General features: G+C 44.5%; 5 protein-coding genes and 1 non-coding gene across 12 annotated transcripts; 5 read left to right on the plus strand and 1 right to left on the minus strand.

The window, feature by feature from the left end:
• Positions 1 to 6615: 6615 nt before the first annotated feature.
• Rspo1 (R-spondin 1) lies at positions 6616 to 33979 on the plus strand. Of its 3 annotated transcripts, none has more exons than XM_074080546.1 (7): positions 6616 to 6895; positions 19869 to 20254; positions 29475 to 29534; positions 29848 to 30039; positions 32006 to 32155; positions 32415 to 32603; positions 33307 to 33979. In XM_074080546.1, the coding sequence occupies exons 2-7, from the start codon at positions 20158 to 20160 to the stop codon at positions 33462 to 33464; spliced, it is 846 nt and encodes a 281-aa protein (XP_073936647.1). In that variant the 5' UTR covers positions 6616 to 6895; positions 19869 to 20157; the 3' UTR covers positions 33465 to 33979. The 3 variants fall into 3 exon arrangements, with proteins under 3 accessions (XP_073936647.1, XP_073936646.1, XP_073936648.1); XM_074080545.1 differs by lacking the exon at positions 6616 to 6895 and adding an exon at positions 15075 to 15362; XM_074080547.1 differs by lacking the exons at positions 6616 to 6895; positions 29475 to 29534 and adding an exon at positions 15075 to 15362.
• Positions 33980 to 48885: 14906 nt separating this feature from the next.
• Positions 48886 to 70438, plus strand: Gnl2 (G protein nucleolar 2). Of its 2 annotated transcripts, none has more exons than XM_020178675.2 (16): positions 48886 to 49082; positions 50633 to 50717; positions 51633 to 51727; positions 53494 to 53633; positions 56366 to 56550; positions 58258 to 58324; positions 58882 to 59040; positions 59587 to 59700; positions 63332 to 63460; positions 64377 to 64481; positions 65230 to 65388; positions 65605 to 65718; positions 67458 to 67906; positions 68306 to 68436; positions 68978 to 69063; positions 70245 to 70438. In XM_020178675.2, exons 1-16 carry the CDS (start codon positions 49019 to 49021, stop codon positions 70395 to 70397), a joined length of 2235 nt encoding a protein of 744 aa, XP_020034264.2. In that variant the 5' UTR covers positions 48886 to 49018; the 3' UTR covers positions 70398 to 70438. The 2 variants fall into 2 exon arrangements, with proteins under 2 accessions (XP_020034264.2, XP_020034265.2); XM_020178676.2 differs by having other exon boundaries at positions 68306 to 68409.
• LOC141425336 (small nucleolar RNA SNORA29) lies at positions 52528 to 52666 on the plus strand. Its single transcript, XR_012450396.1, has one exon. It is a non-coding gene; the product is annotated as a small nucleolar RNA SNORA29 (small nucleolar RNA).
• A 1-nt stretch (position 70439) lies between the features above and the next one.
• Positions 70440 to 78902, minus strand: Dnali1 (dynein axonemal light intermediate chain 1). Its single transcript, XM_020178679.2, has 6 exons — positions 78723 to 78902; positions 78041 to 78186; positions 75995 to 76164; positions 74950 to 75128; positions 74443 to 74607; positions 70440 to 72105 (listed from the first exon to the last, which is right to left on the minus strand). The coding sequence occupies exons 1-6, from the start codon at positions 78801 to 78803 to the stop codon at positions 72070 to 72072; spliced, it is 777 nt and encodes a 258-aa protein (XP_020034268.2). The 5' UTR covers positions 78804 to 78902; the 3' UTR covers positions 70440 to 72069.
• Positions 78903 to 82040: 3138 nt separating this feature from the next.
• Positions 82041 to 102724, plus strand: Snip1 (Smad nuclear interacting protein 1). Its single transcript, XM_020178677.2, has 4 exons — positions 82041 to 82353; positions 83723 to 83825; positions 97723 to 98321; positions 99210 to 102724. The coding sequence occupies exons 1-4, from the start codon at positions 82124 to 82126 to the stop codon at positions 99475 to 99477; spliced, it is 1200 nt and encodes a 399-aa protein (XP_020034266.1). The 5' UTR covers positions 82041 to 82123; the 3' UTR covers positions 99478 to 102724.
• Positions 102725 to 116214: 13490 nt separating this feature from the next.
• Meaf6 (MYST/Esa1 associated factor 6) lies at positions 116215 to 141044 on the plus strand. Of its 4 annotated transcripts, none has more exons than XR_012449961.1 (8): positions 116215 to 116373; positions 117349 to 117464; positions 119682 to 119769; positions 119901 to 119946; positions 129438 to 129630; positions 135082 to 135139; positions 135763 to 135796; positions 136367 to 141044. XR_012449961.1 is itself a non-coding variant. In XM_020178668.2 (8 exons), the coding sequence occupies exons 1-8, from the start codon at positions 116284 to 116286 to the stop codon at positions 136373 to 136375; spliced, it is 606 nt and encodes a 201-aa protein (XP_020034257.1). In that variant the 5' UTR covers positions 116215 to 116283; the 3' UTR covers positions 136376 to 141044. The 4 variants fall into 4 exon arrangements, 3 of the variants coding, with proteins under 3 accessions (XP_020034257.1, XP_020034259.1, XP_020034260.1); XM_020178668.2 differs by lacking the exon at positions 135082 to 135139 and adding an exon at positions 134947 to 134976; XM_020178670.2 differs by lacking the exon at positions 135082 to 135139.
• The last annotated feature ends 105 nt before the right edge of the window (positions 141045 to 141149 follow it).

Raw genomic sequence — 141149 nt, forward strand, 5'->3', positions numbered from 1 at the left:
ACTGCTAAACACAGCTTCAAAGCCCCCTTGACTGCCTGCCCTTCTGGCTCCAACCCTTGTCGCTGCCTACCTCAGTGCACGCCCCATCGTTTCCTCCTCCCTGGTGTCTCTGATGACGACTTATCCTCAGTCTCAGATTTCCCACACATGTGGCTCTGACGGCCTTGTGCTGTCTGGTCCCAGCTGGCAGTCACTTCTTTGGGAATCCTGATGATTTGTGCATTTCTGCTCAGGCTCCCACCACCTCCAGTTCATCCCCATTCTGCTGCACTCTTTGTTCCTCTGGGCCGCCGCCAGCGCAGGGTCCAAGTCTGCCTTGTTGGTCACTGTTCCTAGTTTTTGCTTTGCTTTAGTTTTCAGTTTGATATGTAATTGTATCAGTATCCATGATGGTTTGAGTCCACAATGCTCACAGATACCAAAATTCATGGCTGCTCCAGTCCCTTGTAGAAAATGGGGTAGTACGTGCACACGTAATCAACACATGTCCTTCCGTGTACTTTAAACCATCTTCAGATTGCTTACAATACCTAATACAAGTAAATAGCATGCAAATAGTTGTTATACTGTATTTTTTAGGGAATAATGACCAGAAAAAAAGTCTGTATACATTCAGTATAGATGCAACTGTTTAAAAAAATATTTTTGAGCCACGGTTGGTTACATCAATGGGTGCAGAACTCACAGACACAGAGGGCCAACTGTATAACAATTACCTTATAAATATTCATTGATAAATGAAATGAGTAAGTGAATGGTTGGGGGCTTTGGCCCAGTCTCTTCATAGACACCATCCTGTGCTTAAACAGACTGGACCATCAGGAGGTAGGGACTTCAGCAGGGAGCTGGACACTGGGGTTCTTATCCCTAGGTCTCTTCCCTTGCTGGGCTGGTTCTCTCTTCAACAGCAAGGTAGACAAGAGTTGATGCCAGGTGTTTCTGGAGGTCCTTGCAGCTCTGCCACCTATGTGCTCAGAGTCTCAGGCATGCTGATCATGGGGCCCACAGAGAGCAATTGGCCCTTGATAGCAGAGATGGGCAGAGGGTATAGTGGAGAAGCTGAGTGTGCAATTGTGCAGAATGAAGTCTGACTCTGGCTTGGTGTTCAAGGCCTTCCACAATGTAACCAGCACCAACTATGCTGTCCTCATGTCATTCCATCCCCCTATCCTGTGACACACACACACACACACACACACACACAGAGAGAGAGAGAGAGAGAGAGAGAGAGAGAGAGAGAGAGAGAGAGAGAGAGACTACTAAAAACAATAGTCCAGCCACGGCTGTGAGACCAACCTTGTGAAATAAAGGAAGTTGGGACCTGTACCAGCTACTGACATGAGCTTTCCTTGACAACACCAGATGGATGAAGCACAAGATAAAGAGTCAGAGGATTTGGGTTCAAGTCCAGACTTGGCTACTCACAATCAATGTACTCATGAGCAATTCTCTTAGTCTGTGCCTCAGTTTCCCCATCAGTAAAGTGGAAATGGCAATGCCTTCCCTGTGGAAATGTCACTAGAAATAAGGAGAAAGTCTGTGAAGCACTCTATTTGTTAGGTGACAATGGAGAACAATTCATTGGAAACTCACCTTGTGCTCAGCCCCCGATGAGGACCTGAGAAAGTCAGGAAAAGTCTACTTTCATTGCTGCCTGCTTTGAGATTTGTGGTCTAATGAGGAAAATGGTACAAATACAGAATCCATAGGAGAGAACCAACAACTGTTTAATGGCAGACATTTGTGATCGTTTGTGCATTTTTTTTGTTTCTTTTTGTTTGTTTGTTTGTTTTCAGTACTGGGGATTGAACTCAGGGTCTTGAGTTTGCTAGGCAAGTGCTCCACCACTTGAGCCACACCTCTAACCCTTTTGTGCTTTTAGTTTGTTTTAGAGATAGAGTCTCAAACTTTTGCCCTGGCTGGCCTCATACTTTGATCCTCCTACCTCTGCCTCCTCAGTAGCTGGGATTACAGATGTGTACCACCATACCTGGCCCTATTTTGTTTGTTTGTTTGGTTGGTTGGTTTTGTTTTGAAACAGATTCTTACTATGTAGCCCAGGCTGGCCTTGAACTCAAAATCCTCCTGCTATCAACTCTCGAATGCTGGAATTACAGGTATGTACCACCACATCTGGCTCAGAAGCAGACAGACATTTGTAAAACATATTCCATCTTATCAATAAGCAAAGAAATGGGCTGAAGGCATGGCTCAAGCATGAGACCCTGAGTTCAAAGCCCAATACTGCCCCTCCCAAAATAATCAAAGAAATGCAAATTAAAGCAATGATAACCTTTCTGCCAATCAAGTTAGCAAAGTATTTTTTTTCTCTAATGAGAACACTCAGTGTAGATAATGTAGTGAAAAATATGACCTCGTGTACCTTCTTCCTTCAAGTTGGCACTTATCAGCACATGCATGTGGGCACTGTTCCAGGGCTGGAAACATGCTGGCAATATTAATGGGGAGTCTTAAAAATGCTCACAGCAGCAATGCAGGAGGACGTCAAGCTCACAGGACTAACTGTCAGGACTAAGCTGAGTGGTGGTTCCCACAGATGTGGATCCACAACTAGAGTCTGGAGTTGGTGGCTGTGCCACCTCAAGGGAGCTGCTAAACTGGTCAGCCCTTGGTCTTCTTGCCCACACAGTGGGGATGTTACCACTCAGGCCATCGTACTGTCATGAGCAGAATGAAACAACAGATGTAAAAGGCCAGGGCTGAAGCGAAGAACCATCAGTGGCAGAGCCTATGGAACAGTGATTATTTATCACTGGGAGGAAAACCTACCATGACTCTAGCAATGGGACAGCCCATAAATCTAGGTGGCTGCATTCACATTTACCACCTCACCCAGAGAAACCATTCAGAATGGTGCTTCTCAGGGGCGTCAATGACAGAGCTGAATTCTGACAGAACAGCATTTGATACAGACTGTACTGCAAAGCAGTCCACCTGCAAGGGATAAGTTCTACTACAGTGGGGGATGAAGGGTGACTCTAATCCTTCTCCACGTGTCCTATACCCATAAATTGCTCTTGTCATTGGAAACTAGTTACATATGATTACATATTGTATGTAGTTATATATAATTAATGTTATCTGATATAATTAACCATTAATTATAATAATGTATTGCCAGAGGGGACTTGTAAGGAGTAAAAAGGGTATTGCGATCATTATGCATTGTATATATCATAATGTATCAATGTGATAATGTATCAAATTATCACACTGTCCCACATAAGTTTGTACAATTAAAATAATAATTTAAATTAAAATAATTATAATTTTAAAATGCTATTGTGCCAGGATGGTGGTGTACACCTGTAATCCCAACACTCTGAAGACAAATCAGGAGTGTCAAGAGTTTGAGGTGCCAGTCTGGGCTACATAGTGAGACCCTGTCTCAAAAAAAAAATAAATAAATAAAATAAACAATAAAGACAGGCCCTGGAAGCTTATGCCTGTATTCCTCGATACTCAGGAGACAGAGATCAGGAGGACTGTGGTTTGAAACCAGTCTGAAGCAAATAGAAACTATCTCAAAAAAAACATCACAAAAAAGGACTGGTGGAGTGGCTCAAGTGGTAGAGCGCTAGCAAGCCTAGCAAGCATGAGGCCCTGAATTCAAATCCTATTTACACCCCCCCCAAAAAAAGAAAAGAATATTGCAATGAGTGACACAGTTCTGTCAAGAAAGCTCAAGGTGCTTAAAACCACGGACTGTGTCTTACTTACCTTTGATTTCCTGGCATACACACATTGAGAAAATATGTTTATGGATGCTTTATGTGCATTGTATCAGTTCCCAAAACAATCCTATAAGGCAGGATCTATAATCATCATTTTACACATAAAGAAGTGAACTTACCAAGTTCAAGGTTGCAAAATTCAAAGGCAGTTTTGGGACTTGACCCCAGGTTGTCTGTCTCCAAGTGCTGGCCCTGGCACCTTGTTCTGCCACATGACAGGTGAGCATGCTCACTGCCTCTTCGGTGATGGATGCAGAAGTGGGAAAAGGACTGTGGTCATGGAGGGAGAAGGCAGGGAGGCAGGGGCCTCTTCCAAGGCCCAGAGTTGGGTGGTAGGAGATCCAGGGCTTTGGAGTGGGCCTGCCAGGAAGAGTCAGAGAGAGTAATCCAACTCTTTCTTGGTGAAATTGGAAGAGATGGCAGGGCACACACATTGGAAGGTACTGACTTGTGTGAAGGTAGGAGAGCCAAGCTGGAGACATAGCACATATATACACAGCATACATGTATATACATGTATACACAGTACACGTACAGGAGCCAGAGACCCTGGGACGAGTAGAATGTCAAGGTGGTTGGGAAAGAAGACCCCAGTTTACTGAGGGTGTATGATGTACCAGAGAGCGGGATAGGTGCTGTGCAGCACTGCAGGCATGTTTTGGGGTGCCTGCACACTCACACACCTTCCTTTGGAGTTGTCCCCATCCACAATCCTTCCTGAGGGCATGTGATCAGATGGCCACACATGCCCCATGACCTCATCATCTTGTCCATAGGTAATGACACCAGTGGTCCACAAGGGATTCGATCCAGAACTATTGGGCTCTCCATCCCTGAAATGGGGCTTTAGGAACCCAAGTGATAGTGGCTACTGGGCAGTCTTACCACAAGGTCACAGAGTATTGAGACCATATTGAGCCACGAGTGGTCATGGGCAAGTAGAAGCAGTTAGTCTTCAGAGAGAAAGCCCAGCTACACAGAGAAGTGACGGCAGGGGACCATGGGGCCTTATAGGCCACCTTCAGAATGGCGACTTGGCACCTTTATGATGTCCAGGAAGAAACCCCTCTCTCCTGCCTTTACCCTCTCCTTGGATGCTTACAAGATTGTCCAGTGCACTCTTACAATAAACCTTTACCTTGAGCACCTGGAGAGAGTTCTTTCCTTCCTTCCTTCCTCTCCTTTCATCTCCCCCCGCCACACACTTCTCCCCCTTCCCCTCCCTCTCCTTCTCCTCCTTCTCTTTCTTCTTCTTCCTCTCTCTCTTTGAGACAGGGTCTGGTTATGTAGTCCAGGCTGGCCTTAAACTCTCAATCTTCCTGCCTCAGCTTCCCTAGTGCTGGTATTATAGGCACGTCTGATCATACCCAGCTTTGAGAGAGTTTCTGCTCCTTGCAACCAAGACTTGAACTAAGACATGAGCAACACACCTTGTCTAGAGTTCCTGGTATAATGCTTGACTCATTGACAACTGAAACTTGAAGCTATTATTACCTCATTTGCTTTGCAAAGTAACCTGATGAGACAAAACAGATAAGGAAACTGAGGCTCAGTGATGCATTCAACAAATCTTGATTGAGTCCCAGTGCCAGGGACTAGGGAGAGACAAGGTCCCAGCTCTGAAGCTGCCTGCATTCTTACAAGGGGAACAGACAACAAATAAAAACTAATTAACAAGAAAACACCAGGCAGAGATGGACAGCTAAGAAGAAAATCACACAAAATGATCTTCTAGAGCTGGTGGGACCAAGAGAAAGCTCCTCTGAGGAGGTGACAACCGACCTGAGACCTAAATGACAAGGAGCAGGCCGTGTGCAAATGTAGGAAAAGGGCACTCAAAGCAGCAGAAAGACTTTCAAGCAGGACTGAATCTGGTATGGTCAGGGGACAGCAGCCCAGGCAGGGTGGGCAGGCGAGGGCAGGCTATCCAGGGGCTCATGAGTCATGGGAGATGCTTGGCTTGAATTTCAAGTACAGTGGAACCACGGGAAAGATTTAAGAGTGGTAGACAGCCCTCCAAATACCTGTGAATGCTCCCTCACACCTGCAAGAGGGATTTTGCAGGTGTTTATTAAGTTAAGGATTGTGAGATGATTTTAGATCATCCAGGTGGGCCCAATGTCATCACAAGGGTTCTTATAAAAGGGAGCCAGAAAGGTCAGCATCAGAAGAGAAGTGACAACAGAAGTAGAGGCCAAAGTGATGCAAGGAAGGGGCCATGGGGCAGGAAATGCGGGTGGCCTCCAAAGAGAGGAACAAGCAAAGAAATGGATCTGCCCCAGCTGGGCATGGAGGTACATGCCTATAATCCCAGCACTCAGGAGACTGAGGCAGGAGACTCACAAGTTCAAGACAAGCCTTGGCTACACAGCAAGACCCTGTACTGAAAGGTGGAGTGAGCCAGGCGCTAGTGGCTCACACGTATAATCCTAGCTACGCAGTAGGGAGAGATCAGGAGGATCCCAGTTTGAAGCCAGCCTGGGCAAATTGTTCAAGGGACCCTATCTTGAAAATACCCAACATTTAAAAAAAAAAAAAAAAGGGCTGGCAGGTGGATCAAGTGGTAGAGTGCCTGCCTAGCAAGTTTGAGGCTCTGAGTTCAAGCCCCAGTACCAACCACCCCACCCCGCCCCCACACCCAACAAAAAGAAAAAAGGCAGGGTAGGAATCTCCCTAAAGCATTTGGAAGGAAATGATGTCCTAAGACCCTGTTTCAGACATCTGGCCTCTAGAGCTGTAAGATAATAAATTTGCATTGCTTTAAACCACTATGTTTGTGGCTTGTTTCAGTGGCAATAGGAAACTAATGCAGGTGCTGGGATGTTACTCGTTTTTCTGAAAAGTCGCTCTGGCTGCTGTACATGGAGGGGCAGAAGGGGAGCTGGAGGCCAGCCAAGAGTGTGGTGGCTGGTGATGGTGGCTCCTGTGTACCTAGGTGATGGTAGAAGGGAGGGAGCCTGAAGTGTGTATCCATCCTGGAGGGAGAAATGAAGATTTGCCAAAGGATCTGTAGAGTGGAATAAAGCAAAGACAAAGCCATGGTGACCCTTGGAGTTTTAACTTAGCAGATGGGTGGCAGGAGAAGCCATTGACTCGGAGGACTGCAGAAGACGAAGGTTGAGAGATATCAAGGGGCACAGGTAAGATCACCCTGCCAGCAAGTGGCAGACTTGGGATTAGAATTTAGTTGTCCTGGCCCTCAGGCCCATGCACTAGACAGACAGGTAGATGTCAAAGACTTGGTGCCTCAAAACAGTACCGAGCCATCATTTTATGCTTCTAAAGGCAGACATCTAAAGTGAGTAGTTTCTTCCAGAGGGTCTGGGGAAGGTCTGTTTCCTGCCTTTCTTACCTTCTACAGTCTGCCCACATTCCTTGCCTCTTGTTTATCTCTTTTTCCTTCTCTGTCTCTTTGAATTATCCCAGCAGGCCAGGCCAGTAGGTTGGAGGACCAGGGATGTGGTGGTGTTATAGTTTGTCTGAGATAGTCTGCTGTCAGACTTCCTTATAGTTCTCAGAGCAGCCCTTTTTTTGTTTTGTTTTGTTTTCCCTCTCTTCTTAAGACCTTCAACTCATTTGGTCGGGTCCACCCCCATCACTTAAAATCTGCTGATTTAAATGTTAATCTTGCCAAGTGCCAGTGGCTCAGACCTGTAATCCTAGCTACCTGGAAGGCAGAGATTGGGAGGATCATGGTTCAAGGTCAGCCTGGGCAAATAGTTTGAGAGAGCTCTTCCCCCCCACATCTCCAAAATAACCAGAGCAAAATGGGCTGGAGGTATGGCTCAAGTGGTAGAGTGTCTTCTTTGTAAGCACAAAACCCTGACCTGAGTTCAACCCCAGTCCCACCAAATAAATAAATGTCAATCTCATCTAAAAACTAGTTCAGACAGCAACTAAGAGATAGCATAGATAAATGGGACCTCATAAAGCTAAAAAGCTTCTGTTCATCAAAAGAAATGGTCTCTAAACTGAAGAGAACACCCACAGAGTGGGAGAAAATATTTGCGAGCTATACATCAGACAAAGGACTGATAACCAGAATATATAGGGAACTTAAAAAACTAAATTCTCCCAAAACTAATGAACCAATAAAGAAATGGGCACGTGAACTAAACAGAACTTTCTCAAAAGAAGAAATTCAGATGGCCAAAAAACACATGAAAAAATGCTCACCATCTCTAGCAATAAAGGAAATGCAAATTAAAACCACACTAAGATTCCACCTCACCCCTGTTAGAATAGCCATCATCAGCAACACCACCAACAACAGGTGTTGGCGAGGATGCGGGGAAAAAGGAACCCTCTTACACTGTTGGTGGGAATGTAGACTAGTACAACCACTATGGAAAAAAATTTGGAGGCTACTTAAAAAGCTAGACATTGATCTACCATTTGATCCAGTAATACCACTCTTGGGGATATACCCAAAAGACTGCTACTCCAGAGGCACCTGCACACCCATGTTTATTGTGGCACTATTCACAATAGCCAAGTTATGGAAACAGCCAAGATGCCCCACCACTGACGAATGGATTAAGAAAATGTGGTATCTATACACAATGGAATTTTATGCAGCCATGAAGAAGAACGAAATGTTATCATTCTCAGGTAAATGGATGGAATTGGAGAACATCATTCTGAGTGAGGTTAGCCTGGCCCAAAAGACCAAAAATCGTATGTTCTCCCTCATATGTGGACATTAGATCAAGGGCAAACACAACAAGGGGATTGGACTTTGAGCACATGATAAAAACGAGAGCACACAAGGGAGTGGTGAGGATAGGTAAGACACCTAAAAAATTAGCTAGCATTTGTTGCCCTCCACTCGGAGAAACTAAGGCAGATACCTTAAAGCAACTGAAGCCAATAGGAGAAAGGGAACAGGTACTAGAGAAAAGGTTAGTTCAAGAAGAATTAACCTAGAAGGTAACACACATGCACAGGAAATCAATGTGAGTCAACTCCCTGTATAGCTATCCTTATCTCAACCAGCAAAACCCCTTGTTCCTTCCTATTATTGCTTATACTCTCTCTACAACAAAATTAGAAATAAGGGCAAAATAGTTTCTGCTGGGTATTGGGGGGGAGAGGGAGGGGGCGGAGTGGGTGGTAAGGGAGGGGGTGGGGGCAGGGGGGAGAAATGAACCAAGCCTTGTATGCACATATGAATAATAAAAGAAAAGAAAAGAAAAAAAAAAAACTAGTTCAGAGAAACATCTAGGCATGTTTGCACTATGGCCTAGCCAAGTTGACTCTTCTTACTAATGGGCATTGTGCTTTTCAGTCTATTTTAGTTCAAGAGAAGAGCAGAGGACTAGGAATCACCCTGAGTTTGTTCACAGTTAGGGCTAGGAGAAGTGGGCAGAAGGACAAGGAACAGGAACTAGGTCAGGAGAGAGGAGCAGAGCAAGGAGGAGGAGGTGTGGAGCGCTTTGGCCGGATAGAGGAGCCAGGGTGCGCAGTGATTAGGAGGTTGCTGGGGACCTTCTCGATGGGTTGCGCAGGGAGACTGAAGGCAAAGAGGAGGGTTCTTCACACGACCGCCATCTATCAGAGGAGCACGGATGTCAACGAAGACAAAACTTGGGATGCAATAAAGCAGGAAGGAAGTGTGGTGTTGAATGATGGGTGGTGGAGCTTAGATGGCAGGTCAGGAAGTGTCCTCACCAAATCATGTTCAAGCTGAGGCTGGAGAGAAGAAAAGCAGTAGTTCTGGTGAAGAGTGCTGGGAAGGGCAAGCTGGCAGAGGACCTGTGCAAAAGCCCTGGGGCCAGAGAGAGCTGGGAATTATCAAAGAATTGGAAGCAGCCCAGTAGGCTGAAGCAGGGGATAGGAGGGGGGATGATCTATGAAGCGGGAGGGAAGCGGCGCGGTGTTTGGATTGGATTCAAAGTGCGATGGAAAATCACTGCAGGATTTGGACAGGGTTTGAGTGATGGGATCTGCTTTGTGATTTTAAGTGTTGGTAGGGGGAGTGGAAGCAGGGGAGGAGCGGGGAGGTGCCAACAACCATCCAGGTAAGCAGCGAGGATGGCTGGTGGTAGTGAGAGGACGTCTTGGGAAAGGTGCTGGAGGTAGAGTCAACAGAATTTGCCAATGGAGGGGTTATGGGAAGTGAGAGAGGAGAAGTAGAAAACCACCCCCACTTTCCTGCTTTATTAGGTTCACTGCTATTACCAAGGGGAAACTAGGGAGAAAGAGGTGCTGTGTAGAAATCAAGAGTTTAATTTTTCTTTGCAAGCACGAAGCCCTGAGTTTAAATCCCAGTCCCAACCCCCCCAAAAAAAAGTAAAAAGGAGTCATTTTTTGAGGGAACCCAAAGAAAGAAAATAATAATAATAATAAGGAGTTTAATTTTAAGGCTGGAGATGTGGATCAGTGGTAGAGCACTTGCCTATCATGTGCCAGGCCCCCAGTTCCATCCTCAGCACCACAAAAGAAAGGAATAAAATTTTAAAAGAGCAAGGAAAAAATGGTTAGCTCCAGGGCAGAAAATGAGAAGACTCACAGTGGCTATCTGAGCTGTCTGGATGAGGAGAACAGAGGTGAGAGAGGAGGATGGGGGCAGGCAGGGAAGTTCTGAGTGAAGCCTACAGGCCATCCGCCCTTCCACTGAGACTTGCTGAGGACTTGCCATGGCTCCACCATCCGAGGTAGCTGGGGGTTTCTCCAGCAGGCCTTGGCACTTGGCAGGAGGTGGTAGGGGGTCTGTGGGCAAGTGAGGTATTGAGGAAGAACAATGTGGAAATCATTGTTCAGTAGATGCAATGCCAAGAAACTGATTAAGAGGTAGTGAGCCAGGTATAGTGACTCTCTGCTGTAATCCTAGCCCTCCAAAGGCTGAGGCAGAAGTTTGAGTTTGAGGTCAGCCTGGGCTACATAGCAAGACCCTGTATCTATAAAAACAGAAAAGAAAAAGAAGTAAGGGGAGAGTCAGAAGATCTTATCACCTGCAATTTCAGGGCTGGAGCAGTTTGGGTGAGGCCAAGAGGAGGTGGCCATGGGAGTGCGGACAAGGATACCCACATTGTCTACAAGGTCCCAGAAGTGTCGGAGTGGGGAGCAAGGTCCCTGAGAGATGCTCAAGCCTGATCTCAAGAGGGCACGTTCCAAAGCGCCCAGGAGGCACTGCAGGGCAGGGGAGGCAGCAGGGGAGATGTACCCAGAGGAGGGAGGGGAATGATTTGAACCTTAAGAGCAGAGCAAGTAAGCAAGCACTTGCAGGAGGTATAGGAATGTTACCAAGTGGGGTGGGGGGAAGAGCTGATGCCCACCCACAGGTGGGGAATGAGTGGTTTTTCCAGACAGACAATGTATTGCTGTGGGTCGGAGGAACCCAAGTGGCAAGGTGGTGAATCTGGGAAGGTTGTGTTTGCTGGGCCTCTGGGGGAGATCAAAAGGAACACTGAGATCTCAGCCCCTCCTGTAATTTCCCTTAAAGTTCAGCCTTTGCAAGAGCTGCAAGGCACCCCTTCCAAAGCATGACTCTATTCCTGCCTCTCTCTAGCCCACAAACCCTCAGGGTTGCCACGGCCCTCAAGGCTAAGTGCCTTCTCTTTAATAGGACCTTCAGAAAGGACCTCACCTGTTGCCCTTCTCCCACTTCTCTCCACAAAGCAGAACTACTGATTACTCTAAAGGCACCACTATGGATCAGACCTCAGGGCCTTTGCATTTGCCATTCCCTCTGCCTGGAAGGCCTTTTTAAATCTCAGACATGTAGGAAATGCCAGTTAATCTCTCCAGCAGCATCTCCTCCTTGGAGAAGCCTTGCCTGACTTCTTGGAGTCAAGCTCCCCTGTCCTGTGTGTACCGTCACTATCTCATCTACCTTGTAGACTCTGATGAGTCTGCCTCTCCCCTAGATCAGGGGCACCTTAGAAAGGCAAACAGGGTGATGGTCATTTCTCTCTCTCTCTCTCTCTCTCTCTCTGGTAGTCCTGGGGTTTGAACTCAGGGCCTCAGGCTTGTGCTAGGCAGGTGCACTTGAGTTACTCTGTCAGCTGAAGTTCATTTCTCTATCTTCTGTTCCCAGTCTGCCACCTCGGATGTGGGAGCACTGTGTTAATAGCTGATGAATGACATGACAAGATTATAGCTAATACTAAAAACCAGTGTGTACTCAGGACCTTCTGTCTGGGCTAAGCTTCCCAAATGTATTATTATAGTCTCCCCATAGGACCTGTGATCAGGTAGATATTGTTACCACTGAATTCCTATTTTACAGATGAGGACACTGAGGCTTGGGCAGGTAAAGTGACTTGCCCATGACATTAAGCTAGTCATGGCAGAGACAGACTTCAAAGTCAGGGCTGATTCGAGGTCCTTGTGTTTAGCCTCCATGTGAGGATCACCTCCATGAAAGAGAATGACAAGACCCCTAAGGAATAAAAGAGTCAGAGGGATGAGGGTGTTCAGGGAAGAAGATGTCAATTGACAATAACAAAGTCTGTTCTCCCTGGAGTAACAGTAATGGTCACAGACATTACCTGCTACAGCCCTTCTTCAGTGCGAACAGAGTTCTGCTTTTGTCTGGGAACACCCTCCCCCAGGTAATTCAGGTAAATCTTGAGCAGTTTAAACTAATTTTAGTAGTATTAGCCCCCTTGTCTGTAATTGGTTCACTGGCAGGCAATCCCATTAACTCCTTTTTTTTTTTTGGACTAGGCTTTGAACTCAGGGCTTTGCACTTGCAAAGCAGGTGCTCTACTGCTTGAGCCACAGCTCCAATCCATTTTGCTCTGGTTATTTTGGAGATGGGGATCTCATTAACTATTTCCCTGAGCTGGCCTCAAACCATGATCCTCCTGACTAAGCCTCCCAAGTAGTTAGGATTCCAGGCGTGAGCCACCTATGCACAGCCAGGCCATGGTTCTTGATGGAGTTGTTGAGTGTCCTTCTTGACACATGATACAGTAAGTCGCTCTTTTTTTCTGGGCTATTTTGAGTTGGTTTTTACTGCTTGCAGCTGAATGCATCATGCTTAAAGAGTTAAGCAGTCTCTGCCAGGAGAAGGATGACACACGGAATGAGGAGCTTGCTGATGTCTAGGGGCGGCTACTGTGACCCAGGCCCACTGGCTTTTGATCTTCTAATGAGAATGCCAACCTAGGCTTGGGTGAGTGATGATGGTGACCTGGGGTAGCGCCCGGGCAAGCCTGAAGGACTACAAAGGTCACAGTCTTGCCAGTCAGTTCAAGGTCACCAAACATCAATGAAGTCTGTCTACAATGCCAGGAGCATGAACCAGGTACCATCCCTGCCCTTCAGGAGCTCAAGAACGTGAAACCGATTTTCAGGGTGGCCAGATAAAGCCTCATGTGGGTGTTTTAAGGGACAAGGGAAGGGTCAGGGAAGAAATTTCTAGGCAGAATCAACAGCATGTGCAACCAAACTTCATTGGGGGAAACTATTAAGTCATTTGGCATAATCCACATTGGTCTGGCCACTTTGCAGGCTGTGTGTCTGAGCAGTTTACTCAATGTCTCGGAGGCTTAGCATACACATGGCTAAGAAGTGGGGGAGAAGCAGGGAGGGAGGAAAAAAGAAATTAAAATTAGGTAACGGAGTACATATGCAAAGCACAGCCTTGATGCATATCAGATGCACAAGGAATGCTCTTTATCATTCACCTATTCTGTCACACGGTTCTAATTCCCCATTTTCTGACTAGGTGGCTTTTTTCCTTTTCTCTCTCACTCCTGAGCCTAGTAGCTAGGCCCCTGGACTCCCACAGACTTTTTCCTTAGGCAGGAAACCAGAGCCCACTGCCTGGCCTAAGCCTGCTTCTAGGGCTGGGTGGTTTGGGTTATCTTTTCTATTCTCTTCTCTCTCTCCTCTTTGTGTTCTCTCTCTCTCTCTCTCTCTCTCTCTCTCTCTCTCTTTCTCTCTCCCCCCCCCCCCCACCAAATGCAACAAAATAAAACCAAACAAAAGCTTAACGCCTGGCGTGGCTTGTCAGGGAGTTATGCAAGTGTGTAAAAAAATAAAATAAAATAAACACTGAGTTTTCAGCATTTGGGGCTGTTTGATTACGCACAGAGCGCAGCCAAGGGTGGTTAGACACAGAAAAGGCTCAGGGCAGAGGGGAGGGGGAGGGGCTTGAGACTGGGTAGGAGGGACCCCTGGACCAACTCAGAAATGGCCATTTGCCTCCTGCAAACTTGGCAACACTCTGGCTGTGAAAGCCCAGACACTGGGCATTTAGGATCCAACAGCTTTCCCTGGCTATCCACTGTCCCTGTTCCGTGGCCATCAGGACACCCCCAGGGCCATTCCTTCCATTCCCCTGTCATTGTAAATGACCCTGTGCCCCTGGCTCGATAGTCATCTCCCCCCCAAGGAGATTCCACAGCCTTTCTTGATTACTCAGCCCCTACGCAGTCCATCTTTCCTGCTCTAGCTTAACTCGGCTAACTGCAGTTTTAGCTCATTTTCCTTCACCCATTCTGAAGTGAGGCTGGAGAGCAGCTGTTTGCCACCCCTTGAAGCCAGTCTCCCTCCCTCCCTCTTTAGGCTTGACTCGACATCATCTGTGTCACTGCAGGTGTCTGCAGCCCTTCCATGCTCATCCCACAAACATGTATACAGTTCCTTGCCATTCAGCAAGCATTTGCATCCTTCAAGCAAGCATTTGCATCCTTCATTTCACAGAACCCTCAAAACAGATGAAGACCCCAAGACTCAGAGAGGTTAAGTAACTTAAGCATAGCCACACAGCTGGCAAGTGATGGAGCAGGGATTTGGATACAGCATTTGGATATGTACTTCAGTAAAGTCCCTCACTGTGGAACCACCTGAGTGTGGAGCTGTCCTCACCTGGATGTTCAGGATAGTATCCTTGGGATTTCTTCTGAACTGGGAAGATGCTGTGAAGATTTGACCCTGAATGAAAGAAGGGTGTGTCCAGGACCACAAAACTTGTGGAGTCAGTCTATTTCTTGTCATTTTCCAGGTTCCCGATGGGGGAAACCAAGGTTTGGCGATGGTCCTCGGCCCTATTCTCATCCCACGATGCGCTAAACTGCTGCGGGTGCTTTGGCGACTTAGAATCCCCTAAGTGCGGGTGTGGAGTGGGGAGAGGCGACAAGAGCCAAGGGTCTGCGCCAGGGTGCTGAGGAGTTGTCCCTCTGCCAACCCCGCGCTCACTCAGGGCGCAGCGCGCGCGGGAGGGGGCTGCGGGCTCCCGGGCCCAGCGCTCCAGTCCGTTTTTTCTTGTGGATCCCAGGAAGGGGGGCCGGCTCGGGGGTGGGACCGCGGAGTGGGGGATTCCCTCCCTCGTGCGAGCGAGCGGAGGACTGGCCCTTCTCGGGCTTGGGAGCTCCGACCTAGCAGAGGCGCGACGGGGAGCGCAAACGCCGGGGGCGGCCAGCGGAGCACGGCGTCAGACCCGGGGTGCGGAGAGCCAGGGCCGCCGAGCCGCCCCCAGCACCGATGCGCCGGGTGGGGCGCTGGCCCCGGAGGGCGTGAGCCACCCGCAGATTGAGCAACTTGGGGACGGGCGGGCGAGCCGGGAGCCCGGGACAGTCCTGCGGTGGGCGGGCGGGAGAGCGGGCCGCGCCCTCGCCCTCCCCGGCCTGCCCCGCCGCGGCTGGCAGCGCGGAGGTGAGTTCCCCACAGTCGCCCTCCCGGCGCCCCCTTCCCCGGGACCGGGGACGCCGCGGGCCCTCCCGTCGGGGTTGAGCCGAGCTGGGTTGGGGGGAGCCAGAGAAAGAGAGGAAGGGGAGTCCGCTGCTCTCCGGTCATCGAGCGGAAGGCGACACTTCCTGGACCCCCTCTTACAAGTCTTGCCGCCCAGTCTCTACTGCCTCGGGGGCCACTCAATCCCCCAAACTCCTTAGTCTCCCGGGTCCACCAGTCCCATTTTACGCCCTCTCCAACCCAGAGGCTATGATCCCTGGACTGATCACCTCGGAATCCCCCAAGTCCCATGATCTCGGGTGACCCTCAGCCCGGGTCCGACGTGGCAGGCAGCGTGCGCTGCGGCCCTGGGTACACAGCGAGGTGGCGTGTGGCCCGAGGGGTCGGACGCCGGGAATGGATGGTACAGCTTGGTCCGGGAGAGGTGGGGCTGAGTGTACCCGGGGCTCTGGAGCGCAAGGATGCATTCTGGGGGCGGGCGCTTGGGGGCAGGGGTTTCTTGTGAAAGTGACCACTGTAACTGAGAGAGGTCTCTTGACTGGGGGGGGGGTAGCCAGCGGGACTCCAGGTTCGTCTCTCCCTGGGCACCTGTCGGGGCCCCCAGGGAGAGTGGGGAGGGAAGATGAATGTGAGCCCTTGGGGTGGTGATGGAGGGGTGTGAAGGAGACTTTCTCAGCTGCCCTTGTTTTTTTTGTGTGTGGGGGGTGGAGGATGGGGAGGCAGCACCTGGCTTGACTCTGGGGGACAAGCTAATCCCGACAGGAGGTCCCGTAGACACTTACTTGGTCCCGCCCCCGCCCAACAATTCTTCTGTCCCCACCCGCCCGCTCCCTTGGCCAAAACTGTCCAGCCCTTAGCCTGAGAAGGGCTAATGAGAAATTATCTGGATGGTTTACATTTTGGGGTCAGTATTCGGGCCCCTGACGGAGCACCAATTCATCCTGAGAGTGTTGCAGGAGAGAAGGTGAAATTATTCCCGCCCTCAGCTCCTCCTCCAGCGGCGCCCCCTCCCCAACCTGGGTTCTCCCGTTCCTACCCCTGGTAGCCTCTTTCTGTGGTCTGCCGCCAGCCTTCAGCAGGTTCTCCACCTGCGCAGGCCCATTCCTCCAAGCTGGGGGGGGCCTACACTCCTCAGCTCCCTGCACTTTGTACACCCTCTCCACACCCAGTCCTGGGTAACAGACTAGGTCTAAAACCACCCAGACCTGTAACCTCTCAGGGCCAGTTTCCTCCCTCCCCAAAATGGGCTAATTCTACCTTCCTCCAACACATGGAAGGTAGGAGGAGGCACCCAGTAGACAAGAATCCTTCACCCCCACCGATGTCTGGGGCCTTGAACCCTGCCAGCAGTTTCCATCTGAGTAAAGTAAGGAGCCCACCACAGTGAACTGTCTGTGCCATGCAGCCAAGGCCCAAAGGAAATCAGACAGGTAGAAATAAGGTCAGGCTACTTAAAAGAAAGCTGTCTGCTCCTAGTTCCTGTCCCTGGCCCAGTTCATGTCCTCCATGTTCCAGTGTGACTGTGGAACCAGACTCTAGCTGAGGGATGAGGAGCGTTTGAGGCAGGGACCTGTGGCTCTCAGGAGCTTTGTATTCAGGGTTCCTATAGACCTGTAATGTTTCAAATCAAATTTCACATAAGATCCTTAGTTTTCAACCTCTCGTTAAAAATATCAGAAGATCTGACAATATTAAGCCTTGATTTATGCCCATCAAAATCAACTGGAACTGAATAGCAGGTGCTCCTCTAAATGGGCATTTGCCTTCTGGTATGCCTATAACACAGCCAGGCTTGCTTCACACACACACACACACACACACACACACACACACACACACACACACACCTGTGGATGAAGTCTTAGCTCCTTTACAAGGTTGATTCCAAATACGCAGAGGTGCACATATGTGGCTTATGTGGCTGGAGCCAGCAGAGATGTCCCCAGCAGATGCACTGTGTGTGTGTGTTTGTTTCAAGAAGTGCTTGAAACTCTCCTCATCCCGGAGCTGAGGGAAGCCAGCGTTGCCTGCTCCAACAAAATTCCCATCTGATCCTCCTTGTTTCCTAGCTGACTAGTGGTTCAGGTGTGGTGGGCTAGAAGCTTGTTGCAGGCAGGGCCTGTGTTGAGTATGGCCAGGGCCGGGCTGAAGGATGGAACCCGGGAGGACTGAGGGGTCCGGGAGGCAGGGAGAGTGTGGGAGCTGAGTATTGATCCTTGATGAGCCAGGCATCTTGCGGGCAGGCACAAAAAGCTCAGATATGCCTAAGAGACCTTTTCCTCCCTGGAGACCCCAGGGAAACGGACCGCACAGTGAGCAAAGTCTGGCAGACCCAGGTTTAGCACCAAGTTCATCTGATGCAGTGTTTACAAATATGAGGACTGACGGAGTAGGTCTGCTGGGGTCCTCACACCACCATCCAATAAATGCTACAGTTAGAGGTAAACCCTAAAGTGGAGTAGTCACTTTGGGACCCAGGCAGTTGACCATAAAGATAAATGCAAGGTTGGCAGAGTGACTCAGGTGGTAGAGGGCCTGCCTAGCAAGCATGAAACCCTGAGTTCAAATCCCAGTGCTACCAAAAAATAAAAGATAAACCCAAGTATGGAAATTACATGCCAGTTTTTAGTATTAAGGCTGTATCCAGAAGACACCAAATATGGTTAGGTTTTTTTTAAACCAAATATGTTTATATTGCTTAAAATGACCATAGGCGTATAGGTCAGAATGAGAACTACAACTGATATTGAGACCTCTCTATACGCAGGCACCATTTGAAGTAGTTTCCTGTATTAACTCACGTAAGCAATAAAGAAGCAACCCTCTTGCAGATCAGGAAATGGGCTCAGACCAGCTAAGCAACTAAGGATAGGTAACACAGCTACTAAGTAACAGAGCCAGAGCTCAAAGGCAGGCAGTCTGACTCTGAAGTTTATTCCCTAATCATCAGGCTCTCTTACCCAGCCTCTGAGGCTGCGTGCATGGGGCTGAAGACCCCAGTTGGTAAACTTGGCTGGACACCCACAGACTGTGGGTGATGGGAGTACGTAGGGGGGCTAGAGAGGGTGGGAAGACTTTGGCAGGTCACGCAGGGAGTGCTGGAGTGAGGGGCCTGTAGGGGTTGGCAGCTGACAGGGCACTGGAGGCGGCTGGGGGCATCTCTGCTGGCTCTGGCCACAGCACCAGGTGGGATCCATCAGCCTCATGTAAACACTTCTCACAGGCAGCTTAACCACTTGAGTGTGTCTGGCCTTCAAAGCCAGTGGGAGAGGCTTCGGAGGGAGGCACCGAACTCCCTCCAGGATAATGATTTATCTCCTGTGCAGGTGGGCTCCACTGGGGCCTCACTGAGAGGAAGGGGGTGCACTGGGCAATGAGGAGCTGTGAGGGGAAAGGATTCAGATGAGGGGAAGGCTGGGGTAGAGGGAATCTACACTAGCATCTCAGAGTTCTCATTAGTAAGCCCAGTTACCCCCATTTCATAGATAAAGAGACTGAGGTTCAGAAAAGCTAAATGACTTGTCCAAAGGCAAAGTGGACAGGAAGGTGGTGCCTCCCTGGCATCTGCCGAGCTTCCTGTGCCACAGGCCACATGCTGGGTGTTTTTCACATCTCTGTGAGCATGGGTGGGTGTAGGGGGGCAGTGCGTGGACAGGCTTCTGTTGTAAGAGTGTGCGTAGGAAGCAGAGCTCTCCTCCTCGCTCCCAGATTGGGTTCTGAGGCTCAGAAGTCCAACTTCCCAGACACATCTCATCTGGGAGGGACCAGCTCCCTGCCCCCATCACCCCAGCCGCCTGGTCCAGAGCCCTGGCTCTCACGAGGCTGGGGGATTATCACCATTCTGTGTGTCTCTGGCCTGGGCAGGCATTGCTGCCTCTTTTATCCCCTCACAAAGGCCAGGCCCGCCGGGCCTGCTGTGTCAGAGTTTCTGTGGCCGGGGGAAGCCTTACTTCCTTTTCTCCCGCCAACCCAGGAGAGCCCTGCAGAGTCTGCCAGCTTGCTGGGGGGGACCACTGCTGTAGCTTCAGGACAGGTGAAAGGCACATGGGTGACTCAGCATTGGGAAGAACAGGCTGAGGGGTCACTCATGGAAAAACAAAGGAACTCCTCTTCAAATGGCAGACTATTACTGCAGCATGAGGTCTGTAGGGTAGACTTAAAGAAGGACTTCCAGTTAGGAGCTGGTCAATATTAGTCAAGAGTGGGGCTGGCTGTGATCCACAAGTTCAGTTTGAGTGTTCACCATATTCCAGCTACTGAGGTAGCTGGCTCCAGTTGTGGGGTGGGGAATTCTGTGAGACAGAAAAAACAGATTTCTTTCTCAGGGGTGCCAGGTGGGGTCCTTGTGGTGCCCAAACATTCTGGGGATCTCACAGTCTCCTGGGGAAGGAAACACATCTGGAGGTAGGATGAGAAGAATGGGGGTCCCAGAATACCCCAGAATTAAGCCTTCTCTCTCCTTCTCCACAGGCTGGCTTTCAGGGTGTTCCCTGTTGAAGTGACAAAGAGATCTCCTATGTGACACTCTGAGGTAGCTTCAAGGACCACTCTCTTTGAGGACCTCCGTGTGCTGATGAAGAACAGGGCTCTCCATGCCCTTTCTGTCCCCAACTGAGATTATGGTGGATTTGGGCTCCAGCCCAGACCTGGGCCTCCAGCTGCTGCCCCAGCCCCAGTCCCGGCCCCAGCTCCAGAGGTGTTAGCCCGAGCCCTGCCAAGACCACCCCTCCTGCCAGGGGCCTGGGGCTGGCGAGTGACTATGCGGCTTGGGCTGTGTGTAGTGGCCCTGGTTCTGAGCTGGGTGCACCTCGCTGTCGGCAGTAGTCGGGGGATCAAGGGCAAGAGGCAGAGGCGGAGTGAGTATTGGAGCGGGGCTGGACCACCAATGGCCTTGGCGTGGGAGTGGGCCACCGGGGAGTAGGGGCCTCAGGTACCTTCATCCTGTGGTGGCTGATTCCTGCTTTGTAGATTCCAAAATAGATTGTTCTCACTGTGGATTATCCACTTGGTGGATTGGCTTGTTGAGATTACTTACTCTGGAGGCTTCTCATTTTGTCTGTTTTCCCCTTCATAGACTCTGCTTCTGGATTAAGCCCTGGTTTGTGAGGATCTAGTTTGTGGATTATGCCCTTTGACTTAACCCCAGCTTTGTGTGGTATCCATGGTGATACTTGGGACGGGGTGGGCAGGGGTTACCCAGCATGCTTCTTTGCTCCTCACCTCACAGGCCGAGAAGTTCAGGGCATGCCTTGTGTGTGTGTGTGTGTGTGTGTGTGTGTGAGATGGCTGAAGTGCAGTCCCTTTGGGCAGAGGCTCTGCACATCTGGGTAGTGCCACCAAGCTTCCCTGCAGGATTGTGGACAGGAACAGTGGAGGCAGGAGGGTCAGGAGTCTCTCCCATTCTGTGGCGTTTAACGAGGCCCAGTGGGATTCAGGGAGCTGCAACAGGTGTGACAGGAGGCAAGCAGGATGGAGTCTGGCCCACCCACCTTTGGCCTTCCATGTAAGGTGTCATCAGAAGAAAGGCTTACTGAGCTTAAAAAGAAAAGCAAATCCCATCATCTTGGGATGCTAAGGGGAAATGGGTCTAAAAACACACAGTGAGTGTTGGAACCCAGCTCTTAAACACAGAGCTTGATAATGGTCAAGATCAACTGCCTGACCCCACCCCCTAGGCATTCCTTAGCCTGTCCATGGTGTCTCCTGTCCCTGTGTGTGAACGGCTCCTGCTAGGGCGTGAGGTGGGGTGGGGCCTCTGGACTCCCAAGGCCTCTGCTCTCTTTCGACATCACCCCCACAGGCAGGAAGTCTTCCTGAAGTCTCACCCAACAGCCTCTTGCTTCAGTTTTCCCTGACTGACACACATCAGGGAAGGCTGAAAGGCAATGGAGTTTTGTTGGGTCTCCACGGGAGCGGCCAAGGCCAGAACTCAGCCAGGGAGAGAAGCTCAGAAAATTGGTGAAGCTGAAAATCCCTGACTTAACAAACAATTAGAGACGGTTAGGTTCAATCAGCAGTGAGGCCTTCATTTTCCTCGCTTCTCTTCTGTTGTGGCCAGTATTTTGGACTCCATGGGCCAGATGCTATTTAGTGGTTTATAATCAGTCTCCTCTGTTTCCGAAATGGGAGGGAGTCAGAGAGAGAGAGAAGTCAGCAATACCCACAAGTGTTTCTGCCTGTGCTCATATGTGCAGAGCAACACACCTACCTAAACCAGAGGCCATCAATTAAATTGAACTAAAATATGCAGTACTGGACTGGGTATCAGTAAGGGGCTGCTGCCAGCCATAGTCATCAAATGCAGCATTTTGATGTACCCACTTTTGATACAACCACATCCGGTGGCAGCTCAGAAACCAGTCTTTATTACCAAGTGATGTGGGTAGCAGATATCCTCAATGGTGAGAGTCAAGGTGGGGGGACTCAGGGGTACAATGACAGTCCTGGATGAACAAGAGACTCAGGGAGAAGTGAGGGTATATACTGTTAGGCAATATTTGTTAGCTAATGATCATAAAAATTACAGTCAGAAAGCTGAAATGTGGGCTGGGGGCATCGCTCAAGTGGTAGACCATTTGCCAAGTGCAAGGCCTAAGTTCAAACCCCAACATCACCAAAAAAAAAAAAACCATAAATTAATATGATACAGCTGAAATGCAATTGTGTAGGAATAAAGGCTTACATAAGCATATATATGCATATAGATTTACATATATTTACACACACACACACACACAGATATATAGTTTGTTTGCAGTACTAAGGATCAAACCCAAGGTCTCACATGTCTAGGCAAGTGCTCTGTCACCGAGTCACATCACAATCCTAGAAACATATTTAACTGTGTAAGGCATTACGTTCTTTGCAGACTTCAGGATGCAAGTCATGGCTAAACAACCACACTGTGAACTGTTTTGCCCTTGGGTTTTCAGGGAATGGGGAAGGGAAGAAGGAGGACCAAGTCACTCATGTGTGGCTGCTCTGGCCCCTCAACAGTGTGGAAGGGCTCTGGGCAGTTTGGGATTACAGAAGTGGGCTTGCTATTGAGCTGTTGAGTCTGTCTGATTTCCCTTGACCACATATCAGAAGGGCTGCCAGAAGCCACCTGATAGTATTCTGATCCTGGCTGGACATGGTTGCTCATGCCTGTAATCCTAGCTACTTGGAAGGTGGAGACAGGAGGTTCATGGTTTGAGGCTAAATAGGGCAAAAAGTTAGGAAGACCCTATCTCAAAGAACAAACTGGGGGAGTAGGGAGTAGCTCTAGTTGTAAAGCAATTACCTAGCAAGTGCAAGGCCCTGATTTCAAACCCTAGTTTCGGACCTAGAAATGTCAGCTCTTAAAGTCTGCGTGATGGTCTCCCTGCATGAAAGGGAGAAGAATTGAACAAAGAACATCTCTTTGGCCATGAACTATGAAGACCCCTGCCAAGGCCTCTTCCTCCTCCTTTTCCACTCACTAGGGACCCTTCTAAGTCCCTCTTCACTCATAAAACTCCTTCTCCCCTCTGGCCTTCTCCCCTCCTGAGCCCCTGTCCCTCACTGAGCCCTCCCCTCCCTCCCTCCCCCACCCTCAAAGAGAATCCTTCTTTCCTGAGCACTTCTAAGTGCTGCTGTCCTTTCTGGCTTCAGGGCCCCTGCTGTAAGTCCAGCCCCCATCCCACCTCCCCCCATGAAGCCCTGCATTCTTTCCCTGAGCCCTAACTTCCCCGAAGGCCAAGATCGCCCCTCCTGCCCTTCTGGTTGCCCATGACTACTGCCTGCATCTGCTCACACACTGCCCATTGAGAGTCCTCCTTCCCTCTGAATCCCTGCTCATTCCTTGTGTCATTCAGGAAATGTCCACTGAGAGCCAGCAGAACCCCATCACTGGCAGGGATGCATCTTGAGGAACCCACAGCGATGGGAGCTCCAGTGTCATGACTGCTTCAACAGTAGGAAAGGGTGACTAGGAGAGCCCAGAGAAGCTGGAGGAGACCTAGATTCTGATCAGGAGATGGGTGCAGCTAGTGGACTCAGGAGCTGATTTATACAGAGAGCTCTGGAACTCAGGGCTTACCTGGAGCAGCTGTGCTCCTGTCTGCTTCACGCTCTGTAGATCTTTCCCACTGCTGCCCAAATAGGAGGCCAGAGGCCAGAGCCCATCAGGAGGGAGCCACACAAGCTGCTGGGGCAGAGCCAAGGGCCTGGGGAGGTGATGCTGCAGACCTGGAAAGAGGTCCTGATGCTCTTTGTCCTTGCCAGGTTGAGGAGTCTGGACTTGTCCTGACATGGGTTGTAGGTGATGGGGAGCCACTGAAAGGTTTCCATTTGTGACCTGCAGGCACACAGTGCAGTTACAGAGGGCGGGGTGGGGCGTGGTGTGTGACAGGCTTCCTAAAAGGCAGTCTTGGGACTGAGAGGGTCTAACCCAGCTCACCGTTGAGTTAAAGATTCTTGGATCTGCCAGGGGCTCATCGAGCATGCAGCAGATGGTCCTGGATACCAGGAGGCCCCAGGAACAGACCCAGCTCCTGTGGACATTGCTGCCTGCCTTTCGTTGGTCTCCTTCCTGAGGCCCACTCCCTGTCTTCCTAGTCCCCAACATAGCTATGTCTCTCCTACTGAACCTAGTTCCTCCACTGCTAGACCTCACCCAACCCATGCAGGGTTCCACTCCTATTTCCAGTCCTGCTCCCCGCACTTTAGTGAACGCTCCTTGAGAGCTATGCCTCTATCATATCCTCACTCCTTCCCTGCAGGGGCTGCCTCCCAATCAGAAATAAAACTGGCTCCACCCTCCAGAGCTCTTCCTAGTAGGAGAAGATGGATGAGCAGATAATAACAATATGAGGTGATACTTGTCATGATGGATTCAAGTACAGGGTATGTGAGAACACAGAGCAATACACTATCCAGGCTTGCAGGGAAGCACGATCAGGGAAGATTGTGTGCAGAAGGTGACTTTAGTTGTAAGGCTCAGTAGGAGACTGAGCATTCTAGGCAGAGTGGCCAACTTAAGCAAAGGCACAGAGGTATGAAACAGTGTGATGTGTCCAGAGAACAAAAATAGTCAGATATTGCTTAAGGGTAGGGTTTAAGGAGGAGGTGGATGGAATTGGCTCATTAAAGCTTTTCAGGCCTGGCAAGAAGCTGTGTCTTACTTCTGTAGGTGATAGGGAGCCACTGATGGTCTTAGGCAGGGACATGACATCAGATTTTTGGTTGTAGAGAGATGAGGCAGTTGGGAGGTGGAAGATGTGAAGACCTCGGGAGCCAGAAGCCGTTTTTCAGGGAGAGGCTGGCTGAACCGCACTAGGCCAGACCCATCACTACAGCAGCAGCTTGACAGGGATTTGTACCAAATTGATGGAGGCCATAGGCAGAAGGCCACCACAGAGGCACAGCCTGCTCAGAAAGGGGGAGGGGGGACTGTGAAGCAGAGAGCTTGGGAGCAGAGGGAGTCAGGTGGGTGGGTGGGAAAGTCAAGGTGTACAAGGATGTGGATGTGAAGTCAGGAAAGAAACTCCATGCCCTCTCTGCCTTTTCTCTCACTGAGCCCATGCAGCCTCTTCAACCAGGCCTGCAGGGCTGTGTCCCCAGCTCATGGTCCCCATCATGAAAGCAACAACAGGGAACTTTCCATGCTCCTCCCTCTCACCAACGGAACAGACCCCTGCTTTCCACTTGGTGGCCACTCCAGGTCATCCAGCGCCTCAGAGCCTTTGCATAGGCTGATCCTCCTGTGTGGTGTGCCCTCTTCCCTCAGCTGACTGGCTTGGAGAGTGAGTGCCCAGGCCGCTCCTCTGCAGCTACTTCCCACATTATATAACCAGCGCTGCTTCCCTAGTGCTGGCTGGGTCTTTCTTGCTGTACCTCCATGTCCAGCCCCTCACAGTTCTGGACAACTGTTAGCTATGCAGTGAATGGGGAAAGAATGGGCTTTGATTTCCCCTTTGAGTCCTTATGCCTCCTCCAGACACCATCTTTCTTAGATCCTGCATTCAAGGCCATAGTCCCATTGTCAAGTCCTATCCCCACCTGGGTTTGAACTCAGGGCCTCAAGCTTACTAAACAGGTGCTCTACCACTTAAGCCACTTCGCCAGCCCTTTTGTGTGTTCGGTATTTTTGAGATAGGGTCTTGCTTTTGTTGCCTGGGCTGGACTCGAACCATGATACCCCACCTCTGCTTCCTGAGTAGCTAGGATTACAGAATGAGCCACCAGCACCTGTCTCTGTTCTCTGATTTTCTGACCCTTTCCTGGCTTTGCTCCCACCTCCTTCTCTTCCACTCACTCCTCAGTTCACTGTGGGTTGGCTCCCGCCCCCTCCACTGAAACTGCCCTTCTCAAGGTTACTCGATCAGTGACCATCAGCAGTCAAGTCTTGAAGATTCACTTCAGGGCTTACTGACCTTGGCCTTCTCCCAGCCCTGGTTCCTGAACAGCTCTCCCTCTCAACCTGGTTTCTTCCCCCACTCTCTGTGTCCACTCTCCCCTCTCCATGTCTCCTCCTCAGCTTCTTTCCCAATCCCCTGTTCTTCTGTTTCTCTGCCAAGTGCAGGTACCTCCTGGGCTCACCCTGACCTTCTCCTCACCCCCACAGTTTTGTCCTGGGCTGCTCATCCTCTCCCGGGATCTAACCAGAAACAGCAGCAGCCTGTCCAAATGGACCCCCACACTCTCCTTTCCCCCATAGCCAACTTCTCTCTCTCTCTTTTTTTTAAATCAGGGCCTTGCACTTGTTAGGGCAGGTGCTCTACCATTTGAGCCATATTTCAACTGTCACAACCAACTTACTTTTGTTTTGTTTTTTTGATGGTACCGGGTTCCAACTCAGGACCTCCTGCTTGTTAGGCAGCTACCTTACCACTTGAGCCACATTTCCAGCCCAACTTCTTGAAAGAGATGGCTCTCCTTCTGCCTACTACTTCCTTTCTTCGTTTTACTCCTCGGTAACTGCACACTACTCCCCACCTAAAACTGCCCCCCACATTGGGGTTTCCAACAACAGTCTGCTGCTGACTCCTTATGTGATGCCTCAGAGACATGTTAAGAGCATTTAACATGTTGACACCATCTTCTTTTTGTCCAGTGAGCTCTTCTCTTGACTTCACGATGCAGCATGCTTTTTGGTGTCCCCATCTGTCCGTTGGCTCCTCATCCACATCCTAATTGGCTCTTTTTCTGTCCTTCTAGTAACTGTCAGGTTCTCTTCCCACCCTAGATGCACTCTCCTTGACATCTCCAAGACTCATGTGCCTTTCATAGCTGTTTTCATATCTCAACCTCCAGCCAGAATGTTTCTCTTGAGTTCTAGACCCACATGTTCAACTGCCTGATTGGCTCTGTCCCCTGGGTGTCCCACAGGAAGCACATCTAAGCCTGACTGCTTATAGCCTCCCCAACCAAATCCACTTTTGCTCCTGGGATCCGTGCCTCAGCAGAGGGCAGACAGCTGCTGTGTGATGAAGTCCAGCATCTCGCGGTTACCTGGACTGTACTAGTGCTTTGCCCTGTGCCTCACCTGCAAATCCAACCATCTTCCACATGTCTGCTCTTTTCCCTTCTTCTGGTTCAGCTCCAGTTCTTCTCCCTGGAAGTGTTTTGTTTGGTTGGTTTTTGTTTTTTTGAGACAGAGTTTTCCTGTGTAAACCTGGCTGCATAGGAATTTACAATCCTAAACTGGATGAGGTGATGCACATCTGTAATTGCAGCACTTGGGAGGTTGAGGCAGGAGGATCTCAAATTTGCGGCCAGCCTGGGCTACATAGCTGGACCCGCCTCAAAACAAACAACTCCAGGTCCCCACCATACCTACTTCCCTGAGTTCTAACTTGGACATCTTTCTGAGCTCGAGTCCTGACTGGGTCTCCTGTCTTAGCCTCCCCAGTGACTCTTCATTGCTTTTAGAATAATATCTGAACACTTCTCTGCAGATTCACAACCCTTCCTTGTTTGGCCCTACTACCCTCTCCATTCCTGCCTAACTATTCACCCCACACTCCTGCCATGTTGGATTAATTTCAGAGCTAGAGTGTGGCACATTTTCTGTGCCAGTGCCAATGATAGCAGTGTAGAAAAATGCACACAGGGAACTGCTGGGTGACTGGGCAGAGGGATTCTGAGGTGGCCGTTGCAAATGTGTCTCTCATAATGGTGATACAGAAGGGACAAGTGAATATGGTAACATAGCTACGAGGGACACCTGGGTCACCTCAACCATTGAAACTAAGGCAAAAACCCAGAGGGAGCACTCATTTCTGGTGATCCATGGAGGGATTTAGTGTCTTTGAAGTGGAAGTATACCTAAAATCTACAATGACTTGTTGAATTGTAACACAGCTGAAGAAAGAGCCAAAGTAGAAAAATAATCCCAAATATGCCCTCAAAACTTTAATGTGGCACTGGAATATTTTTGCTCATGCAATAACTAGCCCAACAAGAATCATATTCATTTTTAATTTTTATTAAATTGTAATACTAATTCTATACAAATAAATTTCATATTTAAAAATCCAATCTAGCCCTACTTTCCATTTCCAAGTATTGTCCTCCTATATCTATCTCCTTTTTTTTTCTTTTTTGGTAGGACTGGGACTTGAACTCAGGGCTTCGTGCTTACAAAGCAGGTGCTCTACTGCTCAAGCCATGCCTCCAGCCCATTTTGCTCTGGTTGTTTTAGAGATGGGGGTTCTCATGAACTATTTGCTTGGGCTGGCCTTGAACCTCGATCCTCCTGATCTCAGCCTCTCAAAGAGCTAGGATTACCGGGTTTACACCTGTCTTTTGTATACTGCATTCCCTCTACCTGGAACACACAGTGACTAAGATTATCAGAGTTGAGTAATTTAACCCTGCCATTTCCTCATCTGTGAAAATGAGGAGTCCCACCAGTAACAATAATACCTACCCTATGGGTTGTTGGAAGGACAAAGTGAGTTACTTTTCAAGCACTGAGGGACTGTGCTCACTGCAGAATCTGTGCTGGGCACTTGGTAATAAGCTGTCATGATCATGATTGTGGCTGTGTTGTAACAATCCATCATTGTGTTTTTATCCTCCTCCTCCTTCTGCCTTCCTTCCTAACTCATCCTCATTTCCTGAAATCAGGAGTCAGCTGTGGGGCACCTCCTCCCAGCAACCCTCAGGATGCATATTCTGGGTGGAAAGAGCTTTGTCCAATCTTATAGACTGGGAATTTGGCTCCAGTCCCAGTGGGGTCTGCCACCTGAGCCTGAGTCCACTCTGCTGAGCATCTCCTCATGTCTCTATCTGACTTTCCCAGTTCTGTCTCCAGCCTGCATCAAAGCTTCTGAAGGCCCAAGTCCTCCCAAGTGGCTCATAACCTCTCTCTTGGTTTCTCAGCTTGACTCTGCATGTGGGATTCTTCTAGTGTCTGTTCCACAGTCCCCCCACACCCTAGGTCAGACATGGGGGAGTCACCTCAGGCTTCTCCCCATTCCTCTCTCTCAGATCTGCCTTTCTCTCCATCTCCACTAGACAGAATTTTGTTCGACTTTCTCACCTGCGAGCCAGGATGCTTGGCCCTTCCCCTCTCACCTTGAGTCCACTGCTGCCTGGATTTGCAGCTATCAGCACTTACCTGTTTGTGGTATCTGCCCCACTGAAAGCCAGCTCCTCTGCAGAGGGGCAGAACTTATTTGCCTCCCTGACCCTAGGGTTCACACTGCACATGGAACATGGGAGGGGCTTGGGAAGTATTGGTTGAACAAGTGACGGGCAACAATCAAAGCTCTGAGACTCGGTGCTGTGATAGGAGATCACAGTGCCTCTGACGACACCCATAAGCCAGGGTGTTTCGATTTGGGCACCATTGACATTTTGGACCAAATAGTTCTTTGTTGTGGAGGGCTGTTCTCTTGGAGGATGTCTAGGAGACTCCTGATCGCTACCCACTAAGTGCCCAAAAGTTCCCTAGACATTGCCAACGGTCTCCCAGGGAGTAAAATCATCCCAGGTTGAGGCCACCATTCTAGACATAGATTATTTTAGTTGTCTTCCTGTCTCTGGGTAGGGTGTCCTCTTCTTAGATAACTTAATCCATTCTTCCTCTTGTCCTTAAAACTTTATCAGAGATGAAAACCCTCCTTCCATACCTGAGGCTGAAATTTTCTTCCTCTGGGGAAAGTCAGGGTAAGTTCCAACAAGATGTAACTTTAGTCATTTTTCTGGGGATGGGGAGCAGGCCTACAGAGTGAGCTGGTGTTGCTTGGCATTAGGGAGGGATTCAGGAGTCCTGGCTCTGGAAATCCACACCAGGACTTTGGAGACAGGATCTGGGACCATGCATAAAGCAGCCTTGCTGAGAGCTGCCAGCCTGGCCTCTGCTCTGTAAAAGCACATTCCCTCCATAGAAATCCCCACCTGCTCACCTCCTATCCTATGGGAGCCTGGGAAGATGGGGTTTCCCCTACAGCAGCCTTCTCTTCCTTGCTTCAAACTGCAGTCAGTGCTGAGGGGAGCCAGGCCTGTGCCAAAGGCTGTGAGCTCTGCTCGGAGGTCAACGGCTGCCTTAAGTGCTCGCCCAAGCTGTTCATCTTGCTGGAGAGGAACGACATCCGCCAGGTGGGCGTCTGCTTGCCGTCCTGCCCACCTGGATACTTCGACGCCCGCAACCCCGACATGAACAAGTGCATCAGTGAGTGTGGCCAGGGCTGGAGAGGGACGCCAGAGGCTGTGAATCCTGGGGGAGGGTACTTTGGACTGTTGGTGGCCAGTGAGAGGTGTAGAGGTGGACACCAGAAAAGGCATTGAAGCTGTTGGTTCAGACATCTCCCCAGATGTCCTACCCACATTTCCAACTCTATGTTCAAGCCAGAATCCATCTCCTCCTGACACACCTGCATCTTCCTGTATTCTCACAGGTGTCCCAACTTGTCACTCAAGCCACAGCTCTGACAGCTGCTTGTGCTGCCCCTCCCCCATCCAATAACCAAATCCTGGCTGCTCTACCTCCTTCCATCATCACTACCATCATCTTACCTGAGCATCTCTCCCCTGGACCATTGCAATAGCCTGTCCATCTGTGCTCCAGCCCTCACCATGGTTCCCTCTGTCTGCACTGCAGCCACAGAGATGTGCTTGAGTCCCCCATTCTACTCCTTCCACTTCTACCAGAAGGAAGCCCCCATCAGCTCCATGTTGGCTGCAGGGAAGTCCAAGACTGGCCAGTCATCTGCTTCTCCCCACCCCCTCCCCCAGGCCTTCCGACTCTGCTTTTCCACCCCAGCTATAGGTACATGCTGTTCTGTCTCTATCCCATCTCTGTAACTGAAGCTGTGACACAGTGGGGGACACACAATGAACACCCCTCCATTTAGTGCCTTGGAGAGTAGAACACACTACCAGATACCAGGCCATTGAGCCTCATAGCAACCTTTGGATGGACACAGGCTAAAGGGGTGGTACCCTTCTCATTGCTGGTAATTTAGAGGGGAATGATTGGCCTTCGCTGAGCCAACTGGGTTCTGATCTCAATTTGGCTAGCTACTAGCTCATCTCATGACCTTAAGCCTATCTCAGCCTCTCATCTTTAAAATGGGAGTGCTAGACATTTTTCTCTAGGGTCATTATAAGACATACCTATAAAGCTGTCAGTGTCTGGCACTCAATAAATGGTAGCTGCTATTGTTATTTTGGTTCTTATTTTATTGGCAAGCAAACCCAGGAATCAGAGCATCAGGGAGGGAAGAAGGCAAGGTGAGTGGCAAGGCTGAGGTTGAGCCACAGGAACCAGGAGGTACAGAGGATGGTGGGTGGGGAGCTTAGCAGGATGGAGATGGGACCTCGGAGCTGCCATCTTGCCCCTCAGGATGCTGGGGACTAGGTGGGTAGTTTCCTGGCTGTGGTACCTGGGAGAGTTGCAGCCTGGTCTTCAGGTGCCAGGGACTAAGAGGAAGCCAGCCCCTCCTACAGTCTTGGGGAGGGGGAGATGGGGGAAAGCCTGCCTGTTCCCAGCCAAGCCCTGTACAGCCCAGCTCCCCCAGAGGAGGGAACTGGCAGGGAGGAGGTAGGGAGGGACCCAAGAGACCAACCAACAGGGTTCTTGGAACTCAGCCTTGCACAGGGAGAGGAATTTGCCCTGGGCTTGCTCCTGCTCCTCCAAGCAGATTCTTTCTGCCCTGGGCAGGAGAACTGGGGTTGAGGTGGATGCCCAGCAATGGGGGAGGGAGCACCCACACAGCTGCTCCCTGGCGGTTGTTCTGCCTCTCAGTTCCACTCTGGTTAGGGGATCCTTGGTATACCACAAGATGCTGAAATACTTCTCTCCCACCCCCAAGCCCAGAGGGTCCCCTCCTCCTCTGAAACCAACTCTCCTGGGCCTTTGGGTTCCAGGGCCTGGGACCGGGTTCAGGTTTGGTTTAGCTGATGGGGCCAAGAGTCTCAGACAACCCCCAAAATCAGCCACTGCAGCCTCTGTCCCCTATCCTGTCCTGCCCCTTTCCCTGCTCTCCCTCCCCTCCAAAGACCCCAGTAATCACAGCTCTAGGCCAAGGTTCCAGTCTCCATATGGGTGGATATGGGTTGGTGGGCATTGGGGGATGGGGATGAGAGGTTGTGCCCGCTCTGGGCTGAGCCAGACCCCAGTCTGGTCCTGTCCTCAGGATGCAAGATTGAGCACTGCGAGGCCTGCTTCAGCCACAACTTCTGCACCAAGTGTCAGGAAGGCTTGTACTTGCACAAGGGCCGCTGCTATCCAGCCTGTCCTGAGGGCTCCACTGCGGCCAACGGCACCATGGAGTGCAGCAGTCCTGGTAAGCTCCTGGGTGCTGCAGGCAGAGGGCCCCAGGCTTTAGGCAGAGGGGCAGGTGGGGCACTGTACAGAGAAAGCTTCCCCACCACACACATCTCCTGGGATTCCTCTGAGGCCTTTACTGCTCTCTGGACTAAAGATGCACTGGCTTGAGGCCCAGGTAGAGGGCATTTAGTTGGGTGAGGCTCCCCTGGGGGATCTAGGCAAGGAGAAGAGACCCCCTCCTTCTCTTCTTCTCTATCTTCACCTCTTCCTGTCAGCTCAATGTGAAATGAGTGAGTGGTCCCCGTGGGGTCCCTGCTCCAAGAAGAAGAAGCTCTGTGGTTTCCGGAAGGGCTCTGAGGAGCGGACGCGCAGGGTGCTCCATGCTCCCGGGGGGGACCACACTGCCTGCTCTGACACCAAGGAGACTCGGAGGTGCACAGTGCGGAGGACACCGTGTCCTGAGGGTGAGCTGCAGCCTCTGCTTCCCTGGGGTCCAGTCACCTCTGTCCTGCCCATTGCACAGGGCAAAACCAAATGAAAGTCTGCCACTCAGCCCTATGGTATCCAAACTGGCAGCCATGTCCTGGTGAGAGCAGTGCCTCCAGGACACTGTGTGGCAGATGCTAGAAGCTTCTGTGGTCACCTTCTCTGCAATTTTCCCATTTGTTCTGGATGTTCACATTAGAAGGGCCCTTCCTCAGTGACCAGATTTGGGGTGGGATGTGGAGGGGGGCAGTTAAGCAAAACCCCAGAGACATATAATTCAAACAATGTCACACAGCCTGCAGTTGACAATGAGGTGTCTGCTGCTCCTTGCCTGGCCCTGTACGTGGCTGGTGAGGGGTAGGGGTGGGGGCTATCTGGCATATCCTATGAGCTGCACTGGGAAATGCTCTAAGGCCCTTTGGGAGCCAAGGTCTGAGGAAGATGTGAGGAGGAGGAAGTGTGTGGTGTGCATTGAGAGGTCTGGGGAGAAAAGACTCCTGGGGCCCTCTCTCAGTACTCATGTTGTAGGGTCCTCTGAAGTGGCTGCTGATCAGAGGAGCTCTTGTCTGAGTCTCCAAACCTCCCACTGCCTTCCCACCCAGCCTCCTTGCCACTCCCTCCTGGGGCCCACGGTCTCTGCTCATGGTTTGTTGATTCTTCCTACTATCGGGGTTGTTGCAGGGCAGAAGAGGAGGAAGGGAGGCCAGGGCCGGCGAGAGAATGCCAACAGGAACCTGGCCAGGAAGGAGAGCAAGGAAGCAGGCTCCGGCTCCCAGAGACGCAAGGGACAGCCACAGCCGGGGACAGCAGGGCCACTCACATCTGCAGAGCCAACCTAGGCACAGCGTCTAGCCTCCAGGTCCACGTGGAAGAACCCAGCGCTGCTCTGTGTGATGAAAGTTTTTTGGAGCTGGAGCACTGGGGATGTGTACACACACTCCATCCATCCATGCGCGTGCGTGCGCGCACACACACACACACACACACACACACACACACACACACACAAACTGAGGCCACCAGAAGACACTTTCAGCCATTGGCCCAGCAGTATACACTTGGTTTCTGATGCGTCAGAGAGAACATTTCCCAGCATTCAAACCCAAACTTTGTCAAATGGAACCTTCTGGAAGAGCTGCTGGGATTGCATCTGCCAGGTGTGGTAGAGTGGTAGATGGGAGCCAAAGCTTGAGGACTGCAGAGAAATGGCTTCCTAACCCTGTGCAGCATTCTTGGCTATGTGACTTGATGGTTGGAGAGAGTCGTTACGCATCTGTGATACGTGTCAGGGCTGACCTGACTCAGAAAACTGCTTAAAGGTTTATTTCAAATTAAAAAGAAAAAAAAAATGACAGCAGTAGTCACAGCTATGACATTCCTTTTCCGGGTATGAGAATTGGTGGGTACACATGGGAGGAAGAAGGGACAGGGCCAAATGTCAAGAGAGCCTGTTATCCTAGCTACTCAGGAGGTGAAGATGAGAAAGACCATGGTTTGAGGCCAGCCAAGGCAAAAAGTTAACAAGACCTCATTTCAATCAATAAGCCAGGCACTGGTGGCACAAGCATGGAGGCCTATCTACACAGGAGTCCTTAGTGGGAGGATTATAGTCTGAGGCAAAAAAAAAAAAAAAAAAAATGGGGACCCTACCTGAAAAATAAGAACAGCAAAAAAGGCCTGGGGGCGTGCCTCAGCACCTGCCTAGCAACCACAAGGCCCTGAGTTCAAAAACCTAGTACCAAACTGGCAGAGTGGCTCAAGTGGTAGAACACCTGCTTAGTAGGTATGGGGCCCTGAGTTCAAACCCCAGTACCACCACCACCAAAAAAAAAAAAAAAAAAAGAAGAAAAAAAAACAGTACTGCAGAGGGGCAGAGGAGGAAGAAGGAGAGGGAGACAGACAGAGAGAGAGAAAGAGACCTTAATAGCCTTAGGGACAGTAGGTCCAGAGCAAAAAGAAACCTTCAGGAATACTCTGAGGGTGGTAACTAGGTCCTGTACATTCTTGTTACCCAGAATGTGGTCTTTGGACACAGCGACATTGTCACCAGACAGCTTGTTAGGAATGAGAATCTCAGGTCCCATCTCAGACCTAATGAACCAGAGTCTGCATTTTAACAAGGTTCCAGGTGAACCTTGCATGCACATCCAAGTTCAAGAAGCACTGCTCTAATAACCTCAATGGAGAAACCCAGGGGCCCAGGCCAGCTCTACAGGAGAACTTTCCATCTGGGAGGGGAAGAGTCTATACACTGAAGGGCTATGGTGACACTTCTAGGGAAAGGGAGTGCACAGGTTCTCTGATAAGGACAGTTCTGCACAAAGGGCAGTGAGTGCAACTCCTTGTGGCATTCTGGTGTCCACTGGCAGTGGTCCATGTGCCAGGCTGGATTAGGTGATTGGTTTCCAGCAGGGAGCCAGACGTGGTCTTGCTTTCATGGAACTTAGAAGTTGATGGTAGAGACAGGCATTCACCAAGTGGTCATACAAACAAGTGTGTAATTGCAAATGAGTCAAAGGCAAATTCTGGCACATACATGTAGCTATGAAAGTAAATACAAAGAAATAAAAGACAGCTGGCAGAATTGCTCAAGTGGTAGAGCGCCTACCTAGCAAGCATGAGGCCCTGAGTTCAAACCCCAGTGCTGTCAAAGAAATAAAAGGCAAAGACTATCTCAGGGAGGTGATGATATTTGAGGAGGAGGTGATCTTTGAGCCAAACTTAAATGAGTAGAAGGATTTAAGATAAAAGAATGGAGGAATTCCAGACCAGTGTGGCCAACAGAAATACGTGAGCCATAGATGTAACTTAAATTTTTCTAGTAGCCACAATTTAACCAAATATTTGTTATTTAACCAAATACATGCAGTATATTATCTTTTCATGTGTCACCAACATGAAAATTATTAAGGAAATCTTTTATATTTTTAAAAACTAAATCTTCAACATTCTGTATGTATTTTTACACTTACAGCATTAATTTGGATGTTAAATTTTCACCAGAAATATTTTATCTATTTAGACCTCATAAAAATTAAGATTGAAGTAGATTTGTATAGTCCAGTTGTTTAAAGAATATTTCTGTTTTCCAGTAGCTAAATCAAGTATTTTAAATTTAATTTAAAATTAAATAACATTAAAAATTTAGTTCTTGAGTTGCACGCTGGCTGTATTTCAAGTGTTCAATGTCACCTGTGGGTAGTAGACCTGGCTTTGAACAATACAGTCCTATATATGACAGTGCAACATATGCTAATGTCCTGTGGCAGAAAGGAGCTTGGTGTTCGAGGAACTGAAAGAAAGTCAGCATAGCTGGAAGGCATGGAGGGCAAATGAGGTAAGATGACTCCAGAAAGATCCTCCAGGGTTGGGCTTTATTCTCCAAACCCAGAGAGATGCTGAAGGTTGATAAGCAGCATGCCAACATGACAAGATTGTCTGCAGATTGGAAAGGGACTGTTCAGGAGGCTGTTACTGTCATCAGGGGAGAGAGGTTAGAGGCTCAGACAAGGGTGATGGTGGTGGAAGTGGACAAAGTCAAAGGTAGTTGGAGAATAATGTTGACAAAATTGAGTGATGCACTGATATGGAAGGGGTGAAAGGTAAAGAATCAAGGACAAAATCCTTATTTCTGGTTCAAACACCCAGACAGATGATGGTGCCACAGGCTGAGAGAGAAAGCCCAAGAGGCAGGCTGTGTGGGAGGAGAAGAAGGGACATAAATTTGGCTTTGACCATGTTGAGTTTGAAGTCTCTCTGAGACATGGTGGTGGACACAGTGAGAAGACCGTGCCTGACCTAAACACAGGTCTAGGGCACTGGCGGCAGGTGGGAGGGGAGGGCTGGAGCACACAGTGATGTAGAATTCACTGAGGATGTGGTTTGGAAGAAGGGAGCAGTGGATGATGAGAGGGTTCAGGGCCCAGCTCTGTGGCCCTCCAAATATAAAGATTGGATCATCATGGAGAATCAGTTGGTGAAAGAGTCACAGAGGGGCAGGCAGGAAGAAAATCAGGGGAACAGCAAGTCCCACAACCAGCCAGAACGAGGAAGAGACAGAGAGGACTGAAAGCCCCTAGGAGATCATGGCCTGGGAAATGGCCATGAACTCACAGCATGCCAGAGCTCTTTGGGGCTGGGGATGGAAGTGGACAATTCCTTCAGAAACTTTAGCCAAATAAAGTGGGAGAGAAATGCCACAGGGGCTAGAAAAAGACATGAGTTGAGCGAGTCTTTTTTTTTTTAAAGGTAGGAAAGTCTCAAACATGTTTCGAAGCTTCTGTGAAGGGTCCAGGGAAGAGAAAGGTCGAAGATGCAGGAGAAAGGGGTAACTTAGTAGTGGAGATTTTGCAGAGAGGCAAGGATCTGCAGAGACCAGGAGATGGTGGGTGATGCAGGTATAGGGAGGCTGGTACGTGGGGATGGTAGGTGCTACTCCACAGGTCTCATTCCCCTTCGAGGCTGGTCAGGATCAGAGTTCGTGCTAAAGCCAGGTGGTCACAGGCTGCTCACATCCAGCCATAGCCTCTCTCCTCATTCTACCTTGCCTCCTGTCCCTGACTTTCACTGTGTCCTTGCCAGTCTCTCCATCAGTCCCGCATCCCTGTTTCTGCTCTCTTTCTTTGCTCTTCTCTGTTTCTCTTCTGGGTCCCTCTTGTGATCGTTCCATCTTTCTCTGTTCCCATCATAGTCTCTGTGTCTGTCATTTCCCTTTGCCTTTTTCTCTTTGTTCTGGTTCAATCCTCAGTCCATGTATGCATTGGCTGTCTCTGGTTATCTAATTTATTCGAATCTCCCAGATCCCTAAGTGACTCCAAGTGTGGCCATGGACCAGCAACCTTGCACCTCACCTGGGAGTTTACTAAAAACATACAATCTCAGGCCCCACCCAGATGTGAAGAATCTGAACCTACCTGGTAACAAAACCCCTCTGGTAACTCATGCATGTGTTCAACCTTGGGAAGCACGGCCACAAGCTTTCTTGAATCTTAGCAACTGCCAAAAAAAGCTGGAGTCACCTGATGGCCTATATCACTTTGGGGATGCTTTGAGGCATTCAGCTTCTGTACATCACCTCCTTGAACCCCCGAAGTTCTCCTGAATCATCAGGAAACTCAGGGAAGGAGCATGTGGTGCCAGGATGTCCTGAGTCAGCTGATGAACAATCCACACCTCAGTTTCCACATCTGCAGAATTACCGGCCAGAGGACATTCTGACCCTGGGACCCTGGGAGCTTCCAGATGTGATCCCACACTCCCATGCATCCCTGAATACAATTAGCCCCTGGACCTACTCTTGCCTGTCTCACTCTGTCCTTGTTTTCCAACTGGAGGGTGGCGCGGGTCTCAAAATGTGGGGCAGATACCTAGAAGCATCCCGGCCCTAGAAGCATCCCACCTGAGGCAGAGACCACAGTGCTAAAAGCAGTCAGAGTTGGTTCAGAAATTGCACTTAATGCTTTTTTGGGATGAGTGAGTGCTGGAGAAACCGAGTCTATCTATGTGCAGAGGTAGGGTTGTCTGCCCTGTTCCCGGGTTCATGCAACAACAACATGTGATTGTGTTTGGTTGCTATTTGCCCACATAATTATTTGGAAAATGTTAGCTTTTCCCTCTACAGGGTCACAGATTTGCCCAGACTAACACATTTCTGGCCACCTTACCCAGTCTGGTATGTTTCAGACTGAGTCTCCAGAGCATAGGTTTGTTTTCCATTTCATTCTTTGGGGTGATGAGGTTGTGTTTTCTGGAATAGTTTTGTTAAGTGGGGATTTCCCCCTCTCTGGTTTGTTTGGCTTGGTTTAAGACTGAGAGGGAATTTAGGGAAAGGGTCAACTTCTTGGGCTCTCTTACAAGTTCCTGACACAGGGCCAGTACCCAAGGTGCTGGCTTTTTGCCTCTGACCCCTTCAGCTATGAGCCTGACCAGATTTAAATGGGCAACAGGTGGAAAGCTTAGTGACTGGTCCATAAGAAATGAGAAAAACAACCAGAAAGAACAGGTTCCATTTTGAGGGCCTCAATGGATTCATTGAAAAGGATGGGGGTACTATCTATACTGCTAGTTAGAGTGAGCGAGAACAAAAGCCTAGTTATAGGGGAGTAGGGGAAATCTGAAGATTAGATGCCTCAGGGGGATGTTGGGACAAGCCTACCAGGGCTGGGTGCACCTGCTTTGGTGTGGCATACCTGTTGGCTTTCCCCGGGTAAAGAGCCAATTTGGGCAGAAGGAAGAACACACAGGCCTTGGCATGAGGCTTGGCTGAGGCACCTTCAGCCTTGAGTTCGCAACCTGACTACATAGACCTTTGGATGAACCAGCATTGATAAGCACGAGTATTCTGGTCCCCTACTCTACTAGGGTAAGAGACTCCAGCCAGTGACTGGGGAAGGTAGCTTGGGTTATGCCCTAGAGCCTTCCAGAACTTAAGTAGGAAATTGCGAAACAGGGCTACATTTTGAAAGAGAAAGTATGTGAAAAATGGTGCCTCCCTCGCCTGTTCGCTCTCCCGGGGCTTGGTGCAGGGAGGTGGGTGAGATGGATTCCTGGCTAGACTCTCTGGTGAGGGAAAGAATCCAGCCCCCAACAGCCCCTCAAGCCAGCTCCCAACAGCAGCCAACCTTTGATTATTGACTATTGACCATCTGGTGAGCATCAGCCTGGTCCATGGAGAAGGCCAGCTCCTTCCTCTGACTGAGTTTTTGTCTTCTGAAAGGTTGGCTTCTGAGGGCTCCCACTGCAACCCAATATGGACCATGAGCTGCTGATTGAATACTTGGAATGTCTTCAAGTTGAGCCAGGCCTGTCCATAAAATGGGAGGCATTTTGGCAGTTCCAAGGCCCCTGGCGCTCGGTCTTGGCCCTGGCCTGACTGTCTTCTTCTAGGAGCTTGGTGGGCCTCCTGCCAGCATGATTCCCTGGGAAACATCGAAGTGAGTTAAAGTCAACAATGAGTTCATCTCCAAAAGGAATAAGCTGGCAGCCTCAGGGCAGGGGGACAGGAGCAGGGATTTGGGGAAGAGAAAGGGGCTAGGTGATACTGAAGCTGCCAGAAGAGATCCAAGTTTGCAAGCTGACAACTGAAGGAACAGCAGAAGTGTTTTTCCAAGCCAGTCCTAAAAACTTTACTTGGCAAAGTAGTGATGACGGGGGTATCACAAACTTGGGGACCATGAGAAGTGTTCTTTCAAGGATTGGGAGCTGGAGCAAGACAAATGGAAAGAGTTTGAAACCATTGGGTGGGTGGGTCAATCAGTCATGGCTTAGCTGACCCCAGGACGTCCTTGTGGGTGCACCAGGATGGTCATTTGAGCAGTGAGACACCACTGTCTCATCTGGAGGATTGGAAAGAGGAGAATTTTGGTGTCAAGGTCAAGGGATGAGCATGCTCAAGATTGCTGCAGAGCCTGACGTGTTAATCTGAACATCCCTACTTATTAAATTCATTTCTGAGGACTCTTCATGCAGACGGGAATTCCTGACTGTGCCTTCTCTGCCCTCCTGAAAGGCACTGGACTTCCCTTGACTTGCTTGGGTCTGATGCACTGTGGCACTCAGGAGTCAATGGCATAGTAAGCCAAAGTGATGGGTATCCTGGATCTGGCTGAAGCTGGGGCCACCTCTCTTCAGGCTTGGGAGTGGGAATCCTAGCCTGCCCTGACACTCTGAGTGAGCTCGGAGTGGAGGAGGGCAGCTGTACCTTCCTACTTTGGACAGAAAAGCCTGATAAAGCTGCTTGTGCCAGGTTGAGATACACATAACCCATCTGGCAGACCCCTGATATGCCCCAGGGACTTGGAGACTCTGGTAACAACTCCCTGTATATACACTTGGCCTCTCTCCCAAGGACAGGATCATTGCTGATAGACTGCTTGATTTCTCTCATGACCTCACATTCATTCTCTGAAGATATTTTATTGTACGAGGTATTTGCCTACCATGCATATTTACAATTCTTTTCCTGCCACCAAACCAACAAAATGTCCATAGACATTGCATCTCAATTCCTCACAAACACATTCTCACTGCATTCCCATGGTTTACCCTTCTCCTATTTCCCTCTTTTCTTTTTCTCTTTTTTTTCATCCTTGGATCCTTCTGATCCCTCTCCATGCTGGCTAAGTTGGATTTCTCTGCTCTCCTGGAGATCCATCCTTTTTCTGCTTTCCTTTTGATTTGTAGCTGCAAGTTCTTTGGAGCCATAACTTGCCCAGTCCTTATTTCTCCTGTATGTTTGACAAATGGTATCTGCCTTTTGCTATCACAGGCTAGAGATACTGAATGAATGAAAAAAAGTGAATGAATGAAAAAGTTCCACTTGGTTTTTTTTCCTTTTCTTATTTGTCCTTGGAGATGATAGTTATTAATGGTGCTTAATCCTTTTTTCCTTCTTGGAGGGAAAAAATGAGACTAGCATCAAAGATCATTAGAACACTAGATCAAAAGCAACCTAACCTTGATCTTTCTATCCTCAGCCACTACTGGTTATGAGAACCCAGCTTTCCAGCATCTCCTGCTATCCCTATCCCCTGCTCCATCTACTCTTCTCCTCAGAATTACTCACTAGTGCCCAGGACAAAGGGACTGTCATGTTTCAGTGCTGTTGTGTATGTTGTTCCTTCACCTGTTTTTCTCCACACTCTCATCTATAGATCTTCTGCATGTATTTAACACCTTGAGCAAATGATTGCGAAGCAGCCATCCCAGCGGCCCCCTCTGCATTTCTGTGGACCATCTATCCACCTTTATCACGTCTATGTCTGTGCCCTCTCCCAGCTGAATGTTTGATCCAGTATTCATTCCTGCATTCCCTGTCCTTTCCCAAGTTTCCCGAGACTGTGGACACAGCTAGAAACACAATCCTAAGGCAAACTTTTTTTCCTGGTATTGGGGTTTGAACTCAGGGTCTACACCTCAAGCCACTCCACCAGCCCTTTTTGTGATGGGTTTTCTCAGGTAGGGGCTCTTGAACTATTTGCCTAGGTTGGCTTCAAACCAAGATCTCCTCCTCCTGAGTAGCTAGGATTACAGGTGTGAGCCACCGGCACCCAGCCATATGCAAACATTTATAGAGGATCTCACCACTCTAAGCATTTTACGTACAGTACTTCACTTAACCCTCAGCCCTGTGGGATGAATACCATTGTTAGGCCTACTTTATAGATGAGGAAACTGAGACACAAAATGCTGAAAGGAGGTGGCCAAGGGCTCACACCTAATGAATAGCGAGGTTAGGACTGGAATGTGAGTAGCTTGGCTACCACCTCGCTAGTGATAAAACTTACATCTGGCATGTCCTTTCCCCACCCGTGTGTCCTGATATCCAACCTGCTCAACACCCCACTCATTTGCCAGAAGAGAGGTTACAGGGGTTGGAGTCCATGTGCTCACAATAACCTCATTGAGTCCACAGGGGATTCCACCAGGCTCTGCCTCTCCACTCCAGCCTCTCGTTAGCATCCATGACAGCTCAAGACGGCCTTACCAGTGTGATGGCTGCCAGTGTGTGCCCCAGTGGCTGTCTCAGAATGCCCCTGAACCTGCTTACTCCAGAGTCAGCCCCTGACAGATATCCCAGGACCACACTGGGCAAACTGGACAGTCTCTCCCCTCTACTTTGTGTCATGCTTGACTCAAGGTCACCAAAACGGGTCTCACAAAGACTGGTAAAAGGCTTTTTTGAGTTCTGCTGGAAGCCCCCTTCTCCTTTGGGATCAGAGAAAGTCCTGGGACTTAGCCAGGGGACTGGCAGATCAATTCTGCTCTCCACCCAGACCAGATTTGTCTTTCAGCACAGGATCTCTTTCCTCTCTAAATAAAATTTAAACCTCTGCAGAGAGCCCCCTGCTGGCTGTTAAAGCATCAACTACATTGGGATGTTGGTGGGGGGGATAGATGTGAGGGGATGGGGTGTTGGGGGGTTGATTCCCCAGAACAGGAAAAAAATGGAGTATTGATATTGATATTGACATAAGCAACACAGACTCTCAGAGAGCAATGGCAACTAGATAGTCATCTAATAGTCAGTTGCAACTATTCAACATGCAGAACACCACCACCCTTGGTTGGGGTTGTGAGCATGCTTTATCTGTAAAGGGCCAGGGAGTAAACATTGTAGACTTCACTACCTAAAATTATCTGTTGCAGCAATCCGTCTCTCCCTTGTGCAAAAGCAGTTAAAGGCCATATGTAAGCAAATGCCGTGGCTGTGTTTCGATAAAACTTTATTTATGAACCCTGAAATTTGAATTTCATATCACTTTCATGTGTCATAGTTGTTATTTTTATTTCAACTTTTTTTTTTGGCAGTACTGGGGCTTGAACCCAGGGCCTCATGCTTGCGAGGCAGGGACTCTACCACTTGAGCTACTTTACCAACCCCTTTTTTGTGTTGGGTATTTTTGAGACAGGGTCTCGGGAAGTAATTGCCCAGGCTGACTTCAAACTAGGACCCCCAGTGGGTCAGGGAGAGCTCTGCCAATCGGACAGTCCGTCTTGCCCAAAGGGCAGCTTCTACCCAGCAAGACACTGAGATTTTTTTCCTTGACCTTCTCCGTTCTCCATCTCCTCCCCTGTCTGGTCTAGTCTACACTGGGAACCGAATCTTATTTCCAGAATAGAGATTTAGGCCAAGGTGTAGAAGAAAGGTAGAGTGAATACCTTTTCAAACAACAGAGGAGGAAGTGGCCAAAACATCAGTGCAACTTTTATTTTTTAAAAGGGGTTATTTATTTATTTATTATTTATTTGCAGTGTTGGGGATTAAATACAGTGGTGGAGCTAGGCAAGTGTTCCACCACTGAGCTACATCTCCAGTCCCTTGATGTAACTTTTAAGAGCCATAATTAGAAAAAGATAAATCTACCACTCCTCGTCTTTGGAAAAAGCAGTCCCTCTATCACAATGTACAACCCGGAAGGAGGAATCTTTTAGTTTAGTTACTTTTTATTTATTTCTTGGCCGTACTAGGATTCGAAGTCAGGGCTTTATACTTGCTAGGCAGGTACTCCATGACGCAGATTTTTTTTTTTTTTGGGTGTTGAACTCAGGGCCTCACATAAGCTAGGCAAGCACTCTCCCACTTGAGTTATGCCCCCCAGCACACTTTTTAAATTCTTTAATGTGACATTATTCTTCTGGAAACAATCCAAGGGACTTGGTTAACATTTTTAAAAGAGGGAAAAACATTTTTTTCCTAAGAAAAAAAGAGAAGGTGGGCAGAAGATTTACACAGAGATTTAGTCTAAAGGCTTGAAAATCAAAAGGATCATTGGACAGATAACTATCAAGTATAATAAGAAACACACTGATCCTGGAGAGGTGACTTAACATGGGCCCTCTAGCCTTCTTGGAGCTTAAACAATTATTTAAAATTTGGAATTACACTTTAAATTTCCACATCAGTGTGCACCAGCAGCCTTGAGTTATCCAACATAAACTGAAAAGTAGAGACCACTAACGGCATCTCATAAAAGTGCTTCTGAGATTTTTTCTTAAGTAGAATATTCTGAGGACCACAGGATCCAGAGATAGGAATTTCCCAAAGCTTAATCTAGGGATTTTTTTTTTTTTTGGTGGTAAAGTGGTTTGAACTCAGGGCCTGATGCTTGCTAGGCAGGCACTCTACCACTTGAGCCACTCACCAGCCCTTTTTTGTGTTAGGTATTTTCGAAACAGGGTCTCACAAATTATTTTCCCAGGCTGGCTTTGAACTCCTGATCTCTGCCCCCTGAATATCTAGGATTACAGGCATGAGCCACCGGGACCCAGCAAATCTAGGAATCTTTTGAGGAGCTCTGTACCCAGCAATGAAATGAATGCCAAGACCAATACTTACAAGTGGTGACCAGATACATCATCCATGAAGAGAAGTCTCTTGGGCTTCCCATAGGTAAGTCTCTCAGTCACTTGCTACCAACTTGCGCAAATCCTCATCCACAAACTTTCCAGGCATCCTAGACTAAAAACTAAAGGCAATGTGGCCAGTGAAGCCTTAATTTAACACTTTATTTTTCTTATATTTGCTGGTAAACTGTTCAGGGTGTATTACCAAAGACTTTTTTGTTTTCTACAAATGAAACAAAACAACAAAACGCTGAAACCATATTTTGAGTCCAATTCTGTTCTTCCAGGGTCCAGAGCCTTTTGCTTGGGAACAGGACTGTTTTACATTCAGCAGCAGCCACTCCAGGGTCTAACTCTTGGCCCTGACAGGCAGGGGTCAGTGCATCATGGATCAGAGGACAGACCCACGGGGAGTAAGCAGAGGAGTCTGCTACAGTTTAACTGGGAAGCACAAACCAACAAGCTGGCACTAATTAAGAGTTAATGGCTTTACAATGGAGCATTGCCAAAGGATAACGACCCTCTGGCTACAGCATAAATATCAAGACAGTTGGGACAGAGCCAAGACATATATTTTCAGAGAACCCTAGACCCAAGTGCAGCCTTCTTCACTTGGCTCTGCTAAAAAAAAATTGAGAGGATGTATGATAGGCAGGGAAGATGCTAGATCTTCCAGGGCTGCCTTCTGGTCAAGGGTTTCAAGACCCTCAGGGCGATTTGGGGGAAATACTTTTCTTTTCAGGTCTAAAATTTTTGTGCATACACAAAAGTCACTAGAGGCTGAGGATGTGGTTCAGTGGAGAATGAGTGCTTGCCTGATTTCAATTGCCAGCAACACACACGTGCACACACACACACACACACACACACAACCCACTAAAATGTCCCCTTCGGACCCATGCTGTCCCTTTGGTCTGAAATGAGGGTGCAAGCAGCTTGCCCAAGTGACTCTGATGCTGGTGGTCCTCAGACCACACTCTGAAAAATCCTGCTTTAGAAGCAGCTGTTAAATCCTAATTCTATCACTACAGCTAGGGAAACTCTTGCAGGTTATTTGCTTTTTCCATTTCTTAGTTCCTTCATCTTTAAAGTAGAAATAGAAGTGATATCTAAGTTGTATTAAATGAACTATACACATAAATTGCTTTGAAGAATAAAAAAAAAACAGGTGCTGTTTGTCCATCCCACCCCAATGAGAAAGTTTTTACAGGATGAAGTTAAGTCAGGGTTCTCTGCTTCCCATGAAAACACCAGGCCAGAACACAGCACGGGACTGTTTAAGAAAAGTTTGTGTGGGGCTCTTCCCACTCACACAGACCTGTAGGGACTAGGATAAAGATGGCAGGGGATGCAGTCGGTTCACCCCGGGTCTTGACCAAAAGAGAAAGCATCCCATCTGCATTGTGTGATCAGCAAGTGATGCTTTTGTGTACCATAACTTAAGTAATTGTACTACAGGCTTTCAGTGTACTTAAGTTATTCCATCTGTTTTAAAGCTGAGGAATTGTGGGCCTGGAGGTGTCTTGCCTCCTCTGGTTGCCATGACATCAGAAAAAGAGGGAAAAATAGTGGCTGTATTATAACTGTGGGAAGCGGAGCAGGCAAACCGAACCAGTAACTTGAGCTTGACCTACCTTGCTCAGGCTTATTATCTGCCAATGTAACTGACAGGATGGGAAAATACTGTTGTAAAAGGGTTGATGGGTCAGATTATAAAAACAGATGGGAAATTCGTACCATGGATGCAAGCAGAGTAGAACAGGAGAGAAACAACCCGCCATATCATCTGGGAAAATGAAACTGCTTGGCAAGACTTCACAACAGCCTAATTCAAAATTTCATAATGAAATTATGTCTCTGATCAAAGCCTGCATGAGCTCATGGGCTGATTTTTGCCATTCGTGTTTATTCTGGTTTGTACCAAGTAGAGGCATCAGAAACACATTAACCTAATCTTCTCTCAGGGAGGAATCTATTGTACCCTTATTTGGGGATCAAAGGGACCGTGTGGGACAGGAGGGAGCATCTTTAGACCCTCACTGAATGTGAAGTTTTCTCCCACTAGTTCTCAGAGATCTCTTACACATGTCAGGGTTAGGGCCCTCCTAGCAAGGATGTGTTTAAGCTCTTGACACTTGTTCTTGGGGCCATAAAAGCAGAGCTGAAGAGAGAGAACTGATGTCCAGCTCTCCTCTAGGACATGGCCTGATTTGCTCTAGAAAGAATATTTTTGGGTTTGTTTGTTTCAGACTCAGACAAATGTTCAATCATCCCTCCCTCAATTAGAGTGCCTCATTTTATAACAAGTTGTGTTCACCAAATGAACGACACTACATAGTGTATTCTTCCTCCCACCTAACCACCTTACTTTGGGGCCTATTCTCAGGGCACAATGATGGATGCTTAGAGACAACATGAGGTGCCAAAACAGAGGGATGGGTCTTTGTTGAAACATTGGCATCTAGAGGTCTTCCTTCCTTCCTTCCTTCTCTCTTTCTTCCTCTCTCTCTCTCTCTCCCTCTTTCTTTCATATTGAGGTTTGAAATCATGGCCTTGCATTTGTTAGGCAGGTACTCTACCACTTGTGCCACTCTGCCAGCCCTTTTTTTATTGTTATTTTTGAGACAGGTTCTCCTGTTATGCTCGGTAGGCCTGCATCTCAGTCCTCCTATTTGTGTTTCCCCACAGTACCTAGAATGACAGGTGAGATGTCCCCAGCTTTTTATTGCTTAAGAACACTTTACTGGGCCTGTCCGTCCTTGAACCAAGATCTTCCTTATCTCCACCTCCCAAGTAGCTAGGCGTACAGGCTTGAGCCACCTAGCCTGGTTATCCTATTCTTTCTTATTCATTCTACGATTATTTATAAAATCTTTGTTTCATACTTGTTCTAAACTTTGAGGTATAACAGTGAACAAATTTACAAGATCTCTGCTCTTGTCAAGCTTACGTTCTAATTTTGGGGAGGCAGTCAATACACTTGTAAACTAGACGCCGGTGGCTCATACCTATAATCCTAGCTACTCAGGAGGCAGAGATCAAGAGGATTGTGGTTCAAAGCCAGCCTGGGCAAATAGTTCACGGGACCCTATCTCGAAAAAACCCTTCACAAAATAAAGATTGGTGGAGTGGCTCAAGGTATAGGCCCTGAGTTCAAGCCCCAGCACCACAGAAAAAGAACCCACTTGTAAATAAGATCATTTCAGCTAGTGGTAAGTGCCACGAAAGGAGTAAAGCAGAATATAACTGAATAACTAAGGAAGGTGGTAGATTTAGACAGATTAAATAGGAAAGACTTCTCCTAATAAGAAGGGCTGCCCCATAAAATACAAGACATGTAGTTTAATTTGAAAATTACAGGTAAACAATGAATAAATTTTTAGTGTAAGTATGTCCCAGGCAATGTTTGGAATATACTTATACTAGGAAATTTACTCATTCTTTATCTGAAATTCAAATTTGACTTGGTGCATTTTTATTTGCTAATTCTTTTTTTTTTTTTTGGTGGTACTGGGGATGAACTCAGGGCCTGGCACTTGCTAGGTAAGTGTTCCACGGCTTGGGCCACTCTGCCAGCCCTATTTGCTAATTCTTATGCACTACCAGTAAGCAACATTTGAGCAGAGAAGAGAATGACCAGAAGGAACCAGCTTCGTAAAGATTCAGGGAAAGACAGAGGGACCATCCAGTGTCAACGTCAGAGGATGGTATGAATGAGGTCAGGTCAGATGAATAGGCAGGTGCCAGATCACAAGAATTCTGTTGGGGTGTTACAGAGTGTCAGTGGCTCACACCTGAAATTCTAGCTACTTGAGAGGCTGAGATCGGGAGAACAAAGTTTCGAAGCCAGGTCAGGCAACAAGTTCGAGAGACCTCCCCCACCCAATCTCCAAAAATAACCAGAATAAAATGGACTGGAGGTGTGGCCCGAGGGGTAAAGCGCCTGAGTTCAAACTTCGGTCCCACCAAAAAAAAAAAAAAAAAAACTTACTGTTTTAGAGCTGGAGTCTGAATCCAGGGCTTCGCGCATGCTAAGCAAGTGCTGCATCGCTCAGCTACACCCCAGCGTAAGGTTTTAAGGAAGACGTTAACACGTTAACGTTAAGACTGACATTTGCCTGCTGTACGGTGGGCCATTTTCAGAAAGGTTTACAGGACAAGTTCTGAAGAAAAGCTTGTGCCATTGACCTGAAAGAGGCTGCTTTACTTAAGGTAGACCCAAATAGGAGCTCTGCGCTGCGCGTCCTGGGTAACTAGGAGGTTGCTATGGAGTGTCTGCTTGGCGGTTGCTAGGGCAGGAGGGGGCGGGAGCTCCACGCTGGGAGACATCTAAGCGGCGGGGGCGGAGCCAGAGGCCGGTGTGTGGCGGCGCGCGCTGCGCGTTCACAGGAAGTGAAGTCGGGGAGGAGGGGGAGTGGCGCGAGCGGAAATGACGTAGCCACGAGCGCGTGGTGTTGCGTGTTTCACGCGGGTGTCTTCAGCTGGGCCTGGGAAGTTCGGAGTTGGTTTACCCAAAGTTAGCCAGAACTGTCCCGGTTCCGTCGGCAAGATGGTGAAGCCCAAGTACAAAGGACGGAGCACCATCAACCCCTCCAACGCCAGCACAAACCCGGGTACGGGCGACGGGGCTCGGCGAGGGTGGAGCCTGGAGGAAGCGTGGGGGAGGCTCCGAGGAGGCCAAGAGGGAAGAGGGTACCTGAGTGGCGTTCCTTGGCGCGACCTCGAGCGCAGTGGCTCTTGGGGATAAGCAGGGTGAACGCAAGCGCATGTGCGGCTGTGCTGAGGCGGTCAGACGGTACCCCTGCAGGCCAGGGTGGAGTGGTCTGGCCTAACGCCGGGGGAAGTGAGCACGCTGGCCTTTGGCAGCCTTGGGGCCTCTTCAGCTGTGAGACGCGGAAAGTCAGATGAGAAGTGGAGGAGCCAGGGGTGGTGCGCACTGCTGTAATCCCACCACTCGGGAAGCTGAGGCTGAGGTCCAGGCCAGCTGGGTTACATAACAGGATCCTGTCTTTAAAAAAACAACAACAAAAAAAAGCCAGACTCACCCAGGAGGCCCCTTACCACACATTGATGTCACCTTAGCTTTGACCATTTAAATGAAAAAGAGATCGTAGATGTGATCCTTGGAATCATTCTATCAGATAAAACGAATAGAAAGCCCTACAGATGGATAAATACGGTTATTTGAATACAAGTGTGTTTGGAAACGTCTAAGTTTTGGCGAGGTTCCTCCTACAGGATGAACAAGAGGATTGTTGGGGGAGTCCTTTCCATTTGGGTTTAGTTAATAAAACTTTATAAATATGGTTTAGAGTTTTTAACAACACATGTGAAATGTTTCCAGTTTGCATAGACTGGAATCTCAGAATGTTGACCCCAAAAGGCCCTCAGAGATTCTGATTTTGTTGAAGAAACTAAACCAAAATGGGGGAGGTGGCCTGTCATAACTGACACACTTGGTGTGAAGTACAGCCGCCAGTGCTTCAGGAGCAGAAAGGTGGTTTGAAGGACTTCCAAATGAGAGGCTAGCCTAGTATTACCTTGCTTAGTTGGCATTCTCTTTCCCTCTGAGATAAAAAGCAAGAATTACTACCTATTTTAAATTTCTTAACTAAGAAATTAAGAAACTGGCACATTAAAGATACATACGTATTAAAACTAGTCACCAGGGTGCCTTGCCTGTAGCATACGCCACAGAGGTAAGTACATGTCTAGGTGGTTAAGGCACAGTTTGTGCTCAAATCCTTGTGTTCAGATTCTGACTCGGCCGATTAATAGCTGTGTGACTTTTTGGCAAGGTGTCTGGGCACTATTGCTTTGATTTCTTGGCCTGCAGCATGGTCATAATGCATCTCTTTATCTGAGTATTATATGGATTAAATGAGATGATGCCTGTAATTCAGGTAGCATAGTGCCATAATTAGAGTTAAGAATGTTAGCTATCATCATTGGCATACACAGTACTATTGAAGTTCAAAGATTGCTTGAGTTTGTCATTCCATCCAGCTTCTAGTAAGTTATTGGAGTCATATATGGAGAAAGTAGAAACTGGTGTAGTAGCAGCTTGCTTAGTCTGGGTGAGCTGCTTGTTGCATTTTAAGCAGTGATCGCACTTATACTTGTTGGTTATCAAATAGTGTACTGTCTACATCTGCCTTCCTAGATCGAGTAGAGGGAGCAGGAGGTCAGAACATGAGGGACCGGGCCACAATTCGTCGCCTGAATATGTACAGGCAAAAGGAGCGCAGGTAAGCATTGGGTACTGTCATCCTTTCTTCTTTATGCCTTTGACTTTTAGCTGAGACCTGTTAAGCTTTTGCTGTTCCTACTCCCTCTTACCCCAAATGGGAGTTGTATATTTTCAATTATCATTTTATTTGAGTGTTGTGATAAATAATTAATTTTTGGTTAAAGGCATGGATAGCGGATGGTGAAACAGTGATTGTTTACAGTATTTCCCAACAAGTACAGGTCTCTGCAAATGTCACATTAAATCTCATCAGATTCATCAGAAATACAAAGCATATAGCACTAGTTATGAAAACTGTCAAAAAACTTGTTTTCTAGAGCCAAAATTTAGATTACAACATTGTGGCATTTGGAAACTCCTCATAACTCTGAGTTCTGCTGAGGCAGCCTCCACCCTAGGGACTCGCTGAGTGTGGCATTTTGCTAACTAGTCTTAATTTGTTTGGTAATTCGATTCTTCATCTCTTCTAAAAGATGTGTCTAAAACACAAACGTCACGAACGTAATCTGTTTTAGTCACCTACTTTGCAGTTTGTTTTAGAATTTTGAGTTCCAGGATAAATCACCCTCTACTTAAAATTCATTTAAACCAGCCTTCAAGTAATTACCCACAAAACTCAAGTATGTGATTTTTTTTTTAAAGCAAACAAACAGTAAGTGGATTTTTAAACATCAGCATTGTTATTCATCTAGCAGAAATCATTACGTGCTCTGTTGCAAGAGGTTAAATGGCTTTTGGGCAATCTGTTTCAAATGTAGAAGTACTTTTTGTTTACTGAAGTCTGTATTTCATGATCATTTAAACCATCCCCCCAAAAAAGTCCTTTTGATGGAAAGGGTAGTCTGTAAGCCAAACTTTGCTGTTGTTGCTTTTCTTCTGTCATCAGCCAAAATCTGTTATTTCCTCAATTTAGGAACAGTCGTGGTAAAGTGATTAAGCCTCTGCAGTATCAGTCAACAGTAGCTTCTGGCACAGTGGCACGAGTAGAGCCAAATATTAAATGGTTTGGTGAGTATTGTCACCTATTACTTTGCTCTAAAAAATGTATGGAAAAGACTAGAATATTGAAATGTCTAAAAGGCAGAAGTTTTTGGTGAGTGGAACTGTCAAAGATTATATGAGGAAGGGATAAGAAGTACGCATACTGGAAAAAGTGCTGAGAAAAGTGATGAATTTCTTAAATCCTAAAGAATCCTTAAATTTCTTAAATCTTAAATCCTTTCTATTTGAAGAGAGTTCATCATTCTTAACTGTAATAGACCTGTTGCTACGACTCGAGCAGGTAAGAGCATCCTTAATGACTAGTGTTCACAGATCTTGGAATCTTCATTTCTTAATTTCTAGTGGCTTGGAGAGATTACTATTTGAGAAGTGGCCTTGCCAGGTGTGTTTGCTCCTTTAGCTCTCAGCAGAGTAGATCTCGTTTGTTCTTGGTCTCTCCTTGAGTGAATAGAGCATCACCATTCACAGGAGTATTGGGACTCCTTCCTGGCAGTATGGCTTTCAGCCTTGCTGTGTGATAGTCAGTGTTTACCTGGTGTTTGACCTCTGAGCTTAGGGACAGATGGCAATTACCTTTGAATATCTTTTACACCTTTTGATAAGAAAGATACTCCCTAAAAACTGCAACACAAAAAAGTGCGAGACTGGGCAAAAACTTAGTGAGACCCCCATCTCAGCCAGCAAGCTGGGTGTGTATACCTGTAATCCAAGTTACAAGGGAAGCTGTAGATGGGAAGATCACGGTCCAAGGGCTGCACTGGGCAAAAAGCTGGAGACCCTACCTGAAAAGTAACTAAAGCATTTCCCATCCCATTTGATTACCACATTTTCTCCTAATAATAGATTTTAGTGACTATGCTTATGGGATAGATTAAAGGTGCCATGATCTGAAGAGGGAGGAATCTGATCAGTATCCTTCTATATGAAATGGCTGAACAGAAAAGAAAAGAAAAATAACTAAAGCAGAAAAGAACTGGGTGTGGCTCAAGTGGTAGAACAACTGCCCAGCAAGCACAAAGACCTGAGTTCAAATATTTTGTACTTCCCCTTAGTCCTTCTTCCCCCTGCCAGCAAAATAGCACCATCTGACAGGATTGTTGTATCAATTAAATGAATAAATGCATATAAAGTGCTCAGAATAGGGCCTAGGAAATAGTGAATGTGGTGTAAGCATTAACTGCTGTCATCACTGCCTTGATGTTTATATTTGTGCTGTAGCTGCTGTTTAATTCAGTGCTTTCTTTGGGATCTCTCAGTTGTAAGGTATTCTCCAGGTAGTGTTTCAGGGCTTCATTTTATTCCCTTGTGTAGATTTAATGGCTAATTTAATAGTTCTTTCAAGCCCTTAGAACCCTAAAAATTGTAACTGTGACTCTTGAGTTTCTGAGTTTCAGGGTTCCCAGTCTATACAAAGTGGTCAACTGTGATTGGCTTCACATTTCTTTGCCATAACTAGCAGGAAAGTAGGACATTTGTCAAATCTCAGTCCATTCGGTGATGTTTATTTTTCAGTTTCATCCAGTCAGAAAACTGGGTTTGGAAAACTATTGAAACCCATTGTGTGTCAGGGTTGGTGGATTAGTACAGTATATGAGTGCTGGAGAGGCAGTTTTTTGGATTCTCCCCACACCCCCATCTTTGGAAACAGCTACAAGGAATGGATGGTTTAGAGTCATTTAAAATACTGCCTTTCACTGTATCAGAGGGGAGATGGATATAGAAGTAAAACCAGGTTACTTATTAAATGGCAAAATTCTTTATTTGTAAAACAGGAAACACACGTGTGATTAAGCAGTCATCATTACAAAAATTTCAAGAGGAAATGGATAAAGTTATGAAAGATCCATATAAAGTTGTCATGAAGCAAAGCAAGTTACCAATGTCTCTTCTCCATGATCGAATCCAGCCTCATGTAAGATGTAGAATATTCATACTGGTGGAATTTCTTGGGCAAACTCCATGTAGATACGTCTATAACTTATTTGTTTTAGTCTTTTTTTTTTTGTGATACTAGGGTTTGAACTCAGCCTCATACTTGGATACTTGCTAGGCAGGCACTCTACCACTTGAGCCATTCCACCAGCCCTGAACTATTTGCCTGAGCTAGCTTCAAACCACGAATCTCCTGATCTCTGCCTTTCTGAGACTTCTCTTTTCACATTTATTAGAGTTCTCACCTTTAATATGAATTGAGTTTTGCCAGGCAGCTGCGGTGGCATAGTGGATCAAAACACAGGTTTTGAAATGAGACCTGAATTTTAATCCTTATCTGCCCCTTCCTTTACCCTTAGTTAGGTTTTTTTCCCCTGCCTATAAAGACAACTTGCTGTCTTGTGTGATAGGATACAGATGAAGTGGCTGTAAAGTGCTGGGCCCATAGTAAGCATATAGCAAACGACCTAATAAGAGCTAATAGATGGTAGCTGTTAGTAATATTATTTTTTTCTTGTGATCCTGGGAATTGAACTCAGGGCCTTATACATGCTAGGCAAGTGCTCCCACTGAGCTAATATCCCAAGCCCAATATTTTTTGTTATTATTTATTTATTTTGATAGGTAAACTTGTTTTAAGTGGAAATTTCCACCTAACTGGGGAACATAGAGTTAGAATTGAGATGGAAAGAGTCCTTTGGTGTTGTATGCTTCCCAGCTTTTGTAAGATCCTTAAAAATTGTTTCTGTGCAACTGCAGGAAAGGGTACTGTTCAGATTGGATGTTGATTGGTAAAGATTGAATCTGGCTAGAGTGGAAAGAGTTTCACATGGAACAAAGAAATGGCCTAATGTTTGCCTGCACATTTTTACTTGCATTGAATAATAATTCCCAGAAATGTAGCCAGTACATACGCTTCAGTTCCAGTATAAGGAGGAGAGGAAAACATTGACAAGCATACATGGATTAAACAGTTCAAAGAAAAGTGTTTACTTGGAGAACAAAATAAAAGCCAAGGCCTGGTTATTGCCTCAGGTTTTGTCAATTATGTTTTGTTTTATGATGGACTAGAAGAATGGCACCTATTAGCAGAATGACTGTTTTCTTTCAGGGAAACACATGAGTGTAATTCATGAACCACAGACAAGTTGCTCATTTCCCATGTTCTCTTTGTCTGTTCTCCCTAAAGCCATCTTCTGACCAACTATTGAATCTTGTTTCTGGGAAGAACAGAGAAGTTCTATTATGGATTTATTGCTTTGTTGCTCTTTCCATTTGTTTAGTGCTCCTAAAATTGAGTGCTTAAATAACTGATATGTAAGATGAAGGATCTGCAGTTGCAGCAGTCAGTTTATGTTTTGATGCAGGAAAGTACTCAGAGTAATTGATGAGTTTTCTGCTTTGGCCTTGAAAACCCTTACCTATTTTATTTTAATGTAATGTGACATACTATGAAATCTTAATTCTGAAATTGTTCTAAACAGGGAAGTCATTTCAGATATGCTTTAACTTTTACCCATTCAACTCTGTATGTTAAAATTATACTTTTCTATAGCAAAATGGCAAAAATAGTGTAACTTAATTTGAGCTCAGAGACACAAAACCATGTATACTGTATTGCATAAGTTACGAAATTTTCAAGGATAATTTTGGGCATACTTGATTCTAACTGATGACATTAGAACCTCATTCCCATAGAAAATGTGATTCTTCTGTTTGAGGATGTTCCCTTGATAAGAGGATAGCAAGTAAAACTAAAGTAAGGGATGGGTTTGTAAATCTGAGCCAATGATAGTCGTTTAAAGGTCTTTAAAAGTTGAAAGAACAATCAGTAAAAGTTCAGAAGCGCTGAGGTGACTCTGGTGAGAAGTTTTATAGTGGTGCTCACTGAGGAGCTTGTACTGGGAGGAAAAGGGTGTTGTTTTTTTTTTTTTAAGGCGATTCTCTGCCGGCTTTTAACATTCTGTTACGTGATAGATCCTAACTCAAACTCTGACTTTGATCCTGCTTCAAGAATTCCTATGCCTGTAACTCCTTTATAGGCACATCAAGTTCTAGTTAGTGTCAGGTTCCTCTTATCACATCTAACCTATTATGTTGGACTTTTGCTAGATGTTTTTCATCTGAAGACTTTCCATGTGTATTTAATAAAAATGTTACCTAAATTAGGGAAAATGTTATCTGAAACTAAAATGCATCTTACAAAACAAGCAATTCCTTTTACCCATGAAAGAAATTAACTTCCAAGAAAAAGTTGGCATTTACAGTTGGTTTAAAAAAAAAACACAAATTTGAGTATGATTGTCCCTGACAAAATCTGTAAATTTGGCAGATCTTATGTACTTGTTTGAAAACTCAAAAAAATGGTCAGAAAAGATGTTAGTTTTCATCATTGTAGCCTTAATTACATTTGACTAAAGTTTATAATAAATGAAGTAAAGCAGAGTTTTTGGCAAGTCTTACACAGCTGTTCATATTTGCTTTATTTGTATTACCTTTGCATTTTTCCAAGGAAGCTTACAGAACTTCAGAATAGAACAAGTGCTGTTTTATTTGAATAAGCATTTCTGATTTACAACCAGACCAAATCCATGTTCTTGTAGATTTTGGTATGGGTTGAGCAGCAAACCTTTCCCAAGTAGGTTTTTATTCACTTTCTGCTTTTTTCCCTGTGCTTTCCATAGTTTACCTGTAATTCTCTTTTCCCTTTAGAACTCAAAGGTGCATATTCTTGATACTGAAAGTTTTGAAACTACATTTGGCCCTAAGTCACAGAGAAAGCGACCAAATTTATCTACAAACGATATGCAGTCTCTTATAGAAAATGCTGAAATGTCCACTGAGAACTATGACCAGGGAAAGGACCGTGATTTGGTAACTGAGGACACCGGTGTGAGGTATGCTTTTGAAGTTTGTGCAGGTCCCATCATTTGCTCTTCTGTAACAAATTGGTTTTTTGTTGTTGGTAGTACTGGGGATTGAACCAAAGGGCTTCATGTTTGTACTCTGCCTACTTGAGCTATACCTCCAGCCCTTTTGTTTTGACATTATTTTTGGGATAGGCTCTTGCTAACTTTGCCCAGGCTGGCCTCTAATTTACAGTACTCTTGTCTCACCTCCCAAAGTAGCTGGGATTGCAGACATTTGTTACCATGGCCCCCAGATTAACAAAATGTTTAAACTTATTTTGCCTATGTGAAACTTGGTGATTCATGATTACCCTTTTTCCTAGACTAGAAATATTGTTGGAATCAAGGCCTTGCTGAAAATAATTAAAGTTGGTTTGATCGCCACACATCTATCTTCATCGCTAAATAAAAATAATAGTTTTGCTTAGAATAGTATTATATCCTGTCAGACAAATTGGAAAATACAGTTAAGGTGGAAAATGTAGCAAAAAGAAAATTCATAATCCCATTACTTCTTGTTAATACTTTGGTGACTATCTGGACTCCTGAGGTCTTTGAACCACTGGAAGTTCATGGCTGGCTTTGAGATTTCTGTGACCCTCTGAAGATAATGTGGAAGATTTATGAAACTGCAGAAGGTGGTGGGATTTTGTGGGTTTTATTTTTATTTTGTATTGTTTTGTTTTGGCTTTTTAGGTTTTTTTTTTTTAATGGCACTGGGTTTTGAACTCAGGGCCTCACGCTTGCTAGGCAGGCAGGTGCTCTTACCTCTTGAGCCACTCCGCCAACCCTGTTTCTTCTTTGGGAAAGAGGGAGAGAAGAGTAAGGTTCCATAACTTTCATCATATTCTCAGAGTGATCCATACCTAGAAGAAGATTAGGAATCTTATCACTGATAAGTATCCTGGTAGGTCTTTTTTTTTTTTTTTTTGGTAGGTCTTTGTTAACACTCATTTTCTTTCTTTAATGGAACTGGGGTTTGAACTTAAGGCTTTGTGTTTGCAAAGCAGGTGCTCTACCACTTGAGCCACTCCACCAACCCTTTTTTGTGTTAGGTATTTTTGAGATAGGGTCTAGCAAACTATTTGCCTGGGCTGGCCTCAAACTGTAATCCTTGGAGGAGAGGGGATAAAGGAGATTGAGGGAAAGGGGTGAATTCAGCTATGATATATTCTAAGAACTTTTGAAAATGTCAGTGTACCCCCAGTACAACAATAATATGATAATAAAAATTTTTTAAATGCAACCCTGATATCAACTTCCCAAGTAACTAGGATTATAGATGTAAGCCACCAGTGCCTGGCTTACACTCATTTTTTATTTACAGATAGAGTACCTTAAGACTTTGAACTTATTTTTATTTTTACATGTTTTCCTAAATCACGGAGTAGTAGCCAGGCATGATGATACATACTTGCAGTTCTAGTGCTTAGGAGGCTGAAACAGGAGGATCTTGAGTTTGAGGCCAGCTTGGGTTACTTAATGAGACCCTGTCTCAATAAAACCAAGGGTTAGGGATGTAGTTCCACTCTTCTGTGGATGGATGCTTAGATACAGTCACTTTTTAAATTCATTTGATTTTCAGTCTACCTGTGGTTTTGTTACCCTTTCTTTAGATACATTGACTTTTCCCTGAAGCATCCTTTTAATCTTGGTAGTGCTTCAGTTGCTCATTCTGGGTGCTTTCTTATTTAGAAATGAAGCCCAAGAAGAAATATATAAAAAGGGACAGTCCAAAAGAATATGGGGTGAGCTCTACAAGGTAAGACTCTTCAATTCTCATTGAAACCAGTACTGATTCAGCCACATACATACTACCATTGTAGATGAGAACATGTCCCAGCTCACTCAGCTCCTTGGGGAACAGGCTTTGCTTTGAATGTATATGCCAAGTCCTGATCTGATGCTCTTTAACTGACTGAGTTTTATACCTAGGAGGGAATAATAACATAGGAAGAGACTATCAAGCACAGTCACATAATGAAATGATACCATAATAGGAAATTAATACAATAAGGGAAACTAAGAAATGTAGTTTTCTGTCAAATATACACAACTGTACATAGTAGTTATAAAGCAAGATGGATTCTATCTAAGCTAGTTTTCCTGTTTGAAATTTGGCAGCTTTCAAACACAGGATGAAAACGCTTTTGAATTCTGATTGTTTAACATTGAGATTGGCTACCACCTATTCCTCACAAGACTGTTTTGCAATGGTCTCTCTCAATATTATTTTATTTTTCCAGGTTTCCTTAAATGTTGTCCTTTTTCATTTTGTATGTAGCATAGCAAACCATTTCCACCTCTTTGAATTTTCAGGTAATAGACTCATCAGATGTTGTAGTTCAAGTTCTTGATGCTAGAGATCCAGTGGGTACCCGTTCCCCTCACATTGAGGCTTACTTGAAAAAGGAAAAACCCTGGAAACATCTCATTTTTGTACTCAACAAATGTGACCTTGTTCCAACATGGGCAACAGTAAGTACAGCTACTAATCCAAAACAGACTATAAAGGCCACTCAGCTTGTGTAAAGTTTGAGTTATCCATTAATATATTAGTGTCATGGTTTCTAGAACTTTAAGACATTAAACTGTTGTGCTCTTGAGATGATAGTCACTGGAGTGTTCTCACTGAAAACAGAACCTAAGGCGTGCTGCATTGATGATAGGCAGAGGCACCTTTCATTCTCCTATGGTGTGTCGCAGCACAGCTGCAGGCCCCCCCAGGATAAAGATTGTGTACCTCTTCAGACAGAGGCAGCTGCCACTGTCCTGCTCCACATTGTGTTCCATTAATTGCATTTAGTAGCAGTAAGACATTTGGGGAATATTGTTTTGCATTTATGAGACAAAAGACACTGAGTGTCATACTTAAAAGAACATCTCAAAGAATTATAGCTAACATTTTTCCTTAGGCGACAGTGTATTTGAAACACATTGTCTTGTTATTCAAGCTCTGATTATTCCACATATTATAAATAAACAAGCTATAATTTACCAGCATGTTTTCTTCTCTCCCTTTAGAAACGATGGGTTGCTGTTCTCTCACAGGACTATCCAACACTTGCTTTCCATGCAAGTCTTACTAACCCATTTGGCAAAGGAGCATTCATTCAGCTTCTGCGGCAGTTTGGGAAGGTATGGAGACCTGAGCTGTTTCTTCTGAAATTGTGTAGCTGTTGAGTTTGTGTGAGAGTCTTCCTAATCACCTTGCATCATAAGTTGCCGACTTCTTCAGTATGTGTTCTCGAGATGTAAAAATTCATAGAGCCTTTGGATTATGAGGGATTGTGAAATGTTTTCTCATCCAATCCTTGTCTCTATCCTAGACCATCATTGCTTCCTTTCCTGCCACATCTCTGGCAACTTCTGCCTGAGGATGAATGTCCTTCCCAATTCTGTACCTTACCCTTACCTTTCAAGACCTGCCAGGATGCCTCTGCCCCTGTGGTAGCTCTGTCCCTCAGCCTGGAGGGTGCTAGAATCAGATCAGAGCCCCTGTCAGCTGTAATTCTCAGGATATCCTGGAACCAGATTGCCCTCTCAAATGGTCTCAAAGCTTCATGTTCTGTACCTGTAATTTTGAATTTTTGTATTTGATTAATTCTACCTGGCTTCTAACAAAAGACTTCTGTCTCCTATTCCATCCTTCCCTACTTCCCAGAAGCAAACCCTTTCCAACTCTTAGCTATCATTTCTGGTGGTGTCAGTATATGCTTACGATTTGATTTCTTGATCCCTCCAGCCCTCCTCCCAATTTTGCATACTTAATAACTCTGAAAAATGAGAATTAGGTTCTTTTGTTTGTGCATGCTAAGCACGTGCTCTACCTCTTAAATTATACCCGCAGCCAGGATTAGGGTTTTTAGTCATCCTCCCTCCACACATACTTCCACTCTTGTCCACTTTCTTTATACTATTGGACAACAATGTTAGGCCGCATTATTATACATTCAGGTATTAGAATATTATGATTGTGAAGTGCTAGTAGAATAGGAACCGTGAGAGCATTCAGGACAATAGGTAGTCTGCTTCAACAGCTAGTCCTTCATCCTCTCTCCAGTGGAAACTGGCTGCTCCAACGCCTACTATGATCTGTCTTGTTCCTGGGATTTCTTTTCACTATCATTCTGAGCATTCCCAGGGCTGTTCTCCTATATCAGATCCCTTTTCTTCTCTTCTGGTGTACTTTTTTTCTGATAGAATTTATTTTCCAAAAGTTTTCTGAGAAGAAAGAGGTACTTAGAAGGAACAGTTTTGGAAGACCTTGCATTCTGAAAGTATCTTATTTTACCCTCACACCATTGCTTCCTAAGATGTTAAAAGCACCACTGTACTGGCTTCTGATGTGGCTGTTGAGAAATCTGAGGCCATCTGACTCCTTATCCTTTGTGGCTGTGATTTAAAAAAAAATTCCTGTTCTAAAATTTCACAGTGATATGTCTTTTACTGGTTAGTGAGCTGGGTATTCAGTGAGACTTGTGGTTTGTTACTGTTTTATTTCTTTGAAATTTCCTTTTTTTTTTTTGCAGTACATGAGGCTTGAACTCAGGGCCTACACCTTGAGCCACTCCACTAGCCCATTTTCATGATGGGTTTTTTTGAGATAGGGTCTCAAGAACTATTTGCCCGGGTTGGCTTCAAACTGGGATCCTCCTAATCTCTGCCTCCTGAGTAGCTAGGTTTACAGGCGTGAGCCACTGGTGCCCAGCCAAAGTTTCTTTGTTTTTCTGTCTTTTCTGCTAGAGTTACATTTGTAGTGTATTTAGAAATGAAACCCAAGAAGAGACATATAAAAAGGAACAATCTAAAAGAATATAGGGTGGTTTTCTCTTTATATTTATGAATAAAGTGCTATGCTGGGCACAGAGGCAGAAGCCTGTAGTAGGACTAAGGCAGGAGAATTGATTGAGCCCAAGAGTTCAAAGACCAGTCTGGTAAGATAGTGAGAACCAACTCACAAAAAAAGCCAGCTTTATGTTTCATGCCTATAATCCCAACACTCAGGAGTCTGAAAGAGACAAAAAACAATCACCAGTTCGAGGCCAGCCCAGGCTATATAGGGAGAATCTTGTCTCACGAAAGGGAGAGGGACACCAAAAATTATATTGAATTTTTGTTTTGTTTTACATGGGATATGTTTGTTGTGGCATGATTAGATGAGGACCCAATTTTGTTGTTGGAGAATACTCTAAAGATCCCATTGGCACTAGGTCTTTTTTTTCTTGGGTTTGTGTCTCCAGGAAAGAATCTTACAGTCTTCAGCCCTGGGATATACAAGCCTGGATGCCAGGGCTCTTGGAGCTCTGTCAGAATAGGGGGTAGAGGGGTGATCTGTTTGATATTAGACTTTGAATTAATGACTTGGAGAATACTAGTTTTTTGCTGCTATTATATCTAAATTCGGTGTCTCTTTAGGTTTGAAAATTGAAGATATTTGCAGACATGCAGGGTTTTAGAAATCAAGATTTCCTCAGGCCCCAGGCTGCTGTTGGAGTAGGGACTGTGTGCCTGAATGGAGGGAGGAAGAGAGGGATGGAGAGGAGTGGCTGCTTTGGCAGACTTGCTGCCAATCCTTTGGTCTTCATTCCTGTCCTTAAAGGCATCTTCTGCCAGTTCTCCTGTTTAGTGATTCATTGACCTTATTATCATGAGGTTCTCAGTCTTTCTACCTTTGTAGTCACTTTGTTTTTGTATTGTGTAATGGGCCAAGTAAGATGCTACTTTTAGCTTCTTGTATTTAGTTTTCTCCATTGTTCCAGCTCCACCTTGTTCTTTGGTTTTCTGTATTCATTGCTATTGGTCTAAATGTGTTATTCCTACTGCTGTCATTCTCTTGGAGTTTGGGGAGTGAGTAAGGTCAACGCGTATGTTCAGTCTATCCTTTGTAGTCACAAGTTCCATCTATTTGTAGCCATCCTCCCTTTTTTTTTCTCCCCACAGGGAGTCTTGCTATGTTGCTCAGGCTAGCTCCAAACTGTTAAACTCATGAGATCCTCCTATCTTAGCCTTACAAGTAGATGGGACTACAGTCACCATGTCCTGCTAGTAGCCCTCTTTTTTTGGCAGTACTGGGGTTTGAACTCGGCCTCATACTTGCGAGGCATGCACTCTACCATTTGAGCCATTCCACCAGCCCTGTGTATATGTTGGGTATTTTCAAGATAGGGTCTCATGAACTATTTGCATGACTGACTTTAAACCATGATCCTCCTGATCTCTGCCTCTGAGTAGCTAAGATTATAGGCCTTAGCTTCTGGTGCCTAACTAGTAGCCGTCTTCTTGATAACAAGCTTAGCTTTGCCTCCTTGAGACTTTTATCCAGTGGTCTAATTTTTGGAGTTTATTTTTTTCCTTTTGCTGTTTATTTTGGCAATGAAAATGTGAAATGTACTGTATAAAGAAGTAGAGGGTTTGAGTCATGGGATTGTCAGTTGGTGAATCTGTTAAGGTTCTTTTCCCTGAACGTGTTTACTAGTGGATGAGGATGTTCTAATTAAAGTGTTTACCTGAAAACAAGGGTGATTTAAGAAAGTTGACTTAAATGGATGGATGACTGAAGAAATTTCTTGCCTCTGACTTATTAATAAGTATGGATATCCAGCTGACTCATGGATGTTTGTGTGTCTGAGCTTCATATTAAGTTATATCAATGGTTTTTACACTTTATTTTTTATATTATTCTTTATATTACAAAGTAATGCAATTTGTTTGTCCTAAGGAATATTCATGCCTACATGTATGTGATGTGTATTCTCTTTTTACCCAGTTGCACACTGACAAGAAACAGATCAGTGTCGGGTTCATCGGCTATCCAAATGTAGGCAAGAGCTCTGTGATAAACACATTGCGTTCTAAGAAAGTTTGCAATGTGGCCCCCATTGCAGGTGAAACAAAGGTATGTCTGGCTTATAGGATTTCACTTCTGTATATTCTGTGTCTATGGAGAATGATTGTTTAACTAGTGGAGATTTCTATTTGCTTCTCTTTCTTTCTCCCTCTCTCTACCTCCCTCCCTCCGCCTCCCTCTCTCCCTCTCTCCCTCTCTCCCTCTCTCCCTCTCTCCCTCTCTCCCTCTCTCCCTCTCTCCCTCTCTCTTGGCAAGACTGGGAATCAAGCCCAGGGCCTTATGCATGCTAGGCAAGTATTCTGCCAGTGAAACACACAGCCAGTCCCTATCTGCTTCCCTTGAATAAAGATCACCATTGGAAGTTTAGTTCTGTATATGCTAGTTGGAATGTACCCGTTTTTTTCTAGCCACTTCGATAAGATTAAAAGTGCTTTGTATACCACTATGATTGTGGCATGATTTGATTAATGCCATTCATATTTTAAATCTGTTTTAAATTGTCACTCCAATCTTTTACTTTACTTTGATAAACAAAACTAAAGAATATTTGATTACTGGCTAAGAAGGGAAACTCAAGTAGACTTTGAAAGTTGTACCTGGAACACAGAGTGTTTGGGGAACAGCATGGTTCTGCCTACAGGCAAAGAGACCAACAGTACTGTGTTTCCAAGAGTACTTTTAAAACCCAAAGAGGTCCACTGGGTGTGACTGTGCAATACTTAGTGGAAATGCTGCCTCCGCTTTATTCTTGGACTCTTAGCTGATGCAAACTCTAGTTTATACTTGGTGGAACTGTCTCATGCGGGGCACAAATAGAGGACTTAGCAGCTTGATGGCTCAGCAAGCTGATTGATGCCTCCCTTCCCTCCTTTCTAGCTTCATACCACAGCATCAGGGTTTTGTGGAGTTAAACTTTTCATATTTGACTTGGGGACATCTCTGACTTAGAATTTTCTGTCTGCAGGTATGGCAGTATATTACCTTGATGCGTCGGATATTCCTGATTGACTGTCCAGGTGTGGTTTATCCCTCTGAGGACTCAGAGACAGATATTGTCCTGAAAGGAGTTGTGAGTATTTGATCCTAGTAGCCTCTGCTTGCCTTTTACAGAGAGTGTTCTGTAGGAAACTCTGGAAACCTTCGCTTCTTCTCCTTAGGAGGGCAGTTCTGGGTCAGCCTGTCTAACCAAACTCAGGACATGATGCTGAACAGGGCATCATCTCCCAGCCTACCTGAGGAGATGGTAGGGCCATGGACACGATCTGGTTGGTAGCATCCCACAACACAAGAGCCAAAGGGAAGCAGGGCCTGTGTATGTTTAGTGATCATTCATCTTTGTGGGTTTATGGATTGAGTCATTTTGGAACCCAGTCACTTCCTCCCTTGTTTTTGAATACAACCAGAAATTTTAAATGGTTCCCCTTAACCTTAACCATGCTTCTGGCCATACATCCTGTGCACATTCCTCCCCTCTCTTCTTACACTCCCCCATTGTTTTTGTGTCCTAGGATTGGCAGATTTTTAACCATTTTTGCAAGTGGATAACACAGAGTGTTCCAAGTTCAAACTGCTTGCAGAAACCACACAGCTAGTTTGTGGTGAGCTGGGATTAAAGCTGAGTTCTGGGCTTTGTGGCTGTGGTCAGCTGTCAGTCATGCTCCTTGCAGCCGACCATGTCTAGCCACCTCAGACACAGGCTTCTGCCCTGTTCCACTTGCCTTGTGACGTTGAAATCCATTTCACATTACAAAGAACACTAACTACTTCCCTGTTTCCACAGTAGAGTTGGTAAGCAAAGGATTTCTATTGCCACCTAGGTTCAAGTTGAAAAAATTAAGAGTCCTGAAGACCATATTGGTGCTGTCCTTGAACGAGCAAAGCCAGAATATATCAGCAAGACATACAAGATTGATTCTTGGGAGAATGCTGAGGACTTTCTTGAGAAGCTAGCTTTCCGAACTGGGAAGTTATTAAAGGTGAGCCAGGATCTGTGAGGATTGGATATGGTATATTCTGCAAGCCAGTGGGGAAGTATGGACCTATTGTCTGAGCAGTGGGAAACTTGTTAAGTAGATGGTAGTGAGCATCTGGGACAGCTGAACTACTCCCAAAGTAAGAGGTGGTTTTGAGCCACTCTGGCCAGCCCGGTTTTGTTCTTTGAATTTAATTAGGAATTTTTCCTGACATTTCAGGGTGGAGAACCCGACTTGCAGACTGTGGGTAAGATGGTTCTCAATGACTGGCAGAGGGGCCGGATTCCCTTTTTTGTCAAACCGCCCAATGCAGAGCCACCGATGGCCCCTCAGGTAAGAAAGAGTGGACCCAGTTCTTAAAGCATGGTTACCAAGCCCGATTTGGTCGCCTCCTTCTATGGAGCGTCTTTTTCCTTTGTGGTAATATTTCAGTCTTAACCTGGAGTATCACCTCCATGGCCTGGTTGAGGGTAGCATTTGAGATTAGTAAGCAGAAGTATAATAGAGGCCAAGCTTAGATACCAGCCTTTAGGGCCTTGGGAAAAGAAGGCTCATTAAATGTAAGTCTTTTGGTGCCTCTGTCTTCTTACATGTGAGGGGCAAAGGCATTGTTAAGATTTATTTGTTGAACAAGCATTAATTAGAACCAATCATGTGCTAGGCACAGAAACAAAGGAATGAATAATAGCCCTTGTCCTCAAGAACTATGTGATCAGGTGGGAAAGTAAGAGCAGTACGGTTGGTGCTAGGGGAAAAAAGTCTTACATTTGGGGCCTCTACGCTAGGTCAGGAAGCTCTCTTGCTGTTCCCTTTATGTTACTGTGGCATTGAATTTGTCCAAGGCTCAAATGTAGTGCTTGGCTTTTCTGTTTCTAGGGCTTTTTTTTAGAACTCAGCCAAGTCTCATGCAGAAGTGGTTTTAGGTTTTGCATCTGTGCTAATACCAGATGCAAATGGTTTCCTTTTAGGAAACCATTTCCAGAGTTGCAGCTGTAATAAGGTATTTCCAGTCACATATTTTCCCTAGCATTAAAAAATTAGCATGCCTGAAATTGATGTTAATCTGCTTTTATCCCTCTCCCCTCTAAAACCACAACTGACCAAGCAGAACAGTTCTTTTCCCTCTTCTGTTTAGGTTAAGTCAATCATTCCACATTCATGTGTGGAGCATGTGCTGTATGCCAGGCACTCTGGGCACTGGTGATGCTTCAATGACATTCCAGTGTGTGGGTGCGGGTGTGGGTATGGGTAGGTGTGTTTGATGGCAAGTATTATCATTTTTCCACACTGATTCTGCAATTCTCCAACACCAGCTGGGTATCCAGAAATTCAATAGGATCCTGACATTAACTTTGGAGATAGTGCAGGTCTCACAAATTAAGAACCCAGTCCCGCAAGACTGCCCCCAGTTCAGGCTCCATCTGCAGATGTAGTTGCCAGACAGGCAACCCACACTTATACCCAGCTGACTACAAATTCAGTATTCTGGGGTATGAGAATTTGCTAGAACAATATGACTCAGGAAAGTGCTTTATTGTGTTGGAGGTGTGGCTCAAGCAGTAGAGAGCCTGCCTAGCAAGCAGGAAGCCCCAAGTTCAAATCCCAGTACCACCAGGGGGCAGGGGTGGGGAGGTGCTTTATTACCAGTTTATAACAAAGATGAGAAATAGTTGAATGGAAGCCATGCCCAGGGCAGGGTGTGAGGAAGAGGCAGGCACATCTGTGCACTCTGGGTATGCTTTCCTCCCAGCACATCTTTGAAGATGCCTCCTCACATACCTCTCCATAGTACTGTTCGAATCCTCACCATTCAGCCACAGTTTTGTGTTTTTATCTCAGCATCCCCTGATCGTTAACAGTACTCAAGGAAGGGCAAGGGCATCTTAGCTGTATTCTTAACTATTAGTTGGTTTCCCTGGCTCTGTGCTCTTACCTTTGGCGCTGAAGAACTGTTGCCATGATTCTCTGTAAGGATCAGATGTTCAGTTTACCTTTTTACAAGTTCAGACATTGAGTTTTCTTTTTCTGATTCCATTTCTCTTCTTGTCACCACCGCTTTTGGGCCTCAATAGCTTCCACCCTCCTCATCTTTGGAAGTTGCCACAGAAACAACCCAGAACAATCCAGAAGAAGAATCTTCAGAAACCATATGTGAAAGGGTAGAATCTGTCATTGAGCAAGAAAAAGAGGACAGTCCCTGTGATGCTAACTCAGAGATGCAGCAGATCCTCGCTCGGGTTCGCCAGAATTTCGGCAAAATCAATGTTGTGCCTCAGTTTTCTGGGGATGACCTGGTTCCTGTGGAGATGTCAGACATGGAAGAAGAGCTAGAGAGCTTTTCTGCAGATGAGGAGGAGCAGGAGCCACCAGAAGATGAGGAGGAAGAAGAGTCTTACAAAGACTCTCAGGAAGAACCAGTGGGAAACGACACCAAAGCAGTGATTAGAGCTCTGGATGAAAAGATTGCCAAATACCAGAAGTTTTTAAATAAAGCCAAAGCTAAAAAGTTTTCAGCAGTCAGGTAATATTTTCTTCATTTCACAAATTGCAGTTTGTTCCTTCCTTTCCCTAAAACTTGCCATGAGTACTGTTTGTTTTAGTTTTTTTTTTTATGATGTGGAGATGGAAACCAGGGCCTCATGCCTGCTAGGCAAGTGCTCTATTACTGAGCTACACCCCAGCCTAAGCAGTATTTTTACAGAGGGAGTGATTGCCATTTTAAAAGAGTGGAATTTATTTTTTTCTTTATCTATTTAGTTATTTTGTCAGTACTGTGGTAGCTGCCACTTGAGCCATGCTGCCAGCCCAAGAACAGAGTTTCTTTATCTTCAGGGGTGTTTCAGGGTGTCCCCAGGTTGGCCTGATTTGGGGAGTTGAGAGAAATGTTGGACAGCTTCATTAATTTGCTTTTCTATTTTAGAATATCCAAGGGGTTGAGTGAGAAGGTTTTTGCAAAATTTGAAGAACAAAGAAAAACATCTGGGGAACAAAGAAAAACATTAGAAGAAGATATAAATGATACAGGTGAAGATAAATTATTTAAGTCATTAGGTATGATTTGCATCTTTAGAATTTTTGGAAACCTAAGTTTAATTTCCAAATTATCTCTTTTACTGTCATCTACACAAATACTTATCATATCTGGTAGATTCCTTTGTTCTCTTTTCTATTTATCATAGAAATTGGATTATCTGCTTTCTTTCTGCACATTTGTTAGGATTAAGTTGGCAATTCAGGAATCTTGCTTTTAAGAAGGGTGCATTATTAACCTTACAGTCTAAGGGAGTCTGCAGACAGATTGGGACAGAAGGTGTTCCATGTATTTCTTCTTTCCTCCTTTTGACTGATAGCTTCCACAGCAAGAATGTGTTTACATGACAGTAGTGCAAACCCTGCTGTGATCTTTGAGGCCTATGCTGACCTGTGCCCTCCCAAGCTCATTCTATTTTGCTCACCCACTATACCCACACTGGCCTTCCTCCTCCTCTTCTTGACACATCACGCTTATTCCAGTGTAGGAGTCACTGACAAATTTTGAAAATTCCTGGGTTCCCCATCCCCTCTCCATGTTTTATGTATTGCTTGTATCCAGCACGTACCAGAAAGGGACGGAAGCGGAAGGCACAGAGAGAGGAGGAACATTCGAATAAAACTCAAAGGATGCTGACATCAAAGGAAGTAAGTGTTCTGGTTATTTTATAAGACCCAGGTATAGAGTGTAGACACAAGTTCAGGTTTACAAGACCCACTTTCTGAATCCCAGGAACCTCCATCCTCTGGGACCTGCTTGGGGTCATTTAAAGAGGATCAAGAAGCCAGGCACTGGTGGTGCACACCTGTCATCCTAGCTACTCAGGAGGCAGAGACCAGGAGGATCGAGGCACAGGCAAATAGTTCTCGAGACCCTATCTCAAAATGCTGGTGGAGTGGTTCAAGGTGTAGGCCCTGAGTTCAAACCCTAGTATCACAAAACAAAAAAACTGGATCAAGAAGTAGCCCACTAGGTAGAAGTCTTAAGTTGGTGTCTAATGTTTCAGGACTTTTTGGGTCACTATCTTCTAACCTGTGGCCTATCAGTTAGAAGAGTTGGGTTGTTTTGTGTGTTACCAAGGAAATGACACAGGAGCAGAGCAGGCTAAGTGCACAGATCACTGACCTCCAGGAAGAACAGGGAAATAGTTTGTCAGAAATGCTACAGAAAGGATTCAAACATTGTGTAGCTTTGACCAAAATACCTGAGAGAGCAATTTAAAGGAGGAAAGATTTTGGCTCACAATTTTAGAGAATTCAGTCCATGTTCACTTGGCCCTGTGTGCTTAGAACATGGCGACAGGAGTGTGGGCAGGGAAAAATTGTTCACCTCATGGCAGATAGGAAGCAGAGAACAGTATTGGCAAAGGGGCCAGGACAAGATAAAGTCCCGAAGACATATCCCCATTGACCTGCTTCCTCTAGTCGTATAGAAAGTTCCACCACTTCCTAATAGTCGATCCAAATTTTGAATCCATCGATGAATTAAACCATTCATTAAGTAGAGCCCTCATGATGTAATCCATCTCTAGAAATACCCTCACAGACATACCCCGGGGTATGTTTACTAATATCCTTGGTGTTTCTTAGTCTAATCAAGTTGACAATCAGAATTAGCCATCACACACTGAATGAGGGTTGGATCAAATGAGAGTCTGTAACTCAATCATCAGGTCAGAAGGGAGGAGAAAACTCAGGTCTGTGAGGCACCCCCCCACCACCACCTTACTTCTGCTTCTAGTGCCTGCACAGAAAATGGAGCAAAGGTGAAAAACAGGATCCAGTTTTTTGACTTTGTTTGTTTATTTTTCTCTTGTCATTTTTTGCAGCGGAGGAGAGCAGTGCGGCAGCAACAATCCAAAAAAGTTGGTGTGCGCTACTATGAAACACACAATGTGAAAAATAGAAACAGGAACAAAAAGAAGACTAATGACTCAGAGGGACAGACACACACACACAAAAAATTCAGACATAAGCAGTAACATCTAAAAAGTTGTTTATTAAATTATACAAAAATATACAATTAGAAATTGTGCTCATTTTCTTCATGTCTAGTTGACATTTCTAAGGCTGTAATACACTTGCTCTGAGGGTTCCCGTTTGAAGCCATTCACCAATGTAGTGAAAATAAAGCCCCTCAGCTCTTATTCCTCCATCCACTCCATTGGCACTTGGATGGGACTTCAGTTCCTCCAAAATCTGACCCTGTTGTGTGTCTACAGAAATAGTAGGTAAGGTCTACAGAAGCATGCAGATTAGTGTTTCTTTTGTACTGGTAAGGAGTAACTTGGGATAAAAGCATACAAATCTTGTGAGAAAAGTATTTTAATAATGATAGTATACAGGTCTGGGCTTTAAAATATGAGGGAAAAGCTCTAGTGACTTCTGTCTCAATTCACTGAGTTTGTTAAATGAGCCCATTAGGATATGCATGCATTACTATTGAAGAGTCATGGAACCAGCAGATCTCAAGGAAGAATTCTTTCCCAGGAAGATGTCAACAGGAGCAAGCCACCTTAGTGAAGACTTAAGATTCCTCAGGATACTGGATGAGGGTCAAAGCTGTGACTTCCAGTTTGAGGTTAGAGTACTGGGGTGTGTTTGACTCAGAACACAGCTTTTCTTATGAGTTCTTCCAGTGATCCCTAGAACCCTGACCAGGACAGATGTCAGAACAAAGTTCTGCCAAGGAATGAGTCCCTTCTTGCGCCTCTTTGGGGGAACGTGAGCACTTGTCATTCCAGCTGAGTGGATATGCCTCCAACTAGTGCCTTCTTACAAACGGTACTTGTGAAACTTGACTGAATGGTGGACATCCAGCTTGCTGCCCTAGCCCACCCTGGCTGCCCTGAATAAAGATTTATATTGCTAACTCAGTCTTCTTAGTCTATGAAGGCTGTCTTCTGGCCCACAGCCTGATGACTAGTAATTGGAACTGCATGTGAGACGTGGTTACATCCCCAGCTGTTAATTAAACAGCTAATGGGGGAGGGGTGGAGTCAGGGTTTGATGCTCTGCAGAACAAAGGGAACAAATGGTGTAGGTGGTTGGGGAGGAGCTGAGGCGTGGACAGCTCACAAAGGACACTGGGACTTGTATTCCTTCCTAGCAAGCATTTACTTTTTCCAAAGCTGTGGGTTTGCCTCTGCCAGTTTCCTAACCTAGGCAGGCAAACTGAGGAGGAAGGGATCCCACTAAGTAGGTGGGGGGGATACAATGATGCAGTATAAAACCAAAACTCCAAAATGAGTTATTAAAACTTGCATTGGAGTAGGGATGAAAATGGAGGGTAAGGCCAGAGAAGCCTGAGTTAGGGTACAAGATGACCTGAACCAAATACTTGGCCAGAAGTGGGTGGAATGGAGTGATCATGGTTGAGAAGTTGCTTCTTAACACTATTGAGTTGACAGATGCCCAGCTTGACAAGTAAGTTGCATGCTGAGACTCAGGGTTATGCCAGCTTTCATTGTCCAACCAGAAGCCTGGCTGCCAGATCCAGGGTGTTTCACGACACTGGGGCAATACCGTTACTTCCGACAAATACGTAGGTGGTGATCAGGGGAGGGGATGGCTTGTTCACTCAGGAAACTAGCTTTTTATTACAAAGGGCTTGTGATAGGGTAGTAGTGCTCGCTGAGGCCCATGTGGAAATTATCACTTCTTTGGTGCAATAATGCCTTCCAGTTGGGCCTGAAAAACAAAAACAAACTCCATTAATACTTGCAGCCTAACGCATAGCTGAGAGGTGATAAAAGTCTGGAAAGAAAATCCAAATGCCAATCGGGTTCTTTTCCCCCTCCCATCCCAACTCCATGTTGTCTAGATTAGCTGGTTTCTGCCTTGGTAGCCCTGCTACATTAGAGAGACTGGAGCTGTCCTCATTCCCATGCAACAATAGCTCAGTGTATAACGTAAAGCATTAAAAAGGAAATTAAATGAAAGTTGTTGAAATAGTAGTTTTTCATTGCTCAGATTTTAGACCTGAATATGTCTGTTAAGTTAAACATTTGGCTGGCTGGTTTAGGATCCTCGGAGCTCTGCTGAGACCAGAGGTTTTGGAAATAGCAAATTATCAGCCACTGAGACAACTTGACACCCAATTAGAGAAAATTGCTACCAGTAAGCAGGGAACTGTCCATCTTCTACGTAAAGCTTAAGTCACTTGGGAGTTATTTACTCTGCTCCTCTGGCAGCCAGAGCAATAATTTACTATTATGGTATGTGAACAGATCTTTAAGTAGTTCTATCCTGGGATCTGCAAACACTGCTTTATTTGCAGTGCGGCTTCGAGCCAATAAAAATAACTCACTTGTAAAGAATCCTTCACCCTGGGGATCACAAGTTTGTCTTTGAATATTAGAAAGATGCTAAAGTTTCCGCTTTGCTCGTGTTGCTAATACCATAAGGGAAACTGAGAAACTGGGACTTAGGACAAAGGAATATAGCAGATAAAGGGATATGGCAGGGAAGCAGCTTCAGAAGCTGCTGAGTAAACGTTGCAGCTGACTTTGTGTCTAGCTGTTCTTTGTTTCTGTTAAATGCTTCACCCTCCATTGGCAGTTAATACAAAGCTATACTTTAAGCTGGGCACCGATGGCTCACACTTGTAATCCTAGCTACTCAGGAGGCAAAGATCAGGAGGATCTCGGTTCTAAGCTAGCCTGGGCAAATAGTTCATGAGACCCTATCGCAAAAAAAACCTTCACAAAAAAGGGATGGTGGATTGGATCAAGGTGTAGGCCCTGAGTTAAAACCCAGTACTGCAAAAAAAGAAAATGGCCATAGTTTTGGTTTGTAGAGCCAAGATGCCTGTCAATCTCAAGACTGTAAGGAGGTTAGGGCCACGGGAGGAAGCTTGCTCAAACCTCAGCAAGCACCAGAACCTCCTGAGGCCTTAGGACAAATGGCTAGACCCAGCCCCATGGTTTCTGTTCAGCCTGTCTGGAGTGGGCTGCTAATCTGTGATAAGGATGATGCTGGTCTGCGGCTCAGCCTTGGAGAGCTGGCAGCCTGGCCTGCCAATCAGCCCTTTTCACCAGTCCTCCTCCCTCCCAGCGTCAGCTCAGTTGGCTAAATGTGTGCCACAGCAAGTGGGCTGAGGAAAACCACCTACAGCTGTGTTCCTCTGACTACATGCCTGCAGGAAGCTCCCCATTCCAAGAGGTTTTTCCTCAGGAGCTTTCCTGCCTGCCCATCCATTCTTCCTGCTCCTCTGCTTCTTCCCCAGACACTGGACACCAGGGGGAGAGTACACGTCTGTCAGAGCCTACAGAAGGCTCCAAAGACCAGCATCAAGAGGGAAAGCAGCTCCATATTCTGCCATAACTTCTCCTTCCAGGGGAAAAAATTCCCCACTGGAGAGTCAGGTTGAGGCGTCACAGAGGAGATAAAGAGGTTACGGTTGAGAATAGAGCCTCTCTACAGCCAGAGGAATGGAGAACTTGAGTAAGGAGCCCTCACCTACCGCCAAAGTCAGGCTCCCTTTACTCCTCGGCAGTGCATGTGGACCAACATTAAGAAGCCATAGGTAGCCAGGTGCCGGTGGCTCACACCTATAATCCTAGCTACTTAAGAGGCAGAGATCATCGAAGCCAGTCCCTGGCAAATAGTTGGTGAGACCCTATCTCAAAAACACCCAAAACAAAGTAGGACTGGTGGAATGGCTCAAGTGGTAGAGCACCCACCTAGCAAACCCCAGTACCACAAACAAAAAAAAACATGGGTGGAGGTGAATGCTGGTGGCTACTTGGAAGGCAAAATGGGGAGGATTGAGGTTCGAAGCCCACCCTTACATTTGTTGATCGACCTCCATCTCTAGAATAACCAGAAAAAAATGGACTGGAGGTGTGGCTCAAGTGGTAGAGCACCTGCTTTGCAAGTGTGAAGCCCTGAGTTCAAATCCCAGCCCCACCAAAATGAAAAAAGAAAGTCATGGGTGAAAAAGGACCTAAAGATCTGGCCTGTGGAGCCAGGCCAGGAGCCCGAGCTGTGGTGGGGCACCTCTGCCTGCGCCTGCACCTCCATTACCTTCAGCTGCTGATTTGTACGCTTTAGGAACTGAATCTCCTCATTGTGCTTCTTCTCCTCCACCTGTCGCCTCTCACTCTCCCGCTTCTCTGTGGCCTCACATTTCGCCTTCTGCTCATTCACTTGCCTCTCCAAATCTCTCTTTTCTGTCTCCAAATCTGCAATCTGAGGACAGAATGCCCAGTCATCCTGGGCTGTTGCCAAGTTGGCAGATAGTTTGATGGTCTGGGTAAGGGGAGACTTGGGACACAGCTGTCCAACCCAAGACATTGCCAGGGTATGTACTGCCACCCAGTGGGAGGTCAGTGACTGGCATGAAGTGTCCTTAGACAAGACCACCAGGCTGGCCTTTAAGCCTGAGCAAGAGTCCTCACTGAGGTGCAGGTCCAGAGTCACCAATGTGAGGAAGTCACCCTATGGGTCAGAATTCAGTGCTGCAATGACAACCACATTCCCTGAGATTGACAGAGGGGTCTCAGAATAATGGTCATGGTAAATCCCACTCACTTTCCTCTCCATGTCTGACTTTCCCTGTTCAGCCTGCAGTGCCTTCCTCATGCCAAAGGCCACACTGCTCTCGTACAAGGTCTGGTAGGCAGCGATGGTCATGCGGATCTCATCCCGGACTCGCAGCAACAGCAACCCCCTCTCCGCACAGTTGATGGTCACCTCCCGTATCAGCTCATCTGATGTGCACACAAGATCGGAAATGGCAGGGGCAAGGGGACATGCACCTTGTCTATGGAAAACCACCCTTTCTCTTGGGAATGGCTCTAGGATGTGTTCTTACTTGGAGACAGGTTTCAGAGAAGACCCAAGAAGACTGGCCATACATACAGCCATGCCTCTGAATTCAGCACGAGGTGGGCAGCGTGCAGTTAGCATGCCTGGCCAGAGCAGAGAGAGACTAGAGCCCCAGGTTTGTTTGTAGGGTCTAGTCTAGCTTGCCTACATCTCTCCTCCATAAACACTGATAATGGAGAACAAACCACACACATACCAAGTCAGAGGAGCAAGCATGCAGTTGCCTGAGAGTTTGGAGATGGTCTGCAGATCAGAGTCCTTAGGGCCAGTGAGACTGGGCTGGAGGACAACCATGGACACCAGCACTCAAGGGAGCACATCTTAAATCCCTTGTGTCTACTGAGTAATAACAAATAACTGCAATATTTTTCTAGACTGAGGGCCAAATGTTGATAGATGTATATGTAGAACATTAACTTTTTTCTGACTAAAAATTAAGCACATGCTTATTAAAGAAATATTTAAAAAACAAATATTTAAAATGAAAGTTCTTGGCTTACTCCAAACATCTGAGAAAGGAATAAGGTACCCAGATGGTCAGGAATAGTGACTGGCAGGTGGGGGAGGAGGTTCTGGGAGGAGAAGGGGTACATTTAGTAGTTACTGAGTAGGTCAGGCAGGAGGAGAAGCAATGATTCCAGGATGGGGTGATCTTCAGCTTTGGGGTGCTCAAGGTTTGGATCTGTATTGAAGGAGAAGGGAAGGAGGCAGGCGGATGTGTAGTGACCACCCCATTGGGCACACTCACCAAAGCATTGAGAGTAGAGCTCCCTGCGGACAGGGCAGATGCCTGTCTCCCTGGCCTGTCGCTGCTGTAGCTTCAAGTCCAGCTGCTCCTGGAGGTGCACAACATCCATCCTGGTGCTGGGGGTGCTGGACACCTGCTGGATCCATAGCTGTGTGTCTTCCACCCACTCCCTGTGGAACAGACACAGTCAGGCTGAGCAGAGCCCATGATCATAAAGCGTCCTCCAGACTTGAGCAGAGAGGGCCCTTTGAACTTTTGGCCCGAGCAAGAGTGAGGGGAGCTCTGCCAACATCTGACCAGAACATTCATCCGTCTTTTACTTGGATCAGACTTTTTTTGGGGGGATGGGTGATAATAGGGTTTGAACTCAGGGCCTCATGCTTGCTAGGCAAGCGCTCTACCACTTGAGCCACTCCACCGGCCCTCCTCTTCCACTTGGGGTGTGGGCTCCAAAGCCACACCCATTATGCTGCTTCCACAGGGACCCTACATTGGGGCTGGGTAGGTGTATGGGCCTTCTCCACTCTCCACAGATCCTCCATGAAATCATCATCCACTGTTCTAGATCTCACCCTGCTAGCATTGAAAACAGACTGCGGTCCTGCTGCTTGATCTGAACAGAAGGCCCTGTGGGAATTTCCATCTGATTTTGGGGGTAACAGACAGAGGATTCCATAAATCTTGTCTAAGTCAGAAGGAAGCATATGTGTTTTGGGAGTGGGGAGTGTCTTGAATCCATGTGTGTACACAGGCTTCCCATAATGAACCTCGTGCTGGAGGGATGGCCAGGTTCCAGAGTAACAAGAGAGCTTGAGAACAGACTGCCATGGGGAAAGGACTTCTGTGCCTGGTGGAAGGGAATCAACTAACAAATTGCCACCCCTCCCCCATCTCAGAGGCGATCACAGTCTCTGTTTCTCTGTCACAGCCTTAAAAATTGTGCTGTTGATTTATTACAGACAAACAGTTGAAAGGGATGTCTGTGTTAAATGTAGCTGCAGAGGCAAAGCCGGGTACAGGGAGCATGTTAGGCAGGAGCTCGTTTATACAAGGTCCCCCAGGAAGACAGGGAGGAAGGCCTGAGTGGAGAAATGGTGAGAACCAGAGAGATCCTGAGGGGAGAGCATCCTTGGCAGTGAGAACAGTCAAGGTAGGAGAGTCAATGAGGTGTTCAGAAATGATGAGCAGAAGCCCCTGTGGCTTTAGCACAGTGAACAAGATGGAAAGTACCAGGCAATGAGCGCAGGGACATGTCATGGCCAGATCATGCCATGTCTTCCAGGCATTCTAAGAACTTTGTACTTTAGTCTGAGTGAGGAGGGAAGTCATTGCAAGGTTCCTGGTAGACTGACCTGGTCTGACTGACAGTCAAGGGACTGTATGGAGAATAGAGTAGAAGAGCAAAGAACAGAAGCAGGGTTTTCAGACAGGAGGCCACTGTAGTAGTGCAGGTGGCAAACAGACTGGGAACAAGATGGCAGAGGCAGTAGTGAACAGTGATTGGATTTTTTGAAATCAAAAAATTTTGTCGAAGGATAGGAAACATGGCAGAGATTAAAAGCAATGAAAGGGCCTGATGTGATATTGCACAGCTATAATCCTAGCATTCAGGAGTCAAAAGCAGGAGGGTCTTAACTTTGAGCCAGCCTGGGCCACATAGCCATAATCTATCTCAAAACAAACAAACAAAAAAGCGATAAAAGGTGGCCTGAGTCCCTATTTTGAAAAACACTGGGATGGGAGAAAGTAGCAGAACACATCGTCTGGAGTTTAGGGGAGAGGATGGCGCTGGAAACACACATTTGGGAGACATCAACAGATAAATGGCACCTAAGGTCATGAGCTTGACTGAGAACACTTAAGAAATGATGGCAGATTGAGAAGAGGTTTTCTGTCACCAGGAAACCTTCACCCAGGATCTGGAGGAAACCCCCACCCAGGATCTGGAGGAAACCCCAGTCAGACACAAGGGCAAACAGCCTCTCCCCCCTCCTCAGTTCAGGGACACAAATGCCTAAGCCTTCTCCCCTGTCTCTACTTTTTTACCTTGGGGGCAGGATGGCATTCAAGATTTCTTCTGCCTGCTTGGTAGGATCTGGGACACAGGAAGTTGAGGCAAGCTTGCCCTTGGGCGGCTGTGGGACTGGACCCGAGGGTCCAGGCTGCTGGGGGCTGACTTTCAGTGGTCGAGCCTGAGAAGGGACAGGTGAGGACAGGAGATGATTCAGTTACTCAGCACCACATATCCCGGCCCTCTGAAATATTCCATTTCCTGTATATTTTGCCCCATTCCCAGCCTGCTTTCCTCATCTGTCTTCCCAGCAGAAATGCCCAAGAGCAGAAGAAGTCCACAAAAGGTTTATGGTCCCAACTGAATGGCTGAACAGATGTTTCTGACATGAGTGCTCTCACGCCTCGAGTGATGGGGAAATCACTACCTGATCTAACTTAGACACCACTATCATAAATAACAGAGCCCCATCCTTCTTCCCAGTGACTTACTTCTCATCCTAAATCTGTCCTCTGGGTTCACACCACCATCTGGACTCCTTGTATTACCCTTCACCCTCTTTTGTCATCCCAATTTCCTTTACTGTCAATCGCTGTAATCCCTTTCCCTTGAGATTCCCAAACCGCAGTGGTGGGGGGTGGGGGTGGGGGGGTGGAGAATGTGTCTTTCTGCATCAGAGCTTCCAGGCTCCCCCCACCCCCTGAGACCTGGCCTTACCTTGGGGCCCCGTTTCTCCGTATTCCGGCTCACCAGCACAGGGGTGTCATACTTGAGCAGAGAGTCCGCAGGGGGGATCATGGCTGCAGCAGGGGTAGCAGCTCAGCAGCTGCCCCTCCAGTCGCTGCCTTGTTTGCCGTCACCATGGAAACCCCCTCTCCCTGACCTTTGGCGGGGCGGGGCTTCGAAGAGAGGCGGGGCCAGCAGCGCGCGTGTTTCCTTCTGCGCAGCCTGAGCCAAAAGCTCTTGCGCTTGGCTTCTTAAACCAGATGGTCCAGGCGCTGTGACAAGAAGGGAAAACTGGGGTTCGAATCCCTGCGCTGAGTCTAGTTCACGATGTGAATGAGGTGGGTAAATCACCTTTGCTAAGCCCTAGTTTTGTAACTTGCAAAACGGGAGTCATCTCCTGACTCATCAGAGAAGGGTGGAGGATGATTTTCAAAGGAAGGCATCTGGTTTTCTTTTTCTTTTTCTTTTCTTTCTTCCTTTCCTTCCTTCCTCCCTCCCTCTCTCCCTCCCTCCTTCCCTCCTTCCTTCCTTCCTTCCTTCCAGCTAGGATCTCGCTTTCATTTTGTCCAGGCTGGCCTCGAACCTCCAAATTCCTGATCTCTGCCTCTTGAGTAGTTAGGATTACAGGTGTGAGCCACAGTGCTTTTTTAAGTATTAAAAAAAAAAGGATCACCGGTTTCCTGGTCCCCTTGCATTCTCCAATATGCAGTCTTTCTCTTCTCTTCTCTACAAATAAAATCTTTCCGACCTCTGCAAAAAAAAAAAAAAAAAAAAATCAGACGGAGAGCCAGATGTGACAGTGCAGACTTGTAATCCCAGCACTTGGGAGGTGGAGGCAGGAGAATCAAAAATTTGAGGCCAACTGGGTGCCGGTGGCTCACGCCTGTAATTGGATTCTAGCTACTCAGGAGGCAGAGATCAGGATGATCGTTGTTCAAAGCCGGGCTGGGCAAATAGTTTTTGAGAACCAATCTCAAAAAACCCATCACACACACACACAAAGGACTGGTGGAGCGGATCAAGGTGTAGGCTCTGAATTCAAAACCCAGTACCACAAAAAAAAAAGTTTGAGGCCAGCCTAGGCTACATAGTGAAAGCCTGTCATAAATAAGTAAACAAATAGGAATAAAAGTTATAGAGGGAATGAAAAAAATCAAAGTACAATAGATTTTTACTTAACAAAGACCAGGCTTATAAACTATACTCTGGGGGCCAGGTGGACCTGATAATCATTTGTATATTGTAATTCTTTAAACCTACCCTGGCCATGACATGCCCTCAGCTCTGTAGGCTGGACCTACAGATAGAAATTTCTTACAGGTAATCTCAATAGATACTCAAACCCAAAGGCTAATATTGTCCTTCTCATTGTGGAGATCTGCTTTCAGTCCATTGAAAGTCTATTCCTTTCCTGGGCTGGAGGTGTGGCTCAAGTAATAGAGTGCATGCCTAGCAAGTGGGAGACCATCAGTTCAAACCCCAGAACCACCAGAAAAAAACATATTCCTTTCCTAATAAACTTTATTATTACTTTCATTATATTTATGTCTTGCCTGAATTCTTCCCGCATTGGACACTTGAATGAATCAAAGCTGTGTCGACCTTCTTGTAACAGACATACCACAATGAAATCTTTGACTTTGCACAACTAATATACAATAATTCAAAAATTAATGGAAAATGACAACATATCATAAAGATAAGGAAATGAAGGGGAAAAAAATACTGATTTGCCCATGGGTTACTACGTAAGATACCTATGATTTCATTTCTTGATAGAACAATAATGTCGCCATTTTGTGAATCGGCCAAAATGGCAGCCCCCGCCCTTAAACAAATTCCCGCGCTCTAAGGCAGCCCCACCCCTACCAGAGACTACTGCGCATGCCCTAACCGCCTTACCCTCCCCCTTCTATAAAAGCCACTGCTCGCCTAGGTTCTGGGCTGCGCCATCTTTTCCCCGGCCACCCTGGCAGTTTGGGCCTGCCATTAAACTTTGCTCTATGGACGTGAGACTTTTCTCGTGAGCTTTCTTTGAGAGCGGCGTTTTTCCTAACATTTCTGATCTTTCTTTCCTTTGCGTTTACAAACTTAAATGTAATGTAGTTGGGAACCATTTTGTATTCTTATGGTATTTTCCATACATCATGTAGTTTTTAAATGGCATTACTAAAGGCACACACCATCCCCTAATTGGCTGAAGAATTCCATATTGCTAGGCACTTGTGTTTTGTAGTTACTAATAACGGCAACAAACAGCCTTTCAAGGGATAGCTTTTCCCCAGACGTTTGCTTCTTTTCTTTAAAATCTAATGAGAATTCCTTCCAACTGGAAATTAAGGAGATTTAATTATATCTGACATATCAACATAATCATGCCTCACATGTTAGATTTCTATCAATTTAATGCAATTTGAAACATTAATATTATATCCACATAAAAACAACTTAAAGGTTAAACATCTTTTTTCAAAGCTTAATGCGTTTATTTCTACAGGGTTTGTTTTTTTTTGGGGGGACTGAAGTTTGTTGAGCCACACCTCCAGCCCATTTGGAGATGGGATCTCCTGAACTATTTGCCCGAGCTGGCTCCCAACTGTGATCCTCCCAATCTCAGCCTCCCAAGTAGCTAAGATTACAGGTATGAGTCACCGGTGCCCTGCTGAGTGAGGAAAGCGAGCCTATAAATAGTGAAAAGGGGGAACCAGTGCTATATGGCCTGAAGCAAACGGTGTAAATAAATTTAACAAGGTAGAGTTGCTCAGGTTTTTTAAAAAATCAAAATAAAACTAATTACAGACAGTACAACTGTTCATTGCAAGAGTTGGGAGAGGGAAGTATTTAATCCCATTTTGATGCTTTAAAATGGCTGGAAATAGAGTTAATTCTCATTCTCCAGCCTAGATCATCTATGCATTCTACCTCTTCCTACAGAAAGCCACACCAACGCTGGCTCTGCTGTTTGAGAGAGGGCTGAGAAAGCCAGCAACGCAGCTGGAAACCACAGCTGTCTGGAACACTGGAGTTCCTGGGACAAAGTGAAAGTCATGGACTGTACTTAACTTTTACAGAAAGGTATTGGAAGTAAATAGGCATATGGAATTTAACCACTAGCTAGGGATGTTTTACACTCAATTATTTGGAAGAATAAGCGACTCAGTGCTTCTGACTCTACAAGCTTGCTTTTGAAATTTAAAACTCCCACCAACCACCCTAACTGGATCACCTGCGGCCCCGCCCACCAGGAGCGGTCACGTGCTTAGATCCTCCGCCGTGAGGGCTTTTGGGAGAGCGGGACCCCGGAAGCGGAAGTTCAGAGGTCAAACACGTCACTTCCTTCGGCCAGAGTAGCTCAACGGATCTCATTTCTTTTGCTCAGCTAAAATCACAGAATGAAGGAGGTGAAGAGCGAACGGGAGCGGGGAAGCCGGCGAAGGCACAGGGACGGGGACATGGTGGTGGCGGCGGCGGCGGCGGTGGTGGTGAAGCAGGAGCGCCTGAGCCCGGAAGCCGCGCCTCCCACCCACCGCCGTGCGGACTTCTCGGGCGGTAGCCAGTCTCCTCCGGCCGGCGAGCCCGGCCGCCCTGGCCATCGCGGGAACCGAGCCCGAGGAGTTAGTCGGTAAGTGGGAGGCAGCCCGGGATGGACTGTGGGTCGAGCTCATGGAGAAAGGACAAGGTTGGCGTCAGAAACAGGCCTGGGATGCGGAGCGCAACAGGACTTAATGGTGAGGCGGTGAAAGTGACCCAGCAGTGCTGGTTAAAGAGAGCTCACCCCAGTACCTGTCACTTGGATTATAGCGAATGTCGAGCGCCCAGTGCCTAAGGAGCAGGGTCCCGCACTTTCAGTCTGGTGTCCCCAGCCATTCGCATAGCATTGCCCAGCATGTAGCACTGAGCGTCTAAGTTGAATGAGATTCCTCCTATCTGCTCACCGAAGGCGGGGAATCTCCCAGTTATCGTCCCTCTATAGATTTCCGCATTGAGTTCAAGGCGATCCACCTTGTAGGAACGCTGAAAAAAAAAAAACACCTTTTTTTTTTTTTTTTTTTTTTTTTTTTTTGCTCTTCTGGGTTTGAATTCAGGGCCTCGCGCTTGCTAGGCAGGCGCTCTACCGCTTGAGACACGTCCCCACCCCACCCCACCCCGCCCCCAAAATTACTTCTTTCTACATTCATTCATTTATGCATCCATTCAACATAGTTTTGCTTGTTACGTGCTTAACACCATTGTAGGTACTGGGCCCAAGGGTGAACAAAATAGATCTTTATCCTCGCGAAATTGGCCTTAGCCTCTGACTAACAAGCAAGTCGATAAAATGGTTTCCGTTAGTAAGAAGTATTATGGATACGTTAAAACAGTAATTTGTAAATGAGAGATCAGAGGGAAGTCGGAGAGGGCTTTTCTAAAGAGATACCATTTAGACTGACACCTGAATGATAACATTGGTCCAGCATCTTAAGGTGCAGGCAGAAACAGCATGTGCAAAGAGTTTGAAGTACAATTATGATTGTTCTAGAAACTAAAAAAACGAACATGGTATTTGAAGTCTAGTGATCAAGAAGGAGAGTAGTAGGAATGAGATGGGGGTCAGGAGGAGGTCAAGCCATAGGACTTGCCAATGGATTGAATGTGATTGTCCGAGAAGGGAGTGTGTTGGTGAGAATAAATGTGGCAGGATTGACTTCTGGATGGTCGTGTTAATTAGAGAGATGGCAAATACTGGGAGAAAGGTTTTGAGGGTTGGGAGTCAAGAGCTATGTTATTCAAGTGAGAAGGCTCAACAGACAGTTGTATATGGGTGTATTATGGGGTTCTGGAACTCAAGGGAGACCTGAGGGCTAGGAAAGCAAAACCCCTGGCTCCTTTAGTGATCAGCGGAGATCTTCACAAATGTGGTGTTTGTGTTTAGTAGATAAGCCTGATACTTGAAGCTAATTTATGTGGGGGAAGGGAAATTGAGATAAAATCCTGTACCATGCTCTGAAAAGGTCCCCAGCCAAAAAGAAAAACAAGTCCTCAGGGAGAAGAAGCAAGTCTCCTCGAACTAAGAGAAGCCGGAGTCCTCACCACTCAACAGTCAAAGTGAAGCAGGTAAGTGGATTGGGCCCAAGTCTAGAGCCTCTTCCCACCATAGCTATAGCTTGTGTGCGTGTGTGTTCTCCTGTATTCACAGAGGGCTTTTCTAAAAACTGAGTGTGTGTTTGGGTTTGCCTTCTGCTTGTTTTCTCAAACTAGATTTTTTATTTTGAGGTAATTGTTGATTCACATCTGGTAATTGCATTTATTACAAATAATACAGAGAAGTATACGTACTCCCAATGGTAACTGCAGAACTATGGTACAAAGTCACAATTAGAGTGTCATCACTGATCCAGTTGAGATATAGAACAATTCCATCTCTGTGAAGATCCCCCAAGTAGTTCTTTTATTGCCACACCCACTTTTTTCCCACCTTTATTCTTCCTTAACTCTTCTACTCTGTTTTTCATATCTTAAGGTTTTAAGTCCATGTCCTGTTTTCAGTTTGTTTTAATATAGTGTAAGATCTGGGACTAGATTGAGGTACAAGTTTTGGTCTCTGAGTACCCCACTTGATTCAGCACTGTTTGTTGAAAGGCCATTTTTCCTCCATTGGATTGTTTTTGTTCCTTTGTCACAAATCAGTTGGACATACTTCTTGGCTCTGTTTGTTTGAGGGATTGAACTCAAGGTCTTGAATTTGATATGCAAGTTCTCTACCACTTGAGTTATATCCTCAGTATGTTTTGCTTTTGGTTTTGTTTTTCAGATGGGGTCTTGATTTTTTTGCCTGGGCTGGCCTCAGACTATGATACTCCTTCCTCTTCCCACCATACCTGGCCTTGTTTTAGTTGTTTTTTTTTTTTTTTTTGAGAGGGGGAACTGGGGTTTGAGCTTAGGGCTTTGCACTTGCAAAGCAGGTGCTCTACCACTTGAGCCTCATCTCTAGTCCATTTTTCTGTGGTTATTTTGGAGATGGAGTCTCACGAACTATTTGGGCTGGCCTCAAACCGTGATCTTCCTGATCTCAGCTAGGATTACAGGTGTGAGCCACAGGCAGCCAGCTGGTTTGTGGGTGTGCTGTTGTTGTTGTTTGATAGGGACCTCATGTAGCCCAGGCTGGCCTTGAATTTTCAATCCTCCTGCCTCAGCCTCTCGAGTGCTGGGATTATGGGTGTGTACCACTATAATTGGTTGGCTTTTTTTTTTTTTTTTTTAACTGTGTTGTTTTCTGATCTATGAATACTCTGTGTATGTCCTTTATTTAGATATTTGTTTTTGTTTTGTGGTGCTGGGTGCATGCTAAAACATGCTCTACCACTGAGCTACCCAGCCCTTCTTTGATTAATCCATGTTTGTAGTTTACAGAATACAAGTCTTTATGTGTTTTATTAAATTTACGCTGAAATATTTCTTTTTTAGGGTGGTTATAAGTACTATTTTAGATTTTAGTGTCTACATGTCTGTGGGTAGTATATAGACATATAATAGATTTTTGTATGTTTTTCTTAATCCTGTGTCCTTACTGAACTCAGTTATTCTAGAAGGTTTTTTTGTAGGTTACTTGAGATTTTCTACATAATCATATCTACAAATAGGGACAGCTTTATTATTTCTTCCTTCATTATCTATATGCTTTTCTTTCATTTTTGTGCTGGCCAGAACTTCTAGTACTGTTGAATAAGAATGGTGAGAGGAGACCCTCCTGCTGTGTTCTGAATCTTGTAGGCCAAATATTCAGTGTTTAAATAAGGAAACCTATAAAATGCAAGTAGAGGCACTGGTATTAAAAAAGTGGACTTCCCAGTGAATTAGACTGTATGCCAACTTTTTACTTTTTTTTTTTGTAGTACTGAGGTTTGAACTTGGGCTTCATCTTGTGAGGCAGATGCTCACTTGAGCCATGCTTCTAGCTCAACTTTCACTACTTTAAAGACATAGAGGGACTGATGGAGTGGATCAAGTGGGAGCATGAGGTCCTGAGTTCAAACCCCAGTACCGCCAATAAATAAGTAAATAAAATTATACATATATATAAATAAAAGACATGGATCCAGCTGATTGTGGTGGTGCCTATCTGTAATCCTAGCACTCAGGCTAAGGTAGAATGATTGGACTGGCTGGGGGATACATTGCAAATTCAAAGCTAGCCTTACCTACATAGCAAGATCATGTTTCAAAAAAAAAAATGTGAGGTCTTTATGATCAACTGCATGAGTTGATCAGGTACTGCTTTGGCTACCTCAGAATTCAGACACCTAGACCAAACCTCTCAAACTGCTTGTAGATTGTTTTTCGCATTACTGGGGATTGAACTCAGGGCCTTATGCATGCCAGGGAAGCACTCCACCACTTGCATCACCCCAGTTATTTTTTTTTCGTTTGTTTTTTGGTGGGACTGGAGTTTGAACTCAGGATTCCACGCTTGCAAATCAGGTGCTGTACCATTTGAGTCACATCTCCAGTCCATTGTGCTCTTATTATTTTGTTGATGGGGTCTCTTGAACTATTTGCCAGGGTGGTCTTGAACTGCAGTCCTACTGATCTCAGCCTCCAGAGTAGGTGGGATTACAGAAGTGAGCCACAAGTGCTGACTTGTTTTGTTTTTTAGTGCACAACTTGTAGCTCTTTACTCTGGTTTCTAAAGTGGTATTTTGCAATAAATCCCTGGGCTCTTAGCATAGAATTTTTCTATAATTATTACTATTTTGGAATGTCTTAGTTTGCTTATGTGTGCTGATTTCTTTTTTTTTTTTTTTGGTAGCACTAGTGTTTGAACTCGGGGCCTCACGCTTGTTGGGCAGGTGCTCTTACCCCCTGAACCACTACCCCAGCCCTCAAAGGTGTTTTCTGTGTGTAGGTTGAGTATTTCTCAGTCAGAATAGTTGGTACCAGAATCGTTTCAGACTTTTTTTCCTTCAGATTTTGGAATGTTTTCATGTACATAATGTGATATCTTGGGGGATGGACAAAAGTTTAAACACAACTCACTTATGTTTCATATATACCATTTATATATAGCCTGAAGGTAATGGTATACAGTATTTTTAGTGCAGCTGTGTGGTTTTTTTTTTTTTTGTAGTGCTGAGGTTTGAACTCTGGACTTCATACTTGCAGAGCAGGCACTCTGTGGCTTGAGCCATGCCTCCAGTGCACCTGCATTTTAACTTTAATCCTCAATGAAGTCAGGTGTGGAATTTTCCTGCCATCACTATGTGAGCACTCAAAAACTTTCTAATTTTTGGGCTGAGTATGTAGCTAGTGGTACAGTGCCTGGCATTCATGAGGCCCTGGCTTTAATCCCCAACACTGCAAAAAAGAAAAAAAAGAAATAGGCAAAAAATTTATTTGCCAGGTATGGAGATGTGTGCTTGTAGTCCTAACTATTTAGGATGGTGAAGCTAGAGGATCGTTTGAGGCCAGAATGGGCAATATAGAAGAGCCTGTCTCAAAAAAAAGTTTCAGATTTTAGAGTATTTGGATTTTCAGATTAGGGATGCTCAACCTGTATTAGTCAGCTAAAGATTTGGAAATGACTGTCAAGCAAAAGGGCTTAACAGGTGGTTGGTTAACTAAATGAGTTTTTACTTGGGTTAGTATCAAGTAAAAATGTGTACAGCCTCTGATTTAGGAATGATTTGTGTTTGCAGGTATTCTTTCCTCTGAACTATCATGTTAAAGTAAATGTATTGATTATATGCTCATCATAATAGCACAGAATTAAATGAAATAAAATATGAATGTGTTTTGTGTGTAGTATATGATAACTATTCATTATCCCCCAAATTTCATCACTACTACCTCCCCAACAAAAAACTACCTTCTTTAAGGGGCAGAGATAACCACTACAACATAATCTCTGCTGCTGTCACCACATTGCCTTCCCCCTGCTGAGTGCCTCTGTCTGTTCTTGTTTCTGGCTTTTTTTGCAGTGCTAGGGTTTGAACTCAGGGCTTACATCTTGAGCCATTCCCCCAGCCCTATTTTTGTGATGAGTTTTTTGGGATAGGGTCTTGTGAACTATTTGCCTGAGTTGGCTTTGAACAGAGATCCTCCTGACCTCTGCCTCCTGAGTAGCTAGGATTATAGGTGTGAGCCACTGGTGCCCAGCTCTCTGTCTCTTTAACTGACCCCTCTATCCACAGGGATACATTGGAAGACTCTCCAATGAATGCCTGAAGCCATAAATAACACCTGAGTCCTACATGCGCACTGGTTTTTCCTATACGTACATATCTTTCAAAATTTAAATTTTTTTTTTGGTGGTACTAGGATTTGAACTCAGGGCTCATCCTTGCTAGGCAGGCACTCCACCACTTGAGCCACTCCGCCAGCCCTGTTTTGTGTTGGATGTTTTCGAGATAGGATCTTGAGAACTGTTTGCCCTCTCTGACTTCAAACCTTGATTCTCCTGATCTGTGCCTCCTGAATAGCTAGGATTACAGGTATGAGCCACTGGTTCCGGCTTCAAAGTTTAATTTATAAATTAGGCACAGTAAGAATTTAACAACAATAACTAATAATTAAGAATTGTTTGGTTTTGAAATAAGGGTCTCAGTTTGTTGCCCAGGCTGGTCTCAAATTCATGTGCTCAAGCAGCCCTCCTGATTCAGCCTCCCGAGTAGTTGGGACTGCAGGCATGCCCCATCATGCTTGGCTTTATTTCTAGGATTTTCCATTAAATATTTTTGGACTGTAGTTGACCCCAAGTAACTGAAACTACAGCAGGGTGCTGTAATTACATCTGCAATGACCGTATTCTGGAAAAAGGTCACCTACTGAGGTTCCATGCAGGACTAGAATTTTAGAGGGGCGCTATTCAAACTAGTATGTTAAGTTTAAGATGTTTATTAGTCATTCAAATGGAAATGAGTGGAATTCAGAGAAGATACTCTGGTTCCAGATGAGTTTTAGGGAGTCAACTTCATATAATTGTGTGGAAAGTAGTAGAATTAGTAGTAGGTGAGACAAAGGAAATGAAAATAAATGAGACACCAGGAAATCAAGGGTAATCTAGTATAGAAAAATTTCCAAGGCTGGACTGGAGGTATCGCTAAAGTGGTAGAGTGCCTGCTTTGCAATCACCTAGTCCTGAGTTCAAACCCCAGTCCCAACAACAACAAAAAAATTGGGTTCAAGTGGGGAAGTGCCTGCCTAGCAAGTCCTGAGTTCAATCCCCAGTGCTGCCAAAAAAAACCCAAGGCAGTATCAGCCAAGAAGACTGGAAAGGAAGAAATATATGGCTCTGGTAATTTTGAACCCTTCAGACGGAAGTGTACTGAAGACGGAATGATTGGCTTTATTAGATGTTTCTGATAGTTAAGTGAAGATTGAGAAGTTTTGTGTGTGTGTGTGTGTGTGTGTGTGTGTTATTTTCAAGATAGGGTCTTCAAAACTTTTTGCCCAAGGCTTTGAACTGTGATCCTCCTGATCTCTGCCTCCCAAGTAGTTAGGATTATAGAGTTGTCGGCACCCTGCCGTCATTGATAGACCAGCAATTTTACTGGACTGATAAGGATGGAAACTGATTAGAGGGGTTCAATAGGACAGGAAAGGAATTAGGAACTGATTAAAAACATCTGAGGATGGCTGAGATCGCTGGGCAATAGAGTGCTTGCCTAAGCATTCACAAGGCCCTGGGTTTAATCCTCAGTATCTCAAAGGGAAAAAAAAGTTAATTTACTTAAGTCTTGCTAAGTTGCCAAGTTTGGTCTCAAAAATGTTTGAAGAGTTTTACTGCAAAGAGGAGTGAAGACATGGGCTGTGCCTATGGGAGAGATGAGGAGACTGCTAGAGTGTTACTTTGTTTGCTTGAGGTTCTTTTTGTTTTTTTTTTTTTTAGTCAGGTGCTCTACCACTTGAGCCATGCTCCCAGCTCTTTTTGCTTTGGTTATTTTTGAGATAGGATCTTGCATTTATGCCTGGGCTTGTCTCAACCACCAATCCTATTTATACTTCCCCCAACTACACCGAACCCAGCTTTTTTTATTAGTTGAGATGGGGACTTGTGAATACCCCTTCATCACCTGTGATCTCCCAGATTGCTTTTAGTTATTTTCAAATAGAGTCGTGTTTTTTTTTTTTCCTTTTTTTGGCAGCACTGGGGTTTGAACTCAGGGCCTCATACTTAATAGGCAGGTGCTCTTATTGCTTGAGCTACTCTACCAACTAGGGTCTTGCTTTTGCCCAGGGACTGTGATCCACCTACCTATGCTTCCTGTGCAGTTGGGATTATGGGCATGTACTACCACTCCCTGTGGTCTCGTTAACTTTTTGGCCTCAAACTATGATCCTCCAGAACTCTGCCTCCTTTGTAGCTAGAGTTTTAGGCTTGCACCACAACACCAGCCCTGTTTGTTTTTAGAGAATAATATTCTTGATGACAGTGATGGGATCAAGTTCCCAGGTGTAGGAATTCACTTTGGATAGTAATACAAATAGTTCATTTATGGTCCTAAGAAGGGAGGGCAGATTATATAGATGTAGGTGCAGATAGGTAAATAGGTATGGAAAATCTCTTCTCACTGTATGAGGAAGGGATGTGGAAGAATGTGTTGGAGACAGGAGTGTAAACAGTTATCTGGGAAGTGAGTGAATCAGGGAAAGGTAGGGTGATTTCAGTGTGCGTGCAAGGGAGTGACCATGCTGCCTGACTGTGGAATGTACATTAGACCGGGGGGGACATCAAAAGGATGAGGAACTTGTGCAAAGATAATAGTGTAATAGTGAATTGAGTTCTAGACCAGAGGCCAAACCCCAGGGATTCCAACATTTCAGGTCTGGCTACTTGCCCCAGTATGCCAAATAAAGAGATAAGTAGTAGTGAAGAGCACACAAAGGAGATTTCTTCCCCAGCACAGCATGTTGCAGGAAGAGGCAGAGTGATCACTGAAGCCAACCTGCAGGGTATAGGCATATGAGCATTAGGTTTACATGGAGGAAGAGTTGGGGTGGGGGAAGGTTTGTGTAATTAACAAGTCTTGGCCCAAGTGTGACCTGGTTATTATCTCAGTCTGGTTCTGTAGGTTCAGAGAAGTTTTTAATTGCAGTCATCACTTGAGGGGAGCAGTCTGGTCCTCATGAGATGATTACTTCTGCTCCAGAGTGTAGCCTTGTTATAGGTGATTGTTCTCATTTGGGGGTGGTCTGTCCTGAGAGGGACTGTTCCTTTCCTTGGGGGTAGTTTCAGTCCGTTGTCATACAGATGTTATCAAGTAGTCCTGTCCTTCCTGGAATCCAAGGACAGACTCAAGAGTAAAGGAGACAGATGTAATATGAAGGCAGAGATGCCAAGCCTTTCTCCTGTAAGTACCTATTTTAGTGGGTTCAAGGATTATCGGAATAAGGATCATTAGAGGTGAGATAAAATGTGATCTGCAGAGAATAATGGTGACTGGAAAGAGTTCCTTGACAAGATATTTTTTTGGGGGTAGTGGTGATGCTAAGGATTAAACCCAGGACTTTGTACATACTAGGCATTGGCTTTACCATTAAGCTACGCCCTCAAGTCAAGAGGGTTCCTTGAAATGGAGATTATTTTGGAGATGATATTACTGGAAATGAAAAGTCTGAGTATAACCAAAAGAGTGGGTAACTGAGGTGAAAGGAAGATATAACATCATTGGAAGAAAAGAACAGAGAGGCCAGTATGTTGGAAAGTCTGTTTGTGACTGAAATTGCTGAGAGTAACATTTAGAGAGTGATGGGCTTAGAAGAAAAACAAGCAAGAAAGAGGGGAAACGGTTTAGGCTTGAGTAGTGGGTGGTAATGGTCCATAAGATTTAGAACTGGGCTGTTGAGTAGAAAGGAGGGATTGGGAGCGTTCTAGAGTTGGCAGTGAGGAGCAAGAAGGACATCTGCCTTATGCCCGGACCCAGAGACCGTGTGGTTGGAGGTGAGGAGGAAGTGCTGCCATTTTAGAGAGCTACAGGCAAGCCCTGTCCTCAGGACCAAAGAGAGGTTTGGTTAGAACAAAGGGTGGAGGAACTATCAGAAAATGCTGAGGGTGTAGGTTTTGCTGAGCTTTCAGTTCTAGGGAGCATAGTGTTCCTGGAGTTAAAGAAGGGTGAGATTTGAAGACTGAATGCTGGTGGTACAGAGCCTTGTAGGGATTCCAATACAAGGGGGGGCCGGTGATGACCTGAAGTATGTGGCTTTTTGGGGGACAGATTCTTAATCAGGGATTAAGGGCATAATGTGATTAGTCCTGGCTAACTCAAGGCAAGTAGCGCTGAGTCTCACTCTGGATGCTTGTCTTTGGAGGCTAGGAGATCTGGAGAAATGGAGTCTTGTTCTGAGCAGGCAGGCCTTTGTCCCAGTGTTCAGGATTTTCTCTTTACTCTTGTCCAGGAGGGTCAGCCTTGCTCATATCATGCAGGGCTCCCTCTCACTCTAGGTAGGCTTAACATCTGGGGGTTTGGGGATGAGTAAGGATTTAAAAATGAGTATAGGCCGGGCACTAGTGGCTCATGCCTGTAATCCTAGCTACTGAGAAGCAGAGATCAGGAAGATGGAATTTAGAAGCCAGCCCTGGGCAAATAGTTTGTGAGACCCCATCTCAGAAATACCCATTACCAAAAAAAGGGCTGGTGAAGTGACCACTGGTGAAGTGGTAAGAGCGCCTGCCTATCAAGTGTGAGGACCTGAGTTCAAACCTCAGTGCCTCAAAAATAAAAAATAAAGATCCCACATAATATATATGTAGCCATGCCTTCCCCTATTTCTCTTTGTCCCCTGGTGATACTGAGACTTTTCTTTTTTCCCTTTGACTGCTTTTTAAAAAGGTCCTTTTGCTTTGGTTTTGCAATTTTGTTACAGTGTGCCTAAATGTCAGATTTCTTACTTATTCAATATTTATTTAGCTTCTTGAATCAAAGGGTACATAGTCTTCATTAAAACTTCTGTTTGGCTCTTTTTCCAACTGTCTGGGCATTTTTGTTTAACTTTTTATTGTGGACAATTTCAAATGTCTTTAACAAGCCTCATGTATCTGACACTTACCTGAAACAATTAGGAGTGGTCATTTGGTTTCAAGTCTACTCCCATCTATTTCCTTCTTCCCCCCAAGTTTTAGAAATACTATTTTATTTGTAAATAACTACAAATGTGTTCTGGTATTTAATTTTCAAAACATTATTTTATTTTATTATTTTTTTCATTTTTCTTTTATTATTCATATGTGCATACAAGGCTTGGTTCATTTCTCCCCCCTGCCTCCACCCCCTCCCTTACCACCCACTCCGCCCCCTCCCTCTCCCCCCCCCAATACCCAGCAGAAACTATTTTGCCCTTATCTCTAATTTTGTTGTAGAGAGAGTATAAGCAATAATAGGAAGGAACAAGTGTTTTTGCTGGTTGAGATAAGGATAGCTATCCAGGGCATTGACTCACATTGATTTCCTGTGCGTGGGTGTTACCTTCTAGGTTAATTCTTTTTGATCTACCCTTTTCTCTAGTACCTGTTCCCCTTTTCCTATTGGCCTCAGTTGCTTTAAGGTATCTGCTTTAGTTTCTCTGCGTTAAGGGCAACAAATGCTAGCTAGTTTTTTAGGTGTCTTACCTATCCTCACCCCTCCCTTGTGTGCTCTCGCTTTTATCATGTGCTCATAGTCCAATCCCCTTGTTGTGTTTGCCCTTGATCTAATGTCCACATATGAGGGAGAACATACGATTTTTGGTTTTTTGAGCCAGGCTAACCTCACTCAGAATGATGTTCTCTAATTCCATCCATTTACCTGAGAATGATAACATTTCGTTCTTCTTCATGGCTGCATAAAATTCCATTGTGTATAGATACCACATTTTCTTAATCCATTCGTCAGTGCTGGGGCATCTTGGCTGTTTCCATAACTTGGCTATTGTGAATAGTGCCGCAATAAACATGGATGTGCAGGTGCCTCTGGAGTAACAGTCTTTTGGGTATATCCCCAAGAGTGGTATTGCTGGATCAAATGGTAGATCGATGTCCAGCTTTTTAAGTAGCCTCCAAATTTTTTTCCAGAGTGGTTGTACTAGTCTACATTCCCACCAACAGTGTAAGAGGGTTCCTTTTTCCCCCGCATCCTCGCCAACACCTGTTGTTGGTGGTGTTGCTGATGATGGCTATTCTAACAGGGGTGAGGTGGAATCTTAGCGTGTCAAAACATTATTTTAATTGGGTAGAGCAGACACTCTACCACTTGAGTTATTTTTTGGATAGGGTCTGGCACTTTTTGCCTAGGGCCAGACTTGGGCTGTGATCCTCCCCAATCTTCGCCTCCTAAGTAGCTGGGATTACAGCTGTGAACCACCATGCCTGACTAAATGTGATAAAATTTATAATGTAACAATGGCCATCTTAGCCATTTTTAACTATATACTTGCTGTTATTGAATACATTCACAGTGTTGTGCATCTGTCACCACCATCCATCTCCAGAGTTCTTTTCATCTTGCAACTGAAGCTCTGTATAACCTCCCTTTCTCCTCAACTCCTGGCAGCCACCATTCTACTTTCTGTGTCTATGAATTCGACTCATCCTGACTTACTTCATTTTTATAATGTCTTCAGGGTTCATCCATCTTGTGGCATGTATCAGAATGTTCTTCCTTTTTAGGACTGAATAATATTCTATTGTATATATGTGACACATTTCACTATCTATTCACCTATGGATGAACTTACCAGTTGGTTCTACCTTTAGGCTGTTGTGAGTAGTGCTGCTGTGAACTGTGGCTATATACTCTTCAAGACCCTGCTTTCAATTCTTTTAGATATAACCCAGAGTTGACATTATTGAGTCATATAGTACTTCTGTTTTTTGAATTTTTTGAGGACCCATCATACTGTTTTCCACAATTGTTAACATTTTATATTCCCACAAATAGTAGACAAGGGTTCCAATTTCTCTATGTTTTCACCAACACTTGTGTTATTTTCTGTTTTGTTTTGTTGTTTGTTTTTGCAATGCTGAGGATTAAACCCAGGGCTTTGTGCATGCTAGGTAAGTGATCTACCACTGAGCTACATTGCCATCCCCTCTTTCTGTTTTTTGATAGTAGCCATCGTAATGAGTGTGAGATCACCTGAATTTTATTTTATTTTTGGTGTTGGGATTGAACCACAGGGTTGTCTGTTTTGTGGTACTGGGTTTTGAACTCAGGGTTTTGGTTGCAAAACAGGCACTCTACCACTTGAGCCACACCTCCAGTCTGAACCCAAAGTCTTGAGCATGCTAACACTATGCTCTAGCACTGAACTATACTTGAAATAATTGAAATAATTGTAATATCATTAAGTTGCCTAGTCAATTAGTCAACATTCATATTCCTGTGATTGGCTTTTTCTTTTTGGTAGGACTGAGGTTTGAACTCAGGGCTTTGGGCTTGCAAGGGAGGCACTCTGTTGCTTGAGCTACACCTCCAGTCCATTTTGCTTTGGTTATTTTAGAGATGGGGTCTCTCAAACTGTTTGCCTAAGCTGGCCTCAAACTTTGATCCTCCCAGTCTCAGCCTCCCAAGTAGCTAGAATTACAGGTGAATCACCAGTGCCTGGCTCTGTGATTGCCTTTTGAATTTTGTATAAGTTTATCTGTTCAAATCAGATCAACACATTGCAGTTAGTCAGTGTTTAAGTTTTTTTTCCTCTGTCCTTTCCTATTCCCTCCTCCCCCCCTTTTGCAAGTAATTTGTAATTTGCAATCCTTGGAGCCATTTGACATGTTCCACCTGGCCGTTGGAGTTCCTACAAATTGATAGTTATATTTCAAGTCTTTCTTTCCTTCTTCCCTCCCCTCCCCTCCCCTCCCGTCCCTTTCTTCCCTTCTTTCTTTCGCCTTCTCTGAGCATAAATGTTATGGCAGATGATTCTGAGTACTTCTGTCCATAGGCATTTGGTGTCTGGTTGTAAAGTCTCTTACTGCTTGCTCTTTAAATTTTTTTTTCAAGAGGATTAAATGCAGGACCTGTCACATACCTAGTCAAGTACTTCTACCACTAAGTTACACCCCCAGTCAATACATATACATATGTGTTTATTTTGTGATGCTGAGGAGCTAACCAGGGGACTTGCGTCTGGGTTTAAAGATTAACCATAATCATCTGCAAACATTTTTATACGTAAGTGTGTCATGTTCTGTGTCTTACTCGGCACTCTCTGAAGTCCTTGGGGATCTAAATCTGCAGGACTTGTTCCTGCTGCTTCTCATGCACAGTGGCTTGTTTCCTTGTGTGTCCAGTGTGCTTCGATTTTGAACTCATGCTTTCTGACGTCTCTTTACCCTTGTCCCGAGCCCAAGAATGCATTGAAACTTAAATGTTTTACATAGTATTTAATTGAATTACAGTGGGAGTATCTTTCGAAGTATCTGGTCTGCTAAGCAGAGGTTTCACTACTGGGAAACGCCTCTCTTTTTTTCTTTCCTTCCCATTTATATTTCATTTTATATTTTTTGTTTTTAGCAGTGCTGGGGTTTGAATTTAGGGCCTCACGCTTGAGCCACTCTGCCAGCCTTTTTTTGTGTTGGGTATTTTCAAAATAGGGTCTCAAGAACTATTTATCTGGACAGGTTTAGAATCTTCATCCACCACTGCCTCCTGAATAGCTAGGATTACAGGCTTGAGCCACTGGCACCCTGCTTGGTTTGGTTTTTTTTGAGATTTGAGGCCCAGATTGGCCTCAAATTTGTATTCCTCTACCTCCACATCTCCCAAGTACTGGGATTACAGGCATGTGACACCATGTCTAACCTCCATTTAACTGTATTTTAGACATACTTCTATATCATTATGTCACTGTCTTTAATAATTGTGAAGTATTTCTTTGTATGAATATGTAATAACCATTCTGTTATCGACTGACATTTGGTTGTTTTCAATTTTTGTTACTACAAATAAAATCACAATAAACATCCTTACATAAATACCTCTACCAATAGAGGTGCATTTCTACCAATATTCCTGTAGGATAGATTGTTGCAAATGGGATTGGATGAAATACTGCCACATTACCCTAAACAAGTTGTGACAGTTTATACTTGCACTGGCAGTGGTGGAGAATATCCACTTTCTTGTCCATTCTTTCTTGACACTACTATTATGGATCTTTTTAATTTTGCCGATCTAAGAAGAGAAAATTCCTCTTCCTTTTGGAGCTGATGCTTTGGTTGTTAGTGAGAATAAAGATACCATGGGAAATTTATTAGACTTAACATCTTCTGAAAATTGCTCATTAATGTACTTTGTCCATTTTTCTATTGAATTATTTGTCTTACTGGCTTATTTTTCATTGATATATTAATAGATGGTACATATTGCAAACATTTTCTTCCATGCTGATTTTTGGAGCTCTTTTTCAAGAAATCATGGTCTGTTTCTTCATTATTTAGATCTTTAAAAAATGTCTATTTATACATCTTTACAGGTTTCTTCTGTCTTTCATGTTTTTTAAGTTTATTCCCAGGTATTGAATAATTTTTGTTACTGTTGAAATGGAATCTTTTAAAATTACCATTATTTTTATTTTGGGGCAGTACTGGGAGTTGTTCTCAGAGCAGGCATTCTACCACTTGAGCCACTTCTCCAGCCCATGGTTTTCATTTTTGGCAAAAGAAGGAGCTAGCTTTTTTCTTTACATATCTTGGATGTGACTGTTTAACTCTCTTTGTTCTACTGTTTTCTGTACATGTTTCCTGTAAGGTTGCTTATAGTTATGAATGTTCTGAAAGGAAGGGTATTACTTTTCTTTCTTTCTGTATCACTCTTGTTTCTAGGGCTCTGGACATGGACTTGTGTCATTAGGCCTGCAGTTGAGTATCAGAATGGAATATAGTCTTCAGTGGCCTTATGAGGGAACATAACCACCACAGTTAACCTTATATCTGTAGGAAATTTTGGTCTGAATGCCAAAATCCAGATCACAGATGACTTTGTATATTCTGCTTATTCATAGATTGTGGACCGCCTTTCATTTACTGAATCTGTTTGAATTTCAGGAACGTGAGGATCATCCCCGGAGAGGACGAGAGGATCGCCAGCACCGTGAGCCATCAGAACAGGAACACAGGAGAGCTAGGAACAGTGACCGAGACAGACACCGGGGCCATTCCCACCAGAGGAGGAGCTCTGCTGAGAGGCCTGGGAGTGGACAGGCTCAGGGACGGGATAGAGACAACCAGAACCTGCAGGCTCAGGAGGAAGAGCGAGAGTTTTATAATGCCAGACGCCGGGAGCATCGCCAGAAGAATGAAGTCAGTGGCGGTGGTAATGAGGCTCAAGAGGTGGCTCCTCGACCTGGTGGCAACAGTAAAAACAAAGAGGTGCCTGCTAAAGAAAAGCCAAGCTTCGAACTTTCCGGGGCACTTCTTGAGGACACCAACACTTTCCGGGGTGTAGTCATTAAATACAGTGAACCCCCAGAAGCACGTATCCCCAAAAAACGCTGGCGTCTCTACCCCTTTAAAAATGATGAGGTACTTCCAGTCATGTACATCCATCGACAAAGTGCTTACCTTTTGGGTCGACACCGCCGCATCGCAGACATCCCCATTGATCATCCCTCTTGTTCAAAGCAGCATGCGGTCTTTCAGTATCGGTAGGTGAAACTTGGAGGAAGACCCTGCTGTGCCAGCAGAGGCTGGGTGTGTCAGTTAGCGTTGCTGAGGTTTGTACATATGCATGTGTGGAACCACCACGCACCCTCTTGTCTAGCATTACTTTAAAGAGTATTGTAAATCTAGCTGCCTAGTGAGTAATCACTTACTTTTATATAAGAGCATTGAACTTGGTATCAGAAACCCAGATTTTGAATCCTGCCAATGCCACTTACCAAGTATTTGACCCTGGGACAAGGCACACTCTGGACCTGATTCCACCTCCCTCACATAGCTCTTACAGGGTTTAACTGGAAATACAAATGAAAATACCTGGCGTAGATGTTAGCTGAATCTGCAGCTTGATAGCTTTCATATTGTACCCATTACCATTTGATCCTCATAACAATCCTGTGAAGAAGATGGAGCCAGTATTAATGTCCCATTTGACAGGTGAGCCAGGTGACTTGCCTAATAAATGATCTCCACATTTAGCCCCTGAGTATGAAGTCCAAGTCCACTGATTTTTTTTTTTTCCAATTTGAACTGGAGGTAAAATGTATAGAAATACAAGTGAAAGAAGCATTTTATTGGTTATGCACAACAGAAAAGAAGTATTTTTTTTAACCATGATAGGAGGCCTTGAATTCTGCACTTAAAATTTTGATCTGCCATCAAACCCTCTCCCCCTCACCTGCAGCCAATTCTCATCTTTTATACTAAGTATATTTAAACTGCTCCCAGTTTACTTATCCAGAACAGTTTTAACTTGAATCATATTCAGGCCAGGTTACTTACTTCATCTAGCTGTGTTGCAAAGAGCTTTAGCGAAGGCTGGATTATGTGGGGCAGGATTTTACTCACAGGCTTCTCTCTCTGATCTCTGCTAGGCTTGTGGAATATACCCGTGCTGATGGTACAGTTGGCCGGAGGGTGAAGCCCTACATCATTGACCTTGGCTCAGGCAATGGAACCTTCTTGAACAACAAACGTATTGAGCCACAGAGATACTACGAACTGAAAGAAAAGGATGTACTTAAATTTGGGTTCAGTAGCAGAGAGTATGTATTGCTCCATGAGTCATCGGATACCTCTGAACTAGACAGGAAGGAAGATGAGGATGACGAGGAAGAAGAGGAAGCAGTGTCTGACAGCTAGCAGACTAAGAAATAACCCCAACTATTAAGACACCTTTTCCTTCTTGGAAGGCTTTGGGATTGACTCAAAGAGCACGGTGGTGCTCTCTGTAATGCCTCTTATTGCCTTAAGTCTGTCCTCTGTTGCTGACCAGCTTATGTTAGTTTAAGAACACTGACTTATATTTTGTTGAACTTTGTTCTGTGGCACATCAGCCACATGCCTGTGAGCATTTATTTTCAGAACAGTCTTACCAATTACAGCACCTCGTGTTTGTGTAGAAGCATTGTGGCTTTAGTTGGTGCTTTCAGAACTGCTGCCTATGAAACTAAACCCTTGCTTAAAGGGGAGCCATGGCTTGTTCTCTTTGTGCAGTTTATTTATATAGTTGTTACGCTTTGTGGACCAGGAGTTTTTATTTTGGGGGCAAATCCCGGAGCAGAGAATCTTACTAAGCTTTGGTTGTCACCAAAACAGCCTCCAACATATACCAAAGCTTTGACTTGGCTTGAGCTCTTGAGTCATAGAAGTTAATTTTGCACTTGTTATTTTTAGAGGGGAGGGGGGTGGAGGGGGTGGGAATTTACCACATGACCTCATTACTGACTGTTAAACAGATGCTTCAGGGCACCTGCTTCAACACATGACTGAACAAGAGGATCATGGCTACTACCAGCGGATGCTGATTTAATATCATGAGAGGCTGAAATGGTTGTGGATCTGTTTACTATGAGAGAATTCCTGATTTCCCCATGGAACAAGTACTTAACAATTTTGATCATTTGGTCTATTCTTCAGTTTTGTATTTTTATTCAAACATTATCTTTCTCTTTTTTTTCTTCTTCTTCTTTGAAATACACCGTCACATATGTGGCAGGGGCCTTGCTTTATTTTAACAACATGTATATATGTCTAAAGGAGGTCTGTGTCCCTTACACGTTTCATCTTTTAAAAACTGTTTGGAGAGGTTGTGATTACCTTCTGAGCCTGGAAAGGGGACTGCCCAGTTTCCTAATTTTCCACTTGAGGACTTGTGTGTAGGTAGAAAAGTGTTAACTACTTACATAAAGTGTATATGTACATGTGTGTGTGTATATATATGTGTATATATATATATATATATATAAATTGTTAAAGAGCTGTGTGCTGATTTTCAGTTACAATGTTTTGTGATATAAATGTAATACCACATGATAGGCAAAGGCCTCTCTGCATTTGAAGAGCAGGTTGTCATTTGTATGTATTTTTGTGATAAAAAATAAAATTTGTACATACAGTCCCATTTCAAAGGGTAGTATTTTCCTAGCATAGAGGACTTAGGTCCATACACCTATTTGCTGCTCAGAGTCTTTGTATCAGTGTTTTTGTGGTGAAAATAGGCAGTGTGTTAGGGAATCATGGGGAAAGACCAAGGAGTAGTGAAGATAGAACTCACGCCTGCACTGGAATCCAGACCTTCATGTCTCAGCAAGTGAGCATTGGTCATGTGGAAGCAACAGTGCTTTTCTGAACTGGCAGAGAAGGGTTTTTCCTCCCCCAGATAGAACTGAGGGCAAGCTATGTCTAGCTGTCCCTTCACAAGGTGAAATGCCATCCCTACTATTTCATCCTCAGTGGTGATAGAGGTGGTGACACCACTCAATCTGTGCTGCTGTTAGCTCCTCCCCTGGTGTTGGAATTTAGGATGTTACTAATTGAGACTGTCTTTTCCATTCTTTTTACATTATAATCTCACATACTCACATGTACTCAGGGTAACATTTAGCTAGTTCGGGGAAGGGCAGATGACTAATGTTCATTTAAAAGAAATGAAAAGATTCCTTTGAAGAGTGAACACTTAAGGTCAGTTAGATGAAAGGGAAGATGAAGGAAACACAGCAAACCAGGAAGGGCAAAGTATTCACACCCCATCGTGTTCTACTTTGGCCACTGGAGCTGGTGTTTTTCTCACTTTGATGAGTGCCATAGGTCACAGTGTATGGCTGTGTGTAGGAAGTAGATTTTGTTTTGATGAACCTTCATCTTGATCCAGACAAGGTTTTCTCCCTGGGATTAGGCACTGATCTGGCATCTCACTCCTTGATCAGTGTGTGCTGCTGTAACTGCACCCTAGTAACCTTGGGCTTTGTTCAAACACCTACCTGATGGGCTCTGTGATAGATGGCCACTTTGCCTACATTTTTCTTTCTTTTGTTTTTGGTGGGACTAGGGTTTGAACTCAGGGCTTTGTGCTCACAACGCAGGTGCTCTATTGCTTGAGCCATGCCTCCAGCCCACTGCCTACATTTTTCAATGAGAAGTTCCAGGTGTATCAAGAACTTCACTTTAGTGGAACAGCTTCCTGGATTAAGAGATCCTTCATGCCAAACATCTGCAAAGGTGTTTCTTTTGTAGGAAGAATGCCAAAGGAAAATCCACATCTAAAGTTAAGAAACTTGTTCATCTTAACCATTTGCAACTTCATTCTCTATCTTTTGTCCACTTTGGCTGGCTTATTTGCAAATCATCACTTCAAAATCAAGCTATCTTCAGAACAGCCCTTTGCTTCTGAGCCCCTCCTCCAGGGCCTCTGTGGTGGTCCACCCTTCTGCAGAGGCATGGGACAAAATCTTCAGATTTTCCTCATAATCTAGTCATATTCTAGTTCCCTCATTCCATTGTGACCAGACAGAACATTAAGTGCATATAGTACGCAACTTTTAAGTATTTTATTGTGGCCTGGTGGTAAGTTGACAGCAGAAGTAATTAATTGAGATAATGAGGGGCTAGAGATGTGGCTCAAGTGGTAGAACACCTAAGCAAGCATGAGGCCCTGAGTTCAAGCCCCAGTACTGCCAAAAAAAAAAAAAAAAGATAATGACTATATTATTTTATTGAGTAGGCCAGTATACATAATATGACTTAGTTTTACAAAGTTTAGAGCTTGGGATGGGGATGTAGTTTAGTGGTAGAGCACTTGCCTAACACACCCAAGACCCTAGGTTTAATCCTCAGCACCCAGCCTCCAAAAAGCTTAAAAATACATATTTAGGTTTGAGTGTCATTTGATACAGTGTACAGATAGTTTTATATATATATATATATATATTTTTTTTTTTTTTTTACATTTTCCTATTGTTGAAATAAGATCTGAGGAATAGATGTCATAACTGGAGCCTACATGTGACACAATGTGCCAGCAACAGCTGCTTATGAAATAATGTCTGGGTATGAGTTTATATCAAATCAAAAGGGTACTTGTTTGAAATTAAAATTTTGGAATTTTAAAGCTTCATTTGATCTCTGTAGTAAAGGGCTTGTAAATTTTCGAGTGGGAAACAATTTACAAAGACAGTTGCTAGAACTGAATGGTGAAGAAACTCCCTTTCCCAGCAACCTTTCCTCCTGTATCTTAATGTAAAAAATGAAGGGCTGGGGAATTAACTTCTCAGTAGAGTCCTTTTTTTTTTTTTTTTTTTGGAGGTACTGGGGTTTGACTCAAGTCTACACCTTGAACCACTCCATTAGCCTTTTTGGGGGATGGGGTTTTTTTGTGATAGGGTCTCGAGAACTGTTTGCCCAGGCTGGCTCCTAACTTCGATCCCTCTGCTCTCTGTCTCCTGAGTAGCTAGGATTATAGGTGTGAGCCACTGGCACCCACTTAGAGTGCTTTCTTAGCATGAATTTGATCCCCAGCACTGCCAGGAAAAAAAAAATGGATTGATTTGTTCACACTGTAAAGTTCGAGTGAGTGAATCTATCAGCAGTTACATAAGCTTCTTGGTATGCTAGCAGTTGGTTTGCAGCTGTGAGTCAGATAAAGGTGGGCTGTACCTCATGGAAGAGATGACATTTCAGGTATCCCTAAAAAAAATAGGTTTATTTTAAACCAGTTAGAGGAGAGAATTGTGCCAGACTGAACAGTCCAGGGAGCAGCAGGACTGCATTGCAGATGTGGAAAGGATTCTGTGAACTGTTGGCCCATAGTGGTAGAGCGGTGATGAGAAGTCACTCAGTTCCAGATCTGGACTGTTCTTCCCACCTGCAGTGCTTAGTGGAGAGTGGAGGAGGAGAACTGATTCCACAGGGTCTCAAGGAAATCATGCTGAGTGGGACGTGTGGCGATAGAGAGCCACTCAAGCAAATCCTCCCTGCACAGTCACAGCCAGAGCTACTTGAAAATCATGTTGATTCATAAACACAGACAAATGTCTAGGAGTGAGTGCTGAAGAAGTCTGTGAACTGAGACTTCAGCAACAAGCTGGCCGGTACTGAAGAACACTTTATGAAAGGTGCAGTTGTAAGCATGTTGCATGTGTGCGAACTCATTTCTTCCTCATAAACCAATGAGGCAGCCTTCAACTGTGATTTCTTTTTGACAGAAAACTGAGGCACAAAGAGGTTCAGGTCGCACAGTGGTAGGCAGGACTGGGATTCAAACCCAGTCACAGTTCCAGACACTGTATTTATTTTTCAGATGGAGGTCTCACTGTGTCGCCTAGGTTGGTGTCTAACTCCTGTGTTCAAGTGACCCTATGACCTCAGCTTCCTGGGCAAGTGAAGTGTCAGAGGTTTTGGATTTTTTTTGTTTTTTGGTGGCACTGGGGTTTGAACCCAGGGCTCATGCTTGGTTAGGCAGGCACTCTACCACTTGAGCCACTCTGCCAGCCAGACTGTTTTTGATTTTTTTGTTTTGTTTTTTTGGTGGTAGAAACGTCTGAACTCAGGACCATCTGCTTGTGAGGAGGTGCTCTACCACTTGAGCCACACTGCCAGCCCTTATAGCTTCAGTTATATTGTGAGTAGGGTCTCACTTTTATGTCTGGGCAATAATCCTGCCTGAGCCACTCCACCAGCCCTCACAGTGACCCTCCTATTTATACTTCCTATGTAAGCTGGGATGACAGGCATGCACCCCCATACGCGTGTTTTTATTTGTTGTGATAGCGTCTCACTATTTGCCTTGGTTGGCCTTGAACTGAGATCCTTCTGATCTCCAAGTTGCTAGGCTAGCTGGCTAGATGGTACAATCTTAACTATTGTGATACACTGTTTCTTACAGTCTTGAGACATAGAAGGGCTGGTTCTCACAAAGCAGTAAGACAGTGCTAGATGAGAGTTGACTTGGGGATTGTTGCAGCACAGAGAAATAGAGTTAAAGCCTTAGGAATCAGAATTAGCCATTAGCCAGAAGAGGCTGTACAATGGGACTCAGAAATGCCACATGAAGCATTGGAAGAACAAGTTCTGTAGGGGAATAGGGGTAAGTGAGATTTTTGGTTTCTCTTGCTCCTTTTTTTTCTTTTTAATGGGAATGGGGTTCAAACTCAGGGCTTCACACTTGCAAAGCAGGTGCTCTACCACTTGAGCCACACCTCCAGCCCATTTTGGTTATTTTGGAGATGGGATCTCTCAAACTATTTGAACCTCAATCTAATGATCTCAGCCTCCCAAATAGCTAGGATTACAGGTGTGAGCCATCAGTGCCCTGTTGATTTTTGGTTTCTCTTAAATGCTGGACTAAGTTATTTTGATGAACTCGTGTTAAGTTACTTCAAAATAAATATAAATAAAAGATTCCTTAACACATGCAAGAACTGAGAAGTTAATCAAAAGTTATCAGTCAAAAGTGAAGAGAAAAAGGAATCCAGAACTAAATGGAGCGTAAATAACTGGAACCACTTTTTTTTTTTCAATGCTGGGGGCCTGGTGCATGCTAGGCAAACACTCAACCATTGAGTGACACTCCCAACCCTGAAAACCACATTTGACCTAAAGAGCAAACCCTGTTTTTCTCTAGCAAATCAACATTTTTGTTCAATGGAACAGAAATCAAACCCTAATGCCTGCATATAATGGGGAGCCTAATAGAAGATGTCTCTCATAAAACCTGGCACACCAAAGAACTACACCCTCAGAGTAAGAGTGTATCAGAAATTGGATCCTCACAGGGATCAGTCCCTGACCTCATACTATTAAGAGTCTTCAAGGGTCTGATAGAAACGAAGTTACTCTAGAGGAAAGAATTTTTTTTTTTGAGACAGGATCTCACTATGTAGCCCAGACTGGCCTTGAACTCAAGATCCTCCTGTCTCAGCCTCCCGAGTACTAGGATTACATGGGTGTGCCACCATGACCAGCAGGGAGGGATTTAAAACAATAATCTCCCAATTATTTCTATATTTTTTCCCTAAAGATACATTTGTAAAACACACAGGAAAACAAGGCACTATGGGTAATAATAGAAACATCCTCACAGCCTTCAGTACTTGAAATATAAGATATTGTAAAATGTTCATGGCTACAATTTTCAAAGAAATAAATGACAAACTTTACCCACAGGGAACAAGAAATGGGAGCAGGTGAAATAGGAGTTACTTAAAAGACCATATAGAATTTTTAGAAGTGAAAAATACAATAACTGTAAACCCACCAATGCATCCATCCAATCTCTCATAGCAGATTAGAAACAGCTTCAGGGGAAAAATTCCTAGAAGCAAATGAAAATATACACACAGCATACCAGAACCTACAGGATACAATGAAAGCAGCCCCAAGAGAAGTTTATGCCCATGGGTGGTGAGTGACTACATTAAAAAGTCAGGAACCTCAAATAAATAAACTAGCTCTCTGTGGTCTGTGCTTCCAAGATGACAAAAAAAAAAACAAAACAATAGTTCCCCAAATTGCTGCAGCCATGTGCATCCTATTTGCTGTACAAACTACACCTGATCCATGCCCAAGGATAAAGCCATAGAAGTTTGTCATCTGGAATGCAGAAGAGGCCACAGCTGTCAGGGACATTTCCGAAGTGTCTTCGACGTGAATGTGCTTTCCAGTTCTGTGTGCAGCTGCATTCTTGTGTAAGCTGTGTCATTCACAGCAAGGTGCTCAAGAATCCATCTCATGAAGCCCAGAAGGATTGAACACCCCCACCACGATTCAGACCTGCTGGTGCTGCCCCACCACCTCCACCAAAGCCCAGGTAAGGAGCTGGATCCTTAAGGACTGAAGAAAAATTGTCTTCGGGGAAAAAATAAAATAAAATGGAAATTATATTTTAAATAAATAACCTAGTGATACACCTAAAGTTCTTAGAAAAACAAGAATAAGCCAGTCCCAAAATTAATAGAAGGAAAGAAATAATAAAGATCAGGCCAAAATTAATAAAATGGAAGCCAGGCACCAGTGACTAATGCCTGTAATCCTAGTTACTCAGGAGGCAGAGATCAGGAGGATCGAGGTTCAAAGCCAGCCCGGGGAGATAGGTTCAAGAGACCCTATCTTGAAAAAACCCTTCAAAAAAAGGGCTGATGGAATGGCTCAAGGTGTTGGCCCTGAGTTCAAATCCCAGTACTGCAAAAAAAAAAAAAAGAAAGAAAGAAAGAAAGAAAGAAAATGCAGCCCTGGTACCTGACAGTGTAAAGAAGCAGCTCCTACAAAGAATAAGAACATTCCTTGCTCAGCATATCAGCCTTTGAGGTTGAATTAGATTGTGTTCTGTAATTTCCTTTTTTTTGGTGGCACTAGGGTTTGAACTTAGGACCTCATACTTACAAGGCTCTACCACTTGAGCCACTCCACCAGCACTTTTTTGTGATGGCTGTTTTGAGATAGGGTGTAGCCGAACTATTTGCCCAGGGCTTCAAACCTCGAACCTCCTTATCTCTGCCTCCTGAATTTATAGGCGTGAGCCACCGGCACCCAACTCTGTGATTTTATTTCTGAAAGAAAAACTTGCCATTAATTAGAAATAAATTTCCCAAAATAAAATCCTTTTTTTGTATGATGGTATATAGTTTTCAGTTAAAGAAAGAAAAATAACAAGGTCTGGGTGCATGGCTCAAGTGGTAGAGTGCCTACCTAGCAAGTACCAAGCCCTGAGTTCAAACTCTAGTACCAGAAAATAGGGACTGGGAGAATTCTTATTCATTGCTGGGAGGAATGCAAATTAGTACAATTATGGAGGTTCCTTCAAAAAAACTAAACAGAACTACCAGATGATCTAGCCATACCACTCTGTGTATGCACCCAAAAGAATCAAAGTCAGGGCATGGTGGCACACATCTGAAATCACGACTCGAGGATCTTGAGGGCAAGGCAGCCCAAGCAAAGGTAGGTAGATCCTGTATCAAAAATCCTCATAAGTATTTGATAGTTCAGATATGCTTTCTCCCCATGCCCTGTGGAATGGCCTGAAGCCACAAGTGCCATTGAAAAGGACTGGAGGCCTGGCACAACTGGTAGAACGCCTGCCTAGTAAGTGGGAGGCCCTGAGTTCAAGTCCCAGTATCCCCAGAAAAAAGAAATGTTCTTTGCTCAATTTCTAAGTCAAACTTAAACTGAAATTGGAGCCAACTTTTGATTATTGTTGTACTTAAAGATGAGGATCTGTCTAAATGCCATGTAGTACTTCTTCTTGTTTTTGGCAGTACTAGAGGTTGAACTCGGGGCCTTGTGTTTGCCAGCAACTCTACCACTTGAGCCACTCCCCCAGTCCAGTTCTTGCTCTTTTTTGGTCCCCTGAAGCTGGCTGACCAAACTTCATAGCCTTCACCTTTTGCCTAGGAGGTAGAAGAAAACCCTCAAACAGATTTAAAGTGGAAATTTTTTATGGTAGAGAATAAATTTTTCAAGGAAGACCATGTGGTAACTATGTTTTTCTAAGAACATGATGATTTGGAAACTGATTTTTTAAAAGCTGACTCCATTTTTGTCCCTGGTAAATGATGATTCTGCACTGTTTTGGAGGACAAGTAGCACAAATTCTATAACGGTTTATGTCTCTAGTTTTATAGTCTGATTCATAGCATTAAACAGTTTTATTTCTTAGATGGCTCTAGGGAGAGTTTAAGAGATTTAAAAAATTAATTTGTGAATTATCATACATCAATAATATGAGGGGATTTCATGGCGAGAATTGCATACATGCCTATAGTGTGGACAAGTTCACCCCTCCACTATACTCCCACTGCCCCTCCCCCAGAGATTTTTGTACTATCACCTCCAATAAAGGGAAAAGGGTACTTTTTATTATAAATTGGTCAAAAACTCTGGTTTGGGGGGAGGAAAAAAACCGTGCTAAGAAGTGGGTCATCTATCACAACTAACTTCTTCAATTATGAGCTTTTTAACCTTAAGATATTATGTTGCATATGTAATCCTGTAGGTTGGCACATTCTGCAAAGTGATTATAGATAAATGTAATCATCTCACTTGCTAACATTATTTCATTTTCCCCTGTAAATATGTTTATTTTTTATGTGTATAAATTCTCAAATTGAGCCATCTGGGTTCATGATATAGAGAGCACATTTTTGGGGGGGTGGGACTGGGGTTTGAGATCTAGTTTTTGTTTAATTTTTGGTGGCACTGGGATCTGAACTAGGGCCTCACACTTGCTTGGCAGGTGCTTTACCACTTGAGTCTCTCCTCCAGCGAAATGGGGGTTTGAACTTAGGGCTTTGTGTGTACAAAGCAGGCTCTCTACTACTTGAACCATACCTCTAGCCCCAGAGTGTACTTAAGAGTGTTAACTATTGGGACTTCTTCAAGTCTAAATGATTTAACAAAAGTTTTTTTTTCCGTGGGGGGGGGAGGTACTAGGGTTTGAACTCAGGGCCTTATTGCTAGAAAGTATTCTGATACTTGAGTCATCCTCCAGCCCTTAAAACTTTGATTAAAAATAAGCCGGGCACAGGTGGCTCACACCTATAATCCTAGCTACGCAGTAGGCAGAGATCAGGAGGATGGAAGTTTGGAGCAAACTCCTGGCAAATAGTTTGTGAGACTGTATCTTGAAAAAACCCATCACAAAAAAGGGCTGGTGAAGTGGCTCAAGGTGTAGGCCCTGAGTTCAAGCCCCAGTACTGTAAAATACTTAAATAAATAAAATAAAATAAAAGTAGAAAAAAAATCAAGTGCACAGTTCAAGAGGGAGAGCACCTGCCTAGCAAGTGCAAGGCCCTGGATTTAATCCCCAGAAACCCCAGGGGTGAGGGTGGGGAAGAATCAAAATCAGCTTAGTATAGAGACCCTGTATACCCATGTTTATTGTGGCACTATTTATAATAGCCAAATTATGGAGTCAGCCTATGTGCCCATTAATGGATGAAAGGATAAAGAAAATATGCTGTATGTATATTTATGTACAATGGAATTTTACTAAGCTTCTAAGAAGAATGGAATTATGTCATTGCTGGAAAATCAATGGAACTGGAGCCAGATCGTCATGTTAAGTGAAATAAGCCAGTCCTACAAAGTACAAGCTAGGGGAAAACAAAATTTAAAAACCAAGGTCATGAAAGTAAGAGGGGGACTACTAGGGAGGTATAAGGGTAAGGGAAAAGGGGGGAGAGAGGATGGGAGAAAAGAATAATAGTGCCAGGTGCTGGTGGCTCACACCTGTAATCCTAGCTACTTGGGAGGTGGAGATCAGGAGGCTTGAGGTTTGGGGCCAGCCTGGGAAAATAGTTCAAGAGTTCTCATCAACAAGAAAAAAACCAAAAAACAAAAAAAAACCAAAACAGAGCAAAATGGATTGGAGATGTAGCTCACAGTGGTAGAGCACCTGCTTTGCAAGCACAAAGCCCTGAGTTAAAACTCTAGTATCCACACCCCCCTAAAAAAAAGAGTAATAGAAAGGGTGAATATGATCAAAGTACATTTATATGCATGGAAATGTCATGATGAACCCATTAAGAAAAATAAGTTTCAGGGAAAATTAGTGAACTAAAAATAAGTCAAAAGAAATTATGCACATAAGAACCTTAAGGAGGGTTGGAGGTGTGGCTTAAGTGGTAGAGCAAAGTCCTGAGTTCAAACCCCAGTACAGGGGTGAGTGGGGGAATGTAGGCACTGGGGTCAAGATGGCAGAGTAGAAGCCTTCTCCCTCTGACTCCGTGAATGGCAAGTGTCAGGGTAGCAGAGGAGAGACTATATTCGGAAGAGAGAGAAAGGGAGGAAGAGGATGGGAACCAGGAAAGAGGGACAGGACCGCTAACAAGCATGGAGAAACAGAAAAGAGACAGTAAATTAGGAAACACTGCAGTTCCAAACCCAGCTCCTCTGGGGGGAAGAGGAAGCAGAAACCTCTACCAAAAGGAAGTGAGGCAGCGTTGGCAATAGATTGGCAGACCTAGCTTCCGGGAGAGCCTACACTTCCTGCAAGCTTTAAACCCAGTACAGGGATTTAGTGGGACAGTGACTCCCCTAGCATGACAGGCTAGCATTGGACAAGATTTGATTTTTCACTCCCCATATCTCAGAGAGCTGAGTGGTGAGGTGCCATCTTGAGAAAGAGCCTATTGTTTAAGACTGAGCTATTCCAGGACTTGAAAACAAGAACAGTAACAGTTTAGGGAGTCTTGGGACACCTGGCCACAGTGTCTGTGAGGGAGATGGTCACAATAAGTGGTCATGGAGAGGGAGAGGATCTGATGTGGACCCACTGAAAAGCTTAAGCAGCGGGGAGCTCAGGCAGTGGGAGGCATGGTGGTTGGTGGCCTTGCCATCCTTGGCTAGTGCAAACCTATTGCCTGAGAATCACAGCAGAATTAGACCAAGTCCATGGCTGGTGAGGTGCTCAGGCTCCAGGAATTGTTTGCTAGCTGCAGGCATTTGCTGCCAGGCAGGGTTTGAGATTGATCTACTCTGGGGACTTGAATAGCAAGGAACAAGCATGGCTCAGGGAGTCTCAGGACACCTTGCCACAGAGTGTGAGTGATAGATGGCCACGAGAAGGGGTCATGGAGAGGGAGAGGGTCTGATGGTGTATCCACTGAAGAGCTGAAGCAGCTGGGAACTTGAACAGCAAAGAGTATGGTGACCAGTGACCCTGAAGTCCCAGGAGAGAGCAACTCCCATTGCTTGAGGGTCATGGCAGAGACCGCATCAAGCACTGTTTCTAGACGTAGATACCAAATATGACAAACACAACAAAATGACAAGAATCAGTGCATATATTTCCATAGCAACTGAATGTTAATGGTCCCCATTCTCCAATCACAAGATGCAGACTAGCAGGTAATTAAAGAACAGATCCAGTAGGCAGCCATTTTTTGCCCACTGGAAATGCACCTCACTGGCAAAGACAAACACAGGCTTAGAGGGAAATGACAGAAAAAGACTTTCCAAGAAAATGGAGCCTGAAAGCAAGCATGAGTAGCTATCCTTATATCTGACAAAACAACATTAGTCAGAAGAGACAAAGAAGGTCAGTTCATACTGATAAAAGGAACAATACATCAAGAGGAGATAAAAATTGTAAACATATGCACTGACTATCTGCACACCCAATTTCCTAAAACAAACACTACTGTACATAAAAGCACAGAGAGACCAACCTGCCAAAAATAATACATCTCTTCAACAAATAGGGCTGGGAAAACCAGATATCCACATTCAGAAGACTGAAACCAGATCTTTATCTCTCACCCTCTACAAAAATCAAAAGAGATGAAATATCTTACTCAAAAGAGATGAAAGATCTTAATAAAAGACCTGAAACTTTGAAACTACTACAATAAAGCATAGGAAAGCACTTGAAGATACAGGCATAAGAAACTGTAGGACCCAGCCCTATCATGTGACAACACTATACCATTTTGGGCATAGGTCCAAAGGAATGTAAGTCAACATACAATAGAAAGGCGTTCCTTTCTGAAAAGGACTTCAGTTTCTCAGGAAATAAGGGCAAGAATTGACAAATGGGATTGCATGAAATTGAAAAGCTTTGTACAGCGAAAGGAACAATTACCAGAATGAAGAGAGAACCCATAGAATGGGAGAAAATTGTTGTAAGCTATTCATCAAAGGATTAATATCCAGAATATATAAAGAGCTAAAAAAACCAAACACCAAGTCTGGGGATATAGCTCAGTGGTAGAGTGTTTGCCTAACATGTGCAAGGCCCTGGGTTCAAGCCCCTGCAGTAAGAAAAATCCTTGCCAGGCACCAGTGATTCATGCCTGTAATCCTAGCTACTCAGGAGGCAGAGATCAGGAGGATCACGGTTTGATGCCAGCCTAGGGAAACAGTTCCAGGAGACCCTATCTCGAAAAACCCTTCACACACACACACACACAAAATTAAATACCAAAAGAAAAAAATAATCCAATCAATAAATGGGCAAATGGATTAAGCAGACAGTTAAAAGATTTACAAATGCTTACTAAACACATAAAGAAATCTTCAACATCTTTAGCCATAAAGGAAATGCAAAAAAAATGACACAGAGATTCCATGACTATCCTCAAGAAAACAAACAAGAAATGCTTTTGAGGATGCAGGGAGGAGTGGGGGAAAGGAACTGTTACTAGCCATTGGTTGGAATGTAAATTTGTGCAGCCACTACAGAAATCAGTAAGTAGGTTCTGCAAGAAACTAAAACTAGGGCTCAGGCGTGGCTCAGGTGGTAGAGCACTTGCCTAGCAAAGCAAAAGACCCTGAATTCAAACCCCAGTACCACTTCTCCTTCCCCCCACAAAGAAACTAAAAATAGAACTACTGTATGACCCAGCCATATGATATGATCCTGCTATACTACCCTTGGGTATATATCCAAAGGAATGTAAGTCAACATACAATAGATTCCTGCACACCTGCGCCTGTAGCCGCACTATTCTCAACAGCCAATCTATGGAATAGCCTGGGCGTCCAAGAACAGATGAGAAGATAAAGAAAATGTGGTAAATAACAATGGAGCATTGTGGGGCGCCGGTGGCTTACGCCTGTAATCCTAGCTACTTGGGAGGCAGAGATCAGGAGGATCGAAGTTTGAAGCCAGCCCCGGGGAAATAGTTTGAGAGACCCTATCTTGAAAAATACCCAATACAGAACACGGCTGGTGGAGTAGCTCAAGTGGTAGAGTGTTTGCCTGGCAAGTGTGAGGCCCTGAGTTCAAACCTCAGTGCCACCAAAAAAAAAAATGGAGTATTACTTAGCAATAAAGAAGAATAAAATTATGTCATCTGCAGGAAAATGGATAGAACTGGAGATTATGTTGAGCAGGATAAGTCAAACTCAGAAAGTCAAATATTGCATGTTTTCCCTCCTATGTATAATGTAACTTGAAAAAAAATGACATGATTATAAAAGGGGAACTGTTAGTGAGGGGAATAACCAGTGGAAAGGGGGAGGGAGAAAGAGGAGGGTGACAGGTTGTGTGTGTGTGTGAATATGATCAAAGTATATTGTATACATGTGTATGAAAATAGCATAATGAAATCCATGAAAAACTGTTAGAAGTGAGGGGAAGAAAGAGAGGAGGGTTAAGAAAGAGTAATATAGCTGGTGCTGGTGGCTTGCACCTGTAATCCTAGCTACTCAGGAGGCAGAGATCAGGAGGATCATGGTTCCAAGCTAGCCAAGGCAAATAGTTGGCAAGACCCTATCTCAAAAAAACCCATCACAACAAAAGGGCTGGTGGAGTGGCTCAAGGTGTAGGCCCTGAGTTCAAGCCCCAGTACTGTAAAAAAAAAAGAGAAAAAAAGAAAGAAAAAGAAGTATAGACAGTGAATTGTTTTGTTTTGTTTTGGTGGGACTGGAGTTTGAACTCAGGGCTTCATCCTTGCAAAACAGATGTTCTATGCTTGAGCCACACCTTCTGTCTATTTTGCATTGGTTATTCTGCAGACAGGGAATTCGAGAACTTTCTGCCCTGGCTGGCCTCAACCCACAGTCCTTCAGACCTCAGCTTTCCAAGTAGCTGGGATTATAGACACGAGCCACTGATGCCTGGTGACAGTAAATTTGATGAAAATACATTATATGCATATATGTAAACCTCACAATGAAACCTCTTTGCACAATTACTTCATACTAATAAAAATTTTAAAGAGATTATGCACATAAAATTAACTTAGAAAAATGAATCAATTCCTCAAAAACCATAAACCACTCAAACTCACCTAATATTTAATAAATAACCCAATACCCCTATAACTATTAAAGAAATTGAATTTGTAATAAAAAAGCCTCCAAAAGAAATTACCAGGACCACATGGTGGTGGTTTCCCTGAATAATTTTTTTAAGCATTTCAAGAGCATTAGCACCATTCTGTACCTTTTCTTCTAAAGATGAGAAAAGCAGGGAACACTTTCCACCTTATTTTTATGAGGTCTATATTATCTTGATACCAAAACCATACAGGACAGTACCAAAAAAAAAAAAAAAAAAAAGCAAATGAACAAGCAAAAAAAAAAGAGAGAGAGAACTTTTAAAAGAGAAAAAAGGGATCTGGTGGAGTGTCTCAAGTGGTAGAGTGCCTGCCTAGCAAGTTCAAGGCCGTAATACTGCGAAAAACAAAACAAAACAAAACTATTGAATCTAGCAATCTACAAAAAGAATTACATGAGATGGCCAACTGGGGTTACTTCTGACAAGCAAAGCTGGTTCAATATTTGAAAGTTAATCTATGTAATCCACTATATTAAGAGACTAAGGAAAAAACACATAATCAAAAGTAATTTGAAAAAAAGAAAAACCATGTGATCATATCAATTGATGCGTGGAAAAAACTGACAAATCCAATGCCTCTTATGATAAAAATTCTCAGCAAGGTAGGACTACAGAGGAACTTCCTCGCCTTGCTAAGGAGCATCGAGACAGCCTCTACAAGTGACATCATACTTCACGGTGAAGATTTGCCCAAGAAAGGGCACGAGTCAGAGGTGTCCACCTGCATCCCTACTAGTAGGCATACTACTGGATGTCTTGTCAGAACAAGGTAGAAAAGGAAACAGAGCATACAGTTTAAGGAAAAAGAAAACAAAACAAACCAGCTTCCTATTTGCAGATGAACTGACTGCTGACATAAGAAATCCCCAGCAATCAACAAAAAAAAACTTGCCAGAATTAATAAGGGAGTTCTGCAAGAGCCCAGGTGCCAGGTGACGGTATCGACACAATAATTTTTTTGCTGTTGTTGCAGTACTGGGGCTTGAACTCAGGGCCTACACCTTGAGCCACTCCACCAGCCCTATTTTTGTGAAGGGTTTTTCGAGATAGGGTCTCGAGGGAACTATTTTCCCGGGCTGTCTTTAAACCTCAGTCCTCCTCATCTCTGCTTCCTAATTTAAGATTACAGGTGTGAGCCACCGAGCCCGGCTCTGCCTTGTCTCCTGAGTGCTGGGATTGCAGACTGGAGCCACCACGTTGGAAAAGGGTTTTGAACAAGGTACTTCTGACTCCAGTCTGTACCCTTAGCCATACACATGTGTTTCTTCTAAAGGACAAGGGGGAGCTATTGGAAAACTTTAAGCAGGCGAGGGACATTACTCTTGCCCTTGGAAGGTCATTCTAGCACCACTGTGGATAAGGGATTAAATGGGGCCAGGTGGAGGCAGAGACAGGGAGACTGCTGGAATAATGTGGCCCGAAATAGGAGGGCCTAAATGAGCTGTGGCGGAGGAGCAGACAAAAACAAACACAGCTGCAGAGTGCAGTCGACAGGACTTGGTTTTGGACCGGACCTCATCCTGGATGGAACGGGAGGACGATGTTCCAGTGATTGACTTGGTCTTCGCGGTCTGTAAAAGGCATCACGGACGTAGGGCATACCGGATACTCGGGAGGCTTAAGGAGCAACTTGGTTCTGGACACGGCGAAGGTGGGATTTTTTTACCAAGCGCGCGCGGCGGGAAGGTAGATCCGACTGGGTGCAAAAGCCGAGTGACCCGGCGTCTTGCGAGCAAGATTCCGCGCGCCGGACGCCCAGCCTCCCCGGAAGCGGCGCGCGCAGGCGCAGTGCGCCCCCTGGCGGGCGGCGGGGTGGTGCACAAGGCCCGCCCCCAGCCGCGCGCCACAGCCCTCGCCGCCCGCTGCCGCCGCCGCCGCTTCAGCCCAACATGGCGATGCACAACAAGGCGGCGCCGCCGCAGATCCCGGACACCCGGCGGGAGCTGGCGGAGCTCGTGAAGCGGAAGCAGGAACTGGCGGTGAGGGGTCGGGGCCGGGGCCGAAGCGCCGTCCCCGCTGGGCCTCCGCTGGTTCGTCGCTGCGGGGGCGAGCGCGGCAAGCGGGAGTGCGGCGGCCCGGGCTCCCAGCGCGCTCCGCGGCCCGCCGGCCGCTCGTCCTCCGGGCCTGCCGGTCCACAGCCGAGGCGGAAGGGGTGGGGGAGGGGAGGGGGAGGGGCGCGGGAGGGCGGGCGGCGCTCCGGCTCGCTGTAGGCATAGGGTGGGAAGGAGGCGGCCGTAGGAGGCGGACCCGGGTCGCCTAGTGTGGCCTTTGGAGAATGGGGGAGCGTGTCCGTTTCGGTATGGGCAGTAGATCCGTTGGGTGGCGTGTTCTATGGGCAGGGACGATGTGCTTGCGAACATCTGGAAGGTGACAGGCCCGGGGAGAGGTGGCGGAATCCGGGCGCGTACCCGGGATTGACTGCCTCCCCCCTCTCCCCCGCGTGTGGCATTGCGCACCCGGAGGCCCAGCTCACCTGGAGCTGCCCTTCCAGGTTTCCATGGCAACGGGCGGGGGGGGGCGGGAGGCCTTTCTGAGCCTGCGGGGAGGGGATGGAATTGATGCTGAAAGGCTGCCGGTCCTTCTCTCTTCTGATAGCGAGTGACACTCTTAAGTGAGTGGGAGTGGGCCGCGGCCCACGCTCGGCCTCGACCCTGTATTTCATAGCCAGGTTTCTCTCTGAAATATATGCAAAAATTTGCATGCCTGTGCATTTTTCCGAGGGCTGGCTCCGTATATTACATTCTATTCACAAAGGGGCTCACTGCCCCCAGGAGGTCTAGACCTTTTTAAGCCTGAGCAGTTTGGCCCTTCCCCCATCATCCATCTCTCCACAAAGATGGTTCCGTGTGGATGATCTGGGTTTGCAAGTCTCTAACAGTAAGATTTTAATTTGGTCATGCTTTCATGCTTGGATTTAAAGGCTTTTTTTTTTTTTTGTCTGTTTTTCATCTCAGGAAACACTTGCAAACTTGGAGAGACAGATCTATGCTTTTGAAGGAAGCTATCTGGAAGACACTCAGATGTATGGCAATATTATTCGTGGCTGGGATCGGTATCTGACCAACCAAAAGTGAGTGTCAATACCGATAGTGTTCCTATTGTGCCCTAGTAACATTTGTCTGTAGGACTGTATGTTCCTGGTAGCAACTTTGCAGAGGTAGGAGTAAAGTGGTGGTGTGCAAACAGGTCAGGGTTGAACTTGAACTGTGGCAGTGCTACTGCCACACTGAGTAGCATTGGACTTTCCCATATCTGTATATAGGGAAAGTTGGACCCATGGCATCGTTTTGTGTGAGGTTTACATGATATGCAGTGTGTGACAGTATCTTACACAATTAAATTGTGTTTTCTCCAATTTAATCAGTTGTGAGTTCCACTCTCACAATTGTTGCCATACCCGTGGGCCTACTATACTACTATTTACTTAGAAATACGATTCTGTAAAATTTATGGAAAATTTTCAAATGTATAGAAAAACTTAAAGTACACAGTTGATACTATTCACTTATATTCACCAATTGTTAATATGTATTTCTCTGCCTCTGTTTCTCTGTAATAAGTGTAAACACATATATACATTTGTGATTTTTTTTAAATTTTGAAATAATTGTAGAATCTTAAGTTGCAAAAATAGCACAGAGAGGTCTTGTGTACCCTTCTTGCAGTTTTCCCCAGAGGTTGCATTTTATGTGACTATAGAAGATTATCAAAACCAAGAAATTGACATCAGTACAATATGTATCTGGAGTTCTGTGGCTGTTTAGAATGTGTGGATTCATGTAACTATACAGCAAAGGTGCAGAGCTAGTCCCACCACAGACATCTCCCTAGGCTGCTCCTTGTAATTACATATCCCAACTATTGGGCAGTTAGATGCCGGTATCATGAAACTTTGCCCCTACCTATGCCAGGAGTTACCTCCTGAGAACAAGACCATTGCTCCTATTCAACTGTAGTGACCACACTTAAAAAATGAATGTGACGTCAGTGATATACTCAACCTTAATTCACATTTCCTCAGTGATCCCCAAAATGCTTTGTTTTGATCCAGGATCCAGTCAGCATTCATACATTGAATCTGGCCATTAATGTCTCTTTAAGTCTTAAGATTTGGGAGCGTTTCTCACCCTTTTTGTTGGAGGCTATGGTGGTAGTCATGGCATTGTTTTATAGAATGCTCCAATTTCAGATTTTTTCTTACTGCCTTGTGTGAGCAATCCTTTAAACATTTTTGTCCAAAACAAATGATTTGTATACTTTTTATGATGTGCCTCTTTTTTTTTTTTTTTTTAAAGTGGGATTGGGGTTTGAACTCAGAGCTTTGCACTTGTAAAGCAGGTGCTCTAACACTTGAGCCACACCTCTAGTCCATTTTGGTCTGGTTATTTTGGAGATGGGCTCTTGCAAACTATTTGGCTGAGTTGGCCTGAAACCACAACTCCTGATCTCAGCTCCCTAAATAGCTAGGATCATAGGCATGAGCCAACAATACACCAAGCTTGCTGTGCCTTTGCTTTATCGGAGGCACACAATGCCAGATTGTCCTGCTTTTGGTGGTGCTGATTAATCATATATCTGTGCTATAAAAATTCAGTAGGTTTTTCTTTTTAGTTTTTGGAGATAGGGTCTTACTATGTAGTCCAGGTTGGCCTTGAAGTCACAGTCGTCCTGCCTTAGCCTCCGAAGTGCTGGCCTTACAGGCATGCACCATCACATCCAGCTCTTGTCATAGTCACTTTTAATACTAAGCATTAAAATAAATTCATATTAAGATGGGGTGAGGTGGGCTGGTGGAGTGGCTCAAGTCATAGAGCTCCTGCCTAACGAGTATGAGGCCCTGAGTTCAAATTCTAGGACCACTGCGGGGGGGAACGACAAAAAGATGAGGTGAGGAGGGGAGCTAGGTGTTTGTATGTGTGTGGGGGGCAGTGTTGGCTGCCACACCTGGGGCAGTGCTGTGTTGTGTTACATTGTCAGGCAAGACATGCCTCTCATGTCCCCCAGGCTCCTGAGCTCCTTAAAAAGAAAATAAATAAATAAAATGAAAATGTTTGTGAAGCAACTAAAACAGTGTCACCTTTGACAGTGGAGCATATACCATCCTTTGGGAAATACTGCATGTATATAGGCATTTGACATAGAGGTTGTTAGGGTATGTGGACATGAATCAGTTCCTGCATGGAGCTCGGTTAAAAAGGAGTGAGTTCCTTTCATCTGCCCCAGCATTGCCAGCTTGAGCCATAGACATGGCTTGGTGCTTATAATTAATTTCTTCTGTGTGTTTTAGAAACTCCAATAGCAAAAACGATCGGAGGAACCGGAAGTTTAAGGAAGCAGAGCGGCTGTTCAGTAAATCTTCAGTTACTTCGGCAGCTGTAAGTTGGGGGCATCCTCCTGTGGCCCTTTGTTGAGGAATGTGCATTTCCTCTTCCCCTGCCTGCCCACAGGAGAGTACTCTCCTGAGGCCTGTGGTCGCTTTTCTAGTAACCGGTGGCTTTTCTTTTAGGCAGTAAGTGCATTGGCAGGCGTTCAGGACCAGCTCATTGAGAAGAGTAAGTTTCTGTTTTTATTTCTCTTATCAGTTTATTCTTAACCTTTCACACTCCCTAAGTTTAACTCCAGTCCATCCAGCTGTGTGCCTGAGGACTTCGTCTCTTATGCTGTTCCCTCTTTCTAGAAGTTGGATGGCCCTTTGGCATCCTAATCACTCCATTCTTTTGTGGAAGAAACTCTCATGCCCTTACTGCCTCTTCTGTCCCATGAAATTTGGCTCTAGCTGCTGAAAGACACAAAGTCATGTCTCTGCTCCTGATAAGTCTTTTAAATTCTTTGGGATTTTTTTTTTTAATAAACTTTTAAGCTAGACTCACACCTGTAATCCTAGCTACTCAGGAGGCAGAAATCAGGAGGATCACAGTTCAAAGCCAGCCCAAGCAAATAGTTGGCAAGCCCCTATCTCACAAACACCCATCGCAGAAAAGGGCTGGTGGCTCAAGGTGTAGGCTTTGAGTTCAAACCCCAGCACCACAAAAAAAAAAAGAATAAATATTTGGGAAGCTGGAGGTGTGGCTTAAGTGGAAGATTGCCAGCCTAGCAAGTATAAAGGCCCTGAGTTCAAACCCCAGTACCACTAAAAAAAAAAAAAAGAAAAAAAAAATTAAATAAATAAACTTTTATAGAGAATTTTGAACACATCTAATAAATCTCCAGTACCCAACTTAATTCTTAGGAAAATTTTTGGTTTTTTTTTTTTTTTTTAAAGACAGGGTCTCATTATGTAGCCCCGAGCTGGCCTTGAACTCACAATCCTCCTGCCTTGTCCTTCCAAGTACTAGAAATATTGGAGTGTGCCACCACACTTGGTTCATAGGAAATTCTTGTTTTTATTTTGGTGGTATTGGGGTTTGTATTGAGGGCTTTGCACTTTCAAAGCAGGTACTCTACCCACTCGAGCCACACCTCCAGTCCATTTTGCTCTAGCTATTTTTGAAGAATGGGTCTTGAGAACTATTTGCCTGGGCTGGCAAATAGATCCTCCCGATCTCATCCTCCCAAGTAGCCAGGGTTTACAGGTGTGACCCACCAGTTCCTTCCTCTTAGGAAATTCTCATTCTTAGTATGTACCTGTGTGTTCCTATGTATAAGATGGAAAGTAAATACCATTTTCGTTGCAAACAGTTCATATCGTACATAAGTCAGCAATGGGAGGTAGGTCTGCACATTTGTCTGCAGAGTCAGACTGTACAGCTCCATGGGTGTTCTCTCTGTGCATTGGATCACTCACAAAAGTTACCTTGTGTACTTCTTTCAGCTGATGTATCCTGTTATGGAATCTAGATCTTTCATTTGCATTGAAACAGTGGTTTGAGGAAAAGGGACTTTGGGAGCTTGGGAATTAGAACCACTCAGTGATTGACTTCAATTAGTATCTTCTGTGTACAGAATTCTAAACTTGTTGTTCTGTCTCTAACCCCTTTCCTGAGCTTTAGTCTTGCCTTCCCAAAATTTAGGTGTTCTCACTCAGATATTCAAATTCAAACATTTTGTCTAAATAGAACTATTTCCTTCAGAAGTTTTCTGCCCAAAGCTCTGTGTGGTGGTGCACACCTGTACTCCCAGCACTTGGGAGGCTAAGGAAAGAGGATTGCAAGTTCTAGGGCCAGCCAAACTGTCTCAAAACAAAACAAAAAACAAAACAGAAACAGCTGGGTGCTGGTGGCTCACACCAGTAATCCTAGCTACTCAGGAGGCAGAGATAGGATTGTGGTTCAAAGCCAGGCCAGGCAAAAAATCCCTTCACAAAAAAGGACTGATGGAGTGGCTCAAGGTGTAGGCCCTAAGTTCAAATCCCAGTACCACAAAATAAATAAATAACCAACACAAAACGTGGCTTGCAGAGTGGCTCAAGTGATAGAGTGCCTCCTTAACAAGTGTGAGGCCCTGAGTTCAAACACTAGTACTGCCAAAAACAAAAAACCCAAAAAACTCAAAGTTTCTGCTGAATTATTTTGTTCCAGTTCTTCTGTTCTCCCTGTCAGAACTCTGTAGGCATCTTTGACTCCTTTCTGCCTACCTCATCTATTGTACCAAGTCCTTCTGATTTTTTTCTTTACTATTATTCTCAACTAAATCTTAAGCCTGGTTAAGGAACATCCTGGGCCTCACTCATTGAGTGGAAATGGAGTGCTGTCTGACTTTTCAGCTTTCATGAGAGCCTGTAATCCTGCCCCAGTTTACCTAATAATTTAGGAAGTGGCTTTGTACCTATTTACCCACACAGAATAGCTACACCCAGGCATTTTTCAGGAAGACTTTCTTTTTTGTTTTTTTGGCAATGCTTGTGTTTGAACTCTCAGGGCTTTGTGCTTGCTAGGCAGGTGCTCTACTGCTTGTGCCATACCTCCATCCCAGGAAAAGACTTACTGCATTCAGAGGTGCTGTTTATTATTATTGTTCCTTAAGGAACTTAAGGAATAGTTTTCCCTGAACAAATTTTTTTTTTTTTTTTTTTTTGCAGTAATGGGTATTGAAAAAGCCTGTACTTGCTGGGCAAGAGCTCTACACTTGAGTTATGCCTCCAATTCTCTTGCTTTTAGTTTGTTTTTCAGATAGGGTCTTGTGTTTTTTTGCCTGGAACCTAGATCCTCCAGTCTCTGCCTCCCAGATTGCTGAGATTGCAGGTGTGTACCACCATGCTCAGCCTTAAAACAACTAGGTTTTTTTTAACTGAAAATCTTATTTTATTGTTTACCTCTTTATGTGGTTGCTAAAATACTTAAAGCCAAATTTGTGGTTCTCCCTCAGTGAGCAAATAGAAATTTGTGGCATGCATTTTGGAAATAAATCTTAGTACTGCATCCAGCTTACTTTGCTATTTCTCATTGCTTTACTCTTCACATTTTAAATTTATTTTCATTACATTTCATTATATGACACTTGATTAACTGCCTTGAATTCTTTTTGGAATAAAGCAGGATATGTCTATATTGTGCTATTACCTAAGTATTGGTACTCATTATTCAGATGGTCAGAGTACCTTTATAGTAATTCTTTTGCACTCTTTGTTCAACTTTTACTCTAATTGATGTAGCAAAGGAGAATATTTGTAAACATGTCCCTGTTTTGGTGAATCATGAATATTATTTAAAAAGAATGTTATAATTAAACGATGGAATTCAAAATTTATATCAGCCTGTGAGGTGGCATTTGCCTATGGTCAATTCTCAGGAGGTTGAGGCACAAGGATTACTTGACTCCAGAAGTTTGTTTTTTGGCAGTACTGGGGCTTGAACTCGGGACCTACACCTTGAGTCACTCTGCCATCTAATTTTTGTGATGGGCTTTTTCGAGGTAGGGTCTTGAGAACTATTTGCTTGGGCTGGCTTCGAATGGTGATCTTCCTGATCTCTGCCTCCTGAGTAGCTAGGATTACAGGTGTGAGCCCCCTGCACCCGACTGAGTCAGGAATTTGAGACCAGCCTGAGACATACAGCAAGACCTGTTGCAGCAGATGTTTTCTCACAATGGGAATCTCTGAGAGAGAAACTGTTTCTGTTTTCTTCTTCCTGGATGTGAAGAGTCAGGCCAGTCCTACTCAGTGCCTTATTCCCACATGAACTCAGAGGGTCCGTGTCCTAAGGAGCATGCAGACAAACCAGACAGCCAAATAGATAATTTCAGGACTGAGAATGTAGCTTAGTGGTAGAGGGCTTGTAGTTCTGGAGATGAGAGCTTAGCATGGTTGGGTCCTGGTGAGGGCCCTCTTCTGGATTACAGACTGCAGACTTCTCAGCTTGCTCTCACACGGTGGGCCATTCCCTCCCTCCCTCCTTTCCTTTTCCATACTTGAGTTTGAACTCAGGACCGTGGGCTCTCTAGGCAGGTGCTCCACCTCTTGAGCCACACAATTTTTCAGGTAAGGGGCTTGGGTTATGCCTGGGGCTGGCCTCAGCGCAGTCCTCTTTAAGGCCTCCTGGCTTCCCACGTAGCTAGGACCACACATGTCTATCAGTGTGCTCAGCTTATTGATTGAGATGGGATCACTAACTTTTTACCCAGGCTGACCTTAAAATCCTCTAGCCTCCACCTTGCAACTGTTGGGATTATGGATATGTGCCACTATATGTGGGTCTTCACTGCTGTTTTCAAAAACTTAATTTTCATCCTGACTTTCTATAGTTAATTAGAATGTGTGTGAGTATGAATTTCTTTTTATTTATGTATATGGTTTTATGTATCTGGGTTTCATTGGACTTATTTATTTTTGGTGAGACTGGGGTTTGAACTCAGAGCTGCACATTTATAAAGCAGGCGGTCTACTTGAGAGTTTGTTTGGAGGTTCTAGCAGAGGAGCGCAGCTACTCGTATACCCTTGACCAAAGAACGGTCCTCCTCTATCGGGGATGGTTGTCCTCTTCGACCGAGCGTGCAGCTTCGGGAGGGACGCCCATGGAGCGGTGAGGGAGGAAGGGGACACCCGCCTAGCCAGCCAAATCAGCCAAATCAACCCTGGCGATCAATGGGGTGACAGATGTCGCAGCCAGATCGCCCTCACATCCTGCAGGCAGTCTACTTGAGCCACACTGCCGTTCCACTTGCTCTGCTTATTTTGGAGATGGGGTCTTGAGAACTATTTGCCCAGGCTGGCCTTGAACTGTGAGCCTCCTGTCTCAGCCTCCCAAATAGCTAGGATTAAGGCATGAGCCACTGTGCCTAGCTCATTGGACTTCTTTTTTTTTTTTTTTATTTTACTAATTTATTTGCAGTGCTAGAAATCAAACTTACTAGTACTTTATGTATGCTAAGCAAACATGCTACCACTGAGCTACACCTCCAGACTCCTATTTTTAAAAATTTTAATTGACACATAATAGTTGCACATATTTATGTGATATTTCATTACATGTTTACAAAATATCAAATTTGAATAGTGACCATATCCACCCCCTCAAACATTTATTATTTCTTTGTAGTTAGAACATTTAAGGGCTAGTAGAGTGGATCAAGTGGTAGAGCACCTGTCTAGCAAGCGTGAGGCCCTGAGTTCCACCTGCAGAACCACCAAAAGAAAAAAAGGGAATTCAAAAGAATATTTGAAATCCTTCTAGTTATTTTGAATCATATGTTTTATAACACATGAGCAGTTATATACAATATCGTCAACCCTACTGTGCATCTACTTCTATAACTTTGTGCTTGTTGTCCAGCCTTTCCCCAACCCTGCTTACCCCCTCACCTTTCCAAACCTCTGGGTACCCAACATTCTATTTTCTAGTAGGGTTCAATTCCTAGCACTGAAAAAGTAAAGCAAAATAAAATAAAAAACCCAACTTAATGTAGTCCTCCTCATTTGACCTTTAAATTTTTCCCCTTATCTCATGTTCATGCTCAAGGCTCATAGTTTACCATGGCACACTAGTTCCCTTTGCCGTGCTTTGCTATTCCTGAGTAAACTTACTCATCTTTGGAGACTCTCTCTGCTTGTGACCTATGTTAATAACTTCTTTAAGCATAGTAAGCGTTGTTATTTTGTAGTCTGTTTAATTAACAGGCTCTTGCAGAGCCTACTTAAGAGCCTGATTCTGTTGTTTTGTTTTGTTTTTTCTGATGGTTATTATTCATGAAATCTAATTTCCTTGTGTGCAAGGTTGTCTTTGCCTGTGTACTGTTCACTGTATTTAAGAGTACTGTTATCCTTTGGTGTCTGTAGGGGATTCATTCCAGGATCTCTACCCCCATACCCAAATCAACCGATGCTCAAGTACTTTATTTTTATTTATTTATTTATTTATTTTTGATAGTACTGGGGTTTGAACTCAGGGCCTCATGCTTGCTAGGCAGGTACTCTACCCCTTGAGCTGATGGCTCCTGGCACCAAATATTTTATTTTACTTTATTTTTTTATTTTAAAGTTTTACTTATTTTTTTCATTTTTATTAGCATATATTTATTGTATAGGGGAGATTTGCTGTGCCAATTCCCAATAGCCTTACATTGTACATTGGTTAGCTTGCCCCCACCATCTTTCCCTGCAACCCCCTCCCCGCCCTACTTAAAGCAATTGCAAGAGGTTTCATTGTTCTGTTTTATATGTGTATATGAAGCCCATCAACCATATTCCCTTACCTTTATCTCCTCCATTTCACTCTCCCCTTTCCACAAGTATGCCCCCTCCCACTACTTATTTTACAGTCAAAAGTCAGTGTTCAAAGGGGTTTCTCAGTGTATCCCAGCTGTGAGTATACTCTTCTTTGGTTAGTTCCCCTCTGTTACTCTCCCTTACTCTTTACCTCCCACCACCCGCAAGTCAGCAGTTTTCAGTATATATCGTTAAGTCATCTACTGCACAGATACAATGCATTTCAGTATTTTTGACTATCAAGTAACTCCATCTCTGAGCACCCCCTCTCCCATATACTTTATATCATCTCAGATTACTTAATATTTATACTGTCTAGTGCAGTGTCAGTGCTGTGTAAAATAGGTGTTGCACTGTATTGTTCAGAGAATAATGACTAGGTTAACAGTTGTGCATGGTCAGTACAGATACAGGGTTTTTTGAGTATTTTCTATTTATGGTTGTTTGACTTCATGGATGTGGAACTCATGTATGTAGACTGTCTTAGTAAAATGATTTGAGGGTTAATGAAGGTACTGTCTTCCAAAGAAAAGTTAGCTTGCTCCTTTGTGCTAGGTGCTTTGACCTCTAAACCAGGCTCAAGGCTTGACGGTCCCTAGAAGCCCAGGTGATTGAAGAGAGAAGGTCCGTGGGAGCAGTGATCTACTTTGCCTTTCACTGCTTTTCCTGTGTATGGAATCCCTCCAAGGGCTCCGAGTTTCTCTGTTTTCTGTGCCTTTAATCTGGGAATGAAACAAACATTCTTTTCTCCTAGAATTTTGCCTTGTGTATTCTTAGATTTTAAGGATTTTGCAGTTTTGCACCTTAGGCATTTTATTTTCGAGCCATTCCAAAATTTTTTCTCACAAATGCATTGCTTTCTGCTTCCTTTGGCTTCATATGTACCGAACTAGAAAGAGAGTGGATTTGAATGGTCCCCAAAGAGGAATTCTTTGCAGATTTGTGAAGTGTTATATATTTTTGTAAAAAGAATAAAATAAAAAGAAATCAGGCAGATTTTTATCTAGCTTTCTTTAAAGCATCAGCACAGCCTCTACTGTTTGCTTTACTGGGCTTCTCTGAAGCTCTAACCTAACCAATCTCTTCAACATTTACATCATTCCAGGGTAAGTGTTGTTCTGGATATCTTCCCTTCCTCCTTGAAGCCTTTTGTGCTGACCAGAAGCAACTGCTTTTAATAGCTATTCCTTTCTTTTAATAAGTAAACTTCTTGGCTTCTGGGTTTATCAAATTAATCAGAATCTGATGTTCTTTGCTCTAAAAATGAATTGGTTTTTTTTTTTGGCAGTACTGATGTTTGAACTCAGGGCTTCATGCTTGCAAAGCAGGAGCCAGTGGACCTCCAGTCCATTTTGCTCCAGTTATTTTGGAGAAGGGGGGTTCTTGTGGGCTCTTTGCCTGGACTGGCCTTGAACCTTGGTCCTCCTGATCTCAGCCTCCCAAGTAGCCAGGATTATAGGCATGGGCCACTGGCTCCTGACTGAGTTGCTCTTTTTTATGTCAACAAGAAGCAAAACTTCTGTGTCTTTCACAGAGACAATATCATTCTATTTTTTTTTGGTGGTGGTACTGGAGTTTGAACTCAGGGCCTTGCACTTACTAGTCAGGTGCTCAATCACTTGAGCCACTCTGCCAGCCTTTTTCTTTTGTGAGTTGTGTGTATTGGGCATTTTTCAGGATAGGGTCTTGAGAACTATTTGCCCAGGCTGGCTTCAAACTGCAGTCTTCCTGATCTCTGCCTTCTGAGTAGCTAGGATTACTTGGCTCAGAAGTTTTAATATGAACAGTACAGACAAATGTATTTTTTTGTCACATTTACTTTTGTGGTCAAATGTAAGAAACCATAGGCTGTTGCTTTCCCTATGGATTCTAAAAGTTTTAGGGTTTTTTTTTATTTTTTATTTTTGGTGGCACTGGGGTTTGAACTCAGGGCCTCTGGCTTGCTAGGAAAGCACGCTCCCACTTGACACAAAGACTGTTCTCTCCTCCCTTTTTGTTTTGAATCCAGGATCTTGTGCATGCTAGGCAAGCACTCTACCCCTGAGTCACATCCCTAGCTCTGTAATTATATTCTTAAAAACAAATGCTTATAGAGCTTGTAGTATGGCTCAAGTGGTAGAGCACCTGCCTGATAAGGCCCTGAGTTCAAACCCCAGTACCATTAAAAACAATACGTGTGTGTGTGTGTGTGTGTGTGTGTGTGTGTGTGTGTGTGTGTGTGTATGGAGAGGAAAGGAGAGAGGGAGAGAAGAGGGTATGTGTGCTAGGTATGGTGGTACAGCCTGTAATCCCAGCACTCAGCAGGCTGAGGCAGAAATATAATAACTTGGAGACCAGTGTGGACTACCTATTGAGACCCTGTGTAAAAAGAAAAGTTATGTAGTTTATTTAATAATTATATGAATTGTTCTTAAACTTGCTTCTGTTTGATACATCTAGTGATGTTTTTAAATTGGTAATGTATGCCACCTAAAGAATATTTCTGTATTTAAAAAACAAAGCAAAACATTATTGGGCTGGGAATGTTGCTCAGCCTAGCAGGCACAGGCCCTGGGTTTGATATCCAGCATTGCCTCCTTCCTCCAATAAAAAAGAAAAGAAAAATTTTAAGGCTTCTTAAAATAGGACTGGGGATATGATTAAAGTGGTAGAGCTTATTCTGGGTGCTGTGGCTCACGCCTGTAATCTAGCTTCTCAGGAGGCAGAGCTCAGGAGGATTGTGGTTCAAAGCCAGCCCAGGCGAATAGTTGGTGAGACCCTGTCTCAAAAAACTCAATACAAAACAGGGCTGGTGGAGTGGCTCAAGTTGTAGAGTGCCTGCCTTGCAAGCATAAGGCCCCGAATTCAAACTCCAGTACCACCATAACTAACTAACTTCCTTCCCTTCTCTTCTTTCCTTTCTTTCTATGAAATGGTCTCCCCTCCTTGTTGAGGCATCTTTTCCCTCCCCTCCCCTCCCCTCACTCCTTTCTCAGTTTTCTTTTATTTTTGGATACCTGTTCTTTATGGAAAGATGGGCTTCTTACAGGTTTGGGGAAGGAACCAGGGCCAGCTGTGGGCAGTTTTGCCAGACTCATCCTTTATATCCCCTTGGAGACCTGTCTGCCCTTTGCAAGTCACCCTTTTTGTGTAATTATTAATTCCATTAGTGCATTTTATGTTTAAATAACCTCATGCAGAGAGTTTATCCTGGTTGTAAGGTTGGACTTCCCAGCTGTCCTAGAGCTGTTGCCTCTGGTTATACTGTTTCAGATTACATGGTTTTCAGAACCTCTAGTTACTTTGATACTTTATATGTATTTTGTCTGTCTCTTACCATGTTGCTGAAAAATTCTTTGCTGATAATACAAGTTGCCTGAAGAGTACTGAGGAAGCTTTGCGGAACTTGTGTTTTATTCCCTCTAGGGGAGCCAGGAAGTGGGACAGAAAGTGACACCTCTCCAGACTTCCACAATCAGGAAAATGAGCCCAGCCAGGAGGACCCTGAGGATCTGGATGGATCTGTGCAGGGAGTGAAACCTCAGAAGGCTGCTTCTTCTACCTCCTCAGGGAGTCATCACAGCAGCCACAAAAAACGAAAGAATAAAAACCGGCACAGGTCAGTGGCAGAGACCCGGTCACCCAGAGCTCCTGCGGCTATTGCTGTGAGTGGACCCAGCTAGAGTAAAAAATGCTTCTGGATTGCTACAGAGCCTGTCTGCTGCGGGTGGGCAGAATTCTTTGGTCCAAATGAAATGGGCTGGTGTTCTTTCTCTCTATGGTGGGAGTAGGTGGGCAGCAGAACTAACCCCGAAGGAGAATCATGACATCTCCCACTGTTGCTAGCAGAACAAGATTTCCTAAAAACTTGCTTTACTGTGATGAATTTGGAGTCCTTTGAGAAGAGAAAGGTGGGAATAGAAATGGAATCTGTGTAATAGATAGGAATTGAAAAATGACAGTAGAATATATTGGGAAGCTGTCAAGCAGGATAAAGCCTTTTGCTCTTCATCCTGATCCCTGCCTGCTCTTACAAGAACTATTGGCATGCCTTTTTCTTAATGTTTGTTCTGTTTTTTGTAGTTCTCTGCAATATGCTGACTTTAGATAATAGAAAACAATGTGAAGTCTATAAAATATGATAGTGCCTTCCTAGATGTTTGTTCTGTGTGTTTTTTACAGTGTGATGAGATAGGAATGACATCAGTAGACAGAAAGGGCAGGTGTTACCCTGAGGGATTTTTGCATGCATGGGGGAGTGGGGTTATATGATGGTGCTGGGGCTGGTAACTCAGGTAATTGGAAATTATGCAGCTTTTTCAGAGGGTACACTATTTCTAAAGTAAGGAGTTGGGCTGGCAGAGTGGATCAAGTGGTAAGAACACCTGCCTAGTAAGTGCGAGGCCCTGAGTTCAAACTCCAGTACCGCCAAAAAAAAGAGTGAGGAATCTTTGTTCTGGCTTCAGACCTTCTGGGAGAGATGGAATCCAGGTTTCATTGCTTGTCTTTTGTCCTACTTGTCATGGAAGCCTGCATGCTGAGGGATGAAAGGGCATGCTAGGATGAGGTGGGGTTTCCCAGCCTCCAGTTTGCTGTTAATTTCTGTTACTTTAGAAACCTGTGGGGTATTCTTTCACCCACCCAGCATGTTAAAACTGTAAGCTTTATGGATATGGCACCAGGGATAATATAGAAATAAGTCTCCTGGTTTGAACCTGTTTGGTATGGGCTGATTCTTGAATTCTTTTAAGAATATTTTTTGGGGGAGGTATTGGGGTTTGAACTCTGGGCCTCACACTTGCTAGGCAGGTGCTCTACCACTTGAGCCACTCAACCAGCCCCACTCCAACCCTTTTTGCTTTACATTTGAGGTAGGGGCTTGCTTTTTTTTTTTTTTTTTTTTTTTTTTGCCCAGGCTGGCCTGGACCTCAATTGAGCTGGGACCACAGGTGCAGGGTTGAGATGGGGACCTCACTCATTCCAGTCTCCCACCTCCTGTATCACTAGGATTACAGGGATGAGCTACTCTGCCCAACCTTGAAGGGTTTTTCTCATTGGTGATAGTGATGCCTTTTAAACTGTAGGTATAGTAATTTCTCCAAATGAAGGCCTGCACTTAATATTTTTCTGCAAACCAAAAAAATCACCTTACTGATCTCAAAACTGTACTAAGAAATAGAAAAAAAAAGACTGGGGTTTGAACTTGGCTTCATGCTTGCAAAGCAGGCACACTACCTTTGAAGCCACACCCAGGTTCATTTTGCTCTGGTTATTTTGGGGATAGGGTCTCTCAAACTGTTTGCCTGGGCTGATGTTGAACCTCAGTCCTCCCACATATTAATGGCGAAAGCCACTAGCACCTGTATCCTTTTTATTTATTTATTTTCTTTGATACAACTCTTAAGTTATTTGACCATTGTGATGGAGTTTGTGCTAACTTAGCACAAACAGCAGAGAACTGTACTCTTGAAAAATAATAATTTTTTTGTTGTTAGGAATCAAACCTAGGGCTTCATGAGACAGTCCCAGCCCCTTAAAAAAATCTTTTAAAAAATTATCAGGATAATTAAATGTTATGCTCTGTGTTGTTTTTATTTAATTTATACAATTGTAATTTTATTTTTTATTTTATTTTTTTTTTCCTTTTTCTTTTATTATTCATATGTGCATTCAAGGCTTGGTTCATTTCTCCCCCCTGCCCCTACCCCCTCCCTTACCACCCACTCCGCCCCCTCCCTCTCCCCCCACTCAATACCCAGCAGGAACTATTTTGCCCTTATTTCTAATTTTGTTGTAGAGAGAGTATAAGCAATAATAGGAAGGAACAAGGGTTTTTGCTGGTTGAGATAAGGATAGCTATACAGGGAGTTGACTCACATTGATTTCCTGTGCGTGGGTGTTACCTTCTAGGTTAATTCTTTTTGATCTAACCTTTTCTCTAGTACCTGTTCCCCTTTTCCTATTGGCCTCAGTTGCTTTGAGGTATCTGCTTTAGTTTCTCTGCTTTAAGGGCAACAAATGCTAGCTAGTTTTTTAGGTGTCTTACCTATCCTTACCCCTTCCTTGTGTGTTCTCGCTTTTATCATGTGCTCATAGTCCAATCCCTTTGTTGTGTTTGCCCTTGATCTAATGTCCACATATGAGGGAGATATACAATTGTAATTTTATAGGAATGATTCTTTTCCTATTTCAGAGTGTTTAGAGTAGGGAGAAAATTCCTTGAAAATGTCTGGGACTTTGCATTACTGATCAATGTATTCTCTAGATATCTGTGTATTTCAGGTAATACCACATTTTCACTAATAATGTGATCCGCTGTTGACTGATAAAAGGGAATTAGACTTTAAATTTAACTTTCTTTTTGTGGGTTTCTAATAAATTTTAATGGGAACAACACTTCTTCCTTATTGGCCCTACAAACTACCTTATTCCAGAAAATCACTAGCATTTATAAAGATTGTTGTACGAGACTATTGCTTTCACAGGTGGTATTTCCCATCAGAAAGCAGCATCCTAGTTTTTTATCCTTTCCTTCTGTCTTTCCTCAGATTTAGCATGCATGGTTACCTCCCTTGACCTTAGGCACTTGTCTCACAAGGGAAAAGAGTAGCGCTGAGTTGCTTTCCTTCTCAGGAAGCCAGGTTCAGGACCCCTGAGTGGCAGGCATCTCAGTGGGCAGCTAAGATTGTTCAGTGCCCACCATCTTTAGTCAGGAATTGAGTCTGGCCCAAACTCCTTGCCCCTGGCTGACATGTCGGGGTGGGGTTGCAACATGCTGTCTGTACACACTGGTAAGTGGGTACCCAGCACAGTGCTTCTTTCTTCTCCCTGTGCCATAACCCAGATAGTCAGAGGCAACAGTAAGCTATTTCAGCAAATGTTTGAGTATTTATTATGTTCCAGGCACTGTACACTGGTGAAGTAAAATTTATTTTATTAGCATATATTAATTGTACAAAGTGAGGGGTTTCATTGTAACTTTTCCATAATGTATATAATATACTTTGATCCTGTGTACCCTCTCTACTATTCTTATCCTCCCTCCCCCAATAAATATGGTGCTTTAAGCAGAAGGAAATAAACTTTAGTTTATCCTCTTCTGGAATATGAATTTATCAAATAATTTTTTAACATTCATAAATTATTATAGTGTTCTGAGTTCTTTATATTTCAGGTTATATAATTCTTACTATATCAGAACGATAATAATTTAGTCCCAATGTCCTTTTTTTTTTGTCAGTACTGAGATTTGAACTCAGGGCCTTGTGCTTGTCAGTTGGTACTCTACCACTTGAGCCATGCCCCAAGCCCTTTTTGCTTTAGGTATTTTTTTAATATGGTTTCACATTTATGCCTGGGCTGGCCTGGACCTTTAACCTCCTATTTACACTTCTGCCGTCATGCCCAGCTTTTTATTGAATGAGATGGTGTCTTGGGATTTTTTTTGCCCCGACGGGCCACGAACTTCAGTTTTCCTCATTACAGCCTCCTAAGTAGTTAGGATTACAGATAGGAGCTAATGTGCCCAGCTCCCAGTGTCTTCAAAGAAAAACTTGAAATAGTAACTACTTTATAAGTTTTTACTGCTATATCAAACCCAAGTTTTGTGGTTTTTTTTTTTTTTTTGGTGGTATTAGGGTTTGAACTCAGGGCCTTGCACTTGAAGTTTTCTTTTTTTTTCCCCCTCGAGACAGGATCTCACTGTATAGCCCAGGCTGGTCTTGAACTCAAAATTCTTCTGCCTTAGTCTTCCAAGTGCTAGAATTATAGCACTGCCATGCCCTGTATCAAACACATGTTTTGACTAACTAGGTACACTCTTGTTTATTTACTTATTTGCAGTGCTAGGAATTGAACCCAGGTCCTCTACCGGTGAACTTCACCCCTAGTTGGTATAGTCTGTTTTAATTTGTGAACAAGGTCAGATGTCTGAAAGTAAAATGTTTTAAAATTTCTTGTTTGTACACATAATATATACTTTCCCAAATATCATAACTGAAACTATTGCATAAGGGTGTTGAAGTTCACTTTCTTCCAACTTTTGCAAACATTGCCCAGGAGGAAAATGTAGCCATTCGCATATTATCACCTGTCTACAGTCTGGAAGGCTCGAGCCAGCAAGGGGCTGGTGTCAAGCTTTGGGTTAATGTTTGCCTTGGAGCTCTGCCCAGACCCTGTACTGTTAGTAATGTCCATGCAAAATGGTGTCCTCTGTGTGCTCCCCTCAGACCCTCTGGGCCTGGTACTTGTGGATGCCAGCTTTCCTTTGTCTTCACAGGGGCTCTGCAGACTGTGGTTTTCCCTAAGTGTTGCTCTAATAGAACAGAGCAGCACCGAATTTGGAGGCAGAGTAGTGTTTCTCTTCAGTTTCTGGAACAAGACCGCTGAAGTGTCCTCATTGGCCCCTGGGGTTCTAGGATGACTGCTGTGGTGGAGGAGCACCGTGTTCCTGGGAGTGTGTAGAACCTAGAGCTTGAGCAAAAAATTGCAAAATGTTTGCCCTTTTTTCACCGTTTAAAGTACTTTTGTCTTCTGTCTTAGTGAACGTATGTTATGCAGAGTTGTTATATAAGCCTTTCATTATATGACTAAACTTTCCTTTCTGTTTCTTCTAATGCCCTAATTATATTTTTCAGTATAAGTATTTTAAAAGCTCTAACTCTGAGCCTGGCAGCTAATAAAGGGCTCTAGGTGTCTAGTTTTCTAATGAAATAACTTTTCCTTTCTTAGTCTATTTTTCTGCTATGGAATCCATTGAGGGAAGGGAATCTCCTGACCACATATCTTTGGTGCTTTGATATTTGAAACTTTATGGCTTAAGATTTTTAAAGATGATTTTGTTTCCACAAATCTTGCTAAGATGGCTAATCGACTAATGTATCCAATTAGTGTATTAATTTCTATTGCTTTCTTCCTTTCAAATGCTGGCCCTCAGCCCGTCTGGCATGTTTGATTATGACTTTGAGTAAGTTTGATTTGCATTAGTATTTGTGCTGTGTTGTTTAGTGTGTAGACATCAGTATGCCTTTTTGAGACCTTTCTAACCCATAGTTTATCTGTTTAATTGTAGGTATGTATATTAGGTTAGGCTGGGAAGTTTTTTTTAAAAACAGAAAAACGTGATGGAGGTAACATTTTATTTAATAACTTAAGCAAAATTAAGTAAACTTCACTTTTATGCATATTAATTTCTTTTAAAATAGATAACCTTTACTTTTAATTCATATTTAAATTGATTTCCTGGCTTTGCTTTCATAAGGAGATTAATAGCTTAAGATTTTGCTATTTTGCTTTGAAAAGATTTAAAAATTGATGTTTATATAATTTCTTTTGTGTTTCATATCCAGAAATACAAAACCCTAGTCTCTTTCCTGTTGTTAATCACCATATGTCTAGTAATGTTCAGTGATATAGTTACAGAGCTAACACATTAACATAGAGCATGCCTTCTTAATCCAATCTCATTAATATGTAATTTTGGAATAATTTTTTAAATTATATGCCTTTTGTAACTACTTTACATTTCTTTTCAAGTCATCCAAGTTTGCCTTATGGCAAAGTCTCTGCTTGTATTTTCATACATGCTTGATAACATCTGGGTGAACAACTGAGTATGACGTAGTCTAATGCAGAGTGCGGACCTGGTTTAACCAAACAGCCTTTATGATAGCTGTGCCTTATGCAGTAGCTGATTGTTGGACCCTTTTTTTGTAAATTAAAATGCAAAAGTCCTTTATTTTTCCTTTCACAGGATTGATCTGAAGTTAAACAAAAAACCACGAGCTGTAAGTATCAGCCAGACAACTCAGGGAGGCTCTCTTTTTTTTTTTTTTAATTTTTATTTAAAAAAATGTTTTGGCAGTGCTGGGAATTGAACCTAGGGCTTCTTGCATGCTAGGTGAGTGTTTTCCCACTGAGCCACATTCCCAGCCCAGAGGCTGTCACTTCTGAATATGGTTAGAAAAGTATATTGACTTCAGAGTTTGAGTGTTTTAAAGTTCAGTCCAGGGTGTCCATATGGTGTTATTTACTGTTTGTTTGTTTGTTTTTGAAAGAGATCACACACATTTTTATTGAAGAAAAATTCCTGTGATTATATAATAAATATTTGATGCTAGCTCCTGTTTTGTTTTGAACTAGCCAGTTGGTTTAGCAAGAGCAGAATTGACGTCTGAGTTGATGTTCTTTTATGGATGCAGAAGACAGGCCATTTTCAGGTGTGAAATATGGTAAAGCTAGAATCTTCAGCTGCAGAACAGTCCCTAGCACAATTTATGAGATTTTTTTTTTTCCCCTTAGAGTCAAAGCAAAGTTCTGCTGAGAGTAAGTTGGGACTTTTTTTCCTTTCTCTTTAGGACTATTAGAAGACTCACTAGTGCACAAGCTTCCAGGCTGTAGAGCCCCGCTTCCCTCTCCGACCTCACAGAGATAAACGTCCCTCACCTGAGTTCGTGGCCATCCACTTCTGCTCCCAGACCCAGTGCCTGTGACTCTTGAGTAGTTTATTCTACATGTGGTGACAAACAAGTCATTTCTGTAAGATATGGGATCATTTGCTTTGTGTCATTTTTAGTAGCAGAACTGCAGGAAGACCAATACATGATTATAATCCCAGCAAGTTGCTGACTCTGAATTTCTCCATAATGAATGTCTCACCCCAAACTGGCTGGCACCAGCTCCATTTGTGATCCCTATTGAGAAGTGTTCTCTGGTTTTGTTGTGTGCTGAAAGTACAACACAAGTCACATTTCAAATGGAGGCTGTAAATATCTGGCATTCTCTTGTTTTGTTTTGTGCGTTATTATTTTTCTATTGTTTTTACCATCTTACTTTCTTTTGGGACTTTTTGTAATACTTTTGTATAGCTCAGGCCTTCCTGATGACATACCTGATAATCTGTTTCATGTATTTGCCTATATTCTTAACTGAAAATAATGTGGTTTACCATAGCATAATGGGAAACTTGACTCTCTGGGTTTTTGTGCAGGGGGAAGGTAAAGAGTGTTTATTTAATAATTATCTATCGTAAATCTTTCTGGTTTAGAAGCAGTTTCATGTTCAAGGAACAGAAAAACTGAAAACCATGAGTTTAAATCCATCCTTTTAAAATAGATATTTTTATTTTTTGTATAAATAAAATTTCACAGGCCTTAGTTCTCATACTTTAGTTTTAAACCTGAGATTTTTTCCCCCCCACTTTATTTATTCATCCCATGCCTTATGGAAATTTTCTTTCTTTTTCCATCATCTTTTCTCTTTTTGTTGGTATTCACCTAATTAAATATTACTCTAAAAATCTCCAAGGCAATGGAAAGGCTCAAAATTACACCAAAATAACAATTAAAAAAATTAAACCAAAATAAGGTGTTTTTGAGCAGAGTGAAAGGTAGTGTTAGAGCCAGTGTTGCCCAAGGGACAGGGGGTCCGGGGCTGAGGAACTTGACTGATGATTGTTACCTGTCTCTAGTGCAGTGACCTTGGCTGCACATTGTAGTCAAGCCTAACAAAGTGCTAGGATACAGCATCCATATTGAGATTTCCTTTCACAGAGTCCTTAGGGTGCTGACTAGGACCCCAGTTGAGATCCACTGCATTAGGAGACTGGATGATTTGATTTTGAGTCCTGTGCTATGAATTAGTCTAACAAGATTTGACGCCTGGCCTTTCCTTTGACTGGATTTAGTCATGGTAAGAAGAAATTGGCCTCTTGTGATCAGTTGCTGCAGCTGAATATGGATGGCATATTCAGACCAAGTCTGCCTTGTCGGTTGTGCAAAGCTTTCACTCTTGTTCTCACATAAATGTGTTTGGTTTGGTTTGGTTTGGTAGTAGTTGGGTTTGAACTCAGCTAACTTGCTAAGCAGTTGCTCTGTCACTGGAGCCACCTTTTTTGCTTTAGTTATTTTTAGGTAGCACTTCAAGTTTTTTGCCTCAGGCCAGCCTCAAACCAAGGTCTTCCTACCTAGGGTCTCCCACATAGCTGGGATTATAGACATGAGCCACCACATCCTGTCTTCCCTCCCCTTGTTTTGACTAGTTAAATGTCTTTGGTAGCAGATCTCCAGTGTTAGGGTTTCTGAGGAAGTAGTTTCTTATATTTAGATTGTTTCTTTAAAACAAACACAAACCAGCTGAGGCAAGAGGCTCATAAGTTCAAGGTTAGTTTGGGCTACAAAGTGAAACAGGAAAAAGAAACCCCAAAAGCATTCTGTATCCTTCTCAGTTTGTCTCCTTTTCTGGGAAGGAGGATTGCGGTTCCTGTGTATATAGCAGGTATACACAGAGGAAGGTATACAGCAGACTTTAAAACATCTCAGACTCACATGACTTAGCATTTGCTAGAGGTACAATACTACTGCTCTTTAGAAGATGTATTTTTATTTATTCATTTACTTATTCATTCATTCATGCTTGGGAGCAAACCCAGGGCCTTGCTTGTGCTAGGCAAGTGCTCTATCACTGAGCCATACACCCAGCCCTTAAAAGCCTTTCTTTTTTTTGGGCAGTACTGGGTTTGAACTCAGGGCCTTCATGCTTGCTAGATAAGCACTCTATTTGCTTGAGTCAGGCCTCCAGCCCTAAAGGTGTATTATTTAAAATCATGTTGATGTATGTGATTATAAAATCATAGAGACAGATTACTTGCTTTATGCTTACTTTCTCTGTAAGGTTTGATCATTGATTAGAGGGCCTTCCAGTTTTCCTATAAGTTGGCAAGGGATACTGGAAATAGTTAGTCTGAGCAATTGCTCAGTTTCCTACATAGGATGCTTTAGAAAAAGGCACCAAGGTGGGACTGGGGCATGGCTCAAGTGGTAGAGCATCTGCCTAGCTAGCACAAGGCCCTGAGTTCAAACCTCAGTATTGCAAAAAAAAAAAAAAAAAAAAAAAAAAAAGCACAAAGGGTTCCTTACCTACCAGCCTACCATGTACCATGCTTTTGATAACTTGGTTATCAACTAAGTTTGCTTGATTTTAAGGTAAGAACTTTTAAGGTGTTTTTTTTTTTTTTTTTTTTTGGTGACACTGTGGTTTGAACTCAGGACCTCACGCTTGCTAGGCAGGTGCTCTGTCACTTGCTAGCAAGGTAAGAACTTTTATGAAGTTACTGATCAAAAGAACAAATGTGCTTACCCACAGGGACATTAATCTCAGTGGAGGTGGCTCATAGGTGGCTCATCCTCCCACCTCAGCCTGCCAGGGTCCCTGCGGAGGGGCTTTCTTCTGGACTTGCTTTTGGAACAGTACCGTGCTGTACATTGCAGGGATAGAAACCAGGCTGGTTTAAGGAACTAGAGCTGGAGGCAGGGTGTGAAGACAGAGGCCCTAACTGAAAACCAAATTAAAACTCACACGGGTCAGGGGTGTGGCTCAAGTGCTGTAGTGCTCGGCAGGCCTTGACTTCAATCTCTAGTATCTCAAAAAACAAAAACAAAAACACAAACACAAACAAACAAAACCTAGAGCTGTTAATGAAGAAGCTGGCTCTTGTGTTTTTCCTTCTTTCCCTTCTCCTAATCCAGAGGGGCAAAGGGAATGGGAGCACAAGAGTGGCCAGACTCATTTACTTCTGCCATCTGGATACATTTGTTTTTCCATATTTATCCTTTTTGTTTAACATGGGAAGAAGTCATCCTCTGCTCCTTTTGATAGTTATAAGACATTTTTAAAAAAAGAAAAAAGCCCAAGCACTTGTGGTAACTACCATTTTTGTCTTATACAGGGAGGATGTTGTAAAATCTTCATGTCATGGAGGTTTCAAGTGTACTCTTCCCAGGACTGAGGAAGTTCATTTGATTTAAATTCAAAAGTTCTAACCACCATCAGACTTTACAAGGTGAATGTGGAGAGCAGGAGCAACCCACAAAGTAAAAGCGTGGAAGCATTTGAGGTTTAGGGGAGGGACTGCATGGAAGCTTGTGAATTTGGGCATGGCCTGTGTGGGCCGAGAGTGAAGGCTTCAAAGCTGCTGTACTGACCTGGAGAGGCCACAGGTTTCAGGGGCTTCGGAGTACTGTAAGAAATCCATCCATCCTTATATAGGTTAAATAGTTCTCATAATTGAGTTTAGACTGTTGTGTTTTTAGAAGAAAATCCTTTGTTCTGAAAGCATAGGAAGCAGGCATCAGGATATTTCCATATCAATACTTGAATCTTTGGATGCTAGGTGTTGTAAATAAGTTCTGTGTAGAGAGGTGGTTTTTTTTTTTTTTTTTTGAGGTCCTGAGGATTGAATCCAGGGCTTCCTGCTTGTGTACCACTTGAGCTGCACCTCCAGCCCTTTTGTTTTTATGTTGTTTTGAGAGAGGGTCTTTGCTAACTTTGTCCAGGCTGGGGTAAACTCAAGATCCTCCTGCCTCCACCTCCCCAAGTAGCTGGGATTACAGGCATGTACCACCATCCCTGGTTTAGAGAACAGTCTTGACATCTTGACCCATCTGGACATAGAATTAAAGCTAGTGTTAAATAGCCTATGCTTAGCTGTAGTTACGTATGTTGTTTTTTTGAAGCTCTCTTTGACTTAGTTTTTGCTTTTATTCTGACTTTTCTGCCCCTCAACTTTACTCCAAATTACTGAGGCATTATCACACATAAAAATTCCCATCTGAAGCTGAGTCATGCTTTGGCAGGAATGCTTAATGTTCTCATTGACTTCTCCCAGCATGGGGTCATAGTGAGTGCCTGGAGGGTGGTGCACATGAGAAGAAAGGATTGGAATTGCATTCCTGTGTCAGTCTAAACGAGCTGCCCTGTCCACATCTTGTAAGCGCTAAGCTTCATGGTCTGAAACCAAGTTTTCACTGTGGAGTAGGAGTTGTCACCACTTACGTGCCATGCTGGAGTTTTCTGGGCTGTGCTCGCCACAGAAGCCTGAGGGAGGGTGTGCGATGGCTTAGGGTGTGGGAAGGAAAGATTAGCCCTTTCATGTGTTTTCTCTTTTGGACTTAGCCTCACCTTGAATGTGTTGTATAGTATTCAGTTCATTATACATGTAGATAACTTATAAATAAATATTAGGTTGAATCACTAGAAGTTGCTGATATTCAAATCACTTTTATAAAAACAGCAGTTATTATGGTTTAACAACACATACATGTTGGAGGTGTGTGTATTCATGAGTTTTTACTGTTCATGTAC

This window comes from Castor canadensis, chromosome 7 (genome assembly GCF_047511655.1).
Source record: "Castor canadensis chromosome 7, mCasCan1.hap1v2, whole genome shotgun sequence".
Classification (NCBI taxonomy): domain Eukaryota; kingdom Metazoa; phylum Chordata; class Mammalia; order Rodentia; family Castoridae; genus Castor; species Castor canadensis.

Coding starts and splice junctions, on each gene's coding strand:
- Snip1 (XM_020178677.2), top strand. CDS start 82,124: ATGAAGGAGGTGAAGAGCGAACGGGAGCGGGGAAGCCGGCGAAGGCAC. Junction 83,826..97,722: donor CAACAGTCAAAGTGAAGCAG/GTAAGTGGATTG, acceptor TTTGAATTTCAG/GAACGTGAGGATCATCCCCG. Junction 98,322..99,209: donor CATGCGGTCTTTCAGTATCG/GTAGGTGAAACT, acceptor GATCTCTGCTAG/GCTTGTGGAATATACCCGTG.
- Meaf6 (XM_020178668.2), top strand. CDS start 116,284: ATGGCGATGCACAACAAGGCGGCGCCGCCGCAGATCCCGGACACCCGG. Junction 117,465..119,681: donor CGGTATCTGACCAACCAAAA/GTGAGTGTCAAT, acceptor TGTGTGTTTTAG/AAACTCCAATAGCAAAAACG. Junction 129,631..134,946: donor AAGAATAAAAACCGGCACAG/GTCAGTGGCAGA, acceptor GCTGGCCCTCAG/CCCGTCTGGCATGTTTGATT.
- Gnl2 (XM_020178675.2), top strand. CDS start 49,019: ATGGTGAAGCCCAAGTACAAAGGACGGAGCACCATCAACCCCTCCAAC. Junction 51,728..53,493: donor GCCAAATATTAAATGGTTTG/GTGAGTATTGTC, acceptor TTTGTAAAACAG/GAAACACACGTGTGATTAAG. Junction 59,041..59,586: donor TTGTTCCAACATGGGCAACA/GTAAGTACAGCT, acceptor CTCTCCCTTTAG/AAACGATGGGTTGCTGTTCT.
- Rspo1 (XM_074080546.1), top strand. CDS start 20,158: ATGCGGCTTGGGCTGTGTGTAGTGGCCCTGGTTCTGAGCTGGGTGCAC. Junction 20,255..29,474: donor GGGCAAGAGGCAGAGGCGGA/GTGAGTATTGGA, acceptor AAACTTTATCAG/AGATGAAAACCCTCCTTCCA. Junction 29,535..29,847: donor TTCCTCTGGGGAAAGTCAGG/GTAAGTTCCAAC, acceptor TTCAAACTGCAG/TCAGTGCTGAGGGGAGCCAG.
- Dnali1 (XM_020178679.2), bottom strand. CDS start 78,803: ATGATCCCCCCTGCGGACTCTCTGCTCAAGTATGACACCCCTGTGCTG. Junction 76,165..78,040: donor AATGCCATCCTGCCCCCAAG/GTAAAAAAGTAG, acceptor TCTGTTCCACAG/GGAGTGGGTGGAAGACACAC. Junction 75,129..75,994: donor GCTCTACTCTCAATGCTTTG/GTGAGTGTGCCC, acceptor TGTGCACATCAG/ATGAGCTGATACGGGAGGTG.